Source organism: Dipodomys spectabilis, unplaced genomic scaffold (assembly GCF_019054845.1).
Source record: "Dipodomys spectabilis isolate Male_0828 unplaced genomic scaffold, ASM1905484v1 ptg000118l, whole genome shotgun sequence".
Classification (NCBI taxonomy): Eukaryota; Metazoa; Chordata; class Mammalia; order Rodentia; family Heteromyidae; genus Dipodomys; species Dipodomys spectabilis.
This window is the reverse complement of record NW_024870795.1, coordinates 4660702-4803371: the sequence shown is the minus strand read 5'-3', so window position 1 is coordinate 4803371 and position 142670 is coordinate 4660702. Positions and strand designations below refer to the sequence as shown.

Sequence of the window (142670 nt, the reverse complement as noted above, 5' to 3'; positions counted from 1 at the left end):
GTTATAGTAGAGTTTAATAGTGTTGTTTTTGAAAATGGACCTTAAAAGAATGGGTAAGAATGAAAAATGAATGTCCCTCTCCAGAAGGGTTGTATAGTTAAGGCAGAGATGTCTGGCAACAGAGAATGGGTCATTTAGTTATGCTGGAGTTTCATCGTCTTTACACAGATCTGATTTCTAAGAAGATTTACAGGTCCTAGAAGCCAGGAACAGACTGTACTATGAACTGAGAAAGAGTGACTGGATTCTAACACTTTACAGATCATGTCGCTAATCCTCACACTGTGTCCATCTCCTCAGTGCTCAGAATAGACAGGGCTGCTATGAGGACTGCATGATAACAGAAAAGAGTCAATGAGTGTTTGCTTTTGAAGAAGGCAGATGCATAAAGAGAGAATGAATGAAGAGTAACTGCTTCATCTTGATAAGTACCTAATTCTATTAGGAGTCTCCTGGCATTAATCACAAAGGACCACACAGCTGTGTCTGTTTCCAGACCACACAGCTGAAAGCTGAGTTCATAAATAAAAGCTCTGTTCCTAAAAAAAAAAAACACCAATTACCCTCCACTCTGACTTCCCCTCCCACTTTAGGGTCATCCAACTGATAGGTCAGGCAGCACAGGTCATTCACAGCAAAGTATATGCTAAGTACATGGTGAGTCTTACATAAGGATGATACTGACTGCAAGGGGCTCCAGTACATTCTACAAACCACAGCTTTGAAAATACCAAATGAAGCTGCCACCAGACTTACTGTGGTGACTACAATTGCTTACCAGGTACAAACATCCCCAAATAGACAAGGGTCTGGTGATCTGATAAGTGCCTTATGCTTTTACTCCATAATCTGTCAAATTCAGAAGGCAAACACATGCATTTTCCTTAAAGAAGACAAAAAGAAATAGAAAAAGAATTCTAGAGGATTATATATAACTGGCCATTTAGGGAAACAATGGTACTGAGAGTGAGAGAGAGAGAGAGAGAGAGGGAGAGAGGGAGAGAGGGAGTATGTGTGTAATAGGTCTTAAACTTAGAACCTTGGGATCCTTTTCTACTCATGGCTGTCATTTTACCACTTGAGCCATATCTCCTATTGTACACTAACTTTTAAAGTTAAAAATAAAAATATGAATGCCAATAACAAGAACTTTTTTGTGTGTGCCAGTCCTGGGTCTTAAACCAAGGGCCTAAGCACTGTCCCTCAGCTTTTGTATTCAAGGCTAGCAATGTACCACTCAAGCCACAGCTCCACTTCCGGTTTTGGATATAAGAGTCTCCCAGATGTTCCTGTAGGAGCTGGCTTGAAACTATGATCCTCCGATCTCAGCCTTCTAAGTCCCTAGGATTATAGGTGTGAGCCTGGCAGGCAGCCAATAACAAGATTTTTTTTCTTTTTTTTTCAGTCATGGGGCCTGAACTCTGGGCCTGGGCACTGTCCCTCAGCTCTTCAGCTCAAGGCTAGCGCTCTACCACTTGAGCCACAGCACCACTTCTGGCTTTTTCTGCTTATGTGGTGCTGAAGAATCGAACCCAGGGCCTTATGCATGCAAGGCAAGCACTCTACCACTGAACCACCTTCCCAGCCCCTGAAATTATTTCTTAATAGTGCTGAGATGCCACCAAAGTCCAACAGAAATTGTTGGACGTACTAAGTCATTCAGTCATGAATTGTAATGCTCACACATGGACAGTTAAGACAAACAGGAGCAAGTGTGAAAATAAGTATGCAGATAGCCAGGTGCTGGTGGCTTATGCCTGTAATCCTAGCTACTCAGGAGGCTGAGATCTGAGGATCACGATTCAAAGCCAGCCCAGGCAGGAAAGTCTGTGAGACTCTTATCTCCTCTCCAATTAACCACCAAAAAACTAGAAGTGTTGCTATGGCTTAAGTGGTAGAGTGCTAACCTTGAACTGAAGAGCTTAAGAGCTCAGGGACAATGTGCAGGCCCAGAGTTCAAGCCCCACGACTGACCAAAAAAAAAAAAAAAGTTTCTTGTCTTATTTTTTGCCAGGTAGGCTTGAACTCTGGGCCGAGGCATTGTTCCAGGCTAGAGATCTACCACTTAAGCCACGGCTCTACTTCTACCTTCTCGTTGTTAATTGAAGATAAACATCTCACGGACTTTCCCATCTGGGTTAGCTTCTAACTGATCCTCAGATGTCAGCCTCCTGAGTAGTTAAGAATTACAGGTATAAGCCACCAGCGTCTGGCTTAAAATGTTCTTATCTATTGATGCAGTATTTGAACATGCATACAAAGATTTATGTAAGTGTACTTTCTTATATAATAAAATCAGAAGCATTTGAGTACTCACTAGAAGACTGGCTAAATTATTATTGTATATTCATATATCTACTTGCTATTAACATAAAATCATTAAAAATCATTGACTATTCAATGATATGGGAGAATAATCAGTAAAAAATACAAGTTGTGGGCTGGGAAGGTGGCTCAGTGGTAGAGCGCTTGCCTTGCATGCTCAAGGCCCTGGGTTTGATTCCTCAGAGCCACATAAGCAAAATGAAAAAAGCCAGAAGTGGCGCTGTGGCTCAAGTGGTAGAGCGCTAGCCTTGAGCTGAAGAGCTGAGGGTCAGCACCCAGGCCCAGAGTTCAGGCCCCATGACCGGACCCCCCCCCCCCAAAAAAAAAAAATACAAGTTGTATAAAGCATCAGATAGCAAGTTTGAGCCCTGGTCTTGGACAACAAAACCATAAAAAAAAACACAAGTTGCAAAGCATCTTACATATATAAGCATATAAGAATGTGGGGGAGGGGGGCTGGGAAGTTGGCTCAGTGGTAGAGTGCTTGCCTTGCATGCATGAGGCCCTGGGTTCAATTCCTCAGTACCACATAAGCAGACAAAAGCCAGAAGTAGTGCTGTGGCTCAAGTGGCAGGACACTAGCCTTGAGCTGAAGAGCTGAGGGACAGCGCCCTCCCCCACAACTGGCAAAAGAGAGAGAGAGAGAGAGAGAGAGAGAGAGAGAGAGTGTGTGTGTAGGAGACCACACAGCAAATTTGGTGGCAGTGGCTCACACCTATAATCCTAGCTACTTAGGAGGCTGAGATCTGAGGATCACAGTTCAAAGCTAGCCTGAAGAGAAAAGTCTATAAGACTATTATCTCCAATTAACCACTAAAAAGCCATAAGTGGAGCTATGGCTCAAGTGGTAGAATATAGCCTTTAGCTAAAAGCTCAGTGGCAGAGCCCAGACCCTGAGTTCAAGCTCAAGGACTGGCACATCCACGTGCATGCGTGCACACACACACACACACACAAATATATATCTAATAAAAAATTCTGAGGGATGTGTGCAGCATGTAAATGGTTAGTCCTTCATCTTCAAACAGCATAATAAATATGCATACCGTTTTAATTATTATTTTGTAATTGGGAGAAAGTTATTTCAAAAGAGAAGGCTGTTAGTCAGCTTTTTGTGAATGTTCAGTGTTCCTTATTTCTCTTAGTCATAGACTAGTTTCAGAATATACTAAAAGCCCTAAAGAAAATCTAATGTTTCCTTCATAGACTGTTTGGGCCACTCCAAAGAAGGGAAATTTATCTTTCTGAAATAGAAAATGCCTCAGTTCTTAAACCAACGACTTGCTATTCATTGGTTTCTACCAAAACAATCATTTCTGTGAATGTAGAGTCTAGAGCTACAGATTGTTATGACTCTCTGGAAAATTCCCTTGGCTGCATGTGACCCTGGGTCAGGACATACAGATCCTACCACATATATCACAAGGGCTCTGTGGAAGTCCTGATTCTAAAGCAGCATGCCTGTGAAGACTGGCAACACCCAGGACCTAGGCCATAGCCTGAATTTTTAAGTTTTGGTATATATATATTCCACCCTCCTCCCCGCCTTTTGTTGGTCATGGGATTTAACTGGGTCTGGGCACTATCCCTGAACTCTTCAGCTCAAGGCAAGTGCACTACCACTTAAGCCACAGCATCACTTCCAGTTTTCTGGCTTTGAACTGTGATCCTCAGATCTCAGTCTCCTGAGTAGCTAGGATTACAGGCATTAGCCACTGGCACCTGGCAGTTTTGATATATTTTATGCTCCAAGAAAATCTTGATAGGGAAGAAGTCACCAGTCCTAGACACAGGTGGCCTGAACAGTTCTCTGCACTGCAGATGCACTGAAGGATCATGAACACCAGAAGGACAAAAGCCACCCTTCTTATACTAAGCTATCCTTTCTCCTTCTACACTGGAAAGCTCACACTTAGGTGTGGGATTCAACAGGAAAGGTTGTGGTCTGTGACTTAGAGAAAATACAAGGGCAACATTAAGAGATGACAAATTAGTTCAATTTTCCCAGATATTCCCTAATAGAAAATCCTACAGCTCTTGTTTTCTGAGAGTCAAATTTTGATAGGTGGAGCCAGGGGATGGGTGGGAACAAAACATAAGCATAATAAGAAAGGTAAGGAGCAGAGATTCCAGCATGGTGGTTCATAAATGTGTTTTATCTCCCAACATAGTATTAAAAAAAATCTCTTTAACTAGATGATTTGACAAATAAAGATCTATTTTGGGCATCTGTTCAAAATGCCAAAATATCCAAGGATTTGGCAACATTGGGCCTATAGTCTCCTGCAGCAACAAGTAGCTGACCATTTGGCAAAGATACTCCCAAGCTCTCCTATGTCAGGTACAGTACTGAAAGCTGATGATGACAACACAGACCCCAGAGCACCCCCCTCTCCAGCTGCATAGATTCTTGGGTCTGTCCTGCTCTTATATGAGTCTGCGTCTGTATCTGCTTGCTACAGAGTGAATGTCGGGATGCGTGTGTGCACGTGTGTGTGTGTGTGTGTGTGTGTGTGTGTGTGTGTGTGTGTGTGTGTAATGGATTGATCCTTTTCAGTTTATCACTTTTTATTTCTGTTCTGAATCTAATGGAACACCAAGAAAAATAAATCTACCTTATGATGAAGATTTTCTTCTTAAAAAACAACAACAACAACAAAATAGCAAAAAAAAAAAAACCACACACACAAAAAAACTTATTTTAATCCCAAGAGTCCCAGCAGGCCAGAAAAAAAGGTCAAAGAGGTCCCCAAGGGATTTACAAGACTTAAATATGCCTAACACAAGTTGGCAAAGTATCCAAAGGGCCAGTATGTAAATGACAGCATGAGGAACACGGAGGAAAACAGAGTTTCTCTTCTTTGAGGTAACCTCCCTTCGTGGAATCCACCACTATTCCCTTAGCTGTAAATCTCACCTTACGATGTGCCAGTCGAGGCTCAGAACTAAACACAGTAAGTTCCTTTTCAATCCTAGTGAGGAAAAACTTTCAGTCTCTCTAGAAATTACTTTGTTGATAGAAATGCTCTCTGAATGTAACTTTAGAATGTTCCTTAAATGGGGGGCTGGGAAGGTGGCTCAGTGGTAGAGCGCTTGCCTTGCATGCATGAGGCCCTGGGTTCGATTCCTCAGCACCACATAAGCAAAAAGAAAAAAGCCAGAAGTGGCGCTGTGGCTCAAGTGGTAGAGTGCTAGCCTTGAGCTGAAGAGCTGAGGGACAGCGCCCAGGCCCAGAGTTCAGGCCCCACGACTGGACCAAAAAAAAAAAAAGAATGTTCCTTAACTGGATCTCCAGAAATTTACAGGTTATTGCATAAGTTATCTACAAAGCAAAATCATCTTCCTGTCTGGCCACCTGGATATGAAGACATTAAATTCATTTGTGCCTAGTTTCTAAAATGGCATGTGGTTTTCAATTCACAAAGTACCCATTTAAATATAAAACCAGGGGCTGGGAAGGTAGCTCAGTTGTAGAGTGCTTGCCTTGCATGCATGAGGCCCTGGGTTTGATCTCTCAGCACCACGTAAGCAGAAAAAGCCAGAAAGCGGCTCTATGGCTCAAGTGGTAGAGTGCTATCCCTGAGCTCTTCCCAGAGTTGAAGCCCCATGACCCACAAAAAAATTTTAAAAATATATAAATAAATAAAACCATCGTGGTCTACCATGTTTATATCCCAGAAGACTGTGCAGGTTTTTGTTCATTTGTACAGGCCCTGGGGCTTGAACTCAGGGCTTGGGTGCTGTCCCTGAGCCTTTTAGCCCAAGGCTAGTACTTTGCCACTTGACTATTTGGTGGTTAATTGGAGATAAGAGTCTTGAGGACTTTCTTACCCTGGCTTGGCTCTGAACCTTGATCCTCAGATCTCTCAGCCACCAGCTACTCGGGCACTTGGGTTAATTCTGCAGTTTTAAATGCATGCAATGGTTAAAAATAAATGCCAACTATATTGTAAATTAATATAAACGGAGTTAACTAAGTGAAACCATAGGAACTTAAAATATTATAAACATAACAGAAAATGAAATAAACAGGCCTGCCAATATATATTTGCTCAGACACAATGCCAGACAACCATAAATCAAACATGTTTTTCACTGAGACTAAAAACACATACACTTTCTTAAACAGACATATGGCTCTACTATTTATTTTTTCCACTTAATAATTTCTAAACCATTTAAGAGTGACCATCTCTAACATATTTAATCTAGTCTGGCCATAACCTCTAAATGTCGAGTTTTCATAGTCCTCATTCTAAAATCTCACACATTTTTACCTTTCAGCTAGAAATAATGCCATTGCAAATAATTTATTACATGCACAGCAGAGGCAGAAAGGCCTGTTTTGGTAGCCCATCACTCAAGGGACAGCAAGTCATTGTCTAGCAATAGCTGGTATGAAGGTAGCAAACACAATATGGAAAGCAGCAGGGTAAAGTCCTCAAAGCCTAGATTCTTGTCTCCTAAAAGCAGACTTTTTTTTTTCTGCAAATGACTCCTGACGTATAGGCAAAATATATTCAAATGTAAAAGAAGACAAGCAAATACACTGAGATAATGTATTTCCTCACCTGGATAATCTGTTTCCTCCAACCTAGTTCCTTGGAGGAAAGAGAAAAACAGTAAGCTGTAAACTGGGTACTGGTGGCTCATACCTATAATCCTAGTTTCGGGAGGTACAAGTGGTAGAGCATTAGGCCTGAGCATAAAAGCTCAAGGCCAGTGTGTTTAGTCCCTGAGTAAAAGACTCCCCCCCCCCCCTGCACATGAATAGTAATGTAGGAATCTGAGTTCTCTAATTATCTCCAGGATGGTCAAGGCCAGCAGAGAGCCAGACCCAAGTGATTTCTCCCCATATTCTTGGATGATAGGTGACTTGTACCTAAATTCATTGACCCTGGAGCAAAACAAACATCCTGCCAGAGCAAATTGTTTGACAACTGTATCTCAGAGGATTTCTCTCATCTTGTTCTATGTAATTCCAGAGTTCCTTGCCTCAGAAAAGTAAAGCCTTGGTAAAAAACACTGACAGACGGCTGATCTGTAAGACTTCTTAGGAAATACCAAGGAAAGTGGTTTGGAATGGAAACTCCATTAAAATGAAAAACAACAACAACCAGGTAACCTCTTTAAAAGCAACAAACTGTTTAACTCTGGATGTCTGGTTCTTGGTTCAGTCTAATGCAATATATTTAGGTTTTCTAACATCAAAAGCTTTTTTTTTAGTTGCACCATATAAAAATTACTGGTCCCTAGTTTCTCCCTCTCCAATGGCTGGCTTCCCTTCACAAAGGTATCTGTCATTCATTCACGAGGCATCTATTGAGTACCTACTCTGCCAACACTGCGTACTGTGATAGAGAAGGGAAAGGCAGCCTCTGCCTCACTGAGCTTACATTCTGTTATGGACACAATAAGCCTGCTGTAAAATTCACACTGTATAGAAAGTAACGATGTAGGAAGTAAATGTCCTCTACAAACCACACTGGCCATCTGGTATAAAGGTCAAGTATTTACTGTGTACCTGACGAATATATCTACCCATGATTCTAGTGGTTCATACAATATAAACTGTTTGGTAATTCACTCTCTCCCCTTTAGCAATCAAGCTTGGGTTCTTTCCATTACCTTCTTTTAAGACAGGCTTCAACCTTTAAGGGCATCTTTTGTCATCTTTATGATTTCCCACTGTGGATCCTTTAGGTCCTTGAGGGAAGGGAAATGGTCTTAAAAGCCTCCCCATCCCCCCCCCCCCCATCCCAGAGGCTCTAGTTTTTGAACTCATTACTTTGCTTGCTTCCTTCCAGAAGGCAGGCCTTACCTTTGGATTCTAATCTTGCTCTGCTCCTACAATCTCCAATTTCCTCCTCACTTTAAAACAGCTTGATCTAGCAATTTACTTCCTCACCTCCAGAAACTGGAGCTGGCTTCACCTACTCCAAACCCTGACCCAGGCCTGGTTTCTTACAAGCAACAGGAAAAAAGAACAGGGCAAACTGGTGTTTTTTTGTTCTCCCAGTAAAGAACATTCATCTCTAGTTTTCCTTCTTGCTTTGTAAGACTTTTCTAAGATCACAAAATAAGGGCTTCTTGGATCTCTCTTCACTGCATCTGTTTCTTGGTTATTCACAAAGAATTAAACAGAACCCACTGGCAATTAAACATTAGTATCTCAGACCATGGATCTTTCTTTTCAATGGATGTCATCTTAAATTATATGTAGACATCTTACAATTTGGGCACATGAATAATTATCCCAAACAGCAAGGCCACATATACCAAAGAGCCTTCAGAAAGTCAGAGCTTATACAATAATCTGAAATCCTAGCATTTAGAAGACAAGAATAACCACAGAAGTATGGAAGTCTGTGAATGGTTAGCTGAACCAATCTTTGTCATCAACAAGTTCTAGTCAAAGGGAAAAGCTGGTTACTATTTTAGCTTTTCTTATCTTCCCCCCTTTGAGAGAAATCTAAAGTCATAAAATATAAATGCAAAGTTTCTATGGGCTAATGAAGGCCAATGACACCAGGTACACTCATGCACAGACCTCTAAGTATGTCACAGATTTTAAAAACAAATGCTAATCAACATACTCAATGATGAACTAAGACATTATATAGCTTATTTACAAATTATGTTTTACCAGTGTATATGCAAAAAAATTTTCTGTTAAAGACACAGATCTGATTATGACAGTCATTTCCCGATATGGGTACAAGTTAAACACTCTACAGTATTAATGAGCTGAAATTTCTCCAAGTATTTCTCTGTTCTCTTTCCCTCTGAAGGAGGGCATCATTGGTTAAGGATTTCAGGAAATATCCTTAGATATATTTTCTCTACTTCTTTGCCTTACTCTCTAGCTTTCAAGCCAACAAATAAACAATTATAAGGGGAAACTAAGTTCTAAGTGATTATATTTTGGTGTGCCCAAATAACCACAAGTTTAGAAAGGAATAAAAGAGCTTTGAGTATATTACAATGTTACACAAAGTTCTACTTTCCCCAGCTCTTTTGTCTGGCACTGGTTGCTCAGGCCTGTAATCCTCAGATTGAGATCTGAGGATTGTGGTTCAAAGCCAGCCTGGGCAGGAATATCCACAAGACTCTTATCTCCAATTAACTACAAAAAAGCCAGAAATGGAGCTGTGGCTCACAGTGGTAGAGTACTAACCTTGAGCACAAAAGCTCAGAGATAGAGCCCTAGCCCTGAATCGAAGCTTCAGGACTGGCATTCATGCACCCACCCATCCTCCAAGCTCTTTAGTCTTCCACACCTTCAAAACCTCTAAGTGGCATCATGGGCAGTGTCTGCACCCCAAGATTCCAGGTCTCCCAAGCAGGAAGGGAACAAATGGTCTCCCTGCAGGATAAGCTGACATTCCTGATCTTCCAGTCTGATGCTGCCAAGCTAAGCAACACAAGAATTAAAGGGTGAATCTCATGTTCTAAGCTGTCTGCACCAGACTAACTCTAAACTCCCATGATCAGGGCTGGCTTTTCAGAGACACTGTAAGCTTTCATAGGTGTGATCAGCTGCTGGTTCTTCTGTTAATTTATTACAGTTACATATACCCTTGTGACTTTAGCAAGTGTAAGAATTTTTGAAACACTTAAGGAAAGTAAACAATTACTGAAAATCTTAAGTATTTCTTCTGTAGATTTTAGCATTGATGTTATGAACATCAAACTATTGCTAGTTGTATGTGCATTAACACAAAAACAAAAAATACAAAACGGAAGAATAAAGCAAGTATAAACCTTTTGAAAGCAGTATATGGTATAATAAAAAGAACAGAAGCCAAGAAATCTCAGTCTGGCCCTGGCCTGGCATTCTAGCTGGGCCACCTGCACTAGTCAATTAATCTCTAGGACTCATTAGCTTCACTGACTTAAAAAAAAACAAAAAACAAAAAATCCAGGTGTTAGTGGCTCATGCCTGTAATCCTAGCTACTCAGATCTGAAGATCACAGTTCCAAGCCAGTCTAGGCAGAAAAGTCCATGAAATTATCTCCAATAAATTACTCAGAAAAGGGCAGAAGTGGCACTATGGCTCAAGTGGCAGAATGTTAGCCTTGAGTAAAAAGAAGCTCAGGAAATAGTGCCTAGGCCCTGAATCCAAGCACCAGCAAAAAAAAATAAAATAAAATTACCATTCTACAAATTGGATACTTTTTTTTTTCAGTGACTCCTCACCCTGAATATAATTCGATGACTTTAACAAGTTGTTATCATATTAAAAATAAGCATTAAACTAAGCATGGTGGTCCCTATCTGTAATCTCAGCACTGAGGAAGCTGAGGCAGAAAAATGTTGAGTTTCAGGTAGGTCTTTCCATAATGAGTTCCAGGTGAGCCTGGGCTACCCAGTGAGACTCTTTCTTGATCAATCTAATCAATCAATAAAAATAAGCATTAAAATAAGAAAACTGAATCTTCTGCTTTGGGTACACAAAGACCAGTGGGATGGAATAAATCACACAGATTCTTCTACAGAATATAGATCACTTCACATTTTTGTTAACTCAGTTTTGAATCTCTCCCTTAACCAGGAAAACTAAAACAAGTAACAATCACTAACAAGAACCCTCAGTCTTGGGTTGTACTTGCGGGAACTTTGTGCCAGATGCAAACAAAACTGCTGACCCCTCAACTTGCAGGCCTTGAACTACAGGAAAGTAACAGTTCCAGTGTCATACCCTGACCTGCTGATCAAAGAAAGACTGCTGATGACCACATAGCCCTGCTTTGGGATATTGCACACCTCAGGACAATGAGGGTGAGCCTAATTGGGAACATTATTTTGACATAATTTAAGGGAAAAAAAGGACACAAAAATTACACATACAATTCTAAAGACAATGAAAAAAAGGAGACAAAAACCATACATAAAATTCTAAAGATACAAGACAGAAAAGAAAGAAGCTGAAACCACTTTCAAATGTAAAGGGCTGTCAAAAGATTAACATAATGCTGGGCGCAGGTGGCTCATGCCTGTAATCCTAGCTTCTCAGGAGGTTGAGATCTGAGGATCACAGTTCAAAGCCAGCCTGGGCAGGAACATCCATGAGACTCTTATCCCCAATTAACCACCAGAAAATTAGAAGTGGCACTGTGGCTCAAGTGGTAGAGCACTAGCCTTGAGCTGAAGAGCTGAGGGACAGCGCCCAGGCCCAAAGTTAAAGTCCCACAACTGACAAAAAAATAAAAATAAAAAAGATGAAAATAAACCTTAGACTGAGAGAAATAGTTGCAAAAGACTATAAAAGACTTAGCCAAGCTGGGAGCCGGTGGCTCATGCCTATTAGCTAACTCAAGAAGAGATCTAGAGATCTGGAGGATCTGAGCCCAGGCAAAAGACTGTAATCTAAGCACCAGAGAGGCTGAAGCAGTAGGACTGCAAGTTCAAGGTTAGCCTGAGCTATAGAGTAAGACCCTGAAATATATATATATATATATACACACATATATATGGTGAGCACTGTGGCTCATGACTGTAATCCTAGCTACGTGGGAGGCTAAGAACTGGAAGACCAAGTTCAAGGCCAGCCCACACAGAACAGTCCATGAAACAACATCTCCATGGCAAACACAGTGGCATGTGTTTGATATTCAGTAACTATGGGAAGCCTAAAGTAGGCATCTGCACAGATGAGCAAATGGACAGGAAGGGAGCCCCTATCCTACAAATAACCAGTGTGAAACAGGACTGGAGGTGTGGCTCAAGGGTAGAGCAACTGCGTAGCAAGTGCCAGGTCCTGAGAATTCAAACTCTAATGCCACAATAAAAATAATAATGATAATAATAGTAATAAAGACCGTGATTCAAAATATACACAGAGCTCTTAAAACTCAACAATAAGAAAACAACTTTAAAATGGGCTGGGCCAGATTTCAACAGATACCTCATCAAAGATGATAATGTATGATGGGAATTAAGAATATGAAAAGAAAGGAGGTAGGAAGGACAGTGATTAATTAAATATTATTCTAAAGGTGTAGACATGTAACAATGAAATTTCCTATACATCTAATGTAAGCTAATAAAAAATGTATGAAAAATATTCATCATTTGTCTCACAACCAAGCTGTCCTTCAGTAGAAATGAATGGATAAATTGTGGTTCATTCATACACTGCATTGTTCAGCCTTAAGAAAAGAGTTACCAAGCCACAAAGAAATCATATTTATTCATTTAATCATTATTGGTGTCAGGGCCTATTTCTAGCTCAGCTGGTGCTCTACCATTTGAACCACACTTCAAATTTGGCTTTTTGCTGGTTATTTTGGGGATGTAAACTCCTAGACTTTTTTGCTCATCTAGCTTTGAACTCCAATCCTCCAGATCTCAGGCTCCTGTAGCCAGCAGAGATTTTAAATACGTATGTGTGTATACATACATATATAATCACATATACACATGTGATTCTCAGAAATCAGCCTCCTAAGTAGCTAGGATTATAGGTGTGTGCTACTGGCACCTAGCTAAGATTTTTTTTTACTATGTTGAAAACATAAGAAAATATTAAGTGACTTGTGTCATAGTAATGGAACTGTTTTCTCTATTTTGTTGTTGTTTTTAATTCTTTTTTTTTGTTGGTCATAGGTCTTGAACTATAGGCTGGGGTGCTGTCCCTGAGCTTTCTACTTGAACCACAGTGCCACTTTTTTCTGTTTATGTGGTGCTGAGTAATCGAACCCAGGGCCTCATGCATGCAAGGCAAGCACCCTATCACGGAGCCACCTTCCCAGCCCATTTTCTCCTTTTTATAAGAATTTCTGACATATTTCTTGCAGTGCTAGGAAGACCAAAATATAAACATACCTGCATATATATGCGTAAATATGCAGATTTATTATTTATCTGCTATACTAGAATTTGGGGGATTTGTTCAGTGTGCTTGCTCAGCTGATGATCTCTAACCCAGTTTTTCACTGTTTAACTGGAGACAAGAATCTTGTAAACTTTTCTGCCTAGCTGCCTTTGAACTATGATCCTTTAGATTTTGTCCTCCTAAGTAGCTAGGATTACAGGTATGAGTTGCCAGCACCAGGCTGTAAAATATTTTAAAATTAACCACTGGAAAATTGAAACAAATCAGTCTGAGTGGCAAAGCTCAAGTGGTAGAGGCTAGGCCTGGCGTATGTGAGGCCCTGAGTGCGATCCCTAGTATCGGGGAAAAAAAAACAAGCTTAAACAAACCTTACTCAAAAATACACATTATTCCTTCCTAATATTATACTTAGTTAAAATAACTGATTTTCTTCATTTTCCCCCTCTTTTTGTCTAGGATTTTTGCCATCTTAGGAGTAAAAATATTTTTGGCTACCAACATTATTGGATCTCTGCTTTTAAATACATTGGGTAAAGAATCTATAGCACAAAGCTAAGAGAAACAGGGTCATTTTGTAAGTATGAGGCATTCAGACTAGCCTTAAGCAAGCTCCCCAGCTTCTAGAGAAGAAGCCAATAGGCAACATTTATTACTCTTAAGTTCTAGGTCTTCCCCCATACTTCTTTACCCCAGCAGTCTATCTGTCCCCTTCTTCTCTACAATGTCCTGCATTTCCTGAGAGATTATAGCCTGCTCCATTCATTTATTTCACAAACACCAAGCCCTCAATTTCTATAGAGACATAAAAATGAAGAGACCCTGGTTCTGGGCTCTAGAGTTTACAAGCACTATACAAAGCAGGGTCAGCATACTTTGTTTGAACAGGGCCAGAAAGTAAATAGTTCTGGCTGCACAGGCCATGCAGTCTCTGTCCCAGCTACTCAACTCTGCTACCATGGCACAAAAGGATCCACTGACAGTATGTAAATGGATGAGAGTAGCTATAATCCAACAAAAATTTTATTTACAAAACTAGGCAAGAGCCCAGATCTGACCTATGTGCTGCAGTGCTTGCTAACCATGGGAGATGGCATCCTAGGGCACATCTATCAAGCTCCAAGAGCTCATGCCTGTAATCTACCTCACAAGGAATGCCATCAAAGCTTTTCTGGACAGCTACAACAATCTATAAGGATGCTCTTTGAAAGTAGTGGACTAGTAATTAAATTTTTCCTTCAAAGGTCAATGAATTGTTTTTTTTTGGGTCCGATCGTGGGGCCTGAACTCTGGGCCTGGGCCTGGGCGCTGTCCCTCAGCTCTTCAGGTCAAGGCTAGTGCTCTACCACTTGAGCCACAGCACCACTTCAGGCTTTTTTCTTTTTTGCTTATGTGGTGCTGAGGAATTGAACCCAGGGCCTCATGCATGCAAGGCAAGTGCTCTACCACTGAGCCACCTTCCCAGCCCGAATTGGTTTTTCAAAAGTAGCAATTCTTAACTAATCATGGTGTTGAGCCAGACATACCTACAGAATGTATCAGTAACTTATTACTGCGGTAGCCAATTGCTAATGAATATAGTGCTGGTTTTCAACATTTTTTTTCCCTAAACATTTGAAAAAGCAGTTGGAGGCAGCCCTGTGAAAGTGACAGCCAGACGGGAACTGGGTATGCCCCCGGCATGGGTCTGCCCCTGGTGCAGCTGCAGAAGCCAAGGGGCATGTTCTCATTGTTGCGCTGCACATGGACATTAGAAGGAGCTTTAGAGACTACTGGGTCCAGCCTTCTCCATCTAAAGATGTCAAACTCACTCTCACAGCAGCTTTATCAGTCAGTCGTATTAACACTGAAACACACAGGCAATCAAATACAAGGAAACAGAGGAGACAGGCAAGGCTGAGAAGAGGGGAAATAAGCCCTCCTTCAACCTCGCTGGCTATGTGCTTGTCAGATATACCTTCCATTGCTGCTTTTCCTGGAAATATTTGAAAAGATATAAAAAAAAAAGAAATAAAATAGAAATAAAATGACCAGAACTATCTTGAGGCAATAACTTTCCTTGACATTTTGACTTTCTCCATCAAATCCCTTTTTTACAGTGCATATTAGAAAAAAATGTTTTGTTTTCTCCTTTCTTCATGAAACACTATATCATGAATAATTTCTCATACTTTTTTTTTTTTTGGGTCAATTGTATGTCTTGAACTCTGGGCCTGGGCGCTGTCCCTAAGTACTTCAGCTCAAGGCTAGTGCTCTACCACTTTGAGCCACAGAGCCATTTCTGGCTTTCTAGTGGTTATTTGGAGATAGGAGTCTCATGGACTTTCCTGCCTGGGCTGGCTTTGAACCATGATCCTCAGATCTCAGCCTCCTGAGTAGCTAGGATTACAGGCATGAGCCACCAGTGCCTGGCTTCTATATTCTTTAATATAGCTTAAAAGTATAATTTTATAATATTGGTGTTAAAATTCCACTAAATAAATTGGTGCTAAACATGCTAAATTTCTCCCTTCTCATTGTATAGTTAGGTCATCCTTCCATTTTTATATTAATTAAAAATTGAAAATAATCCTATGTAAGTTTATAAAAACTACTCAAATATAGTATTTTCTATTTATGTATTTGCAATAGTTCTGTGAAATGGTTATGCTCTGGGGCTTACAGGTACAGTGTACAGTGATGATCAAAGAGGAAGCACACACCTACCCCAGGACCTTCTCTACTGAGGACAGAGGCAATAGTACAGTCAATCAGCACCATGACTAGTGCCCAGAAGGAGCCTTTTGACTGCTCTCAGCCACAACCATGAGAGGAAAGCTGTTTTGGCTTAACTGCTTTTCTTTAAAAAAAGATTTATTTTTTATTTTTTGCCTGTCTTGGGGGTTGAACTTGGGGCTGGGCGGCTATTCCTGAGCCTCTTTGTGCTCAAGGGTAGCACTCTACTACTTGAGCTACAGTTCTACTTCTGGTTTGGGGGTAGTTAATTAGAGATGAGTCACAGGGACTTTTCTGCCCAGGCTGGCTTCAAAGCGCAATCCTCAGATCTCAGCCTCCTGAGTAGCCAGGATTTCAGCCATGAATAACAGGTACATGGCTCTGACTACTATTCTTAAAATCATATAGGAGATGGGCGCTGGTGACTCACAGCTGTACTCCTAGCTACTCAGGAGGCTCTGATCTCTGGATCAAGGTTCAAAGTCTTCCCTGGCAGGAAAGTCAGTGAGACTCTTATCTCCAATTAACCACCAGAAAGTCAGAAGTGGCACTGTGGCTCAAGTGGCAGAGCACTTGCCTTGAGCTGAAGAGCTAAGGGACAGCACCTAGGCCCAGAATTCAAGCCCACCACTGCCCCCCCCCCCAAAAAAAAAACATATAGGAAAAAAGGTGTGAAATAATTGTGAGATGTCTCATCTACAGTATCTAGAGGATCTGTAGGAAATGACTGATCTCTCTCCCAGTGGTATCTGGAGAAGGGCTCTTTAATGTCTACTCCACACAGCATGAGTGGGCAAAATGTCCTAACAATGTGGATGCCTGTCCTGCATCAGTGACAGCATACTTCCAAGTTCATGTGGTTATGAAACCTCTGCTGCCTGACACAGAACAGTAATATGCTTTCCTTAATCCAACTACCAACCAAAAGATGAAAAGAAATTAAAAATTCATTTTGTGTCAGTGCTAGGCCTTGAATTCAAGGCTTGCTCAGCTTTTATACTCAGGGTTGGTGTTCTGCCACTTGAGCTATGCTTCTACTTTGGGATTTTTGCTGGTTAACTAGTGATCAGCAATCTGATTTGTGTGCCCACTCCAGAATTCAGAACCCTGAGCAGCTAGGATCATAGGTGCATGCCATTGGCAACCCAGCTTGCATATCATTTGTAATGTTAGAAACTCTCCCTCCTCAAATTGTCCTTAGCCTTTGTGTGAGCCAAAGGAAGTGGGAGATAAGTTTGCTTAGTGGACTGGGTGAGTTACAGCTGTCCTCTTGAGTTACCTGTGACAAATTCATATGGACTTCCAGAGTAAATACCTGAGGTAAAGGCTACAGTATCTGTTTGCCTAACTTTAAGTCTTATATAACTTAGCAAAATTAAATCTAAGCCACTTTGACACAACAATGTTATTCTTTTAATATTTAAAAAGGGGGCTGGGAATGTGGCTTAGTGGTGGAGTGCTTGCCTAGCATGCATGAAGCTTTTGAGTTTGATTCCTCAGTACCACATAAACACAAAAGCCAGTAGTGGTGCTGTGGCTGAAGTGGTAGACTGCTAGCCTTCAGCAAAAGCAGCTCAGGGACAGTTCCCAGGCCTGAGTTCAAGCCCAGGACTGGCAAAAATAAATAAATAAAATAATATCTACACCTACAATTCTGTCTATGGATTTTTTTTTTTTTGGTCGGCCATGGGGCTCGAACTCTGGGCGTGGGCGCTATCCCTGCGCTCTTCAGCTCAAGGCGAGCACTCTACTGCTTGAGCCATAGTGCCACTTCCAGTTTTCTAGTAGTTTTATTGGAGATAAGAGTCTCACGGACTTTGCTACCCAGGCTGGCTTTGAACTGTGATCCTCAGATCTCAGCCTCCTGAGTAGGAAGGATTACAGGCGTGAGCCACCAGCCCCTGGCTTTGACTATGGAATTTTTAGAAAGAAGTTACTTATAAAACTGAACTTTCTCAGGGTTATCTATGAGTAATTTACATTCTAGCCACAGAAAAAGAAACAAACAAAATAAACAAAAACAAGTATGAGGTGACAAAGACAGCTATCTTACTCCCCACCATCTGTATCTGTTTAACAAGCAGAGAGATTTACATGACAGGCATAAACTCTTCTTTTTGTGTTTGCCAAAAGAACTTCAGATATACAAACATAAAAGGACAAGAACATACACCTGAAGAATCAGGCCCCATGTCAATCTGTCAAATGTGGAAATTGATCACCATTACCTCTTACATAGAACAACAGAAAAAGCTAAATCAATGCAAGACAATGACACAAAGTTGCCAAAAAAACCATGTAAATTGAACACCAAAATGGCACTAGTCACAATGTCTGATCACAGACAATCCTACAGGGCCCTAGGTAGGCTGGTTTGCTTTTCAAGAATGTTGTTTACTGGAAAGACTGGGAAGGATTTAGCATGCACACTTACCTTACCAAAGCATCTGGTTTGCTTAGCTGGTTATTAGGAATACAGTTTTCCATTAAGTCCTTATGTGTACTTGGACTCTTACTGGTGCACTTCTGCTTCTTCTCGTTTTTACTAGAGGAGGAAGGGATGCTCCCATTTGAAGCACTATGACTTCGAGGAGAGGAGTTCACAACTCCACTGGCATTTTTGTAATTTTTTGAGGAAGCAGTGCATGAGTCCTCTTTTAAGAGATTTTCTGTACTTCCCACAAGATCATTATTTAATCTTTTACTATTGATATGGTTTTCCATATACTCAATTTCTTGTATTTTAGAGTCTACAGGTTGTAGAATATTGTTGTTATTTATTCCAACGTTGTGTTTTTTGGCATCCTTGTCCTTTTCTTTCCCTTTTTCTCGATATTCTATCTCTGGCAAAGTTGTAGACAGTTTTTTGTTGGCTGGGATGCCTCCATTGTGATGTATAAGGATCGAGGAATCCATATCAGGTAATCCTTTGGCTGCTACAACACCAAAAACAAATCAACAAACAAAACAATCCACACTGGAATATTTAGTTTTAAAGGCATAAGATTATATTGATTCAACAAAACTGTATTAGCTTGGCTTAGAAAATTTTTTTCTTTTTTCTTTTTTTTTTGGTCAGTCATGGTGCTTGAACTCTGGACCTGGGTGGTATCCCTCCGCTCTTCAGCTCAAGGGTAGTGCTCTGCCACTTGAGCCACAGCGCCCCCCCCCCCCCCCCCCCCCCCCCCCCCCGGTTTTCTGGTGGTTAATTGAAGATAAGAGTCTCAAGGACTTTCCTGCTGGGGCTGGCTTTGAATTGTGATCCTTAGACCTCAGCCTCCTGAGTAGCTAGGATTACAAATGTGAGCCACCAGCCCCCAGGTTGGCTTAGAAATTTACTACATTAATTTGTGAACTCCCTTGGAAGCAATAGTTACCACCAATTATGCTAACTTCAAAAAATAAATCTAAGTATGTTTGAGACTCTGTACTTCAGAAAATCATCTTGCCGGGCTGGGAAGGTGGCTCAGTGGTAGAGCACTTGCCTTGCATGCCTGAGGCCCTGGGTTCGATTCCTCAGCATCACATAAGCAAAAAGAAAAAAGCCGGAAGCGGCGCTGTGGCTCAAGTGGTAGAGTGCTAGCCTTGAGCTGAAGAGCTGAGGGACAGCGCCCAGGCCCAGAGTACAGGCCCCACAACCGGACCCAAAAAAAAAAAAAGAAAATCATCATGCCGGTGGCTCACACCTGTAATCCTAGCTACTCAAGAAGCTGAGATTTGAGGATCGCAGTGCAAAGCCAGCCCACGCAGGAAAGTCAGTGAGGCTCTTATCTCCAAACAGCCACCAGAAAATCAGAAGTGGCGCTGTGGCTCAAGTGGTAGAGCGCTCATCTCGAGCTGAAGAGCTGAGGGACAGCGCCAAGGCCTAGAGTTCAAGCCCCCCAACCAACAACAACAAAAAAAAAAAGAAAAGAAAAAAAGAAAATCATCAACATTTATGAATACCAAACTACTAAAGATTTGACCTTAAAATCAGATTCGAATTTTATAATTTGTACTTATTACATCAATCAAATAAAATTTATCATTATGATCAAAGAACAGAGTCAAATTATTCTCCTTTTAAAAGATAACTAGCTTGCCACATGCCCGTAATCCTAGCTACTGAGTAGGCTGAGATCTGAGGATCACAGTTCAAAGTTAGTCCTGATAGGAAAGTGTGTGAGATTCTTTCTCTAATTAATCACAGAAAAGCCAAAGTGACTCTATGGATAAAGGATTAGAGTGCTAACCTTGGGCAAAATTAAGTTGAGGAACAGTGCCAGGTCCTAAGTTCAAATCCCAGACCAGAAAAAAAAAGATGACTAGATTAAACCAACTACTAATCATTTTACTGGAAACAAAATAGTTAATGATTTCAGGATAAAGGCTATCTATCCCATCTTGGCTCCAGTGAGGTATTAAGTCTGTACCATATACTAGCAGGCTTATGAAGAATTTTCTGGGCTGGAGGTGTGGTTTAAGTGGTAGAGTACCCATCTAGCCAGCATAAGGCCCCAAAATAACTCTCTAGTAAATAATTTTTGTATCAACTCTAGATATTCCAACTTTTTCATGTCTACGTGAGGGACATTTTTGCACAATCTCAGAGAAAAAGATTTTGATATGTATTTTGATATGCAAACATGACTTCAAACTTCTAACACCCAAGCCAAGAAAACTAGTACTGTTGTCAATTCATCTTTATCTAACTGGTTGAATATCTATGTAAGAAGTCTCATTAAAAATGGTTCAATTTAAAATCTCTATCACAGCCGGGCGCTGGTGGCTCACGCCTGTAATCCTAGCTACTCAGGAGGCTGAGATCTGAGGATCGTGGTTCAAAGCCAGCCCTGGCAGGAAAGACCATGAGACTCCTATCTCCAATAAACCACCAGAAAACCGGAAGTGGCGCTGTAGCTCAAGTGGTAGAGCGCTCGCCTTGAGCTGAAGAGCTGAGGGACAGCGCCCAGGCCCAGAGTTCAAGCCCCACGACCGACAAAAAATAAAAAATAAACAAAATCTCTATCACATTATATGAAACAGAATAATCAACCCTATCTATCTTCTGACTTACAACTTATAAATCAATCCTACATGTTCACATCTCTATTTTGTTTATATTTTGGTTTTTGGCTTGTTCAATGACAAATTCACAGTTATATATTATTTTGTTGGCAAAAATATATTTTTAATAATTTTTGAGATTAAATGATTATATAAATTTCACAAATTTCATAGTATTGTGAAATAGTGGTACTTAAAGTCACCAACACATTTTAACCTTCACAAGGCAAGTTGTCATTACCATGGTCTATGTTTGTGAATTCTATAAGCTTTGACAATACAAATATTTCTTCCACATTGGGTGAGTGAAAAATATTTTTAAAATTTTGTAGTAACACAGTATCAAATAAATGAAAAAATGAAAAAAATGAAGTAAACATATTTAGAAATAAATGAATAAATAAGTATTTAGAAGCAGATGCTCTATCTTTTTTTTCTTTTTTTTTTTTTTTGTCAGTTTTGGGACTTCAACTCAGGGCCTAGGCACTGTCCCTGAACTCTCTTGCTTAAGGGTAACACTTTACCACTTTGAGCCACAGCTCCACTTCCAGTTTTCTGGTGGTTAATTGGAGATAAGTATCTCACAGACTTTTCTGCTTGGCTGGCTTTGAACTAGAAATCTCAGATGTTAGCCTCCTGAGTAGCTAGGATTACAAGTGTGAGCCACCAGTACTTAGCCATACTATAGCTTCTGACCAGGCAAAACAATGGCTCTGAGGCAGAATACCAGAAAAGAGGAAGACCTAAAACCTTAGCTACTGTTCTGAAAAGAAAAATCTACAAGGAGACACAACAGACCAGCTTATTAGGTTGACAACTTTGGAGTAAAGCCCTACCTTCCTCTGCCTCTTTTTCTTGTTTCTGTAGCATCTGTTGCTCTGGAGGAAGGGCTTGCTGAAGAAGCTGCATGTAAAATTCGTTCTCTTTTTGCACTTCCTTTTGCTTTCTTAACCGCATTTTGTAGCTCACATAACTTTTGAAGCCAAAGCCCAAAGTCACCACAGGATAACCAATACTAGAAAGGAGACAATCAGGACAATCATTGCAAGTTTGAAACAAACAATACATGCATCAAATAAAGGACATCAGGATATCTATGACTTTTTATTATTAGGTAACAGGCTGGGAATGTGGCTTAGTGGTAGAGTGCTTGCCTGGCATACATGAAGCCCTGGGTTTGATTCCTCAGAAACACATAAATAGAAAACGCCAGAAGTGGTGTTGGGGATCAAAATGGTAGAGTGCCATCCTTGAGAAAAAGCAGCTCAGGGACAGTGCCCAGGCCTTGAGTTCAAGCCCTAGGACTGGCCAAAAAAAAAAGATAAATTCTTACAATTAAAAAATAAATTCTAGCTGATGATAGCTAGCTGAAGACAGTATTCAGTAAAAGCATACATAAAGGTCATAGCAAAATGACACTTTTTATTATCATTCTACATTTTCATTTGGAAATCAGACAGTCGCATACAGGACAAACACCCAGAGAACAGCAGGACTACTAGTCCATATTTTTTTTTTAAATGCTTCCCATCAGACTTCAGTGCTCATTAAATAAAGTCAAGAAGTTACAACAGTGACTGTCAGATCTAGTGGCTACAGTCTATCAATAATTATTGGCCCAACTTGTGTATTAGAATTGCAGTATCTGTATGCTAAGAACTAAAAAAGGGAAAGGTTTTATGATTGACCACAAGAAAATAAGCTAAATATTTAACAAATCAAAATGATGTTCAGTTTTTAACACTAGAAGTTGACTAATTTTAACTTAGCCTTCTTACTGCCTAAGGAGTAATGTCACCAGCTATTCCTAGAAAATTAATTCACAAATATTCTGTCATGCATAAATTAAAGAATCATTTATGTAAGTGTCAGATATCAGTGCTAGCATTTGGGATGTGCCACCAAATTAAACCAGGTGTACTTATAACTTTAATTCTGGGATAGTAGAAACATTTGCATTCAACTCATCATGCTGTCTAATACCATTTCAAAGCCTCTGCAAACATTGTTAAACCCATATTAAGCTTCATTAACATCAGTCCTTATCAGTTCATAGTCTAAATGTGATCTTTCTACAAATTTAAAGAGACATGTTTTAGTGAGTAGGGTTTATTTAATTCACTTGTTTGTGAAAAGACAAAAAATACTGGAAGCAATATTTCCTATTTTTTTGAGTTTTGTCATAACTATGAACAAAAACTGGTATGTTTATGAGAAACATAACAGCAATTCTATAATCAATATACATAAAAATCAAGCTCATTTTCAAAACTCTGGTTAGATTAAATGAAGAATTTCTCAATATTTATTGAAATTTCCTAAGGAGAAACAATAGTCCTTTGAAAGTTATGAAAGTTAATTCTGTAAATTGGCTAAAGGAAATTCTACGTTATTTTAAATGTCCTGAAATAATCATGTAGTCCATAAAGTCCTTTTGAAATCACTATCAGATTATAATAAAATAATTAACATTTACCAGACACCTATGTGCTTGGTATTAAGTTAAACATTTTACATAAATCACCACATTTCCTGTTTTCTATGACCCTAGGAAACAGGTAAGAAAGTAGATAATGACATAATCCCAGTGGAAAAAACTGAGATTCCAAAACTCATCTATCTGAAAAGTAGGCTAAAGGTTTTTATGTGTATTTTTCTTTTGGTTTTTGATCTTTTTTGAAATAGAGTTTGGCTCTGTAGTCCAGGCTGGCTTTGCACTCATCTTCCTGCCTCAGCTTCCCAAGGACTAGGACTACAGGTGTGCGCCATCGTGCCTAATAGAACAAACAACTAATGCTTTTTACCAGTATGCGCTTTCTGGGCTCATGTGCAATAGCTAAGAAAAAAAAAATCAAGTGAACTTACCAGTTCATATTGAAATGAATTATACATGAAGAATACAGACAATACTCACCAGTGAGCAGCAAATGGACGACAAAGGTCTACATGAAAATTTTTGAGATCTTTAAATCTAATTGCTGCTTCAATATAAACAAAGAGTATCCAGAGGGATACTGTAGGCAAACACACTCCCCGTTCTGTGGGAAAGCAGCAGGGAGATAAGCATCAATGATACATGAACATGACGGGTTGTTTGAGTGACTGATTCAACTATAGTTAACTTTCACTAAGATTTTCCACTGAACTAAACTAAAAAGCAATTAGATCCAAACTGAAAGCTTATTTGATGAGCAATTTCACAGAATCATTGACAAAAAAAAAAAAGGAAAACATTTTGTCAAGAAATAGTCAGAATATATGTAAAACAAAAGATTGATCATCCTGACATACAAAGATACCCACAACCAAAAAAAAGGTAATGAAAACTGGAACTAGTGCTGCATGCCTATTGTCCCAGCACTGGGGAAATTGAGGCAGGAGTTCAAGGCCATCCTGGGTAACATAGATCCCATCTTAAAAAAATAAAACATTCTTAGCATTGGTAAGGCCCAAAAAGGAGAAAATTTGCAAGTCATGAAATAAGAAATATAGATGGCTAAAGAACATGAAAAATATTGTATTCTTTCTTGGTTAGAGAAGAACAAATTAAAACAAATTCTTTCTTTGTACAACTACTTAAAGATAATAAAATATATTTAAGAAAAAAATAAGATTTTTTTTTTTTTGGTCATGGGGCTTGAACTCTGGGCCTAGGCACTGTCTCTTAGCTCTTCAGCTCAAGAGGCGAGCTCTCTACCACTTGAATCACAGCACCACTTCCGGTTTTCTGGTGGTTAATTGGAGATAAGAGTCTCATGGACTTTCTGCTTGGGCTGGCTTTGAACCATGATGCACAGATTTCAGCCTTCTGAGTAGCTAGGATTACAGGTGTGAGGTACACATGCCTACCGAAAAAGAGTCTTTATAAAAAAAATCTATCTAGCATATTTATAAGATGATTTCTTTGTTGCTTTGTATGTCCCTCCCCCACAGTATAACCCCTGCTTTCACTGAATTTGATGTTGGTATAATCTGTGGAGGGGAAGGGAAAAACAAATTGTTTAAATAAGGATACAGGTGGACCCATTGCAACAGTGAGATGTACAAGTCGTTATGTCGAAAAACAAACTTTACAACTTTGGTGTGTGTGGGGGAGGACCAAATAGGAGAGGTGGGGGGGGGGGAGGGGAAACAAAGGAGGAGGCAACAATGCTTGGTAAGAAATGTACTCGTTATCTTGCCCATCTAATTGTAACTCCTCTATATGGTATTTTCACAATAAAAAAAATCTATTTCAGTGAAAAAAAAAAATCTATCAGAAAATTTAAAGGACAGGTATAGTATAGGAGAAGGTATGAAGAAAGCTATGTTCTTATACTTAATATAAACTGTGACTTTGTTAGAATTTGGCAATATAGTTAAGTTTAAAACACATATACTTTAAACCCAGAAATTCAACTTCCAGGTCTCTACCTTATAGAAATACCAAAAAAAAATCGCTGTAGTATTATTTGTAATATTAAAAATTTACAACTTAAATTCAACACCAGAGAACTAATTATGATAACCTATATAAAGAAATGTTGCAGGTTGCCTAAAAACTGAACAAAAATATATAAAAAATATAAATCTCTTAAGAAAGAACAAGTTGTATAACAAAGCTATTTCTTCTGATATTTAGGTACAATTTGAAAAAGTTTTGCTTATTTTTTTTCCTTAACCCTATGCTTTCATAATTAAAAACCATTTGTGAGTAGACACAACTAGCTACTCAGGGGCTGGGAAGGTGGCTCAGTGGTAGAGCGCTTGCCTTGCATGCATGGGGCCCTGGGTTCGATTCCTCAGCACCACATAAGCAAAAAGAAAAAAGCCAGAAGTGGCGCTGTGGCTCAAGTGGTAGAGCACTAGCCTTGAGCTGAAGAGCTGAGGGACAGTGCCCAGGCCCAGAGTTCAGTCCCCACGACCGGACCCCCCCCCCCCCCAAAAAAAAAAAGGAAGTTCGTGAGACTCTTATCTCCAATTAATCACCAAAAAGCTAGAAGTAGAGATATAACTCAAGTGGTAAGCCTTGAGCAGAAAAAAAGCTAAGCAATAGTGAGAGGCCCTGAGTTCAAGTTCTAGTACTGGTACAAAACAAATAAACAAACAAGCAACAACAAAATCTCTCAATAATTTAAAGAAGAGCAACCTGCAAATAGAATATTTTCTGAATGTGCATTATGATAGGCATGAGGGCCAGAAGGCTTTTTTCACTATGGATTTGTTGTTAGAAATTAAAGTAAAAAAAAGTCATGGAGTCTTAAAGTCATAGTGATCTTAGAAGGATCACTTAACATCACTCCCACATATTGTGGACAAGAAAAGTGAAATGCAGAGTTTATGCAAATCTGGTTCACCTTTACAGATGTGGCAGTGAACCCGCTTCCTAGGCAAACCCATGTACTCTTTTTTTTTTCTTTTTTCTTTTGTCCATCATGGGGCCTGAACTCTGGGCCTCGGCACTACCCCTCAGCTCTTCAGCTCAAGGCTAGTGCTCTACCACTTGAGCCACAGCGCCACTTCTGGTTTTTTCTGCTTATGTGATGCTGAGGAATCGAACCCAGGGCCTCATGCATGCAAGGCAAGCGCTCTACCACTGAGCCACCTTCCCAGCCAAACCCATGTACTCTTTTTAAGTATAGTCTCTTCAAGTTATGTCAACTCGGATGCTCTGTTAAGGCAGTTTATATCTTACTCTTACAGATTTAACAAAAAAAAAAAAAATAGGTAGTTTTCACACTATAGGGAAAAATAGAAACCCACAATATATTTTTAAATCACTTCAAATATTTATATTCTTTCTATATTTATTTTTAACATTCATTTATTATGTTTTTGAAAAACAAAACAGAATACCTGCATATCCACATCTATTAAATAATGAAAGTACAGTGAAAGTATTTTTGAACAATTATAATAATTATGTCATAAATTTAGTTTTATATCTCGGCCTTTTAAGAGCAAGGAAAAAAGTTCAGCAATACAAAATAATCATTCTTGTATGGTGGTATATAATTTAATCATTTCTAATACTAACAATTTTAAATTTTAACAACTGGAAGAAAAATTAGCCACAAGCTATATAAATTGCACTATTTGCCAGGTCCAAAAAGGAATACAGGTTTTTTGTTGTTGTTGCTGCTGTTTATTTTGTTTCACCAGTAATTGGGCCAAATAGAAATACATTCACAATTTAACTATTTATTTCACAACTTAACTATATTTCAATGTACATTTCTGAACCTTGACAGTATTATTTGATGACACAACTATACTTAATTAGTTACCAAGACCCTATTAAGAATTAATAGTCAAGCTGGGTGCCAGTGGCAACACCTGAAAGCTAGCTGCTCTGGAGGCTGAGATCTGAGGATAATAGTTTGAAGGCAGCCCAGGTAGGTAAGGCTGCAAGACTCTTATCTCCAAGTAACTACCATAAAAGTCAGGAGTGAAGCTGTAGCTCAAGTGGTAGAGTGCTAGCCTCAGGGACTGTACCCAGACCCTGAGTTCAAGCCCCAGGATTGAAACACACACACACACACATACACACACACTAGAGTGAACAGAATGACTACACACACACACACACACACACACTAGAGTGAACAGAATGACCACACACACACACTAGAGTGAACAGAATGACCACACACACACACACACACACACACACACTAGAGTGAACAGAATGACCACACACACACACACACACACACACACACTAGAGTGAACAGAATGACCACACACACACACACACACATACACACACACACACACACACACTAGAGTGAACAGAATGACCAGAAACTAGCGAAACCAGAAATACTTTGGCTTACAGAAAAGTAAGAGTATATTAGAGAGTCTTCAGATCCCTAAAGAAATGTTTAACTTGTGGGCTGGGAAGGTGGCTCAGTGGTAGAGCACTTGCCTTGCATGCCTGAGCCCTGGGTTCGATTCCTCAGTACCACATAAGCAAAAAGAAAAAAGCCGGAAGTGGTGCTGTGGCTCAAGTGGTAGAGCGCTAGCCTTGAGCTGAAGAGCTAAGGGACAGCGCTCAGGCCCAGAATTCAGGCCCCACGACCGGACCCCAAAAAAAAAAAAAAGAAATGTTTAACTTGGGAGGAGATTATGCTATTCAGAGCACTTGTCTTGCAGAAATCAGCATTTTGGCTTCAGAGGATAATACATAGACCTCTTCAAATTGTAAGGCAGTCCGAATATTTCCATACATTTTTCTGGGAAAAATCTTTTTTGGGTCTTCAAAGAATCAGTGAACCCCAAAATAGTTAAATTGCACTGGATTGAAGTTTTAAACAGAGCTGAGCATGGTGATTCACACCTGCAATCCCAGCTACGTGGAAGGCAGAGATGAGGAGAATTGTGGCTCAAAGACTGGTCCATGCAGAAAGTTCAAGAAAGTCCCATCTCAACCATGGGCATGTGGGAAGCATAAATATAAGGACTGTCATCCAACACAGCTAGGGCATAAATTTTGTGGGACACTATCTAAAAAATAAAGCAAAAAACTCGGGGTCGCAGTCTCAGCTCCTGAGCCTGTGCTGCGGCCCTGACCGGGCAGTGTAGGGACCTTCTCAATAAAATTGTTTCTTTGTTAACAAAAATAAATAAATAAATAAAGCAAAAAAAAAAAAAAAAGCCTACAGTATTGCTCAAGTGATAAAGTACCTTCTTAGCAAGCACTAGGTCCTGAGTACAAGGAGATGCTCTGGCTTAGTAATGAAGAACAATTTTTTTTTTCTTTTTGTCGGTCCTGAGGCTTGAACTCTGGGCCTGGGCGCTGTCCCTCAGCTCTTCAGCTCAAGGCGAGTGCTCTACTGCTTGAGCCACAGCGCCACTTCTGGTTTTCTAGTGATTTATTGGAGATAAGAGTCTCACAGACTTTCCTGCCCAGGTTGGCTTTGAACCGCGATCCTCAGATCTCAGCTTCCTGAGTAGCTTGGATTACAGGGGTGAGCCACCAGCACCTGGCTTATGAAGAACAATTTCTATCACAGCAGCCCCCAAATGGTATATAGTGAGCCAGAAATGGCAGATAGGTTTTCAATCAGAGGTAAAACTCCTATGTGTTAGGATGATGTGGGGATTCTTGTGTTGTGTTGAATATGGATTCATCAAAATAACCTCTGACATTATTTACAATACTGAAATGTTGGTGACCATTTTTTTTTATCAGGCACAACATGGCTGTCTGCAGCTACTCCTGAACAGAAATTGCTTCAACTTTTTTTTCACATAAGTATCTTTGTAATAAAAGTTATAATAGAAATGTCTACAGTGAGATGTCAAATTATAAAGCTTTAGGCTTTTGGTTCAAATAACAAAAACAATCCATTTATAAAAGTATAATCTACTAGAGAAAGACAACTTTAAAGTGTACACATAAACTCAACTTTACTCAAAGAAATTACATTTTGAAAACTCAAGCCTAATATTCTACTCCCCATAACAAATTAAGACTTACCTGTGTGCCATACATATTGAACCCATACATATGTGCTAGCAGCAAAGAAAAGCCATTGTATGGGAATGAAGAGCAGACATATTATATTTGACGTGAATGCTACACAAACAAAAAATACTGAGAAGGCCTAAAAGGAAAAAACAAAACAAAATAAAAAACACATCTTAGAAACTGTTATCTTTAAACATACATTCTTAAATGTTTGTTGAACAAAATTACTTCACACAGAACAAGTTAGCTAGGAAATTTTAAACACTTAACATCTACTGCATAAAAAGCAATAGTTAACTTACTAATAAATAGTATTATTATTTAAGGGTTTTGTTGTTGCTATTTTTTGTGTCAGTACTTGGGCTTGAACTCAAGGCCTAGGTGATGTCCCTTAGCTTTTTCTAGGACTGATAGTCTACTACTTGAGTCACAGCTCCATTTCAGGATTTTTGGTGATTAACTGAAGAGTCTCATGGACCTCCTGCCCCGGCTGGCTTTGAACTATGGTCCTCAGATTCACCCTACTGAGTAGCTAGGAAAGTTTTAAACCATGAAGATAAACTGGTCTAGAACAAACTGAGGTTAGAGCAGAGTGAGCTCATTTGGTTTCTATATAAAGATTATACCTGAAAGGACCAGAATGTTAACAACAAAAAAAAGCCTCCTCTTTCCTCTTAAACCTTTCCTAAAGAGCTTCATTACTAAAGCATAGGCTGTTGTAAGAAAATATGCCGATGGAAATAATTTATTAAAATACAGCCTTCCACTGAACACAATTATCGATGACTAATGACATGAGCTTGAAACTATCTTTTTGTGATGAATTTGCTCTGACCACAGCACCAGGTCTGGTTAGAGATTCTAGGACATTCTAGATTTTAAGATGTGCTATGGAACACAACAGAACATATAATCCAAAAGAACAAGCCAAGGCTTATGTCCTTGTTCTAACCCAGAAGTTCCCAAATATGTGGTCTAGAGAGCCCTGAAGGGTCTCTGAGATCTTTTCAGGGGATCTTTGAAGCAGAGCTTTGTCAGAATACCTAAGATATCTGCCTTTTGCATGAGTATGGTGGAATTTTCTAGAAGTTACATGACATGTGATATTGCAATAGACTAGCACAGAGATAGACTTGAAAATCTGTATTCTACTGAACTGGGTATTAGAGAGATATGCAAAATGGAGCCACTCCTATGGTCTATTTTTTTAATATGATGGATTTCATCTAAAATGTAATTTGTATTAACATGCATGTAAACCTACCAGTCCCTGGTATCTGAAGGAATCAAAGACACTTCTGAGGAAAAGCCAGAATGGCCACAGGTATTCAAATCTGAACTCCAGGACAAAATCTGCAAGGAGGACAAGTGCCCACACAACCAGGAATTTCAGGTATAGAAATGTACTGCAAAATACAAAAATAAAGAATTCAAGGTCATTTGTGAAGAACCACAAGGAGAAAATGCACTGCTTCTGTTTACAGAGACAAAAACATAACTTCATTCACCAGGAACACATGGCATAAAGCACAAAGAGATGCAGCCTTGGCCTTTCCCAATTGCAAAGCCCTGGTGTTCATCCCAAGACTCACAACTACTAAGATAAGATGACCAAAAATGCTTAATTCTATTTAAGATGAAAAAAAAAAAAACATTTAAATCTCTACACTATTTTAAAAAATGTGCTAAGATTCTAACTTTAAAATACTGCAACACTCAAAATTACAGCCTACAAGCTGTTCTTCATTAGAAGAAAATGTCATGGTTGAAAGACTTCAAATGTGCTGCTTCTTCTCCTCTACATCTGCTTTGGAGTCTTTGAAATTCTTGATACACACTCTACATGCTTCAAGAATTCCATTTTCCCTTCTCTTCTTGCCCCTCTCCATAACATTCATTTGCCTTACCCAAACAAAAGTCAAATGACTTCCCAAAATAGGCAGAAATGAACTTAGGAAGCAGATGCCAGTCATTACCAAGGACTGTGAGGACACAGAAATGGCTGTTAGAAGCCAGGTGCTGGTGGCTCATGACTGTAATCCAGCTACTCAGGAGGTTGAGATCTGAGGACTGCAATTCAAAGCCAGCCCATGCAGGCAAGTCTGTGAGACTTATCTCCAATTAACCGCTGAAAAGTGGAAGTGGAGCTGTGGATCAAGTGTTAGAGCTCTAGCCTTGAGCAAAAAAAGCTCAAAAACAGTGACCAGGTCCTGAATTCAAGCCCCAGGACTCGCAGACACACAAAAAGACTGTTAGAGAGATAGTCTTTAAGCTTCCAGGCTTACACAACATGTACACATGTGCTTCTTGTTCCCCCTGGACTTAGATTAGACACACTCACTACTTTGCTATTTCTCACATTTGGACGAGCCAGGTTAGACACACTTACTACTTAGCTATTTCTCACACTCGGGCGAGCCAGGAAGGACACCTGTGTAACCACTGCCCCAAGCTTACAGTGAAGTAAGGCCATGGTTTAAAAACTATTATTTTTCATTGGATCTGAAAATCCATTTTCTAGCTCATTAGTTGCATAATGAGTAATAGAGCTTCTAAGTTCTACCTACTAATAAACTTCCCTTTCTATGTTTTCAATCTTACCAATTCTGGGAGCTGGTGAAATTCTGGTGTTAAAAAGGGCTCTTTATTATAGCCAGGCTTGATGGTCATATACCTGTAATCCTGGCACTTTGGAGGCTGAGTCAGAAGGATTGCAAGGTTGAGACCAGCCTAAGCTACATGGCAACCATTGTTTCATACATGCATACCTGAGTGCTGGTAAAATGTAAAGCAGCTGGGGCCTTCCACACTGTGGTGGGATATAAAGTTATGACAAAGTTAGCAACAGCTAGGCAGTTCACTGGTTAAATCCTACACCTACTATGTGATCCACAGACTCTACCTCTAGGCATAGAGTGTCAACAAAACTTGCAACACAAATGTTATCAACATTTTTATGATACCTAAATTTTTCATATAAACCAAAGGCAATTAATATGTGAAAAAATAAGCAAATTTCGGTATATTCATACTAAGAAATTCTACTCAGCACTAAAAAGGAGGGAACTACTAATCCAGACCACACGAAAGAAACCAAAAACTATCCCATTAGAAACTGGCCATTGGCTGAAAATGTAGCTCAGTGGTAGAGTGCTTGCCTTGTATGCATGAGGCCCTGGGTTTGATTCCTCAGCACCACATAAGCAGAAAAAGCCAGAAGTGGTGCTGTGGCTCAAGCGGTAGAGCTCTAGCCTTGAGCTGAAGAGCTGAGGGACAGCATCCAGGCCCAGAGTTCAGGCCCCACAACTGACAAGAAAAAAAGAAAGGGGGGAGAGAAAGGAAGGAAGGAAGGAAGGAGAAAGGAAGGAAGGAAGGAAGGGAGGGAGGAAGAGAAAGGGAGGGAGAGAAAGGGAGAAAGGGAGGGAGGGAGGGAGGGAAAGGAAAGGAAAGGACTCATTACCTTGCCCATGTAATTGTAACCCCTCTGTACAGTATTTTCTCAATTAAAAAAAAAAGAGGGCTGGGAAGGTGGCTCAGTGGTAGAGTGCTTGCCTTGCATGCATGAGGCCCTGGGTTCCATTCCTCAGCACCACATAAGCAAAAAGAAAAAAAAAGCCGGAAGTGGCGCTGTGGCTCAAGTGGTAGAGCGCTAGCCTTGAGCTGAAGGACTGAGGGACAGTGCCCAGGCCCAGAGTTCAGGCCCCATGACCGGACCAAAAAAAAAAAAAGAAAGGAAAGGAAGAAAGAAACTGGCCAAAAAACCCACCATGTGCATGATTCTATGTAAATAAAGCCCAATCTAGAAAGAGAGAAAGCAGATCAGTGGTTGCCTGGGGTCAGAGAAAAATGAAAAGGGACTGAGGAAACTTGTAGGAATAGTGGTTACTATGTTTACCAGTGAAAATTGGTTGTGTTAGAGGGTCCTGGGGTACAACTTTAAACATGTATAATTCACAGTATATAAAAGCTCCAACAAATCATGTATGCTTAAGGTGGCTCAGTGGTAAAGCACTTGCCTTGCATGCTCAAGGCCCTGGGTTCGATTCCTCAGCACCACATAAGAAAAAAGCCGGAAGTGGCACTGTGGCTCAAGTGGTAGAGCGCTAGCCTTGAGCTGAAGAGCTGAGGGACGGCGCCCAGGCCCAGAGTTCAGGCTCCACGACCGGACCCAAAAAAAAAAATTGCCTTGCTTAAACAAAAAGAAAAAGAGAAAATGGATCAAGTAGGAAGATAAACCCTAGAATAAAACCAGAAACAAATATTTCTAAGTACAAACAGATATTACATACAGCTAAGTGACTCTGGAAACAGTCAACACAGTAAGCCAATGCTGTAAAGTGGAGGTTCTCAAAGTGTGTCCTAGGGCACCAGAGCTATTTCTAAGGGGTCCAGAGGAAAAAAAAAATTATATTAATAATTCTCTGAAGAGTATGCAGTGGTCTTTTCCAGAAAATTGATATTAAGCACAGAGACAAGAGAAGTCAGCTGTCTTAATAGAAGCTCGTAATTAAAAAGAGTTGCAAGATTTTTTTTTTTCTTGTGGGAGACCAGGACTTAAACTGGGTTTCTGACCTTTTATGCCCACTGGCAGGAGCCCTAACCCTCCTACCACCACCCCCTCCCCCGCGCCTGCCACTCCTCTAACCTCTGCAAAACTGTTTTAAAAAAAAAGTTGCTAAAAGAAAAAATACTTGCTGGGCTCAGGTGGCTCATGTAATCCTAGCTACTCAGGAGGCTGAGATCTGAAGATCTAGGTTGGAAGCCAGTCAGGGCAGGAAAGTCCGTGAGATTCTTATCTCCGATAAATCTCTCAGAAAACGGGAAGTGGTGCTGTGGCTCAAGTGGTAGAGCACTAGCATTGAGCTGAAGAGCTAAAATGGCACCTAGGCCCAGAGTTCAAGCCCCACGACTGACCAAAAAAAAAAAAAACACAAAAAACAAAAAAAACCTCTTTCCATTTCCATTTTCCAATTTTTTTTTAAAAGTTGTCTAGGTTCTTGAGCTACCTAGCTAGGCTTTACACAGTGTATTTTTTTTGTTTGTTTTTTGTCAGTCATAGGGCTTGAACTCAGGGCTAGGGTGCTATCTCTGAGCTCTTCCACTTGAGTAACAGCAGTACTTCCACCTTTTTTGGTAGTTTAGTAGAGAGTCTCACAGACTTTCCTGCCTGGGCTGGCTCTGAACCGTGATCCTCAGATCTCAGCCTCCTGAGTGGTAAGGATTATAGGTGTGAGACACTGGCACCTGGCTACTTACTTTCTTTCAATTAAACTCTTTGCTTTTTCCCTTAAAGAAAATAGTTTTCTAAAATACAGTTTAATATCTGTAATTCATTTTGACTTCAGTCTTTCACAGTATTCTGCAGTACAAAGAATTCCATACTGGTGAGATCAAATTAGCTATTTGAAAGAATACCATCAAAAATAAAGATTGGGGGCTGGGAAGGGTAGCCCAACTCTCATTATCTCATATCTGGGAGACAGAGGTTGTGAGGATTTCAGTCTGATGATGGCCTCAGCAAAAACAAACATGGTGTTGTGTGCCTATCATCCCAGCTACAAGGAAGCCACAAGGAGGATGAGCATGGACCTAGGAATGGCCCTAGGGTAAAAAGTAGAAGACCCTCTCTTTAAAAAAAACAAAAACAAAAAAACAGCCGGATGCCACTGGCTCACACTTGTGATCCTAGCTACTCAGGAGGCTGAGATCTGAGGATTGCGGTTCAAAGCCAGCCCGGGCAGGAAAGTCCATGAGACTCATCTCCAATAAACCACTAGAAAAACCAGAAGTGGTGCTGTGGCTCAAGAGGTAGAGTGCTCGCTTTGAGCTGAAGAGCTCGGGGACAGTGCTCAGGCCCAGAGTTCAAGCCCCACGACCGACCAAAAAAACAAACAAACAAAACCAAAAAACTAATAATAACTAAAGCAAAAAAAGACTGGGTGTATGGCTTAAGCAGAGCTTGAGTCCCTAAGTCCAAACCACAGTACTGCCAAAAAAACAGTTTATTTTGGTGCTGGGGGATCTAATCCTGAGCCCTGTACATACTAAATATATGCTTTATAGCTGAGCTAACCTCCAGCTGAATCAAAACTTCAGTAATTTTAGTAGGCTTCAATAAGATGCAAAAAGACCAATGTACTTGGCAAAGTGAAAAGCAAAAGAAGAATCAAGCAATGAGTATTCTTTCTGTCACCTTTTCGAGTGTAAGGGAAAAAAATACTAAAAACAAATCCATCTGACTTTCCATGATAGTGTTCATAATAGTACATAGTTTGCCACCTAGAGTTAATTTCTAATATAATTCTTTGAACTTCTGTGGGTTTGGTAAATCAGTTTCTAACAGGCTCACTCTAAAAGCAAGAATTCACAGTGGTGAGCTTTATGTCCTATCATTTGATTTCATTTCACTAGAGTCCTGTTGGTCATCTAAGACAGAGTTCTCATTCTCATTAAGTCCACAGTGGACCCACTGGGGAGCATGGAAATTTTATTAGAAAGAACAACTGAGTTATACAGGTATTTAGGGTCATAAACATAGGTTGACACTAGATTCCCAAATATCTTGACTATAAATCTAAGAGGAATTTTCTTGGTGTCCAGGACTGTTCCCAGATGTTGAAGATTTTTTTTCTTTTGTCGGTCATGGGGCTTGAACTCTGGGCCTGGGCACTGTCCCTGAGCTCTTCAGCTCAAGGTAAGCGCTCTACCACTTGAGCCACAGTGTCACTTCTTGTTTGCTGGTAGTATATTGGAGATAAAAGTCTCACAAACTTTCCTACCCAGGCTGGCTTTGAACGACAATCCTCAGATCTCAGCCTCCTTGGTAACTAAGATTACAGGCATGAGCCACCAGTGCCGGCTTTTTTTTTTTTTTTTTTTTTTTGTCAGTCGTGGGGCCTGAACTCTGGGCCTGGGCGCTGTCCCTCAGCTCTTCAGCTCAAGGCTAGTGCTCTACCAATTGAGCCACAGCACTACTTCCAGCTTTTTCTGCTTATGTGGTGCTGAGGGTTTCATGCATACAAGGCAAGCACTCTACCACTAAGCCACCTTCCCAGCCCCCTGGCTAAAATTTATTTTGTGTGTGTATGTGTTGTGCACTTACTGATCCTGGGCTTAAAATCAGAGCCTGGACACTGTTTCCTTATCTTTTTTTGTTCAAGGCTAGCACTCTACCACTTGAACCACAGTTCCATTTTGGTCCTTCCTTCCTTCCTTCCTTCCTTCCTTCCCTCCCTTCCTCCCTCCCTTCCTTCCTTCCTTCCTCAATCCTTCCCTCCCACCCCCTCTGTCTTTTTTTTCTTTCTTTGGAGGTTAATTAGAGATGAGAGTCTCACAGAATTTTCTGACTGGCTTGGTTTCAAATCTGGATCCTTTGATCTCAGCCTCCTGAGTAGCTAAGATTCTAGACGAGCCACTGTGCCTGGCTCTTGGCTATGTTTTTAAGGTACTTAAAATCTGGCATATACAGCCAGACCCAGTGGTGCATACTGGTGATCTCAGCACTCAGGAGACTAGAGCAGAAGGCTCTCCAGCTGGAGACCAATCTAGGCTATAAAGAGTTCAAGGTCAGCCTGGATATTGTAAGACCTTGCTTCAAAAAAGTAGGAAAAAATCTAGACAGGACCCCCCCTCCCACCCCTGCAATGGCTTATATTTATAATCCTAAAAGCTCAGTTCCAAGCCAGCCCAAGCAGACGTATGCTCAAGGTCTTTTCTTCAACCAACTAGTAAAAAGCTAGAACTGGAAATCTGGCTCAAATGGCAGAAAATTAGCTAAGAAGAGTGCAAGGTTCAGTTCAAGCCCAGTAGGGCAGAGGGTAGGAAAATGGGGAGGTGGGGAAAATTGTATGAAAACAAAGTAGTTCAAAGGCCCTGGGTTCTAACTTCAGAAATAGAAGGGAAGGAGGCATGGGAATGTATCTTTTTTCCTGATAATTTTTCCTTTAGAGCCATCTCTGGAATGTTGCTGAGACATGATGATACCTCAGCATGTCTAGTGCCTAGTCATTATGGTTCCCAGATAGAAAGTACTGTTCCAGTACTACTGACTTCTCTCTACCCATAATGCCCTAGAGTGTGTCAGCATCCCAGTCTCATTCCATTTCAAATATTTAGATAGCATTATCCAAAAAACAGTCTCCTGTTGAACACTTTTTTTTGTTGTTGTTATTGTTGGTTGTGGGGCTTGAACTCTGGGCCTGGGTACTGTCTCTAAGACCTTTCGCTCAAGGTGAGCGCTGTATCATTTGAGCCACAACGCCATTGCTGGTTTTCTGGTGGTTAATTGGAGTTAAAGAGTCTCACAGACTTTCTGCCCAGGCTGGCTTTGAACGGTGATCCTCAGATCTCAGCCTCTGAGTATAGCTAAGATTACAGATGTGAGCCACTGGCACCTGGCCTGTTGAATACTTTTTAATATTCACTGAAACCCAATATAAAATATAAAAACTTCTATCTTTGTTAGTGACTATGGCTGGGAAAGCAACTACATTCATAACTTTGGTGTTCCTGAGACCCAATTATTACTGAGTTTTATTTTAGAAGTAGAGCTATCTAAGGAAACTTGGCCATTCCCTAAGCTTTCCTCAGGCTCCCTATATAAATGGGCCTACTTTAAAATCAAGAGAGAAATCTAACAGAGCTAATTTTCTCTAAAAATAAATTTCAAATTCTATTGAATTTAAGTCTTACAGAATCTTATAAAGATTAAGAAAGCTGTCTGATTCAGTCTTCACTTAGCCCTCTATTTCAGTAAATCATGCCTCTTATGCTTCTGCAGTTTTCTGTACAAAAGTTAAAAGACAAGTAGTCTAACATGACTGGTCATCAGTATAGCAGTCCAGACGAATCCCTCAGATTCTGAAGGTTCCGAGATTTTGCCAGATTATAAAAGATGATATTCCAAAAGAGGATTTAGACCAGTAGAGCACTCAAATGTTTTCTTTTTCAAACCATGAAGAAAATATGAGTAAATATAAAATGCTTTTACATATGTCATTTATTATATATGACTTATATGATTTTTGATATGATTTTTTTATTCTTGGATCCAAATAAATTTGATAATTATTAAGTATCTTGAACAGTTTAATGCATAACTCCAAAAAGAGATATTTCCAAAATTACATAAGGACAGACCAATAACATCTTTTGAGCCTTGTAAACTAACAGTCTATGTGCCAATGAAATAAATATGCAACTGTTAGGCTCAACAGTGGCAAGTCTTTCACAGTGAATATTAACTATAAGTTTTTTTTCCATTCCATTTACAACCATTTTCTACTTGAATCCATTTAGCAGGACTCTACCCACCTACAGATTAGTCATCTATGATTAATAAGGACAGTACTGAACATTCTTCCAAGTAAAGTGCATCTTCTCTTCAGTATCACTACTGCTTGTCACCTACATCATTTCCAGAAGTCCACATAATGACCACGGGATACACATCAAACCTTAAAACCTAACCTTTTCCCCAGGCAATTTAGTTTACTTGATCCATACCACAGAAGTGAGTCTGTGGAATATTTCACTCGAAGTACAAGCATCTGTCTACCTGTGCTAGTAGTCATCTATCTCAGTCCTAGCTTTCCTGTCTACTTGGTAATGCAACTTGGTAATACAGACTTTCAGTCTGTAGCACAGTACTTCCTACACTAAGCCACTCTGTCTTCTGAGTTATCCAGACTCTCTCCCTACAGGACAGCATCTCTAGAATATTAGTCCAGCCCCTTATCTACTTTGTATTCCTACTGAAGTCTCACACTGACCATTTGTAATTACAATCATGCTACTCAAATTATGGTTCATGAACCATCAGTATCATGTAGGAGGTTTTTAGACCCCACCCTAGACTCTATCTAGTTCCTTTTAACCAGATTCTTGTCCCCTTTAGGCACACATTAAAATGTTACTTGACATACAATGCCTTCCACCATATTATAGCTCCTCAGGAAGGGCCTCACCAGATGTTAAACAGTTGCTGGTACCATGTTCTAGGTCCTCTCAGTCTCCAGAACCACAAAAACTAAATTTCTTTGTGAGTAACTCAGTCTCAAATATTCAGTTAAGCAAAGAAAATGGACTAAAGCAACACACTGTTGTGAAATCTCCACTATAGTCCATGATGTCTCAGGAAGAAAACTAAGATAATCCGTACTAACACCAAACTATTATTGCCTGCCTTCTCAACTAGGAACATTCATACTATTCAAGATTAGTTTTTCCATTTTTCTACAATTCTTTGAGTCATAGAGAAGATCTCTACCTAACTTCAATGAAGCACTTCCACTGCTCACTCGTCCTTCTGAACACAACACAAGCATTGCATTACTCCCTCAAAAAAGCAATCCTGACCCTAAGGTAAACGCAGAAGGCCACTATATGCTCAGGTAAGAACATATAGAACATTCCATTGCTATTTTAACTGAATAATTTTTAAATTAGCTGTTTAGATGTAAAGTCCACACAAACATATGAGTTATCCATGATCCCTACTTTATCAGTGCCCAGCACAGTGACTGACTTCCTACACCACAAGAAATCAAACTTTCCCCACCCACAATTATTTGCTGATCAAATGACCTGTAATTCAGGGCTTTAATGTTTAAGCCTAGTAGGAACACTTTCCTAATGAACACAGAAGGAGAGGTATGCACAGGTGACTGGGAAAGTTATGTAGACAAAGCAACAAATACAGCAATGAAGAGGGCTTTGCTGAAATACAGCTTCGACCTGAGGATTACTGTGCACCTGCTCCCAATCTGTTCTGATTGTTCTTTACTAGGAACAAATAAATCAAACCAGGCTAGCTCTAGGTGCCCACCTGACCCCAGCTGACTACAGCAATGGTTCTCAAAGTGTCTTCTACTAAGCCAGGCAATAAAGATATGCAAAAAAATTTAACTCGTATTTTAGATCTTTGCTTTTCTCTGGCTGGTAAATATTGATAGAGATGACCTATATAAACCAAAGCTCTTTGAGTGTCTCAATTATTTTTAAGAGATTCTGAAATGAGGGCTGGGAAGGTGGCTCAGTGGTAGAGTGCTTGCCTTGCAATGCATGAGGCCCTGGGTTCAATTCCTCAGCACCACATAAGCAAAAAAAAAGCCAGAAGTGGCGCTGTGGCTCAAGTGGTAGAGCGCTAGCCTTGAGCTGAAGAGCTGAGGGACAGCGCCCAGGCCCAGAGTTCAGGCCCCACAACCGGACCCAAAAAAGAAAAAGAAATTCTGAAATGAAAAACAAAAATTGAGAAATGCTGGACAATAACTAGTGGGCAAGCTCAGACACAGACTAGAACCACTACTGCATTCTCCAAACACAACCTGTGTGAAAATCTAGAAAGAGGGTTAGGCTGTGAAGATCTGAGCTGTTCCACATTTCTCTATTTTATTCTAGGCCTCCCATGGACTGCAAAGGGAATCAATTACACACACACACACACACACACACACACACACACACACACACACACACACACACACACACACACACACACACACACACACACACACACACACACACACACACACACACACACACACACACACACACACACACACTCCTACAAAACCAGACTCACTATATGTGTGTGTCTGTGTATAGCTATTGCAACTACAAATTTAACTGTGAAATACACTTAATTTAAAAGGAAAAAATACTTAAGACTGGAAATCATTAAAATATCTTTTAAGAATTTTGTTGTATACTGCTTACCATGCATGAGGTCCAGGGTTCAATCCCTGGTTACCCCCACCCCATACGCACACACACAAGAATTTATGTAGAGCCGGGCACTGGTGGCTCACGCCTGTAATCCTAGCTACTCAGGAGGCTGAGATCTGAGGATCGTGGTTCAAAGCCAGCCAGGGCAGGAGAGACCGTGAGACTCCTATCTCCAATAAACCACCAGAAAACCGGAAATGGCGCTGTAGCTCAAGTGGTAGAGCGCTCGCCTTGAGCTGAAGAGCTGAGGGACAGCGCCCAGGCCCAGAGTTCAAGCCCCACGACCGACCAAAAAAAAAAAAAAAAAAGAATTTATGTAGAGTATTTGTATAAAGGACTTATATAGAACAACAGAAACATTAAAGACAAGTATTATAAACTAATGCAAGTTAGAATGCCTAGAATTTTAAATTTTCTGCTTCGAAACACTTAACAGTCCATAGGGTTTGGAATAGTGAGAATTAAAGAATCAAAGAGGGGCTGGGAAGGTGGCTCAGTGGTAGAGCGCTTGCCTTGCATGCATGAGGCCCTGGGTTCGATTCCTCAGCACCACATAAGCAGAAAAAAAAAAAGAATCAAAGAGAAAACAATGCATGGTTTATAAAAAAGTTATGTTAACCTTATATCAGCATTAGAAATCCATTTATAAGTAAATCAAATATTTCTATCAATAGCACTAATTTGCTTAATTATGCCTTAATATTTATATCACACTTATTTACAATTTTTCAAAAAAGTTCATATTAATGACCTCATTTTGTCTTCCTAAGGGTGAAGTAGGCAGGGCTGTCATTGTTATTTTACAAGACAGGTCACAGGGCACTGTTGAAAGGGTAGTTAGGAAATAGCAGAGAACACTGTTCCTTCTGCCCAGATCTTGTCCTGCTCCTATAGTGATTTCTGTGGGTCTCCAGGTAAAGAAATGATGAATAAAATAGAATTCCATGTTTGTTAAGGAAGAAATACACACATTTTTTGTTTTGTTTTGTTTTATTTTTGGGTCCAGTCATGGGGCTTGAACTCTGGGCCTGGGCGCTGTCCCTCAGCTCTTCAGCTGAAGGCTCTACCATTTGAGCCACAGCGCCACTTCCGGCTTTTTTCTTTTTTGCTTATGTGGTGCTGAGGAATCGAACCCAGGGCCTCATGCATGCAAGGCAAGCGCTCTACCACTGAGCCACCTTCCCAGGCCCACACATTTGTTTATACAGAAAAAAGAGAAACCATATTTCTAAATTACATAAAAGCAATTATCTTCGGGCGGAACTACTAAGGGCTTTTAATTATTTTCCATTCTTTCTTTTTTGGCAGTATTCGGGTTTGAACTCAGGGTCTCACATTAGCTAGGTAGTTGTTCTACCACTTGAACACCAGCCCTTTTACATTCTTTTTATACAGTGTCATATTGCTTCATTGTTTAATAAGCACGCTACTTCTTAACTTTTTAAGACAATTTTAGGCAAAGAAAAATTGCAGCCGGGCGCCAGTGGCTCATGCTTGTAATCCTAGCTACTCAGGAGGCTGAGATCTGAGGATCGCAGTTCAAAGCCAGCCTGGGCTGGAAAGTCCGTAAGACTCTTATCTCCCAATAAACCACTAGAAAACCTGAAGTGGCACTGTGGCTCAAGCAGTAGAGCGCTCGCCTTGAGCTGAAGAGTGCAGGGACAGCACCCAAGCCCAGAGTTCAAGCCCCACAACTGACCAAAAAAAAAAAAAGAAAAATTGCAAAAGTAATACAAAAATGCTCTTATATCTCTTATTCTGATTCTACAAATTATAAAATTTTACCAAATTTCTGTTAAGAATGGGCAGCAGTGGCTCACAATAATCCTAGCTACCCAGGAAACTGAGATCTGGAGGACTGAAGTTCAAAGCCAGTATAGGTAGCCAAATGTAAGACTCTTATCTCCAATTAGCCAGCAAAAAGCTGGACATGGAGGCATAGCTCAAAGGGCAGAGTGCCAACTGTGAGCCAAAAAAGCCAAACAAGAGCTTGAGGCGCTGAGGTCAAGCCTCAGTACTGGTAGCAAAAACAAATAATAAAATTCTGTAAACTCTCTCTGAATATACACATATTCCTGATCCATTTAAAGATAAGTTGTAAACATAATGCCTCTTTGTCTTTAAATTTCTCCAAAAGGAGAATATTTTTATAGAACCACTGCATAACTATCAAAATCAAAAAGTTAACATTAAAATATTACTATTATTAGTACTTTTAATAGTACTATTGCTCAAATTTCAATTGCTTCACTAATGTCTTTTATGGCTATAGATCAATTGATCCATCAGTAGAATCAATCCTGGCCCAAAATTATCTTTTACATTAAGTTGTCATGTCTATTTTGATTTTTTTCTCAGATTTAACATAGGAGAGATTCTTAGTTTGAGAAGGAGAAAAGATTAATGGCCCTAGCCATGACATTCCTGATACCTACTGTTTTACCTGATTAGGACAGCTGTAGAGAGCTTGAGAGGGCTGTATAAATTATTCCACATAAGCACCCTTTATACCAAGGTGAAGTAACAACTACAAGAAACAAAAAGCCAGGGGCTGGGAAGGTGGCTCAGTGGTAGAGCGCTTGCCTTGCATGCCCGAGGCCTTGGGTTCGATTCCTCAGCACCACATAAGCAAAAAGGAAAAAGCCGAAGTGGCGTTGTGGCTCAAGTGGTAGAGCGCTAGCCTTGAGCTGAAGAGCTGAGGGACAGCGCCCAGGCCCAGAGTTCAGGCCCCATAACCAGACCAAAAAAAAAAAAAAACAACAAAAAACAAAAAGCCAATCTGGGTGCTGGTGGCTCACACCTATAATCCTAGCTACTCAGGAGGCCGAGATCTGAGGATCACTCAAACCTAGCCCTAGCAAGAAAGTCTGTGAGACTCGAATAAACCACTAGAAAACCAGAAGTAGCACTGTGGCTCAAGTGGTAGAGCAATTGCCTAGAACTGAAGTGCTGAGGGACAGCGCCCAGGCCCAGAGTTCAAGCCTCACGACCAACAAATAAATAAATAAATAAGAAACCTCAGTTTCTTCACCCAAGTAAATAAAGCATATGCCTTTACGAAGACCAAATAAAATAATGACAATAGCAAATGTCTTTTTGAGCAACTCTTGGTCATCAGGCAGTACTTTTCAAGACTCAGTAGAAGGCTAAAACCTTGAGTGGGGCTGAATCCTACGTAAACTATGTTTTTTCCTAAACATACATACTTCTGATAAAAGCTAATCTACCTATTAGACACAGTGAAATATTAACAATAAACATAACAATAAAAATAATAGTAAAACACAACATCAACAATAATAAACAGAACTATAAAAATAAGTTATTTTATGAATAACATGGTTTATTTCCAGAATTTTCCATAACATTTTATTCACTGGTAGAGAGAAAGAAAGTGAAAGCAAGGAGTAGTAGGGATTGTCACATCTTTTATTTACCCTACATAATAGGCACTACCTTCACTATTCAGTTGAGAAAAGTTAAAATAGGTGACAATGTCACAACTCATCTCAGGCATTCAAATCTCCATCCTGATGACTTCAAAGTCCATGCTTATCTACCACACTTGCCCTTCTCATCATGTTGGATGCGCAATAAATATTTTCTCCCTCATACTCATGTGCATGTGTGTATAATATATATACTTATATATATGTACACTCATATACATATTCATATATATGTATGTTACGTGATTATACAGTTTTTTCATTCTCTAAGAGAACTAAAAATTTAAAATATGAAAGCCGGGCGCTGGTGGCTCACGCCTGTAATCCTAGCTACTCAGGAGGCTGAGATCTGAGAATCGCGGTTCAAAGCCAGCCCGGGCAGGAGAGTCCATGAGACTCCTATCTCCAATAAACCACCAGAAAACCGGAAGTGGCGCTGTAGCTCAAGTGGTAGAGTGCTCGTCTTGAGCTGAAGAGCTGAGGGACAACGCCCAGGCCCAGAGTTCAGGCCCCATGATCAGACCCAAAAACAAACAAATAAACAAAAAACACACCTATTCATATTTCAAATTTTTTTTTTTTTTTTTGTCGGTCGTGGGGCTTGAACTCTGGGCCTGGGCGCTGTCCCTCAGCTCTTCAGCTCAAGGCTAGCGCTCTACCACTTGAGCCACAACGCCACTTCCGGCTTTTTTCTTTTTGCTTATGTGGTACTGAGGAATCAAACCCAGGGCCTCATGCATGCAAGGCAAGCGCTCTACCACTGAGCCACCTTCCCAGCTCGAATAGGTGTGTTTTATGACAGAATAAATCCCCAATATGTTAGTTTGTAAATTTCCAATATGTGGGCTAGAGATATGGTTCAGTAGTAAAAAAGTGCCTGCTTAGCAAGCATGAGACCCTGAGTTCAAACCTCAGTACCACCACCAAAAACAAACAGAAGTTCCAATTTGTAAAGTTAATTTATACACACACTACAAAACTGCATAAAGAAAATGTCTAGGGGGCTGGGAATGTAGCTCAGCGGTAGAGTGCATGCCTTGCAAGCATGAGGCCCTGGGTTTGATTCCTCACCACCACATAAACAGAAAAAGCCGGAAGTGGCACTGTGGCTCCAGTGGTAGAGCGCTAGCCTTGAGCTGAAGAGCTGAGGGACAGTGCCCAGGCCCAGAGTTCAGGCCTCATGACAGGCAAAAAAAAAAAAAAAGAAAATGTCTAGGTTGTACTGTGGTTTGAACTCAGAGTCTCATGCTTACTAAGCAGTCACTGTACCACTTGAGCCATACACCCAGCCCTTTTGGCTTTAGGTGTTTTTCAAATAGGTTTTCAAATTTATGTTCAAGCCAGCCTGGACCTAAAAGATCCTTCTTGTGTATGCTTCCTGTGTGTAGCTGGGATAATGGGCACACACTATTTACACAGCTTTGGTAGAGATGGAGTCTCAAATATTTTTGCCCTGGCTAGCCTCAAACTCTGATCCTCTGAGTAGCTGAAATTAGAAGCCCGATCCCATGATGACCAACTCAAAACTCATTTTTTTTTCAACTAAGTCACAAACGTAGTGGACTACAATCAATATCTCATCAAGCTTAGGAAAGAAAATGAGAAAACAATTCATTACACTTGAAAAAGACTCAAGCTTCAGTCTTTCTTTCATAAGAGACAGGAATTCTTGTTCTAACCATGAACTTGACATTCTCTCTGGTTTTCAAGTGTCCTTACTACAAGAAAAAGTATTGACTTTAGTGGTGAGCCATTTTGATTTTTAAAGATGTTTTGACCATGAACTAAATAATAATATAATTTAAAAACAGCAAAATTATTTCCAGTCACCTCTTCAGTTCTGCAATTACAAATAGCTCAAATGCATCAGTACCACAGATGGATATATCTAAAGTGGACTGGCTACATCATTCCAATCCACTAAATGCAAAGCTTCTAAAAAAAGAACAGCAACAGAGGAGTTAGATGAGAGGGAAATTACCTCTGATGTTACAGTGCTATGACTCAATGTGAGCACAGTCCCGAAGGGCAGCAAAGTAAAAATGCAAGGGAATGAAGCCAACAAAGGGCTTCCAAAGGTCCAAATGATAAGTACCCGGGAAGTCTGACAAGCTGAGACCAAACTGTCAATCTGAGGATATAAAGCCTCACAGAACATTATCTAACAGTTTATTAGTTGTTTTTTTAAAATTTCCATTGCTAAAACACATGTGCCTAAAAGTGAGAGATTGTAAGGAAATTGTCACTCAAGTATTTAAAGAAATCCACAATGGAAAAGGTTTTAGCAAAAGATACATGCTTCCTGGATAGGGAAAGAGAGTAATAAAGGACATGACTCTTTTGCTCAGGACTGAGGCTTGAACTCAAGTCTTGCTTGCTTGCTCGGCTATTCTACTCACAATGACACTGTACCATGAGTCATGCCTCTATTTCTAGTTTTTTGCTGGTTAACTGGAATTATAGCCAGTTAAGAGCCCCTGATCTGTCCATCCAGGCTGGGTTTGAGCAGTGATCCTCAGATCTCAGCCTCCTGAGTACCTAGGATTATAGGCGTGAGCCAATAGTGCCCAGCTAGAAAGAGTTATTCTGATTATGTGTGTATGCAAAATAGCCATGATGGAATCCCTTGGTATAATTAATATACACTAAAAAAATGACAATGAGGTCTGCTAGGGGCCAGGAATCAGCAGGAGAGGAAGAATGGAAAGGGTAAATGAGGATGAATATGGTTGAAGTACTTTATATGCCAGTAAAATAGAACAGTCGCCAGGCACCGTGGCTCATGCTTGTAATCCTAGCTACTTAGGAGGCTGAGATCTGAGGATCACAGTTCAAAGCCAACCTGGGCAGGGAAGTCCATGAGACTCATCTCCAATAAACCACCAGAAAACCGGAAGTGGCACTGTGGCTCAAGTGGTAGAGCACTAGCCTTGAGCTGAGGGACAGCCCCCAGGCCCAGAGTTCAAGCCCCACAATTGACCAAAACAAAACAAAAAAACAGTGAAACCTATATTAAATTGTCTTAAGAAGGTGAAGGAAGCTGAGCACCAGTGGCTCAAGACTATAATCCTAGCTACAGGAGGCTGAGATCTGAGGATCGAGGTTCAAAGCCAGCCCGGGCAATAAAGTCTGTGAAGACTCTTATGTCCAATAAAAACCATTCCAAGCTAGGCACCGGTGGCTCACACCTGTAATCCTAGTTACTCAGGAGGCTGAGATCTGAGGATCTCAGTTCAAAGCCAGCCCAGGCAGGAAAGTCCTTGAAACTCTTTTTTTTTTTTTTTTTTGGTCCAAATCAGGTGAAATGTATATTTCCCTTCTTTTGCTTAGTATCAGCTGTTTCTTCTTTCTCTCTCATTCCCTCCCTCCCATCACCACCCTTGAGTTGCTTAGTTCACTTTCTTTAAAAAATAAGATTACCGCCCCCCAAATTTGCACAATATTAACAAAAAGAAGAAAAGGATGCATTCCTAGGGGAGGATGTGGCTCAAGTGTAGTGTTAAGAGTGCTTGGCCCAGGATTCAATCTCCAGTACTGAAGAAAAAAAAAAAAAGATCTGTGTTTCTAATGTTGGTATGTATCATTTTATTTATGCAACTTGCTGGGCAGCCAACTTTTTCTTCTGGACCTAATTCTTGAAAAGACTCCAAGACACCCAAATTAACTAAGCCTAGAGAATAAAGTAATCAGTATTTTTGAAGAATACACTAAATTTCAGTTACAAAATTTTACTTAATTATGGTTGTAAAATTCCTACCTGACCCTTCAGACTCTATGAAGTGGTAACAGCATGGAAAAGGACAAAACTAAACACTTCTAAAATCCCAAAGGGTTAACAATCTGTGAAGCAATCTGGGAGAAATGGTTAAGGAAGAAGCCTTTAGAAATGTGTTCACAGAACATGGATTAGGCACATGGTACACAGGCACATTAACAGTAAGAAAGTGAAAACAATAAACTATTAAGCCTATAGTTAAAAAGTCAATCTCTAAGTCTACAGAGGTTCAAGAAATGCCATGAGGAATCAGGATGAAAATGAAGGGAACATCATTAATAGAATAGGAATCTGAAATGGATTACATTCTCTCCTTTGCTCCTCAGGCCAACAGCAACCATTTACAGGAATTTTCAAAACACTTAATAATGCCAAAACTGCCCAGACAAGAAGAATCATAGGAAAGTTGGAAGAAAGTACTTTTTTTTTTAGAAGAATATACAATGACAAAAATTTAGGCCAACCATTCCATTATGACATTGTTTAAATGTATTTTGTGTTAAACGTTTCAATTTCTCCATTATATTTACTCCTTCCCTAACACTCCTTCTGTTTCACGTCAGGTCCAGGATGGTTGAAGTTAAAAGCTACCAAGATTACTGCAATGCTGTCAGGCCGTGAGATTGCAACACTGGTATCTGGAATTCCAGTTGCAGAATGCATGTACAATCAAAGCAGCAGTGACTTTAATAAGCATAGCCCAGAGGAGTCTAAAATCAGGCTTAGAAAACATCATTAAGGAGGCAGGAACAACATCAAGGGAAATCTCTGGAGACAAGACTACTTAGACAAGGGTCTGAAAAAGGAAACTGAGATGGGAAGGATGCAAAATGTGATTGTTTTAAAAGCCACTTTCCAAGCGCCCCAAAGACCAGAGAACTTTTCTTCAAATAAAGATGAGAAAAAGGGATCATGTATATACCATGGCAGACCTGAGTCCTTGCACCTAGTTTTAAGTCAGTAAGCTACAAAAATGCAACTGCCAAGTACAGAAATGAATTAAATTTTAGGCAAAACTATAAGCAGAATATAACATAAGAAGTAGTCATAAATTCACAATGGTGTGCTTGAGTAACAATTTCAACTGTAGAAACTTTTAATACACTTGTCAGTCATGGGGCCTGAACTTAGGGCCTGGGTGCTGTCCCTGAGCTTTTTTGCTCAAGGTTAGCATTCTACCAGTTTGAGCCACAGCTCCACTTCTGGTTTTCTAGTGGTTAATTGGAGATTAAGAGTTTCACTGACTTTTCTGCCCAGACTGGCTTGGAACTGTGATCCTCCTCACACCTTAGCCTCCTGAGTAGCTAGGAGTACAGGCATGGACCTCCCATGCCCAGCTTAAATATACTTCTACTCTAAATGTTTCTGGCTCAATCTTCTACTTCTATCTTTATCACCTCATCTTCCTATTATAAAATCAACAATTCGTAAGAAGGAGTGAGGAGTCTATCGCAGGGTAAGAGATGGAAAACCACCACAGAAGCCCCAAAGGCTAGAACACTAAGCCAGACCTCAATCCCACCTCATCTGGAGAACCCTGCCTACAATAAGAAGTTACAAAGGAACTGAGCACCAGTGGCTCACACTTGTAATTCTAGCTGCTAACTCAGGAGACTGAAATCTGAGGATCACAGTTCCAAGCCAGCCTGGGGAAGAAAAATCCATGACTCTAAACTCCAATAAACTGATAAAAAACTGGAAGTGGCGCTGTGTCTCAAGTGGTAGAGCTCTAGCCTTAAGAACGGACTCAAGGACAGTGTCCACGCCCTGAATTCCAAGCCTCAGGACTGTTAAAAAAAAAAAAAGGAAGTTACAGGGGGAGTTCTGGTGCATGTGTGTGATGGTGGTCTTAGGGATAAAATCACTGCCAGGAAATTTGAGGACCTCAAAGGGTAATAGTTAAGGAGAGCTCTCATTATTACTAACTTGTTTTCATAATTTTCAAGTTTGAAAATTTGAGTTACAAAGCACTTCCTTACTTAGTAGCAACTGTCTACTTCATAAAATAGCACAAGACAAAATATAGCTGTTAATGTGTCAGGTGAACCATTAAAATAGAAAACTAAAATTTGATCCAATAGAAATATTTTTACTTGACTAGTAAAAACAAACGGAACTGCTAAGCCACTCAAATTGAACAGGGTATTACAATGATCTACTAGATTTTTAACTCATTGAAGACAGGAACCATGGCTTGCCCTGTATCATCCACCATCCTATAAACAATATGTCTCTACTAACTGGAATGGATTAACCTTTACTCATTTAATTTGCTCCCTTAACATTTATTGAACACTGACTGCTTATTGTGTCAGGCTCTATGTCACCTCAGACTTTTGGTTTTTGGGTTTTTTGGGGGTCTGGTCATGGGGCCTGAACTCTGGGCGTGGGCACTGTCCCTCAGCTCTTCAGCTCAAGCCTAGCACTCTACCACTTGAGCCACAGTGCCATTTCCGGCTTTTTTTCTTTTTGCTTATGTGGTGCTGGGGAATCGAACCCAGGGCCTCATGCATGCAAGGCAAGCGCTCTACCACTGAGCCACCTTCCCAGCCCCTCACTTTTTAGAAACTATACTTTCAGCCTTCAGTAATACAAAAAAGAAAATGAGCCAGGCACCAGTGGCTCACACCTATAATCCCACCTACTCAGGAGGCTGAGATCTGAGGATCGCAGTTCAAAGCCAGCCCGGGAGGGAAAGTCCATGAGACTCTTATCTCCAATAAGAACCACTAGAAAACCAGAAGTGGCACTGTGGCTCAAGCTGTAGAGTGCTCATCTTGAGCTGAAGAGCTGAGGGGCAGCACCCAAGCCCAGAGTTCAAGAAAAAAAAAAAGATCATGATTCCTTAATCTTTTGTCTTTTTCTTGATTAATAACTTGACTAGAGTAACATTTCCCATAATATACTTGAATTTTCAAATGTGGACATTTATATGCAGATAATACTGATATGTCTAAGATTTTCCTTACATCTTGCCCTGGAACAGAATTCCAACAGAGCTATGATAATAATCATCAATGATACTATTTGGATGCTGGACTGAAGGCCATGATGAAAAGCCTCTCAGCAACAGGAATCTTAAGTTTTAGGCAGTAATAGGTCTTGAACTCTGGTCCCTATGCTTGCTAGACAAACGCTCTACCACTTGAGCCACTCTTCCAACTCAACAAGAAATTTTTTAAGACTATAAACAGCAACTGACTCCTTATTTTGACTACTTAATTTTTCAATATAGTCGCACCAAATCTTGATCTTTCCTGCCTTCTTTTTTTTTCTTTTCTTTTCTTTTTTTTTTGGGGGGGGGGCACAGGGGGTCCAGTCGTGGGCCTGAACTCTGGGCCTGGGCACTGTCCCTTAGCTCTTCAGCTCAAGGCTAGCACTCTACCACTTGAGCCACAGCACCACTTCCAGCTTTTTTTTTCTGCTTATGTGGTGCTGAGGAATCAAACCCAGGGCCTCATGCATGCAAGGCAAGCGCTCTACCACTGAGCCACCTTCCCAGCCCCCTTTCCTGCCTTCTTAAATATGCTATACGTGTTAAATTGTGTAGCAACATGTTAAATACTTGTACAGCACAGCAGAACTTACAAAGAGTTTCACAAACTGCACAAATCTGCTTAAGTCTTCAAAATTCACTTAACAGATGGAACACTAGGGCTCAAAGCTGTTCAAAGTGGCAGAGCTGGCACTTTGAGTACGAACCTGGGTCTCCCAAAGGCTGTAGTCCAGTGACCTCTTCACTACAGCTACTTCCTTCCTATGCTAAGACTCAGAAAGTTGTACAGCTAGAGAACATGAACAGAGGCAGGCCATGAAAGGTCAGGCCATGAAACAGTAGGCAATGGTTGTCAAAACTGTCAACACAGCCTCAGAGAAAAAAGGGGAAAAAAGTTGTTTAATGAGACTAAATTGGCCAGATGTTGAGAAACAAAATAGGCTGTACATAGCGTGAAGAGCAATTTAGTATAGGTTTAAACTTGATGAACAGATATTTGATATGCATGAATCCTCAAACGTCCTATTTATAAGTAGCTCATTCTGTTTGCGTTAGAAATAATTGGAACGTTTCCAATTCTCTTTAAAACCAAATGAGAAAAAAATATATATGATCTTGTTCTTCAGTCCAACTCTCTTATAACACAAGCTAAGAAACAGATTCATGACTGCAATGCTCATCTGATATATGATGCTCTATCCAGGGAAGACAGGTAGAAATATAGCTTCTTTTATTAACATTTAACTTAAAATGCCCAGAGGGCAGCCAACAAATTTGAGGGAAGAAACTGTTGGTTCTTAACATTTTTGCAGATGAAACTCTTAATAGGTTAGTGTATTTATTATTAGCATCCAGGGTAAGAAAATTCCAATTCCAAAAGCCATCAGTAAAACAGATCTTCATTACACAGTTTATATTAATTCACATCAGTTGGGTGGCTACTATGGGGCAGGTAGTAAACTGAGTTTGTTTAAATATGAAAAGCTGAAATACACCCAAAAATGTGCAAACAATATGGGACTCTCAATCTTCTCGCTATAAATGGAGGTATATCATCTATGCTACTGTAAATAAAGTCATTCAAATGCCACTGTTGTCTTAATGTCTACCAACTCTTAATATGCTTTTTCTATTCCTGTGTTACAACTCAAGATTAGTTCTTCAAATCTTTTTCAATGGCTAAAGGGGTAAAAAATACATAATACCTTCCTTTATTCAAGAATGTATAAAATGTGTAAATTTGAAGGCAATTTTCCCTCAGCTTTTTAAATCTGTAGGGGAAAAAATGCTTTTGTTTTGTTCAAATGGTCAGGTTTGATGGATTCAGTGTGCATTTTTGATCTGCATGGATAGAAGCCTGCTTGGCACACTGTGTTGGTTAAGTGAATGAATGACTCCTATAATATATGGCTCACCACATAAGGCTATATCCACGAACTTGTTATTTCAACTTCTCAATGCTTCTAAGCTTGAAGAAACTCATCTTTCTATCGGTCAGCTACCCATGGAAAACAGTCCTTCCACATGTGTAAACAACAGCATGTGCAAGGTGTAGCTAAGACAGCCTGGCTGTCATCAGCTCTCTCCCATATTTTTGGAAGTCGCACAGCCAGAAGGACTAAAGTGTAAAGCTCCTGAGCACTCAAGTAAGTCTATATCCACATGCTGGGGATTCTCCTTTGTAAACTAATTATTTCGCCCCTGAAATTGTTTCTTTACCAAAATGAGTAGAAGGAACATCCCAAGAAACTCAAAATAACAGTCGTACACAAATCAGGCTTGGGGACGCTAAGGGAGTCATAGAGTTGCCCAGTGAACCTGTTGTCCTTCTCTCCAGGACTGGATTCAATTTCTATTTAAAGGGACACTGCTTTCCTTTACGGGTGGGGGTACGGGGTGGCTTTTAAGAGGTTCAGAGAAAACTATCTGCCCGCAATTGTCCAAATGGTGTTTGCCAAGAAGCGGATAGCGGCCTCCGCATCTGGAGCAGGGCCATAGGGCATGATTTGGGGATATCAGCTTGGGCCTCCAAGGCAGATTTAAGATCCCCTAAGGGAAGTGGGAGGAGGAGGAGGAGGGAATCGCGTGGGCCCGACCCAGTTTGTCGGGAGCCCCTCTTCTCCCCCCCCCCCCCGCCCACCCTCCCCGCCAGGGGCCGAGGGAGTCACTGTCAGCTCCCAACTTTGTCAGGTCCCCTGCCCCCCTCCCCCGTGCACGGTCCGCGCACCTCGGGCTCAGGCCGGCAAACTCCCAGGCCCGAAGGGGCCGGCGGAGGTCCGTCTGGGGCCGAGGCTGAGGCTCCAGAGGGCGCCGGGAAGGAAAGAGGGTTCGCCACCCCTCCCCCCGACGGGCCGGGTGCTGCCAACGGCGGCGTCGCAGCTCCCGAGCCCGCACCCTCCGCGCCCTCCGCGCCCGCCACGCCCCGCGCCCCGGGGCGGACCCCGCGGTGGGCCGGCCGGCGACTCCGGGGCCACGCGCCTCCCGAGAGCCCCCGGCGCGGGCGTGCGGCCTAGTCGGGGTTACATAACGGAGCAGGGCCCCTCCGGGGCCGGCCAGGGGCTGCGGGCCCGCGGCCGGCGGAGGGGCGCCGCCGCTCACCTGCCGTAGATGCCCTCGGTGATCCGGTTCCGCTTTAGGGGGCGGCGGAGCTTACTGCAGTCGGCGTTCCGCCGCTTCATCCTCCCGCTGCGGGGCCGGTGCCCGCACCGCCGCCTCTCACCTCAGCCGCCGCTGCCGCCGCCGCCGCCGCCGCCGCCGGCCCGCCCCGCGTCGGGCCTGGACTCTACCCCAGGGGCCGGTCACACAGACATGGAGCCAGCACCCGGGGGGGAGGGGGGTGGCGCGGGGAGGGGGGGGTTCAGAGCCTCCTCCGCCTTCGGAAACAAAGAAATGACAATTCCGGGGCCCGCCCGCCCCGCACCAGCCAGCCGCCTGCCCCACCTCCGCCGTCCCGACGGACGGCCCTCGGGGCCAATCAAAGGCGCCGCTCTGCCGCTGCCGGCCAATCCCAGGGCCCGCTGAGGCAAAACGGACTTTTGAACCCGCCTCTTTGAAGGACGGAAGCGTGCGCCAATCATAATGGTGTCTGAACGCGTGGTTGGGCCTATCAGAAAAGATTTAAATGGAGGCTTATAAATAGGCCCTATAAATATAACATCTTATATTATGCCTTGTTGCGAAGGTGCGCCTCATGACTATTAGATTGATTCTCATTGTGTGATCATCCATACGGGTCCACACCGGGCCGTGTGGCACTGTCGGCTCCCGTCCAGCGTGTATGAACCGGGAGGCCGAGGTTTGCCGCAACTGGGGTTTCTGCGCTGACATGTGCTTCAGTCAGCCGCGTCATTATGTAAGGGAGCGTCCCGGGAGCAGCGCCGGGGTCTCTCCGGCGGGCGCCGGAGCGTTCGGCCAGGCCAGTCGCGTCAGCGCGAGACGAGGGTACGAATGACAAAGCAACCCTCCCCCCCCGACACACGCGCGCGCGCGTACACACACACACACACACATACACACACTCACACCCAGCCAGCTTCCCGCGACGTGGTGACAGAGCTGCGGCCAATCAGAGGAAGGAAGGAGGGGGGCCTCCGTGGTCCCGCCCCTGGCGTTGCGTCACGGGGCGGGGTCTCGGTGCGCGCGAGGCCGCGGGTGGCGTGTGCGTCGGCGCGGCCCGGCTCCACGTCCGCAGGTTGGGCGGGCGCGGGTGCGGAGCTGGAGCTCCGCGGGCGGGCGCGGAGCCTGCAGAGCCGCGAGGGCGCGGGCGCGGGCGCGGGCGCGGCGGGCCGGGCCGGGCCGGGCCGGCGGGCATCGCGGTAGGTCCGCCTCCCCCCTCCCCTGGCCCGAAGCTGCTCCGCGGCGGCTCCGAGGTGGCACCTGGCGGCCGAAGACACCCAAAGGCCCACGGTGCTAGGTGGACTGCATCTGTTTGCTCATTGATGGCTCTTAACTTCCCTTGCCTTAGAGGTAAAGCTGAAGAACGGTCAGAACGGACAAGATTGGGGGGAGGAGGAAAACGTAACGTGTGTCATTTAGAAAAAATTAGGAAAATGCTTAAAGAAGAAAAAAGAACCACACTTGTCTCTTAGATAAGCGGAACACAACCACTGCGCTTAGTATTTTATTGAACTTATTTCCCCAAGTTTCTTCCATGGCTAACAGAACTGTCATTATTCAATAGATCGGTGTTCATAGTAGACATTTGTATTTTGTATCCCACTTTTTTTTCTTTTTTTGTGCCAGTAGTACTGGGGCTTGAACGTGGGACTTCATGCTCCGATGTTGGTCCTCTACCACCTGAGCCACACCTTCGGTCTTGGTCTTCTGTTCTTTAGTGTAAGCATTTTATGTGCTCTTATACGCCTTTCATAAATATTTGCAGATGGTTGCAGATTGCCCTACCGTGTGGCTCTTCCAGCTTAACCCTCAGCAGTAATGAGGCAGTTAGTCTTCTAGCACGTTTGAAAACACTCAGGAAGTAGGGGCCCACTCTGTTGTGGTGGGCCACAGGACCCCCTGCCCTGGGATCACCCTTTTATTCAACACCCACCCCAAGAAAGACATTCCCTGTCCTCAATCACTGTCACTTTCTCCTGTTCACAAACCTTCAAAAATCCCCCAGTGTCTTCTTAAAAGAAAAAATCCTTGCTTTAAGACATCCAGAGCTGGTCACACACGATAGTAGTTGCCCTCATCTTCCAAGCCTTGAAGGCAAGCAAGCCTTACCCTTCTTTCTGTTTTAACTCTCATTGCAATGTAATCTTCTTCCTTCAGCTTTTGCTCCTACCCAGAGCATCCATCAGTGCTGTGTCTTGGGTCTCTCAGGTGAGGCTGTTCATCTATCTGGGTAAAAAACTTTTTGGGAACAGATTCATACCCAGCAGAGATACAATTTAGAAAAGTAGCAAGGCTTCCTGTTTTTTCAGACTGGGGTTGAAATTCTAGCTTGGTCACTTACTAGCTTGGGCAAGTTACTGAATTCCTCTAAGCCTCTGATTGCGTTCAGGTTTGTGCTAAGGCTTGCAGGATAAACAAGCATTCAGAGCCAGGCAAGCAGGAGGTAAAGTAATGCTTTTGTTTTTTGTTCATGTTTTAGAGACAGAGTCTCTCTGTGTAGTCCAGACTGGCCTCAAATTCATGATCCTCCTGCCTCAGTCTCCTGAGTGTTGGAACTGTAGGTGTGCACCACCATACCTGGCTCATCTATCTACTCTTACCGATATACTTGGTTTTCATCCGCACCTCTATTCCAGCATGTTGATAAAGTGACACTGAGTTGCCAAGGATGAAAAACTTCATGAGCTCAACGTTAACTCAGGCCTGCCATTTGTTGAGAGAGGACATGAACAGAATGCTCTAATTGGAATATCAGAAGAGCCTTCAGCTGCCAAAACACATTGGTTTGTAGAAGAAGATACAGGCAGGACCTAAATCAATAAGATTAGAGGCTTCAATGCGTTAGCCAGGAAATAGGTACAGTTAGATGCTGGCTCCATGGGACTCCAAGAATATTCCATCTTTCTATTCTGCAAGCTTCCAGATTTCCTGGACCACGAACTGAGACAGTCCAACGACTCCATGAATTGAGAAACCAAATCTGTGGTTCCCCTTTTCACTCCTCATTGTGCCCCTGTTAGAGAAGAACTACAGCCTGGCATACCCTGGAATGGGCAAGTGAGAACCGAGATGAAAGAGGACACAGCTCTGTAGCCCACAGTCTAGCCTGCCATCAGATAAATTCCCAACACGGCTATCTGGTACAGAGACAGGTGAGACAGAATCTCTCACATGGAGGCAAGCCAAAAGTCTGGAGATTGGAGTTCCAATCCCAATTCATCTGGCCACTGGCTAGTGTCCTTTGTTGGGTCATCTGCCTATGCTGTGCCAGGGTCCTCTGGAGCTGTGTCCAGCCCTATGTTTAGAAGCAGGTCATGTTAGCTCCACTTTACGGAAGAGAAAACAGGTTCAGAAAACAAGGTCACAAAACTGGATGTAGTAGAGTGATTTTGCTGGAGCAAGAGCTGAGCAAAGATCAAGCCTTGAGGTTCAGGCCCATGCTGTGGAGTCCAGTGTGGTGGTGAATGGAAGGAGTTGAGGTTGTCGGGTTGGGGTGGGATGATGAAGATGACCTTCCTACCGAGAGTCTAAGGACAGACCTGAATGGAACTGCCTTCTCATATTCTTCTCCAGATCACCTGCTTTTTCCTGGCCTATCCTCACTGAAGCCCTTTGGCTCTAGTTGGGTACCAGCTTTTCCCCTGAGTCTTGAGATGGCCACTTGGGTTCCTAAGAGCACAAACATGGGCTCACCTGAGACTGACGGGCGCACCCCTTGCTCCTCGGGAAGCAGAGGGGACCAGCAGCCTCCACTGATTGCATCGGTGAGTAAAACACAAGGGAAATCATTTACTCTCATTCAAAAGATCAAGGCCAAGGTGGGAATTTAGATCTGTCCTTCCTCCTGGGACTTACTGATGGGATTTGTACAGCTGAGCTCCAAAACAGCCCTGTGGAGAGCTTCCATTTCACAAGTAAGGAAGTGTGCATTCTGGCTGGCCAACCCAGCTGCCTTAAACTGTGTTTCTCAACCAATCACAGAAAACTCCAGCTTCTGGGAGGGCTAACATACATGTGCCTGTATCCTTCAGAGAACTCTTATCCTTGGAAGATGCTCACCATAGTGTTTAGAACAGTTTGGAAACAGCCCAGATAGCCTCTGAAGAGGGCTGATCAGAGTTTCATACAACCTTACCGTGGAAGTCAGTGTAGTCTCATAAATTATACACAATATTTATCACAGTCTCTGTTCCAAATACCATACATGCACATCTTATTTTAATCTTTATTACTAACACTAATGCATCCAAGCCTCTCTGATCATATTGATTTGGGTCCTTCCATAAACCAATCTGTTTTGGCAGCTGAAGGCTTTTTTGCCGTTCCAGTTAGAGCATTCTGTTCATGTCCTTTCTGAATGAATGGAAGGCCTGAGTTAACATTGAGCTTGCAGAGTTTCTTTATCCTTGCCCCCCCCCCCAGTGTCACTTTATCAACATTGCAGGATTGCAGATGAGAAAGTTATGGCACAGAGAGCTCAATCAGTTGCCTAAGCTCACACAGCAAGTGAAAGAAAATGTCAAGATTGATTCCACTGGGAGAGAGTGAAGGAAGAGGTAACATTGTCCGAAAAGAAATTTACTCATTACCTGACATGAAACTAATGCCTCTGTACATCACCTTTTTTTTTTTTTTTTTTGGTCAGTCATGGGGCTTGAACTCCGCCTAGGCGCTGTACCTGAGTTCTTCAGCTTAAGGTGAGCGCTCCACTTGAGCCACAGAGCCACTTCCCATTTTCTGGTGGTTTATTGGAGATAAGAGTCTCACACATTTTTTTTCTGCCCAGGCTGGCTTTGAACTGGGATTCTTAGAGCTCAGCCTCCTGAGTAGCTAGGATTACAGGTATGAGCCACCAGTGCCCAGCTGTACATCACCTTTATAATAATGATAGATAGATAGATAGATAGATAGATAGATAGAATCCAGGCAGTCCACTGGCAAAGCTCGAGCTCTCAGCCATCATGCAAAGTGTTGTAGGATTTTTCTGGCATGGAAACTGCTCATGATAATACACTGTGATGGGGTAAAACAGCAAGCTACGATACAGTCCCATTGGGGGTGGGGGTGGGAGGCAGAACACCAATCCACATAAAAACAACTGACAGGATACATATTCAAACGCTCTCATCTGACACAATATGGAGGCAAACGGCTTCCAGGGAGAAGGATTTTGTTCTCAGAGTTTCAGGATTCTGTCCAGAGTGGGCTGGCTCCATTACTGTAGGCCATGGTTAAGAAGAGCATCCAGGCAGGGCTGCTTCTACCATCTCAGCCAGATGCAGAGACAGGGCCGGAGAGGCTGCACCCAAGGTCTACCCTTCAAAGTCATATCCCGTGACCTTCCAGTAACCAGGCCCCACTTCCTATTTCCACAACTCCCAACACTACCACCCAATTATGATTCCATCAATGGACTGATCACTGAGCCCTTGGGATCCAGTCACTTCCCCAAGGTTCACCAGTGACAACCAAAGCCACCAAGCCTCTGGGGGACATCTCAGATTCAAAGCATCATAGCAGTGCTGGTGATAGAGATATTAAAGTCTAGACACTTTATGTAAGCTGTATGCATCTTTGCATATTCAGTTTTCTGTCTTCCACTTTACAGCTGAGAAACAGACTCAGAGAGACTTGAGTGTCTTGCCCAAGGTGACACAGCTAATAGTGTGTGTGTGTGTGTGTGTGCGCGCGCGCGCGCGCGCCCCGTCCTGGGTGCTGTCCTTTAGCTTTTTTTTTTTTGCTCAAGGCTGGTACTCTAGCAGCCTTTTTGCTGCCTGTGGTTGCTTTGAACCTCATGAGGTCCTCAGATCTCAGCCTTTTGAATAGCTAGGATTACAAATGTGAACCACCACCAGTGGCTGGCTACAGCTGAACATCATGGAGACAGGATTTGAACCCAGATTGTCTGACTCTAAAGGAAGGACTGACCTAACCCCATGTTTACCAGGTAAGCCTAGTACAACACCATGACAACAGCAGTAGCGCTTTGTACTTACAGAGCTCTGGTTTGAAAGAAGAGGTGTGATTACATGAAAAGGCTGTGGGTTCTGACTTGCTTCAGGAAGCCTGGTCATTCAGATCAGCTCCTCACTTCTATAGCTCAGATCGTCTGGGCATGTCATGCTTTCACATCTGTAATAATCTTGGGTGGAAGCAAAGCAGGTCATCTTAATAGACTCAGAAGAGTATTGAGACAGTGGTGTGCTAGTGACTTGGGAGGCAGAATTGTGAAGTAATTGATAGCTCAGCTATGGCATCAGATGTGTCTGGGTTGGATCTCAGCTCTGCCATTTATTAGTTGTGTGACTTTGGGACTTGGATCACCTCTCTGAACAGCATATTTTTCATCAGTAAAACAGGGGTAATGACATCTGCCCTCATAGGCTTAGGAGGAAGGTTTAATGAGAGTAAAATGCTTGCTCCAGCATTTGCTATTCTGGAAATGGGAGCTGTTATTCATTCAACAAATATTTCCTGAGCACCTACTACAGACTGAGCATCTGGTTGAAAGGTATAGCAGTAACCACAGACTGAAGTTCTTGTTCTCAATCCAAGTGTGTGGCATACACCTGCAATCAAGCTACTGGAACCAGCATGAATTAATTCTATCTATCTATCTATCTATCTATCTATCTATTTTTCTATCTTTCTATTATCCATCTATGACTATGAAGGACATTAATGAGCTGGGTGCTGGTGGTTCACACCTGTAATCCTAACTACTCAGGAGGTTGAGACCTAAGGATCAAGGTTCAAAGCCAGGCCCGGCTAGAAAGTCTGTGAGACTCTTATCTCCAACTAATCACCAGAAAACTGGAAGTGGCGCTATGGCTCAGAGTGGTAGAGTGTTCCTCTTGAGCTGAAGAGCTCAGGGATAGCACCCAGCCCAGTTCAAGCCCCATGACTGACAAAAAGAAAAAGAAAAAAAAAGGACATTAATGAAAAAAGGACATTAATTCCTCACATAGGCCTTGCTTTAAAAACATCAAGCTAAGTGCCAGTGGCTTACACCTGTAATCCTAGCTACTCACGAGACAGATCTGAGGGTCATGGTTTGAAGCCAGCTCAGGCAGGTAAGTCCATGAGACTTGTATCTCCAGTGAACCCACAAGAAGGCAAGAAGTGGAGAGTGGCTCAAGTGGTAGAGCTCTAGCCCTGAGCAAAAAACCTAAGGGACAGCACTCAGGTGCTGAGTTCAAGCCTCAGGACTAACAAAGGAAAGAGAGAGGGAGAGGGGGGGAGAGAGAGAGAGGAGAGAAAGGAAAGGGGGTGGGAGGGAAGGGATGGTAGTGGAAAAACAAAGGAGGAGGCAACAATGCTTGATAGGAAATGTACTCATTACCTTGCTCTTGTAACTGTAACCCCTCTGTACAGTATTTTTGCAATAAAAATGTATTTAAAAAATGGAAGGGAAGGAAGGAAGGGAGGGAGGAAGGAAGGAAAAATCAGGCCAAGCACTAATGGCTCAGGAGACTGATATTTGAGGATTGAAGTTTGAAGTCAGCCTTGGCAGACAAATCTGAGATTATCTTCAATTGAACAGCAAATAGCCAAAGTGGAGATATGGCTCAAATGGTAGAGCACTAGCCTTGAACAGAAAAAGCCATGTTAGAGCATGAGGCCCTGAGTTCAAACCCCACTACTGACACAAAAACTTTTTTGTCTGGGCTGGCCTTAAACTGCAGTCCTCCTGATCTCAGTCTCCCAAGTAGCTAGAATTACAGATGTGAGCCACTGGCACCCAGCTCAGTGTATTCTTGACAAGATCTCCCTGGGTACCCTCACTCTTTAAGAGTAAGACTCTCTTTGTGTGCCACTACTGGACTTAAATTAAGGGCCAGTTCACTTTCTTTACCTTTTTTGCTCAAGGCTGGCACTTTACCATTTGAGCCACAGCTCAATTTCCAGCTTTTATTTTGATGGATAATTGGAGGTAAGAGTCTCACAGAATTTTTTGTCTAGATTAGCTTCAAATCACAATCATCAGATCTCAGCTTCCTAATTGAAGTTATAGGCATGAGCCCTCAACACTCAGTGATTGTGAGATATGATTTTAAAAAGAAACTTTGCCAATCTAAAAACTCTCGAGCCTCAGTTTCCCCTTTTGTGAAATGTTGATCTATTCCCTGCCTGCCTCCCTCTCTCCAGTGCTGGGAATGGAACCTAGGGCTTTGTACATGCTTGGCAGGTGTTCTGACACTGAGTCCTGCCCCCAGCCCCAGTCCTGGCCCTTCTTACTAGGATATGGTGAGGATGAACTGAAGGAACAAGAAGAAAGGTAAGTTTAAACTGTGCACGTGAGCATTTCCCAACAGGGACTTGCTGAATGAATTAATGCTATTGAATACATGCATTGCCTCCCTCCGCAGCCAAGCCCCTCTTCTGTGTAAACTCCATAGGCAGGCTGAGGAGCCAGCAGTGCCTGAGATAAGGCCTTTGGCGGGTGTTTCCCCTATCGCTCCCTTGAGTCTGTAAGTGGGTGTAGGGGACAAGGGTGAGGCCCGGCACTAGCAGAACCCTGGCATAGACGGAACTGGAAATGGGCTCCAAGTACCCCCGGTCTGTGCGCTGCTGGCTGCCCCCGTGGGCCTTGACGCTGGAGGTGGCTTTCATTCTCATCTTTGCCTTTTTCACCTCCTATGATGTGCCCTCAGGGGAGCAGAAGATCCTGGAGACCTACCAAGGTGAGGTTCACAGAGGCATGTGCAGGGGATGTGGGGGGCAGGGGGGTTAGTGTCTGTAGTTCCTCAAGGGCACGGATCTCGTTTTCTAGAACATTCTCTAGGAAAAAGGACCCTCCCCTTCCTCCTGACAATGTAAGTTCTTGGAGGGGGGGACAGCCTGGCCATCATTTCTTCCTATGGTCCCCGTATTCCTGGCTACATGGTCTCCCTAATTCTTTGCTTCTCTGCCTTCCCCCACTTTGCTCTCCTTTGTGGCAAGGACTTCCTTTCTCCTTTCCGGTGGGGAAGTCAGATTCTCGACAAAACCAGAGCCAGAAGAAATGAAGGGGAGTGTAGGATGGTGGTTATTTTATACACAGCTAAAAATATCTCCAGACTGTGATGGGAACAACGATAAACAAGACAGATGTCCATAGTGGTATAACTTTGCTTCCAAAAAAAAAAAAAAATACAAGGCATCTCAGCAAGCTCTAGGTTACTTAGGATAAAGAATGGAGCTGCCTGAGGAATGTCCATGAGACAGAGCCGAAGCCTGAGCCTGCTTGCTTGTTCCTAAGGGATGGGGACAGCTAGTTAGCCAAGAGCAGAGAGGCAGCATCCAATGGGCCCCTCGCAGAGACAACCAAGACAGTTATGATGGGTGTAGGGAAGCAAGCGGGACAGCGCATGGCCACCTCTCAGTGCTGGTCTAGCAAGACCTCTAAGCATCACTTTCATTGCATGCCATTGTCATTCTTTAAAATCCAGTGCAACATCCATTCTAGTGCAGTGTGTACATTTGTTCCCCTCTCCACCACTGTTCCATCCAGTGTGGGGTCCAGACACCTGAGGATTAGGGGTTACCGCTGGTATTTATGGAGCACTTGCCATAGAAAGCACTTGTCATGCAGAGAGCTCTGTCAGGGACCCCCAAGCCCATCCAGCAGGTTCTTCTATAATCACTGCAGCCTTCTGGTGAGTTTCTGCGCACTGTGTTACGAGGCCCACTTCACAGTAGGATAGGGTCACAAGTTTGTGGGAGTCACAAACTTGTGCCAAACTTGTAGCTTGGCACCAGGTTCTTTCTGCCTCTACTGTACTGTTAAACATGGTAGAAGTGTGTGTGTGTGTGTGTGTGTGTGTGTGTGTGTGTGTGTGTGTGTGTGTGTGTGTGTGTGTGTGATGCCAGTTCTGGGGCCTCTCATTCCCACTGGCATTTTCTGCTCAAGACTGATGTTCTACCACTTGAGCCATACCTCTGCTTCTGGATTTTGGGTGGTTAATTGGAGATAAGAGTCTCACAGACTTTTCTGCCTGGGCTAGCTTTGAACAGAGATCCTCAGTTCCCAGCCCCTTGACTAGCTAGGATTATGGGTATGAACCACGCGTTCTTGGTTTGTAATTCACTTTCAGTGGAAGCACAGAATGGCATCCACCACTAAGGTAGGCAGACAAGGTGAAGCCCAGCAGCCGCCCTTGTGTATGCCCACACTAGAGCAGACTATTGGGGCTCAACAGTGCGACACTGCAGTGTGTCCCCGGTGTACAGGAAGGAGGCAGGGCATGGTGGACCGCTGGGTGGGGTAAAAAAGGAATTTGGCATTTATTCTGCTAACCAGAAGCAGGCGTCTGAGGAGCTTGGATTTGGCTCGTGCAGAAAGCCATCGCAGGGCTTGGGCATGACACCTCTCTGGACACTGTGGTGAAATACAAAGCAGAGGCCTGCAGTGTGCTGCCTGTGCACACGTGTGCAGCACATGCCACATTCTTGCACTGTCTTCAAGTATAACTATATTAATATGTCGGGCCCAGGATGTATGCCTGTAGTCACAGCTACTTGGAAGGCTGAGGGAGGATCATTTGAGCCCAGGAGTTTGGGACTAGCCTAGACCATAGAGTAAGAACCTGTGAAAAAATAAAAAATATATGTATCTATATAGCATTATATATGTAGTGTTTTATTTTTGCCCATCCTGGGCTTGAACTCAGAGCTGTCCCTGCGCCTCTTTGTGCGCAAGGCTAAATAAAGCTCTACTACTTGACCCACAGCAGCACTTCTGGTTTGCTGGTGGTTAATTGGAGATAAGTCTCAGGGATTTTCTTGCCCAGGCTGGCTTCAAATCATGATCCTCAGATCTCAGCCTACTGAATAGCTAGGATCACAGGTGTGAGCCACCAGCACCTAGCTCAAGTTCTTTATATAAAATAGCATAGTTTAGCCCTGTAATACTAGCTACTCAGGAGGCTGAGATCTGAGCATTGCGGTTCAAAACCAACCCAGGTAGAAAAGTCCCTAGGATTCTGATCTCCAATTAACCAGCAAAAAGCCAAAAGTGGAGCTGTGGCTCAAGTGGAACATTGTTAGCTTTGAGCAAAGAACTCAGGGACAGTGTCTAGGCCTTGAGTTCAAGAACCAGCACACATACACACAATAAATAAAGAAAAAAATGAAATATATGATGCTTTCAAACTACTCATCATATGGTGTCAGTGTTTAGCAGAATCTATTGTTACTCCTGACAGTAGTACATCTAAATCCATTCCTCATCATAGTCCTGGGACTTGAACTTATAAGCATGAATTAGCATGTCCATTTTATTTCTGAAATGGGTCTCGATGTCTTTTTGCTCTAACTAAGGTAAACATCAATCCTGACTCCCACTTCCAAGGAGCTGGGATTATAGGAATGAGCTACCATGTTAGCCCTCCTTAGCTCCTCTCCTCTTCTCTCCTCAGCAGGTACTGATGGGAGTGAGGTGATGGGAGTTGAAGTGTCCTGAAATGCTTATGGGCAAACAGTGTTTCAGCTAGCTATTGCTGAGTAACAACTATCCCTAACCAAAAATAGCAGCCATTTAATTTATTCACGACCATGATTCAATAGCTCACAGTGGATGAGTCTCAGCCTGAGCAGTTCTTCTGCTGGTTTTACTAGGGTCACTCATGCATCTCTAGCGTGGAGGTTTGACTGGGCTGAGATGGCCTCATTCAGCCTCATTCCATGTCTGGCAGTTTGGTGCCAACTGGTAAGTAGGCCAATGAGTCTAGAAAACCCTCCCAGACTTCTTCACATGGGAGCAGATATGTTCCTTCAGTGAGAGAGAACAAGCAGCCCCAGTGTGGGGACGTTTATCAGGCCTCTGCTTGTGACATACATACAGATGTCCACTAACTAAAGCCAATTACAGGACCAAACTCAGTGGCAGGGGTGTATACTGGAAGTTATGTGTCGTTGGAGGTTATTGCTGGAGCCATCTACCACACAGAGCCTGCCCTAGTGCTACCATGGTGGGGGGCGTCCTGAGGCCAGTGCTGTGGGCGCCCCCAGGGTCCCCTTTTGTTCCCCAGATGCTGAAAGAAGACTTGGAGAAGGTGGAGGGCCTCCCCAGAGACTCCTGTGTGGCTCTAATGATAACCTCCCCTCCCCCACTGAGCTCTCCACCCCCTTTTAGACCTAGGGCTTTCACACTAAGGCTGGAAAATCCCTCCTTGGGCCTTGTCCTAGTAGCACACATCTCCCCTCCCCCTTATCGCCTCTAAACACCTTGCGGCCCATTAGCTTATCACATCTGTAGCCAATGGCCAAAGTGGGAGAAAGCAGACTGCCAGAGGCAGGGCCGACGCAAGTGGAGATGCCCTGGGGCTGGGGGGGGGGGGGGCTGGGAGTCGAGCAGACAGGGAATGAGTGAGAGGAATGAGTTCTTGGGTTCTTGGCCCAAAGCCCATGGGGGCTGGAGAGGAAGTGGAGTTAGGAGGCTGGGGACCTGAGGCTAGAGGTTAGTTACTGATCCGTGTGTGTGTGAGTGTGTGTGTGTGTGTGTAGGGGTGTGCAGCTCCTTGAGATTGTGGCTCTAATTTTATCATCTTGGCTGAGATACAATTTCTCCCTTGGGGGCGGGTTGACAAAGCTATGAACCCCAATACCTAGAATTGGGGTTGGCTGATAAAGATGTCCCCCCTCCCCCGCCCTGCATACCATTCTCTGACCTAATTCTCTTCTTCCTCTTCATATAAATATTTCCTGCTTGGCTCCTACAGCAATCTGAAGGAAATCCTCCCCTTCCCCAAAGGAGCCCCTATGGAAAATGTGCCCTGCCCCACCTGGCGCTACCACCATCACCCCACAAATATGCCAGCAGGAGACGAAGCCTCCCCTGCACCACCCTTCCCCCCCCCCCCCCCCCCCGCCCCAGTCAGGGAAGAAGGTGCAAAGTCTAATCTTCCCTGGTACAGTTCTCACCCCCAAACCCATATGGCAGTCCTCGGGGGCCCTCCTACACCCTGGGGCAGTCAAAGTGATCTGGAACTTCAGCACCCACCCTAGCCCAATGTGCCAGACCCGGGGTGTATTCTTCAGTGGCAGGGAATTCGAATGGGCCCTGTCCACCAAAGGGACTTTTTGAGATGTTGGAGAGATTCCAGTAATGTGAGCTTCCTGACAGCGGCAGAACCACGACTGAAGGCAGAGGCGGGTGAGCTCTCCATGCGGCAATCGTTCTAATAATGATAAATAGCTCCTGATGACGGAGTGTTCGCTAGACCCCCAAACCCAATAACTTGACCTAAATATACTTCCTTCAGCTTTCCCAGCAACTGGCCCTGTGAGCTGATGAGGAGAGCAAGCAACATACAATGTTATGAGGCAGAAACATAAACTGCCATTTTGGGAAGTCAAAAATGGCCAGCGGTTGGCAGTTTAATCAGGTGTAACCTGATAGCAAATGGTAGGTCTGGGAATCAAACATAACTATTGGAACTCAAAAGTCCCTGCTCTTTTTAATTTTTTTTTATTTTTCTGATGTGTAATAAAAAAAAAAAAAGCATTTATGGTCTACGTGCTTCTTGCAGACAGTTTAAACACTGAAAATCAAAATTACCCAAACCCAGGGATGAGAATCATGAGAGGACAGAAATCCTTCAGGATCTCTCTCCTGGCATCCATCCATGAGTGAAAGTAATTAGTGATTTTGTTCCCTCCTGAGCTTGTGTGTGTGTGTGTGTGTGTGTGTGTGTGTGTGTGTGTGTGTGTGTGTGTGTGTGTGATCCCATTGAGGTCTGGCAACCTGATCAAGAAGTATATTCAGGGATGGGAATGTGGCTTAATGGCAGAGTGTTTGCCTAACATACATGAGGCCCTGGGTTCGATTCCTCAGTACCACATAAAACAAAAGTGTATTCACTCTTCCAATGGACAGATGGGGACAGGAAGAAGGAGTATGGCGTATGCAGACTACTAAGATAAAACCTGACTGCGTGGGCGCAGGGAGTACAAGTGATCTAACTCTTTGGTGTCTTGTTTTTCACATCTGTAACATGGTGATGTAGCTCCCACCCTACTCAATGACTGTAATGATGGTATATTGAAACACTGTGAATTAGACTTTCATTCTGCTATAAATACCTGAGAGAGATTTTGAATTTTTTTTTTTTTTTTGTCGGTCGTGCAGCTTGAACTCTGGTCCTGGGCGCTGTCCCTCAACTCTTCAGCTCAAGGCGAGCGCTCTACCACTTGAGCTACAGCGCCACTTCCAGTTTTCTGGTGGTTTATTGGAGATAGGAGTCTTGCGGTCTCCCCTGCCCGGGCTGGCTGTGAACCGCAATCCTCAGATCTCAGCCTCCTGAGTAGCTAGGATTACAGGCGTGAGCCACCAGCGCCCAGCGAGAAAGAATTTTTTTGGCCCCTTGTTTCAGAGGTTTTAGTCCATGATTGGCTGGCTCTATTGGTTGCTGGGCCATGGTGAGGCAGAGCATCATGGCAGGGAGGATGTGGAAGAACAGAGTTGGTCATCTCATGGTGGACAGGAAGCACAGTGGAGTAACAGGAAGAGCCTTGACACACTCTTCAAAGGCTCCCCTGAGGAGCCATTTCCTTCGGCTAGGCCCCACCTTCCATAATTCTACCACTCCCTATAATGTACTCAGATTCCAAAGCCTTCAGTGGATTAACTGTTGACTAGGTGAGAGCCCTCACAAATGAATGGAAACTCCCTCATTTCCTCCCAGAGGTGTGTTTTACTAATCTCCTTGGTGTTCCAATCAATCTGATAACCAGGCTTAACAATTGCAAACTATTAATACATGGTAAACGGTAAACACTTAATAAATGTAGGCAGTTATTAAAGCTCAGAGAGATTGCAGATCAAGACCACACAGCGAGTAAGTACCAGCTGTCCTCATTTGAGTTAAAGTGTGTCTGATTCTAGAGCACAAACTGCCTGGATCACGAATTGATCTGGATCACAGACTATTCTAGATCATATCAGAGCACCCCCTCCCCTCTTCTGGGGTGATCCCTGTCCTCAAGTGTGACTTTCCCACTCTTCTCCTCCTCTACCTCTCCTCCCCGCAGTCCTCCAGGATTTCACTGTCATGGCGGCTCTTGGCTTTGGCTTCCTCACCACCTCTTTGAGGAGGCATGGCTGGAGTAGCATGGGCTTCAACCTCTTTATGCTGGCCCTCAGTGTGCAGTGGGCCACCTTGCTGGATGGAGTCCTGGAGCAGCCCTTCCAGAAGAAAGTGATCATCAGACTGTCCAGGTAACTAATGACAGCTGGATCCCTTTGGGCCCTTGACAACATGGGTCTGAGAGGCAAGGTTCTCTGTTTTCTAGCACTGATGCCATGTAATCTATAGGACATTCTTACTCTGAAAGAATATTCAGCCAGGTGCTGGTGGCTTATACCTGTAATCTTAGTTACTCAGGAGGCTGAGATCTGAGGATCGAGGTTCAAAGCCAGCCCAGGCAGGAAACTCCATGAGACTCTTATCTCCAATAAACCATTGAGAAAACCAGAAGTGGCGCTGTGGCTCAAGTAGTGCTGTCCTTGAACTGAAGAGCTGAGGGACAGTGCCCAGGCCCAGAGTTCAAGACCCACAACCAAAAACAAACAAAAAAACAAAAAAAGAATATTATTTATCTAAATTCAAACTTAGCCAGAAGCTGGTGGCTCATACCTGTAGTCCTAGCTACTCAGAAGACAGTTCAAAGCCAGCCCTGGCAGGAAAGTCTGTGAGACTCTTATCTCCAGTTAACCAGCAAAAAGCTGGAAGTGGAGGTGTGAACTCTAGCTTTGAACAAAAAAGCTAAAGAACAGTGCACAGGATCTGAATTCAAGCCCCAATATAGGCACATACACACAAAAAGAACCTTCCATATACATATATATATATATATATATATATACACAATATATATACTATATATGTATACACACACACACACACACACACACACACACGGTTATTTTGGAGATGGAGTCTAGTAAACTTTCCTTTTTTTTTGGTCGGTTGCAGGGCTTGAACTCTGGGCTTGGGCACTATCCCTAAGCTCTTCAGCTCAAGGCGAGTGCTCTACCGCTTGAGCCACAGCGCCACTTCCGGTTTTCTAGTGGTTTATTGGAGATAAAAGTCTCAAGGACTTTCCTGCCCGGGCTGGCTTTGAATGGCAATCCTCAGATCTCGGCCTCCTGAGTAGCTAGGATTACGGCGTGAGCCACCCGGGCCTGGCTAACTTTCTTTTTTTCTTTTCTTTTTTTTTTTTTGGTCCGGTCGTGGGGTCTGAACTCTGGGCCTGGGCACTGTCCCTAAGCTCTTCAGCTCAAGGCTAGCACTCTACCACTTGAGCCACAGCACCACTTCCGGCTTTTTATTTTTTGCTTATGTGGTGCTGAGGAATCGAACCCAGGGCCTCAGACATGCAAGGCAAGTGCTCTACCACTGAGCCACCTTCCCAGCCCTCTTTTTTTCTTATTTAACTAGCATATGTTAGTTACACATGGATGGGAATTCATTGTGACATTTCCAGTTATGTTACAATCAATTTAAATCAATGACAATCAATTGCAATCAATCAATTTCACCTCTTTCAACCTCCCCTCTCTGCCTAAAAACAATTCCAACAGGTTTCATTGTTCTATTTTCACACATGTAAACAATTCTACATTGATTACATTCATCCTCTTTTTTAGCTCAACCTGCTATAATGAACTTTTCTTCCTGGGCTGGCCTCAAATTTTGATCCTCCAGGTCTTAGCTTCCTGAATAGCTAGGATTACAGGCATGAGCCACCTGCGCCTTGCTTCTGTGCCAGTCTTGACACTAGACATACAGATTTGAAAAACATCCTTCTAATCCCTCTACACCACCGGAAGATAAGTATGGTTAGCCTTCTAACAGGTGGAGAAACAGGCTGCGTTGAGATTAAAGAATTGCACAGGTGGCTTGCCAGGCTTCCAAACCCAGTTAGGCTTTTTTAGTCTGCCAGGAGAGACAAAGGAGAGATGAGAATGGCAGCAACCCAATGGCGGGTGGGCTGGTAGGTACACAGCGCCCTCTATTGAGCATCTGCAAGTAGTGAGGGCAGAAAATAGATTCCTGGGCAGAATCCCAGCTGGCAGGTCCTGGAAGGGGCCCTGGAGAACAAGCACCTCCTTAACTCACGGTGGCGTTAGTAGGGGAGCCTATGAACCTGGGAGAGCACAGGCAGGACCCCTAGGCTGCAGCAGCAGCCCTCCTGTGGGTGGGGCCTCATCTTCTCATCCCCCTACATTGTAGCCTCTGCCTTGGGTGGTACCAGGCAGAGAAGGTAGATGGAGAGACAGATGAACAAGTAAGAAGCATCCTTGCCCTTGGTCATCCTGGCTCTCCCTCTCTCTGCCAGGATCCGGGTGGCCACTGTGAGCGCCATGTCTGTGTTGATCTCAGCAGGCTCTGTCCTGGGGAAGGCCAACTTGGTGCAGCTGATGGTGATGGCTCTGGTGGAGGTGACAGCTTTTGTTGCCACAATGTGGATCAGCAGGCAGATCTTTGAAGTGAGTCACAGAGCTCTGAGGGGAGCTGGGAGAGGGGTAATAAGGCAGGGGGGAGGGCATGGCCTCCCTTTGATGATGCTTTAAGATTTTTAAAAATAAAAGCAGCTGGGCGCTGGTGGCTCACACCTGTACTACTATTCCTAGCTACTCAGGAGGCTGAAATCTGAGGATCACGGTTCAAAGCCAACCCAGGCAGGAAAGTCCAGGAGACTCTAATCTCCAATAAACCACTAGAAAACCGAAGTGGTGCTGTGGCTCAAGCAGTAGAACACTTGCCTTGAGCTGAAGAGTTGAGGGATAGTGCCCAGGCCCAGAGTTCAAGCCCCACAACAAACAAAATATAAAAATAAATATAAATAAATAAATAAATAAATAAATGCAAGCCTAAGTAGGATTGCAAAAGGGTAGTCTATGTCGGATGTTTAAACACAGCAAACTTTGTCCTGCAATACCTGTGGGATTGAGCTAGTCAGAAGGCATGTATGGGTCTGGTGCTGGTGGCTTATGCCAGTAATCCTAACCACTCAGGAGGCTGAGGTCTGATGATCATGGTTCAAAGCCAGCCCGGGCAAGAAAGTCCGTAAGACTCTTATCTACAATAAACCACCAGAAAACCGGAAGTGATGCTGTGGCTCAAGTGGTAGAGCGCTTGCTTTGAGTGCCCAGGGCCCAGAGTTCAAACCCTGAGACCATCAAAAAAAGAAAGGAAGGGGGGGGTGGGAGGGAGGGAGGGAGAAGAAAGGAAGGGAAGGAGGAAGGAACGTGATGTAGATGACTGGAGTTTGTCCCAGCTCTGTCCTCAGCATCCCCCATGGCATGCTGGGAATTTCACCTTGGTGTTTAGTCTCTTCACCTCACCATGAGGATAAATAACATCAGTGCCTCATAGGGTTTGGAAAAGCAAGTGAATTAATTCAACAAGATAGTGCATATGCTCAAAAATTAAAAAGCAAGCTGGGTGCTTGTAACTCAATTTTGTAATCCTAGCTACTCAGGAGACTGAGCTCAGAGGATTGTGGTTCAAAACCAGCCTGGGCAGAAAAGTCCATGAGACTCTTCTCTGTAATTGACCAGCAAAAAGCTAGGAGTGGAGCTGTGGCTCAAGTAGTAGAACACCAGCCTTGAGCATGAGCATACTCAACTATGAGTTCGGTCCTACTCCCAGCACCTGTGAGTTTTATTCTGGGGGAGTTCTGAGCAGAGGAAAGATGATGTTTTAAGAGAATTGCACTGACTGCTGGGTCTGGAAAGACTGGAGGGAAGACGCAGTGGGAGCCGGAGAGGAAGCCCCTACAGTTACCACACTTCAACCAACCATGGCGCCACAGCGGGGGGGGGGGGGGGGGCCGAGGGGAGCAGCTGGGATAGGGCTGCACTTTGAAGGCAGAAGTGATAGGATTTGCTGGTAGACTTACCACACATTGGATGTGACAGAGATAGGTCATAAAAATTGCCAGGGCTTTGATCTACAGCCACTGGATGGATGATGAGACCATTTCTGAGATAGGGAGCTCTGGGGTAGAAAAAAATAGGGGAGGGAAATCCAAAGTTCAGGGGTTTGGTTTTTTTTTTGTTTGTTTGTTATTCAGAGCTGAGGACTAAACTCGGGGCTTTGCCCTTGCTAGGCAAGTACTCTTCCACTGGGCTAAATCTCCACCCCTAGGGTTCAGTTTTGAATGTGCCAAAGTCTAGTGTTAGGGTAGACATATATTAACCAGTCCAGTGGAGACACAAGTTTCCAATGTACAGATCTGCAGCTTAGCAAAAAGGCCAGGCTAGGGTAAGAAGGCAAGAGGCGACAGGGTAGCGATGATAGTGTTTGAAGCGACGGCGCCCAAGGGGATCACCCTTGCTTGTGTATAAAGAGAGATGTGAGAAGTCTGACCACTGAGTCCCGCAGCACCAGGAGTTTAAATGGCAACTCAAGGAAGAACCAGCCAAGGTGATGGAGGAGTGGGGCTGGGAGGAGGCAGGACACTCAGAGGAGATGGAGTCCTGGAAGCCAGCGAAAAGGGCATCAGGTGGGCGGGGCCCATCCTGCTGATGGATGAGGTGAGATGTGAACCGGGCATGGGCCTTGCAGGCTTGGGAAGAGGTTGGGGACAAAGCCTGACTGCACTGGCTCAGGAACAGGTATGGGAATGAGTGACAGCTGCAGGCGCAAGCCACCTTCCAAGGATTCTGCTTTAGGAGGGGCACAGAAAGAATGGGATCCAGGGAGATTTTGGTGGTTTATTTGTTTTAAGCTCAGTGACATTTGCCTGTTAGAATTACCTAGAGGAGAGCAGGAAAACTGATGGCCCAGAAACATTAATTGCAAGAAACATTAATCTTTGGATTTGCGAGAGGAGGTTTCTCCTCAATGCTTTTGTGGGTGGTGGGATGACAGCTTGCTGGCGGGTACCACAGAGGCAGTCCCTCTGGAAGAAGATGCTCAACATCTTACTTGTATTTCCTTTTCCCTCCCTTCCTCCCTCCCTCTCTCCCTTCCTACCTTCCTTCCTTCCATTTTTTTTTTTTTTTGGTCAGTCCTGGGGTTTGAACTCTAGGCCTGGGCGCTATCCCTTAGCTCTTCAGTTCAAGGCTAGCGCTCTACCACTTGAGCCACAGCGCCACTTCCAGTTTTCTGGTGGTTAACTGCAGATAAGTCTCACGGGCTTTCCTGCCTGGGCTGGCTTTGTGCTTCGATCCTCCGATCTCAGTCTCCTGAGTAGCTAGGATGACAGGTGTGAGCCACCGATGCCTGGCTTCCTTCTCTCTTTCCCTCTTTTTGGTGTTGCACTGGGGGCTTGACTCAAGTCCTTATGCCTTTGTTTGTCTTTTCATTCAAGACTGATGCTCTACCACTTGAACCATACATCTATACTTCCAGCTTTTTGCTGGTTAATTGGAGAAAATAGTCCTTTCTGCTGGGGTTGGCTTTGGACCTTGATCCTCAGGTCTCAGCTTCCTGAGAAGCTAAGATTACAGGGGTGAGGCACCAGTGCCCACCACCTCAAGTGTTCTTGCTCCGCTTTTTTACTCAGTGCTGGTGCTCTACCATTTGAGCCACACCTCTAGTCAGCATTTTTACTGGTTAATTGGATATAAAGTCTCAAGGATATTTCTCAGGCTGGCTTCAAACCTCATACCTCAGCTGGCTGTGCTTGATAGTTCTGAACACTAGGCTCACAAGTTCAAGTGGTGAATCCTACAAGAGCTCTGAACTTTCTGGAAGGAATATGTGGGCAGAGCATGGTAACACTTTCTGCTCTCTCTGGTTTTTGTAGCTGGTGGGTGACCACGAATGCACAATGAATATTCATGTGTTTGCAGCCTACTTTGGGCTGATTGTGGCCTGGTGCCTCTCAAGGACTCTGCCTTCAGGATTGGATAAGAAAGCACAAACAGAGAAAGTTCAGATGGCCACGAGCCCCAGTCTGTTTGCTATGCTGGGTAAGAACAATGGGTGGGTGGTTGTCTCCTGCCTGGATTGGGCTGAGCTGCAAGGTTCCAAATGGTTCTGAAAACTCTGCCCTTGAGCCCTGACCCTGAGCGTCTGAGGCCTTTTCCATAAACACCCATGGATTCCAGTAATGTTTTGGAGATCATAGCTTTGAATAACCCTGTGCTTCTAGGCACCGCCCTTCACTAACATCCAGTGGAGAAGAGAAGCTCAACATCTTTGAGTTAAAATAAGTTTATCCAGTCCTTTGGTCTTCAACTGAAAGGAGGGAATTGAACAAGTAAAGAAAGTGGGGGCCAGGCGTCAGTAGTTTATATCTGTAATCCTAGCTACTCAGGAGACCGAGATCTGAGGATCAGTTTGAAACCAGCCTGGGCAACCAAATCAGAGAGACTGATCTCAAATTAGCCAGCAAAAGCTAGAAGTGAGGAGAGAGAGAAAAAAAAAAAAGAAGGGAGGGAAGGAGGGAAGGAGGAAGGAAGGAAGGAAGGAAGGAAGGAAGGAAGGAAGGAAGGATATAGTAATTTCTGTAAACAGGGACAGGTGTGAGAAGCAGTCCCAGTGTTGCATTTTGACAAAAATGAACTTGGACAGCTGGGAGAGGCTTAGAGGAAATCCGGCAGTGAGTCCCACAGCGGGTGAATGAGAATCAGGACATGGGCCCAAATCACAGATGGGGGGTTTGGAGAGTTGGCCTGCTGCTTACTTCCCTCGCCTAAGGACTATGTTGGCTGTCCCCTACCAACCTGAGACACAATGTGCCCGGGGTGATGCAGCTGCCCAGTGACCCCGCCGACACCTGCTAGCTCCAGCCCTCTCTTCTGCTGAAGCTTCGGGGGGCTTGGGACTGGGGAGCAAGAGTGTGGTTTTGGCCTGTGACCCTCTCTGGTTCCCAGGTACTCTCTTCTTGTGGATTTTCTGGCCAAGTTTCAACTCGGCTCTGCTATCTAGTCTCAGTGAAAGGAAGAACGCCGTGTTCAACACCTACTATGCCCTTGCAGCCAGCACGGTGACAGCCACCGCTGCGTCAGCCCTGGCTCATCCCCAAGGGAAGATCAACTTGGTAAGGAGGGGGCAGCCTTTGGGTGCTCCAGGCCTACTACACACGTACATACTCACCCCCTACCCGTCAGCCCCATAGAGGAGGGGAAGATCATGTGGGTTGGGCCTTCCTTGTCTGTGATGTCAGGGAGTATGGAAAAGATGTGATGGGTACTCAAATGGCCACTAGTACTTAGGCAGTTTTCAAATGGTCACAGGCTCTCTGAAGAGAGATGGAAATTCATCTGGAGTCAGATCAAGAGTCAATACAATAGAGTAGAACTTGTCAACCTCTCCTCTTTCCCCAAGCAATTTGAAGAACGCAATTCATGCCAGGCACCAGTAGCTCATGCTGTAATCCGAGCTACTCAGATGTCTGAGTTCTGAAGATTACAGTTCAAAGCCAGCCCAGGCAGCAAAGTCTGGAGATTCTTATCTCTTATTTGTGGTTACACCGAAAAACCAGAAGTAGAGCTGTGGCTCAAATGGCAGAGTGTCAGCGGTGAGCCAAAAAAAAAAAAGCTATGGTACAGTGCCTAGGCCCTGAGTTCAAACCCCAGGACAAGGTGTGGTCCTCCAGGGAGGCAGGAGTAAGTATTAGGACAGAAAAGCCCAGAAGCTGAGCCTAGGACCCAGGTTTCCAGGGATTGAAGATGCAAATTAGCAAGGACCCCTCTAGGTCTAAAGGAATAAAAGGACCACATGGACTAGCAGCAAGACCTGTTTATTAATCAAGGTCCAGTCACACAGGTGGGCTAGGCAAGGGAAGCTGGTAAGAATAAAACGGATGCTAGGACCAGTGGCTCACACCTGTAATCCTAGCTACTCAGGAGGCTGAGATTCGAAGTCAGCTGAGGCAGGAAAACTGTGAGACTCTTCTCGCCAACAAACTACTCAGAAAAAGCCAGAAGTGGTGCTGTGGCCCAAGTGACAGAGTGCTAGCCTTGAGCAAAAGAATTTCACAGTACCCAGGTTCTGAGTTCAAGCCCCAGGACTGGAAAAATAAGATAATGGATATGTTTCTTGGGCATCTTTCTTGTTTTATACCAGATGCTGGGCTAAGAGTCTGATACATCTTTATAAGAATTCTAGAAGGTGCTGGGAAGTTGGCTCAGTGGTAGAGTGCTTGCCTTGCATGCATGAGGCCCTGCGTTCAATTCCTCAGCACCACATTAGCAGAAAAAACAGGAAGTGGTGCTGTGGCTCAAGTGGTAGAGTGCTAGCCTTGACTGAAGAGCTGAGGGACAGCGCCCAGGCCCAGAGTTCAGGCCTCACGACCAAAAACAAAAACAAAAAACAAAACTCTACAAAGGAGAGGTAATATGGACGTCACTCATCTTAGTGCCCGGGGTCACACACCAACAAACACGTGTGGTAGCCAGGATGACAAGTGACTGCCTCCCCATCAGGGTGACCTCTCCCTGAGCCCGTGAGGGGGAGGGAGCCATGAATGAAAGTCACTTAGTCCCAGCTGGTGGGAGACGAAGGCTTGAGGACCTGCAAAGCAGGAAGAACATGACAGAGTTGCTTTGCTGCCAACTTTGGGAGACACTCTGGGCAAGGGGGTGTCTTCTCTGTGCCTCGATTTCTTCACCCACAAGCTGTTTCTTTGCAGATTCATATCCACAATGCTGTGCTGGCAGGAGGCGTGGCTGTGGGCCCTTCCTGCTACCTGCTTTCCTCTCCTTGGCCCTCCATGGTGCTGGGCCTAATGGCTGGATTGATCTCCATTGGGGCAGCTAAGGGCCAGCCGGTAAGAAATTGGACAGCTAACACCCTCTGCTTTGGCTTAGAACAGTAAGACCCTGTGGGTCTGGTGGGCCATTGTGCTGTGTCAGAGGCTGCATTTGACAGTGTTGGTTCTTTCTTAAGTTGGGCTTCAAAGCCTGGGTAAATTTGGGTGCTGGTGGCTCACTAGTGTAATTTTAGCTACTTAGGAGGCTGAGATCTGAGGATGGTAGTTTGAAGCCAGCCCAGATACACAAACCCAAGAGATTGTTTCCACCAATTAACCAGCAAAAAAGGATCAGTTTGATTTGACCGAAGACAGAGCAGCATGCTTTTCCTGCAGGCTGTATCTTCTTTGTTCTTTACCTTTGCACCCAAGATGGATGAGGATATATACACAGGAATGAATGGAAGTAAGTTCTGCCTCTTCTTCTACTCCACACAGCCATGCTTTCTTGTCTCACTTCCCTTGATTCAGTCACTGGTGGGGCACTACTCAAAAATCCTTCATTCATTTATTCCCATTTATGTTTTTGTTTGTGCCAGTCCTGGGGCTTGAACTCAGGACCTGGCCTCTGTCCTTGAGCTTTTGTGCTCAAGGGTAGAAATCTACCATGTGAGCCACAGCTCCACTTCCAGCCTTTGATGGTGCTTAATTGAAGATAAGTTTCCCAGACTTTCCTGTCTGGGCTGGCTTGGAACTGTGATCCTCAGATCTCAGCTCCCTGAGTAGCTAGGATGACAGGTGTGAGCCACCAGTGCCCACTCTCATTTGTGTTTTAATCTTCATTCTGCTTCTCAAGCTACAGTTTAGTAGAAGAGAACTGACAAGCAGCCCAGTGAGAGAACTACTACTACAGGAACATCACTGCACTTGCTGGGGACAGGACCAGGAGCAGGGCATGTCTTAGCTGGACAGTGACATCTAAGCAGCCAGACAGAAAAGTGGGAAATGTGCTTCAAGCTCAGTGCTGGAAGAGCATGTGGTCCAACCACAAACTAGAAGGCTGTTCTTTTTTTTTTTTTTTTTGTCGGTCGTGGGGCTTGAACTCTGGGCCTGGGCGCTGTCCCTCAGCTCTTCAGCTCAAGGCGAGCGCTCTACCACTTGAGCTACAGCGCCACTTCTGGTTTTCTGGTGGTTTATTGGAGATAGGAGTCTCACGGTCTCTCCTGCCCGGGCTGGCTTTGAACCGCGATCCTCAGATCTCAGCCTCCTGAGTAGCTAGGATTACAGGCGTGAGCCACCAGCGCCCGGCTAGAAAGCTGTTCTTATGACCAAAACCCTGAGCTCATTAGGGAGCCTGGGCAGGGCTGAACTTGAGAAGGGAGGTTCCTGGAGCATCTCCTGGGTCAGTTAACAAGTCTGGATGTTTATTCTGTAGTCAGTGCCCTGTGCAGGGAACCAGCCTGAGGAAGCTTCATCTCCCATTCTGGGACCCAAGCTGCTGAGGGGAGATGTGGACAGAGTTCAGTGATGGTGGGCCCATGCGTTCTTTCTGATTTTTCCTCATCAGCCTTGTTGTTTAGAACTAGCACTTATGTGTGGCACCCCAGTGGGATACTCAGCAATGTCTGAAGGTATTCTGGGTTGGCACAATAGGTGGGTGTTGCTGGCATGTAAAAGGTAGATGCTAGGGATGTTGTTCAGCTTCCTACAAAGCAGAGACCAGCCTTCCTGTCCCTCACCCAGAGTATCAAGTTCAATGGTGACAGACCCATGCAAATGCAAGGGAAGTCCATGGACCACAGCATCCATATTGCCTGAGAGTTTATTAGAAATGCAGAGTCCCAAGCCAGGCACCGGTGTGTCACACCTGTAATCCTAGCTACTCAGGAGGCTGAGATCTAAGGATCGCAGTTCAAAGCCAGCCTGGGAAGGAAAGGCTGTGAGACTCTTATCTCCAATTAACCACCAGAAAACCAGAAGTGGCACTGTGGCTCAAGCAGTAGAGCACTCACCTTGAGGGGAAGAGCTGAGGGATAGTGCCCAGGCCCAGAGTTCAAGACCCACGACCAACAAAAAAGAAAGAAAGAAATGCAGAGTCCCAAGCTGGAGGCTGGTGGCTCACACCTATAATCCTAGCTACTCTGGCAGCTGGGATCTGAGGATCCCAGTTCAAAGCCAACCTGGGCAGGAAAATCCAGGAGACTCTTATCTCCTATGAACTACTAGAAAACTGGAAGTGGCATTGTGACTCAAAGTGGTAGAGTGCTAGCCTTGGGCAAAAGAGCTCCAGGACAGGGCTCCTGGAGTCCAAGCCCCACAACCAACAAAAAAGAAAAGGATTGCAGAGTCCCAGCTTCTTCGAAGGCTGAGATCCGAGGATCCTGATTCTAAACCAGCCCAGGCAGGAAAGTCAGTGAGGTTTCTATCTCCAATTAACCATCAGAAAACCAGTAGTAGGGCTGGGAATGTGGCTTAGTGGTAGAGTGCTTGCCTAGCATGCATGAAGCCCTGGGTTCAATTCCTTAGTACAACATACACAGAAAAAGCCAGAGGTGGTGGTGTGGCTCAAGTGGTAGCAAAAGAAGCAAAAGAAGCTCAGGGACAGTGCCCAGGCCCTGAGTTCAAGCCCCAGTACTAGCAAAAACAAAAAACCAAATATCAACAACAACAAAAAAAAAACCCATAGAAGTGGAATTGTGACTCAAAGTGGTAGAATGCTAGCCTTGAGCAAACTAGCTCAGGGACAGGACCTAGGCTCTGAGTTCAAGCCCCATGACCACCACCACCCACCACCAACAAGAAGGAAGGAAGGAAGGAAGGAAGGAAGGAAGGAAGGAAGGAAGGAAGGAAGGAAGGAAGGAAGGAAGGGCAGAATCCCAAACCTTACCAACAAACATACAATCCTTTTCGGCTTTCTTTCTTTGATTGTTCTTTTTGCAGTATTGAGGATTGAATTTAGCATGCACTATTACGTGAACTACAGCTTTCTCCCCCTCCCCCCAGCACTGTTCAGTTTTATTTTATTCTTGAGCTAGGATCTTGTTCATTTTGTTCAGGCTGCCCTCTAGCTCTTGATCTTCCTGCCTCAGCCTCCTGAGTAGTTGGGATTACAGGAACGAACCACCACACCTGCCTCCTTCATCTGCATTTTAAACAAATTTTCTGGGTTTATGAATGCACCTTCAAGATTGACATGGCAGGCTGGGAATGTAGCTCAGTGATAGAGTGCTTGCCTATCATGCGTGAAGCCCTGGGTTCCGTTTCTTAGTACCACATAAACAGAAAAAAGCCGGTAGTGGCATTGTGGCTCAAGTGGTAGAGCACTAGCCTTGAGCCAAAGAAGCTCAGAGACAGTGCCCAGGCCCTGAGTTCAAGCCCCATGACAGGCAAAAAAAAAAAAGATTGAGATGGCTTCTTTAGGCAAGCCTTGGTATTCACCCCTCTTTGGTGGCCCTGGATGCCAAGGGTTTGTGCAAAGGGTGGAGGGAGGATATGGGTCCGACACGCACATCCACTGAGAGTGTCTTCTGTCCCCAGGTGTGTTTCAACTGTGTGCTGGAGATTCAGGACGCCAGTGGCGTGCACGCCACCTTCGGCTTGCCGGGTCTGCTCGGAGGCTTTGCCTACATGGTGATCATGGCATATCATGCCTACTGGCATTCCTTGTAGGTGGCTTGCCCCTCCCTTAACACCCCGTCCAACTCAGTGAGAAAGGCTGGGCAGCTCTGTGTAGGGGCTAGGGATGGGCCATTCCAGGTAGACAGAGATGGAAAAGATAGGGCTGGGGCTGGGGTGTGCCATCCAGAAGAGGGATACAGCTTCTGGGACCTCTAGATTGATGATCCCTCATGCATGTTCTGTGTGAGTGAAGCACGATCCTTCTCCCTCCTTCCACAATCCCATGTGATAGGGATGTCACCATTTCTACACTGTACGGGGAGGAATCAGTAGGGATGTGAAATGATTGGATGAGATCACACAGCAATTGGGGGGGGGGGTCCCTCCTGCAGGCTCCCAGCTAGGCCTTCTGTTTGCTTTCCTTTTTCTCTTTCCTTCTTTCCTTCCTTCCTTCTTTTCCTTCCTTCCTTTTTTCTGATAGGGACTCACTATATAGCCCAGACTGGCCTCAAACTATGTAATCCTCCTGCCTCAGCCTCCCAGGTGCTGGGATTACAAGCATGTACTACTATACTTGTTTTTTTTCCCCAAAACGGGCACACCAGCTGCCCACCCACCTGTGGAGCTGCTCAGAAAGGGCTAGTGGTTTACAAACATAGTCCAAAGCCTGGGAAAATCACTCAGCATCCCAGGCCTCCTAAAAACTTTGATTTTTTGCCCTGGCTTGAAAAGAGAGGTAAGACTGGGAAGTATATCCTAGGGGTAAGGGTATGCAGGAAAAATGGGTCTAAAAGCCAAGCTGTATCCCACCTTCCCTGAGAAAAATGAAGCTTTTATCTTGGTTTAATGAAGTAACCGGGGACCCTAAGATCACACAGCTAGTAAGCAACAGCTCTGAGTGGCTGATCTAGCTTATTAGCCATGGAGTCTAAGGATTCAAATACAGTATGACAAAAAAAAAATAAGCATGGTAGCACACTTATAATTCCAGTTACTTGAGAGGCAGAAATAGGAGGATCATGGTCCACAGCTGGCCCCAGAAAAAGTGAGGGACTATCTGAAAAGCAGAACTAAAATGAAAAACACTAGAGATGTGACAAGGACAAAGCTCTGAGTTCACTTAGAATTATATGCATGGGGCTGGGAAGGTGGCTCAGTTGTAGACTGCTTGCCTTGCATGCATGAGGCCCTGGGTTCCATGCCTCAGCACCACATAAGCAGAATTATATATACATACATAGAAATCCATGCCAAAGAAGGTCCTGGGGTTCCCACCCTCCCAGCCTCCTTGCAGCAGGGGATAGAGCAGCTGGAGAGAGGACACTCAGTACCCCCATGGTCCTCCTGGCCTGGCACCACTGATGCCACAGGCCCTCTGTGTCTCAGTGACTTGTGCAGCCTGGCATGACCCTGTGCTTCTCCATTTCTAGGATTGGCTACCAGTTGCTGATTCACATAGGGCAACTCAACTTGGCTGTGGCGATGGGTATGACTTCTGGTCTCCTCACAGGTCTGTATGATGCCACCTTCTTCCAGAGGTGCCCCAGACGCAGGGCCAGAGCCGTGCCTCCTGCCCAGGCTGCTTGTATATGTGGCCATCTTTGTCCCTCAGCTCTAGCTGAGAGCTTAAATCTTGATGGTTTTAAAAAAGAAAAGCAGAGAATCACATCATTTCACCACTGGAAATGCTCCCAGGGGTTACCTGCGGCTGACGTGGCCTCTGAGGACAGGGAAGGGGTAGACATCTCTCGAGGTCTAAGTGGGGCTAAGTGACATTGCTGTAGTTCTTGAATCCATGGAGGGTGATTGGGTCCATTTTTATACAGAAGGCCAAGAACCACTCTACCTGGATTACACCCCACCCCATCCCCCTTTTTGTTTGCACTGGTTCTAGGATTTGAATTCAAGGCCTAGATGCTGTTTCTTAACTTTTTTTTTTCCTTCCCCTGTTTCTTAACTTTTTTGCTCAAGGCCAGTACTCTACCACTTGAGCCACAGCTCCACTTCTAACTTTTTGCTGGTTAATTGAAAATTAGACCTTGCCTGGGTTGGCTTCGAATTGAGATCCTCAGATCTCAGCCTCCTGAGTAGCTAAATGACATCAGCCCCCCTCTGATTAGCATTTTCTTTCCTGAGAACTCCCTACTTTATCCAACCAGTGTTTATCCACTACCTTCCAAAAGCCAAGGACTGAGGATGTAACAGGAAACAAAACAACCTTCCTGACCTTATAGAGCTGACATTCTAGCCAGGGAGCATACTGACCGCCAACAGACTCATGGTACAGGTGCTTTGGAAGCAAAGCAGGATCCAGAACCTATGAATAAAGTCAAAGTGGGGTAGGGTGCGTTTTCTTTTAGAGGGTCAGTCAGGGAAGACATCCAAATCAAGAAGTGTAAGCCATGCTTTTATTTACAGCAAGAGTGAAAAGGGGACTGCAAGTGCAAAGGCCCTGAGGCAAGATATGCTGCATGTGTTTGGGAAACATCATGGAGGCTTGAGGGGCTGATGTGGATGGAATGAGCGGAGAGCACAGGGGCTGATGCAGATAGAGAATGAACATGTTCACGCTCTGGCAGTGTGACTGACAGCAGGAAGCCCATCTTGCTTAACATGGCTGGTGAAGACATGCATCTGCAGAACATGCATCTACAAGCAAATGTCTGTTGCCGGTTACAGAGTCTTACACTGCATCACTAGGCAGGAGGTCCATGCTGAATACTGATAAACTGTTTGACTGGAGGTGTGGCTCAAGTCAAGTCCCAGTACCACCAAAAAGAAAATGTGTTACAGTAGGGACATTACTTAACTTCTCTTGGCCTGTTTGCTCCTTTGCAAAATGAAAGGATTCTAGAAACTCTTTGGCTACTTTTTCACATTAAAAAAAAAAAAAGTCTGAAGAGTTGGTTGCCAGTGGCTCACACCTGTTAGCTATACAGGAGACTAAGATCTGAGGATAGTGATTCGAAGCCAGCCTAGGCAAGAAAGACAGTGAGACTCTTATCTCCAGTTAACCAGCCAAAAGCTGGAAATGGAGCTGTGGCTCAAGTAGTAGAGCACCAGCCTGGAGTGAAAAAGCTAAGGGGCAGTGACCAGGCCGTGAGTTCAAGCCCCAGGACCAACACACACACACACACACACACACACACACACACAGGATTCAGGAATCTTAGCACTTCCATTTGCCTGTCTCCTGATTATGGAAGAAAGGGGATTTCTGTTAAGATACTGTGGTCTACCTACAATAATTTTATTAAACTTGAGATAATAAATACTGTGCTCCAAGTGTTTTAAGATTTAATTATCATTTGTTTCAGGCTTGATCCTAAATCTGAAAATATGGAGAGCACCTCATGAGACTAAGTATTTTGATGACCAAACTTTCTGGGAGGTAAGATAATTTAACCTGTCAATATGATCGTCAGGCACCATTGGCTCATGCCTATAATCCTACTACTCAGAAGGCTGAGATCTGAGAATCAGAGTTTGAAGCCAGCTCAGGAAGAATAGTCCATGAGACTCTTATCTCCAGTTAACCAGCATAAAGCCAGAAATGGAGTGTGGCTAAAAAAAAAAAAGAAGAAGAAAGAAAGAAAAGAAAAGTAAGAAAAAATAAAGCACAATTCAAAAACTTGCAAAGCCAACCCATCCAGGGATAATGTGTGTGTGTGTGTGTGTGTGTGTGTGTGTGTGTGTGTGTGTGTGTGTGTGTGTGTGTGTGCATGCGCACGCGTGCACGCGCTAGTTCTGGGGCTTGAATTCATGGCCTGGACACTGTCCCTTAGCTTTTTTTGGTCAAGGCTGGTGTTCTACCTCTTCTGGCTTTTTTGCTGGTTAACTGTAAAGAAAACCTCATAGACTTTCCTACCAGCCCTGAACTTGGCTTTCCTGAACCGTGATCCTCAGATCTCAACCTCCTGAGTGCCTGGAATTACAACTGTGAGCCACCAATGCTGAGTTCTTTCATTTTGTTTTGTCTTGTTTATGGTAAACCATACAAGACCTCTTAAGCATCACAGCGTTCTTGAATAGCCTTATTACACTTCAAGGAATCAGGCAGCTGGGGCTGGAAGGGACATGGAAAATAGCTCAGTACTACAACACATGCTTCATTTGCATAAAGTAAAAAAATGAAGCCAGCTCTGCCAGTCCCTTCTCTGTGACTGGCCCTGTCTTGGGCGGGGCAGAGCCCAGATCCTGAGTAGCTAGGATTACAGGAGTGAGCCACTGGCTCCCAGCCCACTGACATCTTCTTTTTAAAATTAATTCTCCAATTAGCTTTTGTGAAGTCAAGCCAGGGACTCTTTCTGCAAGTCTGTTGTGTGTAAGCCCCTGTTCAGAGGGTCATATTGAGGACAGAGAAAGCAGGGTTTGAGGACCAGTCTGGGAGGACTAGGTCTTGTGTGTGCTCAGGTCTGCCTATGAAGTGATCCTGGCAGCTGCTGGTGGAAGGGGAAGGGAAGGCGAGATCTTGGGTTGTGAGGTCATTGGGAAGGAACCTGGGAGTTGTGCCAGCTTGGGTGAAGTAGCATGAAGTGAAAGTCACTCCAGGCAAGGGAAAGTCCGTGGGAAAGTCCACAAGAAACACAAAGCAACCTGGCTTTGTAGAGTTTGTGGGTGGGCATGCTGACAGGTGACTAAAACTGCTTGAATTTGGACATTCATGTGCGCACACCTGTACTGGGGCTTAAACTCATGGTTTGGGCACCGTCCCTTCGCTTTTTCACTCAAGTCCTGTACTCCACCATCTGAACCACACTTCCATTCCAGCTTTTTGGTGAATAATTGAAGGTAAGAGTCTCACAAAGTTTCTTGCTCAGGCTGGCTTCAAACCTTGATCCTCAGATCTCAGCCTCCTGAGTAGCTAGGTTTATAAGTGGCTTGAATTTCATCCTATAAGCTACTGAAAGCTACCAAGGCTGGAGTGGAGAAATGATGCAATAAACCAAAATTTTTACCCTTCATCAGGACCACAGGAGTAAGCAGAAAGATGTATTCTGAAAGGGCTATGACAGGTTGAAGATCAGCCATTGGCTTTTGAATAAGAATTGGCAGCTTTTCCCTCTGTGGCGCTGGGAATGGAACCCAAGCTTTGTGCATGCTACACATGTGCACTCTTAACTATACCCCCTGCAGGGTTTTTTTCCTTGATGATTTCCTTGCCAGGAAATATAAAAGTCATTACTATTTTGGCACAAAAATCACATGAAAATGTGTTGAGTTCCTCTTGCTATTTTATGCAGCATTAAAAAAAAACCAAAAACCTAGCCTGTTTACATTGATACTTTGTTTCTGATTTTACATACATGTTCTAGACACACAGAAGGGTCCTACAAATGTCTCTCTACCACCAAAATGAGGATGGCTTTTTTTTAATGCATTGATCACGGGGCCTGAACTCAGGGCCTATGTGCTGTCCTTTAGCTATTCTGTTCAAGGCTAGTGCTATATTACTTTTTTTTTTTTTTTTTCTGGTTGTGGGGCTTGAACTTGGGCCTGAGTGCTGTCCCTCAGCTCTTTAGCTGAAGGCTAGCGCTCTACACTTGAGCCACAGTTTCACTTCTCGTTTTCTGGTGGTTAATTGAAGATAAGAGTCTCACGCTGTTCCTGCCTAGGCTGGCTTCCAACTTCAATTTTCAGATCTCAGCCTCCTGAGTAGCTAGGATTATAGGCATAAGCCACAGTGCCCAGCTGTTAAATGTAGAAAACAGAGCCAGGCCAGAGCATACCTCACACATGCAAGGCCTGGGTTCCACCACCAGTCTTGCAAGGAGTCAACAATGCTTCCTGGTGGATTTGAGTTCCAATCCTAGCTCATCCAACATCAGGCTGGAGCTCTTGGGGAGGTCACTTCCATCTCTGAAGCTCAGTTATCTCTACAAAATAAGATGGAATCCCAGGTTCTATGTTGGTCTGGAGCCAAATCTGGATCCTACCATTTTCATCCTTGACCCCCCAAAGCCCCAGCCACCCTGTCTCTGAAATGCAAACAATGTAACCATGTCACAGGGCATTTGCAGGAGTTTAAAGAAGTCAGTGTATATGAAACGCTAGTACATGGATAGACCCATAGAGAATACCTTCAGTGCTAGCTACCCTGACTTCCAGCCCTAGGACTCTATGATCCAAGATTATCCTACTTGCAGTGGTGGTGCACAGGAGGCCATTACACAACACTTTAAAAAAATGAGGTGTGGACCAAGTGGTAGAGCACCTCCTTGAGCAAAAATAATGAGTACAATACACCAAATTCAAGTGCATGCTTGTGTGTGCTTTCGTCTTGGGGCGTGAACTAAGGGGCTAGGTGAGCCCTGAGTTTTTTTGCTTAAGGCTAGTGCTCTACAAATGCAGCCACAGCTCCACTTCTTTCCTTTTTGGTGGTTAATTGGAGATGAGTCTCATGGAATTCCCTGCTTGGGCTGGCTTCGAACTACAATTTTCAGATCTCAGCCTCCTGAGTAGTTAGGATTACAAGTACGAATCACTGGCATCCAGCAAGTGTTTTTTAAGGGCAACCTTCTTTCTGTCTGTCTGTCTGTCTACGCTCATAAGGGGACTTGAACTCAGGGCTTCATACTCTCACTTGGCTTTTTCCACTCAAGGCTGGTTCTGTACCACTTGAGCCACCGTTCCACTTCCATTTTCTAATGCATTAAACACTGGGACATTGTAGAGGAGAAATACACACACACACACACACACACACACACACACACACACACACACACACACACACACACACACACACACACACACACACACACACACACACACACACACACCCTTCACACAATTCTTCTACTAGGCCTGGTGAAGATGAAATATCCATTTCTAACAACATTAAATTGTTGCAAAAGGGATCAAGCTACTTCATATGGCAGTAGTCAGCCCCTGTTAGTGGGGATATTCGAACAAAAGCCAGATGACTATCAAAGAATCATGTAAAGGCCTAAATAAAGTAAGAGCTAAGAGCTCTTCTAATTTAGACTTAGGTCTTTGTGATGAGACATTTAGGTTAGGGTAAGGTTTTTAAATTTTTTTAATTTATGCAGGGTACTGGTGGCTCATGCCTATAACCCTAGCTATTCAGGATCACATTTTGAAACTAGCCTGAGCAGGAAACTCCCTAAGACTTTTATCAACAATAAACTACCAAAAAGCTGGAAGTAGAACTGTGGCTCAAGTTGTGCAGCACCAGCCTTGAGCAAAAACAGCTCAGGGTCAGCACCCAGACCATTACTTCAAGCCCTAAAACCAGCACAATTTTTTATTTAATTTTTATTACCTTTCAATTAAAAAATTTTTTTTTTCCTGCTGGGCGCCTGTGGCTCACACCTGTAAATCCTAGCTATTCAGGAAACAGATCTGAGGATCGTGGTTCAAAGCCGGCCTGGCCAAGAACACCCATGAGACTCTTACCTCCAAGTAACCATCAGAAAATTGGAAGTGGTGCTGTGGCTCAAGTGGTAGAACACTTACCTTGAGCTGAAGAACTCGGGGACTGCTCCCAAGCCGAGTTCAAGACCACAACTAATCTTCCCCTCCCCCAATTTTTTTTCCTTTTATTAATTGTATTTATTGTTTATGTAGTAGCAAAGACTTGAACCCAGGGCCTCATGTATGCTAGGCCACTAAACCACATTCCCTGCCCCCAAAATTTACTATCTTTAAGTAGTCATACACTGGAGTTTCAATCCAACAAATTAGTTTCTAAGTATATCTTTTTTTATTAAGTAGTTGCACAAAAGGGTTTTAATTCAACAAGTCAGATTATGAGTACATCTTGATCAATCTCACCCTTCCTATCCTTCTTCCCCAACTCTCCCAACCCTTCCCATCCCCTCAAACCATGAGGTTTCACTTTCACATGTGGACATTAACTATAATGACTGTACTAGTCTACACTTCCTCTCCATGTGTCTTCCTCCTCCCCAGTTAGGGTCAGTTTTAAGAGATCAAGCCAGAATCAGCAGGAACACAACGTATAAACAATTAAGAGTTCATCTGTAATGAACATGCTTGCTTTGCTTTTACAGTTCCCTCACTTGGCTGTTGGACTTTAAACAAAAGCATCCAAGAATAACAGGCCGGACTGACCTACCCCAACAAGACCCTCTCCTTCCTGCTGCCTCTCTTGTATGTGACAAACGCTCATTATAACGAAGGCTCCTCTGTACAATGAGAGGAGGTCTGAGATAAATTTGATGGTAATGAATAGACTGGAAATTTGCTTGTCTAAGTGGTCATTTATTAATAGTTTTAAATAATACCTTTAGTTTCATTAAGCATGATGCTATATATAGTTTTATTGCAAACACATAATTAAAGTTTTGGTTGAATTCTATTGACCATTGTTAGACTCTCTCATCCTTAATGAAGTGTGCTATCCAGTTAACTCTTATCTACAGTCTGAGAACAGACAATATAAACTAGGGGAGTGCACTGGGCGCTGGTGGCTCACATCTGTAATCCTAACTACTCAGGGGGCTGAGATCCGAGGATCACCGTTCAAAGCCAGCCCAGGCAGGAAAGTCTATGAGACTCTTATCTCTAATAAACCACCAGAAATCTGGAAGTGGCGCTGTGGCTAAAGTGGTACAGCGCTTGCCTTGAGCTGAAGAGCTGAGAGACAGCACCCAGGCCCAGAGTTCAAGCCCCATGACTGACAAAAAAACAACAACAAAACAACTAAACTAGGGGAGTTAAGAATTCACCTATCTCTGGTCCCTGCAGATACACTTTCATCTAGCAGTTCCACAAGATCCTTGGCTTTCCCTGAGCATATGTGGGAAAGAGGTAGGGGTTGATTGTGGGAGGAGATACACTGTCTCAGGGTTAAGAAAATAATCCCAGTTCTCATTGGGCAGTGTAACTCATGCCTATCATCCTAGCTACTCAGGAGGCTGAGATCTGAGGATCACAGTTCAAAGCCAGCTGGATATGGAGCTGTGGCTCAAGTGGTAGAGTGCCAGCCTTGTGCAAAAAAATCTCCAAGTCAGTGCCCAAGCCAAGGGTTCACATTCCAAGAATGGCACTAAAACATGAAACCCCCAAACCAGAACAGTTCTCTGATCTTAGGTCCCCAGTCTGGGTACTCTCATGTATAGAGAGAAAACAGACTTCTGAGCCCCCACCCAACATCCACACTCGAGCGTGCATGCAGAAGGTTCACCAGCCAGCTGAACAGTGTTCTGATGGCCAGGCAATATTCAAACCTACAGCTGGGCCAGTAACAACGGCTGATGTGGACTCTCACATGTTTAAAGCATCTAAGAGAATGTTTCATGGAAAGCCAATCCCAGCATGCTTTGGGCAGACAGCAGGTCTTAGTTCTGAAGAGCACAGGCCCTGTTTCACTAGGTATGAAGCCTAGAGCAACAACAGGTTCCCTCCAGTGAGGAACAGACTTGGGAGTTCCTGGCAGCTTAAAGTTTGTAGTTATAATTAGCCTTGCTGGTCCTCAGAGCTTAGTTTTCAGTTCAGAGATAAAATGAAACACAGAGAACAGTCTAGTATTACAAGAGATGAGGTGTCAAGTCCTAGGACACTGTCACCTGACAGAAGAGGTGTCAAGTACTTGTTCTTTCACTGTGACTGTGAACTGTCACGTTCCCCCAGGACCCTGCGTCATGGCTGAGGGACACCTTTTTCTTCCTGAATCAACAATACAACAGAAAAGATCCCACACAGGACCTTGGAGGTAGGGCCCACTGCAGTTTCTGGAGTGATGGTGGGTAAGGGAGTCCCTCCTGCCAGGCACTTCCTGGTAGAAAGCACCTTCCTTCCCCAGAGGAGGCATCAGTGCCTTAGCAATGCAGTTCATGCTGGGAAGGTGGCTCAGTGGTAGAGCACTTGCCTTGCATGCCTGAGGCCTTGGGTTCGATTCCTCAGCACCACATAAGCAAAAAGAAAAAAGCCGGAAGTGGCGCTGTGGCTCAAGTGGTAGAGCGCTAGCCTTGAGCTGAAGAGCTGAGGGACAGCGCCCAGGCCCAGAGTTCAGGCCCCACGACTGGACCCAAAAAAAAGAACAAAAAACAAAAATAATAATGAACTCAAAGAGGCAACAACTTAAGCCCGGCCCCGGGGGCTCACGCCTGTAATCCTGGCGCTGTAGCTCAAGTGGTAGAGTGCTCGCCTTGAGCTAAGAGCTGAGGGACAGTGCCCAGGCCTAGAATTCAAGCCCCATGACCGACCAAAAAAAAAAAAAAAAGAGGCAACAACTTACTGAACTGGACACAATGAAAATTGTAGCTTCTGATGACAAAAATAGTGGCTCTCACACTAGAATGAGCAGAAAAAACTGGCTTAAAAAACCCTCCACCTGTCTTTGAAAAGAAGCATAGAAGAGATTTTTCTTCACAGAATTGATTCTAGCATTGCAAAAATGACTATACAATCAAAATACCACAGAAAGAATCTTGAAATTCCATGTTCTCTTACATTGTTTTTAATGATCAGCATGAAAAAGAACTTTTTATTATGTGCCAGTACTGGAACTTGAATTCAGGGCCTCTCGTTTGTTTTTTTTTTTTTCTTTCACTCAAGGCTGGTACTCTACCACTTGGGCCACACCTCTATTCAAGCTTTTTGCTCGCTAACTGGGGATACGATTCATGGACTTTCCTGCCTAGGCTGGCTTCAAGCTATGATCCTTATATCTCATCCTCTTAAGTAGCTAGGATTAGCTAGGATAACTTTTTGAAATAACAAATCAAATGCCTTCCTAAGAACATTCCTTAATACACTGATTTTAAAAAAAGAAAAGAAAAAAAAAAAAAAAAAGGAAAAGAAGAGCCGGAGGAGGCAAGGTCCGGGTACCAGCTTCTCTCTTCTGGCATGTTCACACCCCTTTTGGAAAATCTTTAGATGCTACTTTTGTTGAACACTTTACAGGATTTTGGGTTAAACTAATAAAGTGAATACAGAGAATAAGAAAGACTTCTAAGGAATGCTTATATTTTCCATCTGACACTGAAGAGGCCCTGTTAATGGATGTATTTAATTTTTGGTACGCAAAGCTCTGCAAAGATTGGATGAACACACTAACAGGGCCACTATTCCTTTCATAATTTCCTTTATTTTTACAAAGTACACCATGATAAAAGTTGACAGGCTACTGGTGTGCACGGTCTTTTAGCATTACTGAGGCTGACCAGATGCACCCCAGGATAGACTGTGCTGCTGCTGCTTACGGAGGAAGCTGTCATGATTTAGCATTGCATCCCTAAGCTGACACTCAGGAACCAGTTTAGAAAATGGCAATAGAAAAACTGCGGTGAGCAGGAAAAAGCCCTGTGCCAGACTGCGCCACCAGATATCCAGGTCCTCATTGCCACAAGTCTTCAGTGCGGCCGAACTTAAACACCAGCCCTCTGTGGATAAGACAAAAAAACACCACATGACCAGTCCAGTGAGGGGAAGTAACTGTACATGAGATTTTACGAACAGTGGGAAACCAGCTAAGGAGGATAATGAATGGGTTGTGTGGGAAGCATCTGAGGGGCTGTGGACATAGCTCAGTGGGGGGGCACCTGCTTCACACGAGCCAGACCCTGCCTGATCCTCAGCACCACAGGCGTGACGTTAATACTGGAAAAGCATTTGATATATCACATCAGGAATGGTCCTCTCTTAGTCCTCCCCTCCTGTGACCAACTAACCAAGCCTCATGTCAAGGCTCGCTTGCTTAGTCCTTTCTGGAGAATGATTAAAGCAGGTGCTGCTCTCGGCTCGTCCCCTCCCCGTGCCACCCTGGAGGCTCTCAGCTGTCTCTGTCCCTGTCACACTGCCTTCCGGCAGCCGCCATTATGGGCAGCTCAAACTCCAAAGATGTCTGGTCCTACCTGAAGCAAAAATTCAGTGTCACACTTGAGAAGAAATCCTAACATCCCAGCAATGCCACCCCCCCTCAAAAAAAAAGGGAAGGAAGAAAGTAAGAGATATTCAATTTTCATAAGCGAGGGAATGCTATTTGTTGATTTTATATTTTTCTTTTTAAAACTTTTTTTTGTTGTTGTTGTTCTGGTACTGGGCTTGAACTCTGGGCCTGGGTGCTGTCTCTGAGCTCTTCAGCTCAAGGTTAGTGCTCTACCACTTGAGCCACAGTGCCACTCCTGGTTTTCTGGTGGTTAGCTGGAATCTCATGGATGTTCCTGAACAAGCTGGCTTTGAACCAAGACCTCAGATCTCAGTCCTGAGTCGACAGAATTACAGGCGTGAGCCATCAGTGCCCAGCTACTTTTATATAAGAGTCTCACAGACTTTTCTTGCCCAGGCTGGTTTCCAACCATAATTCTCAGATCTCAGACTTCTAAGTAGCTAAGATTATGGGCATGAGCCACTGGTACCTGGCTCATTTCATATTTTTCAAGTACAGTGTTAACAATTCTAATGAAGTGGTGGACGACAAGAAACAAATGAATACCAACTGCAGACTGTCACTGAGGGCAGCTAAAGAATTTCTAGAGTGGCTTCCAGTAGATACAGGAAGCTTTTATTGCTTCTTTTGGAGGAATATAGAGACCATATACAACAGATCAAATCCTTTAAGAAAAATCATGGTAGGGCTAGGAATGTAGGTCAAATGGCTGAGTGTTTGGAAGCACAAAGCTCTGGTTACTAGTACTGGCAAAACAAAAAAACTCCCCACCCAGGCATTGGTGGCTCATGCCTGTAATCCTAGCTACTCAGGAGGCTGAGATCTGAGGATCGCGGTTCAAAGCCAGCCCAGGCAGCAAAGTCCATGAGACTCTTATCTCCAATTAACCACCAGAAAAACCAGAAGTGGAGCTGTGGCTCAAGTGTAGAGTACTTGCCTTGAGCTGAAGAGGCTGAGGGACAGTGCCCGGGCCCGGGTCATAACAGACCAAAAAAAGAAACTCTAGACCCCTACACACACAAAAAAAAAACCCTGACTTCCCAGCCTCAGACTTCCAGCAACTCAAACCAGCAGAAAGCCATTCCTGGCCCTCAGAAATGTCTTCAGGAGATGAGATGAGGAAAGCTGAGAATTAGTGGCTTTGCTTGGCTGGGGAGGGGCCGGCTTCCAGGAAAAGAGAAGCATTAGAGATTACCTGTGGAGGTCTTGTGATCTTACTAGAGCTTTTCCTCCACAACTCAAACCTCACTGGAAAGTTCAAAGGACATCAAGAACTACAAGCTAGAGAGAAAGCAAGGTTTAAAAGGAAGCTGGTTTTAAAAGCTGGCCCTTTCATTAAAAGCCACCTTCAGAGATCCTCACTGAACCAGCATCCTCAGTGTTACATAACTTTGCCTGTATGAATCACAGTTATCACTGAAGGAGATATGGCAATTTTAAAAATTAATGTGCTCAAGATTGGTAACAAACCAATCCATGAATTAAAAATATCCTTCTCAACCTCATTCTTCCTATTTTGTGAAAATAACATGCAGGAAGGACATTAGACAGGGGTAAATTAAGCAACTAAATATAGTACAAGACATGAAAGAAGCTATTGTTAAAATATATATATAGGATGAAGAATACAAAACCAACTTACCCAAAGAAGATGAAGGCATTCTGGAAAAACACAGCAATTCCAGGGTACACTATTTCTTTTTCTGCAAAAATAATTGTAGTATTTAGAGACTTATGACCTCAAAACATTTAGCTTTAAATATACTAGCAAATGTCAACTCTCCTAACGAGCACAGCTGATTTTTCTCTAACGATGGTTGGGTGAGTATTAGGTGACGTAATACCCATGGCAGAGCTTAGTGTTAGCTCAGCAGATGGCAGATCCCTTTGTTCATCTAAGGAGTATTTATGGGAGGCACACTGTGGGTTAATACAGTATAGTGTATGCAGGACACACTACAATTAAAGCAGGGAAGGTGTCTGCCCTCTTGCAGCTAGCCAGAATGCAGAGTAAGCAAGGAAAGAAAACAAAGAAGGATGGTATAGGAAGTGTAGCAAACATTAGCCAGGAAGACCTCACAGGAAACTGACAGTGAATGAGGGTGGAGAACTCTCAGGACCAGCAGAACAGCAAGTGCAAAGTCCCTGAGGTGGGTATATGCTGCTATAGTGAGGCTGTGTGCAAAACTGAGACCAGAGTACAGATTAGAGAAGGAAAGGGGCAGGCTGGATGTCACTGACATTTATTCCAAGTCAGATAAAAGGCCTCTGGAGAGTTTTAAGCAGAAAGGTGACACGAGGTGACATACTTTAACAGCCTCCCCGTAGCTGCTATGCTAAAAGCAGATTATAGCAAGATGGGAGAGGCAGGCAGGCAGGCAGGACATGGCAGTGGACTGGTCTGACAGGACGGCACACTGCTAAGGGACTAGACAGAGGCGGCCAGAGGGTGCCACCTTCCACAGGCCCACACTCCTGAAGGACGGGGTAGGCTTCAGCTAGGCAGGAGAGGTGGCCCCAGGACTATCTGGCGCTGGGGCCGGGGAAGAGAGAGAACGGGGAAGGAGAGTCTCCTGAATTTCCACCATGAGAACTTATTCTCTGAGAAGCCAAGAGAGGCCGGAGAACAGAGTGCGGTCCTCTCCTCTCACCTCAGAGCAGCTGTGTGAGTGGGACCAGCACCACCCTGGACCGGTTCAGGCCCTCGCCACCGCAGTAAGTAAACATTACCACCCAATGGCTATTCTTAATTTTAATCTAAAAGTAACACTTTATTCAAAAGAGTGCTAACTATGAGCTAAATGATCACATCTCAATACTGACCCAGGCTAACAGGGCTGGCCACACAGGAACCACCTTAGCCCTAGACAGCAACCCCATAAAGAGGGAGTTTGGATGAGTACACATGAGCTTAGTTGGGGGCTTCTTTACAACCAAGGATTCTCACATCAGAGCCAACACTCAATACCTCCCTTACTATGTTGAAATGGAACTCATAGGTAAAAAATTATTTAACAGGACTGGGAGGTGGCTCAGTGGTAGAGTGCTTGCCTTGCATGCATGAGGCCCCGGGTTCGATTCCACAGCACCACATAAGCAGAAAAAGCCGGAAGTGGGGCTGAGGCTCAAGTGGTAGAGCGTTAGCCTTGAGCTGAAGAGCTGAGGGACAGCGCCCAGGCCCAGAGTTCAGGCCTCACTACCGGAAAAAAAAAAAAAAAATTATTTAACAAAAAACTAACTACATAGCATAGAAGGGGAGGGACAAAAGGCAAGTATTTTATTATATAAAAACAAAACATTAAAAAAAAAACAACTAGCCAGGCATGGTGTTACACTCCTGAAATCCCAGCACTTGGTAAGGAATCAGAATTCAAAGTCTAACCAAGGCACTTTGGCTCAAGCCTGTAATGCTGCTACTTGGGAGATGGTGGGGGATCGTGGTTCAAGGCCAAGGTAGGCATCATTAAGTGGTTTCATATTTTTCTGAGGTCCCTCAAGATGAAATTTTAGCCAGGAATCTATGCCTTTTCCTATGCTTATGTCAGACAGGCCTGAGATAGTGGATGCAATTAAATATTAACTTTTCTCTAAGAAGATGAGAGAAGTGGGTATGGATGGGTGGCTCCTACTTTCAACCCTCGCTACTCAGGAGGCTGAGATCTGAGAGTCTCAGTTCAGAGCCAGTCAGAGCAGAGAAACCTACAGACTCTTATCTCCAAATAATTAGCAAAACAGCTGGAAATAGAGGCATGGCTCAAGTGGTAGAGTGCCAGCTGTGAGCAAAGCAAAACCTCAGTGAGAACAAGAGACCTTGAGTTTCAGCTCCAGTGTTAGTATATACACAAAAAAGGAGAGATGGTTTTAACTTAATAAATTTCAACTGTAAGCTGGGCTGTATGCCTTTAATCCCATCATGCAAAGAGTGAGGAGACAGGAAGGTCTCAAGTTCTAGGCCAGCCTGGACTAGTAGACCACATAAGATCCTGTCTCAAAAAAACAAAAAAAACAATGGGCTGGGATGTAGCTTAGCATACTTGCTTAGCATATTATATAAGCCCTTTGGTTCAAATCCTAGTATGGCAAAAAAAAAAAAAAAAGTCTTCAGCTCTAGAATGTTAAAGCTGAGCATGTATGATGTGGTAGTTACTTCATTGACTTGAGAGATACTTGAGATTAGTAAAGCACACCTCTGGGTGTGCCAATGAGGAAGTTAGCACAGACTATTGACTGCTCATAAGGCCTCTGACTAATCAATGTCTGAATTCAGTGACAAATTCAAAATCTACTGGGAGGTGGTAGAATTGTGAAAGGCGGCACCTGCTTGGGGGAAGCAGGTTCAAGGGTACCTTTGAAGGGTCTCTCTTAGCTCTACCCTGCCTGTTATTCCACTCTGCTTCCTGTCCACCATGAGATGAACAACTCTGCTCCTTCCCTTTCCCGCCATGATGCTCTCTGCCTCACCATGGCCTAGCACGAGATGGAGCCCGCCAACCATGGACTAAAATCTCTGAAACTGGAGCCAAAACAAATCCTCTCTTTTAAATTGTCTCTCAGGTACTGGGACACAAAGAAGAAGGAAAGTGTCACAAATATAGATGCTATTCTGTAAGTCAAAACTTGGGGAAAAAAAACAAATTTATTCTGCTTCTGAGATTTTTAGAAGGAAAAGAGAAGCAATATTTTCAGTTGTATCTCCACCTCCCCCAACCCCCACCCCTGCCCTTCAAGGCTACAGATAGGAAGGAAAAATAGAAGAAGAAAGGAATGCCAAAAGCCTATAAAACAACAGAACCAAACACTGTCGGGGAGAAGGGGCAGGCTAGTAGTGGCCTATCTGTATGAAAAAACAACAAAGCTGGGTGCTGGTGGCTCATACCGGTAATCCTAGCTACACAGGAGGCTGAGGTCTGACAATCTCCAGGCAGCAAAGTTTGTAAGACTCTTATCTCTAATACACTACACTACTCAAAAAAAGCCAGAAGTGGCACTGTGGCTCAAGTGGTAGAGCACTAGTCTTGAGCAAAAGCAACTCAGGGATAGCCCCCAGGCCCTGAGTTGAGGCCCTGCCACTCACAAACACACATAAAAGCAAAATAATAACAACTGGCAAACTTTAAAGACAAATCCCTATATACCACTGAAGTAAATATAACCAGCATTTTCTCTTACCCTTTGCAACATAACCTCCAAAGAGAATCCACATAGATGCAATCAGAGATCCAAAGGCCAACATGAAACCAATGAACAGCCAGATGCGAGCACCTGAAAAGAAAGAACAATTTACCAGACTCGCTTCTCATATGGCAATAGTCCATGGAACTCAATTTCCAAAGAATAAAAGCCAAGCAGAAAAACACTGAAGTCTCAAATGAGACCAGTGGGAGATGTGCTAAAGTTCTGCCATCAGTGGAGATGGGGGACTTTTTCTTCTGCCTTAGTCTGTATGCTTGTATGTGTACTTTATTCTAAGTGCATACATACATTCATTCAGTCTGTGTGATTGGACAATCAACTGAAACAATTTTTGTTATTTTTTTTTTTGGTCGGTCGTGGGGCCTGAACTCTGGGCCTGGGCGCTGTCCCTCAGCTCTTCAGCTCAAGGCGAGCGCTCCACCACTTGAGCTACAGCGCCACTTCCGGTTTTCTGGTGGTTTATTGGAGATAAGAGTCTCAGGTCTCTCCTGCCCGGGCTGGCTTTGAACCGCGATCCTCAGATCTCAGCCTCCTGAGTAGCTAGGATCACAGGCGTGAGCCACCAGCGCCCGGCTCAATTTTTGTTATAAAGGTGAAGTACATGGACAATCAACTTTTTTTTTTTTTTTTTTGCCGGTCATGGGGCTTGAACTCTGGGCCTAGGCGCTGTCCCTCAGCTCTTCAGGTCAAGGCTAGTACTCTACCATTTGAGCCACAGCGCCACTTCTGGCTTTTTCTGCTTATGTGGTGCTGAGGAATCGAACTCAGGGCCTCATGCATGCTAGGCAAGCACTCTACCACTGAGCTACCTTCTCAGCCCTGACAATCAACTTTAAATCACTCTTAAATAATACTTTTGAAAAATTGTTTTAAAAACTGAAGTCATGATGTCACTAATGGCTCACGCGTGTAATCCTAGCTACTCCGAAGTCTGAAATCTGAGGATCATGGTTTGAAGCCAGGTAAGGCAGAAATATCTATGAGACTTCAATAAACTACCAAAAAAAAAAAGCTAGAATAGTGGACCTGAGGCATAAGTGGTAGAGTGCTAGCCATGAGCAAAAAAGCTAAGGAACCACTAGTGCCCAGGACCTGAGTTCAAGCCCAAGGACCTGCATGCACACGTGCACGCACACACTGTTATTCACATATGTGATAATAAAAATACATACAGTTAGCTTAAGATGCTCAAAGCTGTGATAGCTAACAAAATGTCATTAATTTACAGATGTGAAGTTATATTCTAGTCCTAGCTCTACTACCACTGGCTTATTATTATGCTCTTTCTTTCAGAGTTTACAGGATTATGACAAAACAGTATTTTCTCCTGTCAGTGTGGGGGCCTCTCACTCTTGCTTGGCTTTTTTACTCAAGGCTGGTACTCTACCACTTAAGCTTATGTCTACTTCCAGCTTTTTAATAGTTAACTAGAGGTAAGAATCTCACAGAGCTGGATGTTGGTGGCTCATGCCTGTAATCACAGCTACTCAGAAGATTGAGATCTGAAGATCATGGGTCAAGGCCAGTCTAACCAAGAAAGTCCGTGAGACTCATGTCCAATTTAAACACCAAAAAGCCAGAAAAAGAGCTGCGGCTCAAGTGATAGAGCACTAGCCTTGAACACGAAAGCGCAGGGAGAGTGCCCAGACCTGTGTTTTTAAACCCATGACAGAAAAGAAAGTCTTACAGAATTGTCTACCTACACTGGTTTTGAATCCTGATCCTCAGATCTTAGCCTCTTGAGTAGTTAGGATTACAGGTGTGAGCCACTAGCACCCAGAACCTTTTCTATTTCTAAAAGAAAAGGCTGGGTACCACTGGCTGAACCCTATACTCCTAGCTACTCCAGAGGCTAAGAACTGAGGACAGAGATTTGAAGAGAGACTCTTGTCTCCAATAAACTACCAAAACACCAGATGTGGAGGCTCAAGTAGTACAGGACCAGCCTTGAGCAAAAGCACTAAAGGAGGGGGTAAGGCCTCACGTTGAAGCCTCAGTACTGGCACATACACACAAAAAAAGGCATATGATATTTGCCTACTTGGGTTTACTTTTATATGAATGGAATGTTGAGGGTCATCATTTCAACTGAAGGAAGTTGTGCCATCTGCCCTGTATTGTGCCTACCTTGGGCACACAGTCATGGAGTCTAGGGGCTTAGAGTCCGCAGATGAGCAAGAAAGGCCTTTATCAGCCAAGCAATGAAATGCAGAACCATGATTCAATTGGCTCTGTGAGGTCAAAGAATTCTGAAGACTGGCCCACCACATTGTGAATGTACTTAATACAGTCTTTTTTTTGTGGTCGTGGAGCCTGAATTCTGGGCCTGGGCACTGATCCTCAGCTCTTCAGCTCAAGGCTAGCACTCTTCCACTTGAGCCACAGCACCACATCCAACTTTTACTGCTTTTGTGATGCTGAGGAATCAAACCCAGGTCCTCATGCATGCAAGGCAAGCACTCTACCACTGAGCCACCTTCCCTGCCCCTTTAATACAATCTTACTAATTAATACTGAATGGCATATCAGAGTGGTTACGATGGTAAATTTTATGTTACATGTATTGTACCATATTAAAAACAACGTCAGATGCAATGTCTTATGCCTGTAATCCTAGTTATTTAGGAGGCTGAGATCAGAAGATCTCAGTTCAAGTCCAGCCCTCTCAAAAAGTTTGTGAGGCCTTATCAACCAATAAAAAGCTGCATATAATGGTGTACATTTGTCATCCAGCAGGATGAAAAATATTTTTTAAAAAAATGGCAAGGGTTGTGGCTTAAGTGGTAGAGTGTCAGCCTTGAGTGAAAAAGCTAGGAGAGAGTACTGTGAGCTCAAGTCTAGTACCAGCAAACCCCTCCCCCCCCAAAAAAAAAAAAAAGAAAGAAAGAAAGCACAAGTAGTAAGATGTTTGTACCTACTCACCTGTTTGGCCAAGACAGCCTTCACTGTAACTATCACCCCGGACTTGTCCATTTGATACTGCATTAATCCTGTGTGAATAAAAAAAAAAAAAAATCAGGATCTCTGATACCAAGAAGCTCCTGTACATGACATTAAATTACTAGCTGTAGTCAGCTAGATTCTCCAGTTTTGAGTCTTAAGAAATCAGTTGCATGACCTTAAGTAGGTCCCTTTAATGGGACTTTCTCTAAAGCTGTGCCTGTAGGGAGCAGATGGCGCATGCCTATAATCCTAGCTACTCAGGAGGCTGAGGATGGATGTAGAAAGGCAGCCCACAAAGACAAATCCTTGAGACTCTTCTCTCCAATTAACCAGCAAGAAGCTGAAAGTGAAGATGTGGCTCAAATGCTAGACTTGAGCAAAAAAAGTTAATTGAGAAGTCCTTAGTTGAAGCCCCAGTAATAGCTAAATGAAAAGTAATTTAATTAGCCAGGTGCCAGTGGCTCACACCAATCAATAACCCTAGCTACTCAGAAGACTGAGATGGAGCATCACAATTCAAAGCCATCCCAGGCAGGAAAGTCCACGAGACTCTTATCTCCAATTAACCACCAGAAAACCAGAAGTGGCGCTGTGGATCAAAGTGGTAGAGTGCTAGCCTTGAGCAAAAGAGCTCAGGGATGGTGCGAGGCTCTAAATTCAAGCCTCGTGACTGACAAAAAAAAAATACTTTCTAACAAATAAATTTTATTTATTTAGAGATGTGAAGCTATATGCTGGCTTATTATTAAATCCTTTCAGAGTTTACAGGGTTATGGCAAAGTGTTTCTCCTGGTTCATTTTATTATGTGTGTGTGTGTATGTATATGTGTATATGTGTGTGCGCCAGGGTGGGGCTTGGACTTAGGGCCTCTAAGTTTATTATTAATAAGTTTTATTAGAATACCTTAATAAGTAAGTAAATAAAATTTAATTTATAAAAGCAATATCCAGTAGGAATGTCAGAAAGAGTATTATTGTTGGACTGGGTGGAACATTTCTCTCCCATCTGTGGCCATCTCATAGCTCCCTTTTTTTTTTTTTTATTTTTTGTTGGTCCTGGGGCTTGAACTCTGGGCTTGGGCGCTGTCCTGTGCTCTTCAGCTCAAGGCAAGCTCTCTACCACTTGAGCCACAGTACCACTTCCAGTTTTCTAGAGGTTTATTGGAGATAAGAGTCTCATGGACTTCCCTGCCCAGGCTGGCTTTGAACCACAATCCTCAGATCTCAGCCTCCTGAGTAGCTAGGATTACAGGCGTGAGCCACCGGCACCCGGCTTTGTAGCTCCCTTTCTTAACTCACTACAAATCTGATTCTTCATTCACTGTTTCCATCTCTCACTAGAATAGAAATCCCACAATTGCATGGGTCTCCTGTACCTAGAATAGAGCCTAGAATACAAAAACTTAAGAAATATGTTGGGGGCCTGGGAAGGTAGCTCAGTGGTAGAGTGCTTGCCTTGCATACATGAGGCCCTGGGTTTGATTCCTCAACACCACATAAGCAAAAAGAAAAAAAGCCGGAAGTGGCTCTGTGGCTCAAGTGGTAGAGCGCTAACCTTGAGCTGAAGAGCTAAGGGACAGCGACCAGGCCCAGAGTTCAGGCTCACGACTGGACCAAAAAAAAAAAAGAAATATGTAGGAAGAATGAATAGTTCAGAACTGGGGACACAGCTCAAGTGGTACAGCACTTGCCTAATAGGCAAGAGGCCCTGCGTTCAATACCCAGTAAAACACACACACACACACACACACACACACACACACACACACACACACACACACACACACACGGAATCCCTTCTATAGGCGTAAGGAACTTCTAGCCTGAAAGCAATACAATGCCCATATGCCTATGAAATCATCTGCTACCTGGCAGAATAAACACATGCTTCTCATTTGCTGCCTGAGGCCATCTACTTGTAGTGATAATTTTGCACGGCTCAAGAATGATATTATAAATATCTACAAGGCCCTTGGAAGAAAAAAGTTTCCCATGTCTTTCTTAGAGAAAGCACATGATTTTTGTTTGAAGTTCTAACTGACAGTACAGAAATCACAAGACAGCCAAGGAAAGCTGGGAGACAAGATGTGAGAGAGGAAAGATGAGAGGAATTCTAGAAAATGGGACCATCACTATTCTCTACCATTAGGAATTAAAATCATGTCCAATACATTGACATCATTTTTCAGTGTTACTCTTCCAACTGTACATAAAACACTTTTTGCACTTGACTGTGTGTAGGTGGGGTAGGGATGGCACTTACATTAAGAAGGCTATGGTGGCTATAACACCACAGGCATGATACGAATGGTTGAAATCCTTCATGTTGGGATAATTAACAGCTGCATCTATTATGATCCACCAACCTGTGAAAAACTAAAACAAAGGTGATATCATGAGAAATGATTGCATTGACCTACGTTACTGAAAGGCAAGACATCCAAGTGAGGAGATCCCGTCTAGTGAATTTCAAAACTTCCTCACATGTTTTAGCAGTTTCATGCCCAAAATTTCTGCATGGTTTACTAGCTGAATAAATACCAGGTACCCTAATCCTGCTTCAACTATTACTTTATATTATCATAATAAGGTCTTGAATCTCATTTTGTGAACTAAAAATGTTATAGTATCTCATGGAGAAAGAAAGAAAAATAGGAAAGGACTGAAATTCTGACAGAAAATGCCCTCTGTAGTGCTGTCATAGGCCTCAAGAAAGACACCATTGAAAAACAGGGAAAAAAATTATTTTAAATTAATGCAAGGAACTTTATTATTGGTAGACTCTAGACTCTTCCCTTACCTTTTTTTTTTTTTTTTTGGCCAGTCCTGGGGCTTGAACTCAGGGCCTGTGCACTGTCCCTGAGCCTCTTTGTGTTCAAGGCTAGCACTCTACCACTTGAGCCACAGCACCACTTCTAGCCTTTTCTGTTTATTTGGCACTGAGGAATTGAACCCAGAGCTTCATGCATGTAAGGTAAGCATTCTACCACTAAGCCACATTCCCAGTTTTTTGCTTGTTTTTAATGTTAGTACTGAAGCTTGAACTCAGGGCCAGGGTGCTGTCCCTTAGCTTTTTCATTCAATGCTGACACTCTACCATTTGAGCCATAACCCTACTTCTCTTTCTTTGGTTTTTGGAGACAGTCCAGGCCGGACTCAAACTCCATCCTTCTCTAGGTTAGGAACAATGAGTAACAATGTTGTCAGACACCTTGTATTCATATACTGTTTTGTAGCATGGGAACTTCTTTGTACAACTACTTAAAAAATAATAAAAAAATGTTAAAAAGAATAAAAATAAATATTTACATAGAAAATAAACTCCATCCTTCTCCTTAAGCCTCACCAGGGTTGGGGTTATAGGGATGTACAGCTCCTGTCTGTCATTGGGAGAATTGTAGCTTATGTTTTGGGTGCTAAGAAGTAACAACTCTGAACTTGGCACTGGTGGCTCATGCCTGTAAATCCTAGCTCCTCAGGGGGCTAAAATCTGAGGATCATAGTTTGAAGCCAGTCCAGGCAGGAAAGTCTGTGAGCCTCTTATCACCAATTAATCACCAAAAAAAACCGGAAATGGCATTGTGCTTCAAACTGAAAGAGTGCTAATCTTGAGCAAAAAAGCTCAGGGTAAGCATCCAGGTCCTGAGTTCAAGCCCCACAGCCAACAGAAGGAAGGGAGGAAGGGAGGGAGGGAGGGAGGGAGGGAGGGAGGGAGGGAGGGAGGGAGGGAGGGAGGGGAGAAAGAAAAGAAAAGAAAGAAAAGAGAAGAGAAGAGAAGAGAAGAGAAGAGAAGAGAAGAGAAGAGAAGAGAAGAGAAGAGAAGAGGAGAAAGAGGGGGCTGGGAAGGTGGCTCAGTGGTAGAGTGCTTGCCTTGCATGCATGAGGCCCTGGATTTGATTCCTCAGTACCACATAATCAGAAAAAGCCAGAAGTAGTGCTGTGGCTCAAGTGGCAAAGCACTAGTCCTGAGCTGAAGAGCTAAGGGACAGTACCCAGGCCCAGAGTTCAGGTCCCATGACTCACCAACAAAAAGAAAAGAAAAAAAGAAAAGAAAAGAAGGAAGGAAGGAACAGCTCTGTAGTTCTGTTTTTTTCTTTTCTTTTGATGAATTACACTGCAGAGTTTTGATCGCTTCAAGAATGATTTTACTTCAATTCATTCATTTTTGAGATAGGGTCTCTTTATTAGCCTAGACTGCTATTGAAGCTCAGACTTTTTTTTTTTTTGGGGGGGGGGGGGGGTCCGATCGTGGGCCTGAACTCTGGGCCTGGGCGCTGTCCCTCAGCTCTTCAGCTCAAGGCTAGCGCTCTACCACTTGAGCCACAGCGCCACTTCCGGCTTTTTTCTTTTTGCTTATGTGGTTCTGAGGAATCAAACCCAGGGCCTCAAGCATGCAAGGCAAGCGCTCTACCACTGAGCCACCTTCCCAGCCCTGCAGCTCAGACTCTTGAGTAGCTAAGATTACAGGTGTGAGCCACTAGTATCCAGTTTGTAAATTACTACTGAGCAATGTACCGAACTTCCTGCTATTTTTCTCATGAGATCAAGAAGATAATTTAGGATTACAGAGAAAAGCAATCCTGTTATTTTTTTCAATCTTGGATTATTATTATAATAATTAAGATAATCCATATCATAAGCAAATACATAAAATCCTATATTATGCCTTTTTTTTTTTGACAGTCCTGGGCTTGAACTCAGGGCCTGAGCACTGTTCCTAAGCTTCTTTTGCTTAAGGCTAGCACTCTACCACTTGAGCCACAGCACCACTACCAGCTTTTTCTGTTTATTTGGTACTGAGGAATTGAACCTTGGGCTTCATGCATGCTAGGTAAGCACTCTACCACTAAGCCACATTCTCAGCCCTATTATGCCATTTTTTTAACCATCAGTTACTAGCCTACTAAATCTGCCAAATTTCAAAAGATGAACAGAACTCCCCATGAACAAAACATTTACTAAAATAATCTCAGTAGTTAAAAAGAAAAGAGAAACAATATATTTTTTAAAAAAATCATACAGAATTCAAAGCATATAAAAGACATGGCAAAATAAGGAAGCCCCAAAGGAAGGGCGACACTTACCAGAACCCCCGCAGCAATGGAAGCAATGGTGTTCCGCTTTTCCCCCCAGTCAATGCATTCTGAGCACCGCCAACCTTCTAGAAATCCAGACATGCTTTAGGATCACTTCAAGATAAAACAAGCACAGCCAAATCAAGCCAGAAACTTCTGTTTACTTGCTGTGAAGCAAGTTCCTGGAAAATAACAGTACAGGTATAATTTAATACAAGTGAAGTTACAAATGATTTGTTTTGTTGCCACCAACTAGCTCAGAATACTGATCTAGTTTTTGATGAATCTGCTACATTATAATTCCAGAAAACCAAATTTGGATTCCTATGAAGTTTCTTAATTTAAGAGATGGTCTTGGTATACTTACATAATATTAGGAAAAATGGGTATCTAATATTGAAAAAAATCAACTACGGGTTGACTTTTAAAAGCTGTCATCTTTAATATATTCAAGTGCTTTATTAAAGTGGTTCTTCAAATAACTGAGTGAAATGATTATTGATCCACAAAAGCTCTTCACCATCATTTCAATTCCAGACTAAGTTATTATTTGGTTTTGGTATTTCTAGTCCAAGAGCACTAACAGAGAAGAGGTGATATACTCTGCCTCTAAGTTAGAAACACAGACTTAGAGGAAAAGTACTTATCCTAGAATGTATACATTTTATCACAAGCATGTTTCTTCATACTTAGGTTAAGAAAAGGAAAATGAAACACCAGAAGTGGAAGTGTACCTAAAGTGGCAGGCATCCAGCCTTGAAAGAAAAAGCCAAGTGAGAATGTCCTGGGGGAGAAGGGGGAAGGGGGAAAGAAAAGAAAAAAGGCAGGCATAATCTTAGCTACTTAATTGCTCAGGAAGCTGAGATCTAAGGCTCAGGTTCTAAGTCAGCCCAGGGAGTTAAGTCTATGAGATCCTGTCTTCAACTAACTACCAAGTAACTGAAAGTAGAGCTATGGCCCAGGCAGCAGAGCACCAGCTTGAGTGAAAAAGCTAAGGGGGGCTCCCAAGCCCTAAATTAAAGCCCCAGGACTGGCATTAAAAAAAAGCCAGGCACTGGTGGCCTGTAATCCAAGCTACTCAGGAGTCTGAGATCTAAGGATCTCGGTTCAAAGCCAGCTGGGGGAAAGAAAGTCCCTAAGACTCTTATCTCCGATTAACCACCAGAAAACTGGAAGTGGCTTTGTGGCTCAAGTAGTAGAGGGCTTGAGTTAAGGAGCTCAGTGTCCAGCCCCACAGCTGACCACACACACACACACACACACACACACACACACACACACACACACACACAGCTCAGTGTCCAGCCCCACAGCTGACCACACACACACACACACACACACACACAGCCCCACAGCCTCCACCACCTCCACATAATTTCCTTTCACTTCCTTAGTTTTCCCTCCTTTAAACAAGCCTTCTGGTGTTTCCCCTCCAGTCCTCTTTTGAGACAGTGTCTTGCCATGTAGCCCTGTTTGGCTCCATCCTACTGCCTTGGCTACTCCAGTGCTGGGATTTAACAAGCCTGTGCCAAGATTCCCAGCCTCTGGTGTTATTTCTCTGTAAAGAACACCAGTCTTGCCGGACACCAGTAGCTGACACCTGTAATCCTAGCTACTCAGGAGGCTGAGATCTGAGGTTCAGGGTTCAAAGCCAGCCTGGGTAGGAAAGTCCATGAGACTCTTATCTCCAATTAACCACCCAAAAACCAGAAGTGGCACTGTGGCTCAAGTGGTAGAGCACTTGCCTTGAGCTGAAGAGCTTGGGGACAATGCTCAGGCCTAGAGTTCAAGACCCACAACTGACAAATGAAAACAAAAACAACAATACTAGTCTTATTTTAATATCTCTAGTTCTCATTCTAACAGATGTTTTTAACACCCCCCCCAACACAAAAGAGCTGTACTGAGATCAATACTCATTCGGAGTAAAAATAAATAATAAAGCAAAGATAAATAGTCCACTGTTATTTACATTACCACAGCAACTAAGTTGTCTTTAACAACATTCCTACAACCTGAGGGGTGCAGTAACATCTGTATCATCTCTATTTCGGATCACACACACACACACACACACACACACACACACACACACACACACACACGGCCTGAACACACACACACACACACACACACACACACACACACACACACACACACACGGCCTGAATTATCAATTGCTAACAATCGAACAAGTTTTTGGACACACTGGTATTCAAAAGGATGAGGCAGGAAGATGGGTCCAGCCAGAGTCACATAGCCTGACCTGTTTATTTAAAAAAAAAAAAGGAAAAAAGGAACAAATCCACTCTTAGACAATGCATACCATCTGCGTCTGTCTACAAAGCTATTTCATAGCTAGCAGTTACGGCTGTCCAAAAACCATGACATCCTTAAAAAACAAAAAGACTTCTACTTTCAACCTCCTTTAAAAACTGTATGAAGACGTACGACAATCATCAGTATAAAAGTGCCTTTGGACGAGTTCAATTTGGAAAATCCATTCTCCGGGAGCACAGAAACGGCGGGCCCCGCCCGAATCCATGTTCCTCCGCAGCACGGCGGCTGCCACCTCCAGCCCAAGGGGCCTTGCAGAGCGCGGGGGCCGGCGGGGCGCGGGGGGCCGGCGGGGCCGGCGGGGCGCGGGGGCCGGCGGGGCGCGGGGGGCCGGCGGGGCAGGCGGGGCGCGGGGGCCGGCGGGGCGCGGGGGGCCGGCGGGGCGGGGGGGGGGGGGCCCGCGGAGGGCCGGCGGGGCGGAGGGGGGCGCGGGGGGCCCGCGGAGGGCCGGCGGGACGGGGGGGGGGGCCCGGCGGGGCCGGGGGGGGGCCGGCGGGGCGCGGGGGCCGGCGGGGCGCCGGCGGGGCGGGGGGGGGGGGCCGGCGGGGGGGGGGGCCGGCGGGGGGGGGGGCCGGCGGGGGGGGGGGCCGGCGGGGGGGGGGGGCCGGCGGGGCGCGGGGGCCGGCGGGGCGCGGGGCGCCGGCGGGGCGGGGGGGGGGGCCGGCGGGGGGGGGGGCCGGCGGGGGGGGGGCCGGCGGGGCGCGGGGGGCCGGCGGGGCGGGGGGGGCCGGCGGGGCGGGGGGGGGGGCCGGCGGGGCGCGGGGGGCCCGCGGAGGGCCGGGGGCCGGCGGGGCGCGGGAGTCGCGGTGAGGACCGCCCGGCTGCTCTCCCTCTCGGGACCGCGGGTTCAGCTCCAAAGGGGCGAAGCTGCTCCGGGATCCTGCGCGGTCCCGGGGTGAGGGCAGGGTGGCCTGCCTCCGGCCCCGCCGCGCCCCCGCCGGCCCGGGCCGGGGTCGCGCTCTCCCCGCCCGCGCGGGACCCGGGCGGGCAGTAGGAAGTGGTCAGGAAGGGTCCAGCCCGCCCGTGCAGCTGCCCGCGCCGCGGTCGCCAACCCGCCGGAGAGCCCCGGGTCCAAGCGCTCCCCACCGCGGCCACTTACGTGCGGCCGGTGCAGTAGATCCGGACCCACGGTCGCGGCAGCCGGATTCGCCTCACTTTCCCCCACTTCAGCCAAGAAAACAACCGGAGGCTGCCAGTCGCCCGGATGTAGCAGCTCTGTTCCACCGCTTCCGTCGCGCAGGCGGAGAAGACCCAGGGGGCGGGGCCCGGGGAGCCACGCCCACCGCCCCTGCTGGGGGCTCCGGGAGCCGCCCACCGTTCTTGGGAAGTGCTGTGGTTGCGCTCACCTTTCAGGGTGGATGTCAGCGTGTATCAGCTAAGTTCTCGCGAGTGAGGCGTCGGTATTCCTTTATGTTAGGTGGTGAGTTTTCTGCGGGTTTTGGTACTGCAGTAGTCTCAAGTGTGGGTGGCAGGTAAAAGAGGCCTACTGAGCTGAGTGTGGGTGGCTCAGGCCTGTAATCCTCGTTACTAAGAAGACTGAGATCAAGACTGGTTCCAAACCAGCCCAAGAAAACAAACCCAAGAGACTCTTATTTATCTCCAGTTAACCGGCCAAAAGTTGGAGGTGTGGCTCAAGTGATACAGCACCAGCTTTGGACCAAAAACGCCAAGCAAGATTGGGAGGCTGCCGGGCGTCGGTGGCTCACGCCTGTAATCCTAGTTACTCAGGAGGCTGAGATCTGAGGATCGAGGTTCAAAGCCAGCCCGGGCAAGAAAGTCCATGAAACTCATCTCTAGGAAACCACGAGAAAACCGGAAATGGTGCTGTGGCTCAAGTGGTAGAGAGCTAGCCTGAGCTGAAGAGCTGAGGGACAGCACCCAGGCCCAGAGTTCAAGCCCCACGACCGACAAAAAAAAAAAGATTGGGAGGCCCTGAGTTCTAGCCCTAGTACTGGCACAAAATCAAATCAATGTCCCACCACGCCTATTTGACAAAGGCCATCTTTGTCAAACATAAAACATGTTTATCTTATAGTGGGTGCCTCCTATACCTTAGAACGTAGCTTCTCTCTCTTCTCTCTCTCTTTCTCTCTCCTTTTATAAACAAGATTTTGGGTTTTCTTTTGTTTTGTTTTTTGGTCAGTCCTGGGCTTTGAACTCAGGGCCTGGGCACTGTCCCTGAGCTGCTTTTGCTCAAGGCTAGCACTCTACCACTTGAGCCACAGTGCCACTTCTGGCTTTTTCTGTGTAAGTGGTACTAAGGAATTGAATCCAGTTTTTCATGCATGCTAGGCAAGCACTTTACCACTAAGCCATCTCCCCAGCCAAGCAAGTTTTTTTTTTTGAAAATAGCAATCTCCTGAATTTCTAGGTCTAGTAGGACTATGAGTTACTTAAGAAGAGGAACTATGGCAGCCAGGTAGGAGGCTGAGGCAAGAGAGTTGTGAGTCTAAGGCCCACCTAGGCTATATGTATGGAGTACCTCAAAAAAAGACAAAACCAGGGCTGGGAAGGTTGGCTAAGTGGTAGAGCGCTTGCCTTGCATGCATGAGGCCCTGAGTTCGATTCCCCAGCACCACATAAGCAAAAAGAAAAAAAAGCCGGAAGTGGCGCTGTGACTCAAGTGGTAGAGCGCTAGCCTTGAGCTGAAGAGCTGAGGGACAATGCCCAGGGCCCAGAGTTCAGGCCCCACGACCGGACCCAAAAAAAAAAAAAGACAAAACCAGAGAGTTCATTCATGTACCCAAATACTCAAATGTTATGTATGCATTGTAAGTAACTAGAAGATCATGTGGGTGATAAGAAATCACATTTTCCAAAAGCAAAATCTTTATGATGCAACAAATCTGAATTAAAGATAGTAAGACACTGAAGTTTATGCATAAAGATGGCATCACAAATTAAAATTATCTATTGTTTATCAGTGACTACTGTTAAGGATCCAAATTTGTCTGTTAAGACTACGGGGGGGGGGGCTGGGAAGGTGGCTCAGTGGTAGAGCGCTTGCCTTGCATGCATGAGGCCCTGAGTTCGATTCCCCAGCACCACATAAGCAAAAAGAAAAAAGCTGGGAGTGGCGCTGTGGCTCAAGTGGTAGAGCGCTAGCCTTGAGCTGAAGAGCTGAGGGACAGCGCCCAGGCCCAGAGTTCAGGCCCCATGACCGGACCCAAAAAAAAAAAAGACTACTGGGAAATGCAGTCTAAGAAAGTAAAAATTGCTGGGTGCTGGTGGCTCATGCCTGCAATTGTAGCTACTCAGGAGGCTGAGAACAGAGGTCTGAAGTTGAAATCTGGCTGGGAAGTCCATGAGACTCTTTTTTTTTTTTCTGGTCCTAGGGCTTGAACTCAGTGCCTGGGCTCTGTCCTGAGCCTCTCTGTGCCCAAGGCTAGTGTTCTACCACTTGAGCCCCAGCACTACTTTCAGCTTTTTCTGAGTAGTTTATTGGTGATAAGATTCTCAGGGACTTTCCTGCCTGGGCTGGCTTTGAACCATGATCCTAAGATTTCAACCTCCTGAGTAGCTAAGATTATAGGCATGAGCCACAAGTGTCCAGCTCTGTGAGACTCTTATCTCCAACTCACTACCCCCCCCCCCCAAAAAAAAAGTAAAAATTACGGACAGATGAAGTTGTAAGGGTGGGTCTCTAATTTAACTGCTGTCCTTATAAGGAGTGTGGAAGCCCAGAGAGAGATACAGAAGGAAGGCAGCACCTGAAGACAAGAAGAAAATCCTGATCAGAAGCCAAGTCCAAGGACACCTTGACCCTGGGCATGCAGCCTGCAGAGCTGGGCTAGAATGAGATCATACATTTAATGGGACAATTATGGCATTCTGTTCCACAGTCTAGGCAGACAAATACAAATGTTAAACATCTCTTTCATCTTACCAAGTGAAGCCCTGGTGGCTTATACCTGTAATCCTAGCTATCCAGGAAGGCTGAGACCTGAGAATCACAGTTCAGAGCCAGCCCAGGCAGATTAAGTCTATGGAGATTCTTTTTTTTTTTTTTTTTGCCAGTCCTGGGGCTTGAACTCAGGATCTGGGCACTGTCCCTGAGCTTCTTTTGCTCAAGGCTAGCACTCTACCACTTGAGCTACAGAGTCACTTCCACTTTTTCTGTTTATGGGGTACTGGGAAATCAAACCCAGGGCTCCATGGATGCTAGGCAAGCACTTTACCACTAAGCCACATTCCTAGCCCAAGGTTTATGGAGATTCTTTTTTTTTTTTTTTTTGTCAGTTGTGGGGTTTGAACTCTGGGCTTGGGTGCTGTCCCTGCACTCTTCAGCTCAAGGCAAACGCTCTACCGCTGGAGCCACAGCTCCAGTTCTGGTTTTCTAGTGGTTTATTGGAGATAAGAGTCTCACAGAGTTTCTTGCCCAGGCTGGTATGAACCACTATCCTCAGATCTCAGCCTCCTGAGTAGCTAGGATTATAGGCGTGAGCCACCATCGCCCGGCTTCTATGGAGATTCTTAATCTCCAGTTAAACATCTAAAAAGTCAGAAGTGGAGTTGTGGCTCAAGTGGCAGAGCATCAGCCTTGAGTTAAAAAAGCCAATCCAGAGCATGAGGCTCTGGGTTCAAACCCAAGTACTACATGAGTACTACATGTGCTTACACACACACACACACACACACACACACACACACACACAATGCGAATGTAAAGAAGGGAGAGGACACCACACACACCCTTCCTTGTATTGGCAGGGTAGTTTCAGATTTCTTCTGTCCCATGTGCTTTCTTGTGAAAGAAAACTTTTGGAACTCATGTTTGAACTCTGGGCACTGATATTCTTGCCTGGCTTCTTCACTCAAAGCTGGCTCCCTTTTACAAGAATCATAACTCCACTTCCAGTGTTTTGGTGGTTACTTGGAGATAAAAGTCTCTTTCTGCAGAGGCTGGCTTTAAACCTCCATCCTTAAATCTCAGCCTTCTGAGTAGCTAGGATTACAAGCATGAGCCACTGCACTGGGCTTAACTTCTGACTTTTCACTGGAGATGAAAATATCTCAGATTTGTCTGCGATGGCTGGCTTCCAACTGTGAATCCTGAGTAGCTGGGATTACAGGTTTGAGAGCCTGGCTTAAGTACTGATTTTTGTTATTGTTGTTTTGTTGTTTTCTGTAGGATGTGGGGCTTGAACTCTGGGCCTAGGCCCTGTCTCTGAGCTCTTCAGCTCAAGGCAAGTGCTCTACCACTTGTGCTACAGTGCCACTTCCAATTTTCTGGTGGTTTATTGGAAAGGCAGGCTTTGAATGGTGATCCTCAGCTCTCAGCCTCCTGAGTAGCTAGGATCAAATACTGTTATGACAACCTTTCAGTGGTCTTTTCCTTCTTGTAGCTCTTACCTTTTCCTCAATTGGAATTTCCTCTAATCTGGCTAAGAGAAATGTGCTTACAACATCCCCAAACCTCCACACTGGAGGTACTTCCTGGAGTCTTCATCCCAATCAGCTGTCTGGCTATTGTACATAGTTTGCTTCATCTCAGAAGCAGCCATGGGGCATGTTATTTCCATGCTTTAATCTCTCCTGTGATTAGATTAGGCCTATGTTGAAAATACAGGCATGAGCCCCAGGAGCTTTTCTGGTCTTTCTTTTTTTTTTTTTGGTGTGGGTACTTGGGCTTAGCGTTTTTGCTCAAAGCTGTCACACTAACACTTGATCCACATATTTCTGCCTTTTTGCTGGTTATTAATTGGAGCTAAGCATCTATAGACTTCCTTCCCAGGCTGCTTTGAACCTTGATTGTTAGATCTCAGCCTCTTGAGTAACAGGATTATAGTCATGAACCATCAGCGCCCACCCAGATTTTAATTTTTCTGTGGATGTTTGGGAATGTAAGGGTAAAGATGAACAACAAATGAAAATGAAAATGAAAAAATAATTCCCATCCAAAATAACTTTTTTTGAAAGTGCACTTACAAAGGAGTATATACGCCTCTTTCACTTAAACTACTTCAATAAGTTAACCTACAATTTTCAAAGCAATTTTCACACTTAATTATGTTTGGAATACATCCTATTTCTAGGTCCCAGGAGATAAAAGCTGTTGGCTCAGTAGCCTCCTCTCTCATAGCTTAGCATGCTCTTTTCTTAGGCAACACTAGGCCCAGTTAGTAAAGGCAGTACATAACTGGCCTCCATCCCCTTCACCTTGAAATGACACTCCTTTGGGACAGCTACAACCATATTAGGCAGCAAGGTTCCCTTAGAGTGACCTTCAAGTCTTCTCCTTGGACAACAGTCAAAAATCCTAGCCTGCCATGAAGCCCCTGGTCCACATGTCCACACCTGGTCTCTGCCTCCTAACCTCATAGGTTACATAGCTCACCTCAGACAACAGCCGACTTTTCTTCTCTCTTTGAGGTCTTTCTGATCCCTTTGCTGGCAACAAACTTTTCTTTGTTCTTTGTGCTTGGATGTCTGTGTGGTATTCTAGCAAAGTCTAATAAAGTCTAACATTGGTGTGTTGGCCAGGAACTGGTATTATATTGGTGAGTTTGCTCTTCCGGCCTTGGGGTGGGGGGATCTGAGCTGTCCAGGAAGCCTAGTTCCAAATTGCCCCTGTGCTAGTCACCCTCTTACCCCGAGGGTTGTGACCCCAGGGGCCTGGACTTCTGCCAGACCAGCATAGCCACCATGCAGCTTCCTCCTGTGCTCTCCACATCCAATTCACCGGCCTTCATTCGTCTGCACGGGGTAGGTGGACTTGTGCTCCTATGGGTGATGTTTTCTTTCTCTGTACCGGCTCGCAGTTATCCTAAACCCCTAGTACTGGGCTCTGCGAGTTTACAGGCCTCTGTACCGGGAGGGCCCTTGCGCCTCGAGTGGTGGGGGGTTCTTGGGTGACAACCCTCCCCCCAACCCACTTGCTTTTCTCACTAGGACGACAGACCAGGGACACCTGTCAGAATGTCACCATGGAAAACTACAGTCCAACATCGCTGCGGCCTCTCCCCTGGGCTGGGTTCTGGCCAATTTGCTCTTTCTCCACCTGGCTCCTGGCCTTAGGCCCCGGGACCTCATTCACCTATGCAATGGAGCACGGCCTGTTTATGACCTGGGGAGCCAATTTCGGTGGCTGCTAAATGGCATCTTCGATCCTGTCATTATTCGGAATTTATTTACGTATCGGGAGCATTGGGGAAAATGGAATCAATTGCAGTTCAGGCTTTCTCCTTCCGTGGCGCTCACCCGGTGCTCTGTCTTTTCTGCTTGCCCGCGCAAGTCATGGCTAGCCACTAAGCCACACTCTTTAAAAGGCTCAGAAACTTCTGCTTGGGACCCTGCTGACCAGTGTCCTCCCGCTCCAGCCCTCCTTCTTCTCCCCACATCTCCCGCCCCAGCCCAACCTCCCGACCCCCGCCCCGCCCCCAGCCATTCCTGCAGCCCCGCCTCCCGGCTCCAGCCCCGCCCCCAGTCATTCCCGCAGCCCCGCCTCCCGGCTCCAGCCCCGCCCCCAGTCATTCCCGCAGCCCCGCCTCCCGGCTCCAGCCCCGCCTCCAGTCATTCCTGCAGCCCCGCCTCCCGGCTCCAGCCCCGCCCCCAGTCATTCCTGCAGCCCCGCCTCCCGGCTCCAGCCCCGCCCCCAGTCATTCCCGCAGCCCCGCCTCCCGGCTCCAGCCCTGCCTCCAGTCATTCCCGCAGCCCCGTCTCCCGGCTCCAGCTCCATCTCCCGGCTCCAGCCCCATCTCCCGGCTCCAGCCCCAACTCCCGGCTCCAGCCCTGCCTCCTGCCCCAGCCCTTCCCATCTTCCCGGCTTCAGCTCCTTCTGACAAGGTCTCCTTCCTGCAGCGCCCACCTCTCTCCCCCAACCCTCCCCTCTTCCCCGCCTCTGCCACTATACCACCTCCCTTCACAACAAGTCCACTCTCCACCTCCCTTCCTATTCAACCACTCCTCCGCCCTTAGAGTCCACACCTCTTCCCCTCCTACTCTGCCAACTCCTTTCCTTCAAGACCCTCCTTCCACAGCCCATCCTTCTGTCTCGAGCAGCCAGGGTGCCGCCTCCTAGGCAGGTGGCGGGAGCTGAAGGAATGGTGAGTGCACAGTCCTTTTTCTCTAGGTGACTTACCACAGATAACACAGCGCTCCTGAGCATACGCCCCTACCCCAACTGTTCTGGTTAAAGCGGTCCAGTACCTCTGCCTGTCCTATAAGCCTTACCTCTTGTGATGTTCCCACAATACCAACCACTGAGTCCTTCCAGAATGGGATTGAACCGACGAGAGGAGACCCGTTTAACAGATCAAACCCAGCCCACAGAGAGACCCCCATTGGGACTGTAACTCCCCACCAGGTCTAGCTGCAGAACGCTTTACCACCTGCCTCCTTGCTGGCCTTTGTGAAGCCAGCCGTGAGGCCATGAACTATGGTAAATTAACTCAGGTGGTTCAGGATAAACAGGAAACTCCATCATCTTTCCTAGAGCTCCTCACACAGGCATGCCTCTGGTACACTAACCTAGACTCGGAAATCCAGTTTGGCCAACAGTTACTAGTGAATTATTTCTTCTCCCAATGCGCCCCAGACATTAGGGCTGTTTAACGAGCTGGACAAGGGCACCCCAGACCCCCAAGCAGAGGTTCTAGAGGCAGCATTCAAGGTATACAATGAGAGAGATGAAAAGGCCCGAAAGACTAAATACTAAATACTAGTAAAGGCCCTCTGCCAACCTGCCCCACTTCATGAAGTTAAGTCTCACAAAAAGCCCCCAGGCCCAGCTTCAGATGTGGACAGACTGGTCACAGGTCACACACCTGCCTCAAACCTCCTCCACCACACACACACACACACACACACACACACACACACACACACACACACGCTGGCACGGGTAAAGAGCCACCCATTCCCCCCCCCTAATCTCCAGCACAGCCCCCTCCCCCACCCGGTGCCCTTGAAAAGTTGTGCTGTAAGTTCTCCCTTTCAAAGCTAAACTGTCCTGGTGACTGCAACAATTTTATCTTAATACACTCTACCCACTACTATTTCTCTCTCTTCTGTCTCCTACACCAAAGCCCCACCTCCATTCCTGCTTTATGCCGCCCCCACCCCATCCTGCTTTTCCCCTAAGTCCTTCTGTGCTGTAAGCCTCCCAACCATCTCCTCTAAAAGTAACTTTCCTTTATCTTATAGCAGCTCAGTCTGTCTCTCACCCCACTTCTCTGGCTAATATGCCTTCCCTTCTAGATCCTAAATCAGCAGGCCTCTGCTCTGGCTCTTTAATTGGTTGCTGACAATGGCTGGCTGGCTAACACACTGGGGCCAGCTTCTCTTTCACTGCTCTCTCCTTGTCCCACCCAAACACACCCATAATAAAAACAAACCAATTTTTTTTGTCTTTGGGATTCAGACAATAATCCAATCCTTTTCTCTTTCCTGAGTCTATTTTCATTTCATTCCACTTCTTCATTTCTCCCTTAAGGCAAACTCCTCTAGTAGGCTACAGAAAGAGAAATCCCTCCCTCTTACCTTTTCCCTAGCGATAGCTCTCTCTATCCAATTACTCAAACATTCCCTTTTCAGTTACCTTTATTATGCCACATCATCCTCTTAAATGTCTACAGATTAAGCTGGGCTCCAGTGGCTCATACCTGTAATCCTAGCTACTTAGGAAGTTGAGATCTGGGGATCGTGGTTCAGAGCCAGCCCAGGCAGGAAAGTCCATGAGACTCTTATCTCCAATAAGCCACTAGAAAACCGGAAGTGGCATTGTAGCCCAAGCATTAGAGAGCTTGCCTTGAGCTGAATGAAGAGCACAGGGACAGCGCCCACGCTCAGAGTTCAAGCCCCCGTTACCAACCAAAAACAAAACAAATGTCTTCAGGTTAAAAGTGCTGCCTCTCCCCTCTTAAACCTGTTCAAGGGCTGGGAAGGTGGCTCAGTGTTAGAGCACTTGCCTTGCATACATGAGGCCCTGGGTTCGATTCCTTAGCACCACATAAGCAGAAAAAGCCAGAAGTGGCGCTGTGACTCCAGTGGTAGAGCGCTTGCCTTGAACTGAAGAGCTGAGGGACAGCATCCAAGCCCAGAGCTCAGGCCCCACCACAACTGACCAAAAAAAAAAAAAACTTCTGGGCTGGGAAGGTGGCTCAGTGGTAGAGCACTTGCCTTGCATGCATGAGGCCCTGGGTTCGATTCCTCAGCACCACATAAGCAAAAAAGAAAAAAATCAGAAGTGGCGCTGTGGCTCAAGTGGTAGAGCGCTAGCCTTGAGCTGAAGAGCTGAGGGACAGCGCCCAGGCCCAGAGTTCAGGCCCCACGACCGGACAAAAAAAAAAAAAAAAAAAACACCTGTTCAGCACCCTCTCCCCCAATTCTCTCTACAGGCTCAGGATATTGACACCTAGGAAGAGACAAAGGCCACATGATGGGTTTTTCTACAACCCCCACTTCCACCGTTTATTCCTCTAGGTGTTCAAAGATTAATTCATATACTAATATGTCTCATTATCAAAATTATTTTAAAGGTTATCTGTTCTTATGATCAATCTTTGTTCAAGCATGGAAATTCTGTTAAATTCTGTTTCTTGTTGGCTGTATCTAAGTTTTGCTGTGTATTTTGTTTGGTATTGCCTATGTTCTTCACTGACAATATGGCTTTATCATATTTGGTCAAATAATGTCATTTTACCACTAAAATTCCAGAAAACTTACATGGCCCATATTTCTTTCTCTTTCTTCCTTCCTTCTTTCCTTCCTTTCTTTCTTTCTTTCCTTTCTTTCACCCTAAGTGTGCCTTAAACCTCTTCTACATAAGTGTATTTGTGTGTGTACATGTGTCTGTATATAAACATGTTCGAAGTAATCTCATTATCATGCATACATCGTGATGTAAAAAGTAATCTTTTTCTATTTCTGGTACTGATATTTCCTGAAATTATTTATTTTTCCTGACTGCAATTATAAATCTTATGTAAAAAAGTTAACTATCAGCTCGGAATGTGGCTTAGTTGTAGAGTGTTTGCCTAGCATGTTTGCCTAGGAAGTCCTGGGTTCAATTCCTCAGTACCACATCAACAGAAAAAGCTGGAAATGATGCTGTGGCTCAAGTGGTAGAGCACTAGCCTTGAGCAAAAGAAACTCAGGGAGTGCTCAGGCCCTGGGTTCAAGCTCTTGAACTGGCAAAAAAGAAAAAAAAAAGTTAACTATCAAGTACGCTGTTAGGATTGTCCCTACCTTTGGTCCTAAGCTCCTCCCTGTCCTAGGGTTCCCACCATCCATCTGGTCACTCCCTCTCTCTGCCCAGACCTACCTTGCACTCATTTACCTCATTTCTGTGCTCACTTTCTGCCCCAAACCTACTTGCCACTTGGATAGGGGCAGATTCCATGTGCTCCCTCTTCTGGGGAGATATGGCCCCTCTAATAAACCTTATAATAATCTTTCTCCTGTGCCTGTCTGACTCTGTGTGGTCCCCTGGGGCGGTAGTGAAGGATCCTTACATATGCTCTTTGTTATAGGAATCTAATCTAGCAAGTTTCTCTCCCCCACAGCCTGTTAATGCAGACACAGTCAATTGCTTTGAGGCAGTTCTAAAATGACCTGGCTCCACAGCCAAAAAAAAAGCAAGAAATTTTACATTCAAGCTACAAAAGCTTATCAAATTTGGGTGCAAGTAAATATGTCTAAGAGCCAGGTGCCAGTGGCTCACGCCTGTGATCCTAGCTACTCAGAAGGCTGAGATCTGAGGATCACAGTTCAAAGCTAGCCCTGGCAGCAAAGTCCATGAGACTCTTATCTACAATTAACCACCAGAAAACCAGAAGTGGTACTGTGGCTCAAGTGGTAGAATGCTCGCCTTGAGCTGAAGAGCTGAGGGACAGCACCCAGGTCCAGAGTTTAAGCCCCATGACCAACCAAATAAATAAATACGTCTAAGAATTAATCCAAAACACAAATTAACCAAAAAAAAGTAATGAAGCGTAAAGAAAAAGTAGTAAGAAGGCCTGGTAAAAAGAATTGTGGGAAAAAATTTCCTCAGGATAAGAAAGGATTTGGAAAGTAAAAAGTGTCTTAAATGTTTGCTCAAAAAGGAGAAAAATTGGGCTGGGAATGTGGCTCAGTGGTAGAGTGTTTGCCTAGCATGCATGAAGCCCTGGGTTTGATTCCTCAGTACCATATACACAGAAAAAGTCAGAAGTGGTCCCATGGCTCAAGCAGTAGAGCGCTAGCCTTGAACAAAAGCAGCTCACGGGCTGGGAAGGTGGCTCAGTGGTAGAGCGCGTGCCTTGCATGCATGAGGCCCTGGGTTCGATTCCTCAGCACCACATAAGCAAAAAGAAAAAAAAGCCGGAAGTGGCGCTGTGGCTCAAGTGGTAGAGCTAGCCTTGAGCTGAAGAGCTGAGGGAGAGCGCCCAGGCCCAGAGTTCAGGCCCCATGACTGGACCCCCCCCCCAAAAAAAAAGGAGAAAAATGAAGACAAACCACAGAATGTTCAAGCAAGTCACAGGTTTGAATATGTAGCAGATGGTATGAGTATGTCTTGAAAGATAAAACTTATGGGTGAAGTTGGTATGTAATTAAGTTGGCTGTAATGCATATTAGATCAAGATTAATACAGTGGTGTAAAACTAGCATGTCATTATGTCCATTATGTCCATCTACAAAGTAATTGTTTGTGCTCTAATACATGTTTTGGGTTTGTTTGTTTTTTTTTTTTTGGCGGTCATGGGACTTGAACTCTGGGCCTGGTCGCTGTCCCTCAGCTCTTCAGCTCAAGGCTAGTTCTCAACCACTTGAGCTACAGTGCTACTTCCCGCTTTTTCTGTTTATGTGGTGCTGAGGAATCGAACCCAAGGCCTCATGCATGTGAGGTAAGCACTCTACCACCGAGCCACCTTCCCAGCCCTCTAATACATGTTTCCCAATTATAAAAGCCTCATTGGATACAGAGCTAAGAGGACACAACTCCTCCATTCTTCACTGTAATCACAAAGGCTTAGTATCATCTACAATGTCTCAATCTCAATTAGTGTCCTAATATGTGATTATAACTATTGTTAAGTCTTTTGTTGTTACACACTTAATCCTCTACAGCATTTATAGTCAAACTGACAAAAGGACAAATGACTCTTACAAATTTCAGATATAACTTTAATTCTTAACAAGTTACAGGTAAGCTCTGTTTACTGTTTCTATTGGTCTCCTTGTTGCTTTCATTGGAAATAAAAGGGTTTTATGACACTTGCTAGATCTGCGGATAGCAGTTCAAAGCCAGCCCAGGAAAACAAAAATCCCTTTCAAACTCCACCTCCCAACTACTTGACAAAATACCAGGCTGGAAGCATGGCTCAAGAGACGCTGTGGCTCAGAAAGATAGAGCACCAGCCTTGAGCAGAAGTGCTCAGGGACAGTGTCCAGGCCTTGAGTTCAAATCCTGTGACTAAAGAGATACCTACAAGCCATCCCAGCAATGAGCCCATGGAGCTACACGCCAGTCCTAACAAGGAACCGGGGAGAGGAATAAGGGGAGATGGTGTCACATTCTGGTGTCATATCCTAAATGGAGCCACTTTGTGCCTGCCATTTCAAAATTAACCAGAGCTGGGAGATCAAGAGGAATAGTCAACAAGCTTGCCCATCTAACGTTCATACCTATCTACCTTCTAACCAGACAGGAACTTACAATCTTGCTTTTTTTTTTTTTGTCATGGGACTTGAACTCTGGGTCTGGGGCGCAGACCCTCAACTCTTCAGCCCAAGGCTAGCGCTCTACCACTTGAGCCACAATGCCACTTCCAGTTTTCTGAGTGGTTTATTGGAGATAAGAGTCTCACAGCGTGTCAGGGCTGGCTTTGAACCTCGATCCTCAGATCTCAGTCTCCTAAGTAGCTAGGATTACAGTCGTGAGCCACTAGCTCCCAGCTACAATCTTGCCTTTGTTACCTGCAATTTGTATTTATAGTAAAGTCTTAGACTCAGGACAGTTAGCCTTGGCAGCCTCCTGGGTGCCATCCATCTCTATAATCCAGACATCTACCAAGCCCTCCTGTAGAGCCCCTAATCACTCATACTCAAGCTCAAGGGATGGTCACAGTGTATTCGTTGGTCCAGAATAAAAAGGGTTCATGCTCCTGCCCCTTCTATACCAACATTGATTTTAAGGTACATCTGTTCTCCCCTTGGGCCTACCAAGGTAAAGCTGTCTCACATCCCTAAAGAAGACCAAAGTGGGTAACACTGAGCCAGCTGCTCTCCACACACCTCTCTACCTCATCCCTTTTATCACCTCCAAGCCACTGCCATCCATCTTTTCTTTTCAGTAATATTTTTCTTTCTTGTTTAGCCCCTGACTCATGAGACTTCTTCCAAGGACTTGCATCCACGAGCAAGGAACTGCTGCTGCTTGCTGCCTTCTCCTGGAGGGGAACTCATCTCTAACTTTAACCTTTAGGGTTGATGCCAATTGCCAGCAGGAAGTAGCCAGAGAGTGTCTGCATCCTTTTTCATAATTTTCAAAGGGCTGGAGATGTTAGATCTGCCAGGGAAGGGCCCTATGCAAGTCCCTGAGTAAATCTGCACATACACACCCCTTCTCCGTCCTGTTTAAGTCTCTGCTCAGTACTGTGCTACCTAGGTAACTGGCACACCTGGAAGAAATTACCTCTCCTTTCTCTGAGGTCACATCGTGGACCACTCTGTCATGCCTCCTACGGAGGTTCCCAGGCTCTGAGGTCACACCCAGACTCCCTCCCCTAAACACCACCAATCAACAGGCACAGCTACATGCTTTAAAATGTGCCTTTACTCTGGGCTCAGCTTATAAATATTTATACTGATTCCAAATATGCCTTCCATATTCTTTTGCCCCATGCAGCCATTTGGAAGAAGAGGGATTTTACTAATAACAAAGGGAGCAACTATCACCAAGGCATCCCCTGATCTCTTCCCTTCTTTCATCCGGGATAGGAATCTCTTACTGCAAAGCCCACCAGACCAACAGCTCGGTAATTAATTATGGCAGGAAATGCCCTTCTCCCCGGCCCCAACTCTTCCCAGTCACAGGATTCCATCCTGTCAGTAAGGGCATCCAGTCCAACAACAATCGGTGGAAAACTTCCCTCTACCAGATTCTCCATTACTTAAGTTTCTACCTTAACCAAGAGTCTTTTTTTTTCTTTTTGAAATAACTTTATTTAATTCAGGGATGCTTGAAACTGCACAAGCACCTTCAAGGAACTGCTTTTCAATCAAGCTTAACCAAGAGTCTTCAAGAGAATTCCTAAAAAACTGTAAGGCCCTTAACAACAAAGGAAAATACTTACATGACCTTACCACCTTGTGTGCCATTTGTCAAAAATCCAGTCCTGGTGGCTGGGAAGTGGCTCAGTGGTATAGTGCTTGCCTTGCAAGCACGAGGCCCTGGGTTTTATTCATAAGCACAACATAAACAGAAAAGGCCAGAAGTGGCACTGTGGCTCAAGTGGTAGAGCGCTTGCCTTGAGCTAAAGAGCTGAGGGACAGTGCCCAGGCCCAGAGTTCAAGCCCTATGATTGACGAAAGAAAGAAAGAAAGAAAGAAAGAAAGAAAGAAAGAAAGAAAGAAAGAAAGAAAGAAAGAAAGAAAGAAAGGAAGAAAAAGAAAGAAAGAAAAAAAAAGGAAAGGAAAGGAAGGAAGGAAAGAAGGAAAGAAGGGGAGGAGAGAAAGGAAGGGAGGGAGGAAAAAAGGAAGGAAGAGAAGAAAAAAAGGGCGGGGGAGTAAAAAAGAAAAAAACAAAGAAAAAATCTAGTCCTGCCTCCCAACACCCCCCTGCCTTTCCAACACATCAAACAAGGGCACATCTGCATTTGAGAAATTATTCCCCATTTTGGAATTCCTACCACTATACAGTTTGATAATTGTACTGAATTTACCTCCCTGGTTACCCAGTTAATTTCTAAAGCTCTCAACATCACCTGACATTTTCCTATCCCTTACCATCCCCAATCTTCAGGCAAGGTAGAGAGAACTACCTGCTCCTTAAAAAATATACCAACCAAATTAACTCTAGAGTTTCACTGGGACTTGGGTAAAATAATTCCCCCTTGCCCCTCACACCTTTGCGTTCTTCAAAAAACAAACAAAAACAAAAAAAAACTTTAACTTATCCCCTTTTGAAAAATGTATGGGCGTCCTATGGTTCCCCCTGGGATTCTTACCCAACCTCCCATAATCCCCTTCCACCTCCTTCCCCTTCTCCTCAGCCATCTTGGAGCAGCTCTCTGGAAATATGTAGATTGTACAGCCTCCTCTCCAGAAATGACTAGCAAGGGCCCTTTTGAAGTCGGGAACGTAGTATATCTAGCTTCATCTCACCCTACATTCCCTGCCTCTTCAGGGGACTACAGCCTGAATTGACAGGCCCTTAGAAGGTTGAGGTAATTCTGACCACCCCCACAGTAGTTAAATGAAAAGAAATAGCAGCCTGGATTCACATTAGCCAAATTTGGCCTACAAACCAACTTCTTATAAGGCAATTCCTACAGGACCTCTTACAGTTTGCCTGACAATAGACCTGTCTCCTAAGGACTGCAACACACCTGCTCTGGCTCCTATTCCAGAGGACAGACTAGTAGAATACAGTCATGACTTTTTACCAACCAATGAGTAACTTCCCTCTTTCCTGACAATGTCCTCCTCATGCTGTTGGCTGATCTTACAGACCATGAACTGAGAGATGCCTTTCTGGCTCACTTTTATCTCTCACTCTTTTATTTTTTGTCAGTCATGGGACTTGAACTTAGGGCCTGGGTGCTCACTGTGCCTCAGCTCTTCAGCTCAAAGCTAGTGTTCTACCACTTGAGGCACAGCACCATTTCCTGTTTTCTGGTGGTTTATTGAAGAGTCTCAGGGACTTTCCTGCAGGGGGCTGTCTTTGAACCGTGATCCTAGATCTCAGCCTCTTGAGTAACTAGGATTACAGGTGTGAGTCCCCAGTGCCTGGCTTTTTTTTTTTTTTTTTTGGTCAGTCATGGGGCCTGAACTCTGGGCCTGGGCGCTGTCCCTCAGCTCTTCAGCTCAAGGCTAGTGCTCTACCACTTGAGCCACAGCGCCACTTCCGGCTTTTTTCGATTCCTCAGCACCACTATTTATTTCTTCCTCAGCACTATTTCCAGCATTTCTGCTTATGTGGTGCTGAGGAATTGAACCCAGGGCCTCATTCGTGCAAGGCAAGCGCTCTACCACAGAGCTACCTCCCAGCCCCACATGCTTTCTTTTGACTGTACTTTCACTCCATCTTTACCTCTCTCATTTCAAAACAGGCTTTGGACTCTCACCTTCTCTGAATCTGCCTTCCCTCCTTTAACACCTACATGGCTTGCAGCTCCCAGACCCTCCTTCTCCACTTTCTGAGCCCTCCATAAATGCAGGAGACTTGACAAATGTTCCTAAACAGACACAGAATCCATTCAGTTTTCTGCCAAGCAGGAAGGACCTTCACTTTCTCTATTCCTACAGCTATACAGGTCTAAGGCTGGATTCATCTTGGCATGTCAAGTGCTGCTGACCTCCTCACTCCTCTGAGAATACCAGACTGGATTTCTGTCTCTACGGACAAACTAACTTAGATCCAGTCACCCTCACAGCATAGAAACACAAGGCACCCAGGATATCAAGGACAGAGACAACAATGCCAGCCAGCGGATCCACCCCCAAACAAGTAACATCTGAGGAATCGAACCCAGGGCCTCAGGCATGCAAGGCAAGTGCTCTACCACTGAGCCACCTTCCCAGCCCTCTTTTTTTTTTTTTTGTCGGTCGTGGGGCTTGAACTCTGGGCTTGGGCGCTGTCCTTGTGCTCTTCAGCTCAAGGCTAGCACTCTACCACTTGAGCCACAGCGCTACTTCCGGTTTTCTGGTGGTTTATTGGAGATAAGAGTCTCACGAACTTTCCTGCCTGGGCTGGCTTTGAACCGCTATCCTCAGATCTCAGCCTCATGAGTAGCTAGGATTACAGGCATGAGCCACCGGCGCCCAGCTCTGACCCATTTCTTTACATCTCCTTCTACCTCTTCTTGTGTTTCTTACAAGGCAACTTCCTTGTGGCTGTTAAATCCTTGCTATCCCAGGCTGTAATTTTCTGCTTGTTTTCCCTAAACAGCTGTGCTACACAATATGGAGGATCCTCCTCCTTTGGTCCTTGCAGGACCACATACATTACAACATGTGGTTTTGCCTGGTCCAAATGACTAATACCTCTACCTTTTGTCTTAGGCAGGAACTGGAGTTGGGACATGTACTCGGGTCCTGCTTGCTTCCAGTGTGCAAACCTGTGGCAATATGCAAAACCTACTATCTTCTCATCTAGTCACGGTAATAAACCTACTACCTATGCTGACTCCTATATTTGGGAAAAGCCCTCACATTAAAAAAAAACAAAAAACAAAAAACGCATGGATGCTCTAATGTTATACTCCCCTTGGATTATAATGCTGGAAAATAACACTATGCCCAGATTCAAAATTGCACCCACGACTGTATAGAACTAAGATGAGGCAACTTGTACCAACTATGAATGCATTTTAGATACGGAGGGCCATGTTTCCTTACCTAGTGGCTGTTTTTTTACCTGTGAGAGTTATACTTTTAACTATATCCCTGCCAATCTGCCTCATAACTCCCGATGCTGCCTAAGCCATCTAGCTGCTGTACTCCATAAAGAGCTTTCCAGTCTCAACAAGTCCGTAAAACAAGAAGTCTAGTGTTGGATGAGACTTGTATTGATAAACTGTCTAAAGCAGAATACATTGCCCTCACTTTCTTCTTGGTTGGGATACCAGGACTGGCAGTAGGAGCCTATAAAGGTGTCACGCATTTGGCATGCGTAGTGGCAAAAAGCATTAACTACACTTCCTCTGCCACTGCACTGTTAAATCAAGAGCAACAGGAACATAGGCAACTTATCCTTGACAATCTTGCAGCTATCAATTACCTACTCTTATGCCACCACCAAGGGTGCGATGAGGTTAAAAAAAAAACACGTGCTGCTTTAACTGATAGCAGCTATGCCATCAAGGAACAAGTCAAACATCTCAGAGACCTGGCAAAAATTACCCAACAAAATAAAGGGGTACAGGACCCATTTGGGGTAGGCTAAAGCCTACCTTGGGTCTGCTAACAGCCATTTTTTTTTGCCTCATACTAACTGAAACTTGTCTATTCAGGTGCATGTAGAACATCCTTTTGGGAAAGCTGAGCCTTTTCAGCAATCAGTCCATCAATCAAATGCTCCTAGGAGGGTACCTGGTCAAGTGTACCCCCCTGACTACTTCCATCCCTTCTTAGCAGGAAGCAGCTCCAGAAGAAATGACCTTCACCCATGGTCCCGACAAGGTGCCCCCTTAAATTATTAAACCAAAGGGTGGGGAAGATTGGCCCAGTAGCCTCTTCTCTCATAGCTTAGAATAGTCTTTTTACAACAGTAGTTAGTAAGAGCAGTAAATAACCAGCTTCCACCCCCTTCACTTCGAGATGGCACTCGGCCAGGGCAGCTACAACCGTATTAGCAAGATCCCCTTAGCGTGACCTTCAGGTCTGGGTAGCTCTAAGACCCCTTATCTGCCATTTGGGCAGCAGCGGTAACTCCTAGCCCGCTCTGCTGAAGCCCCGGGTCCACACGTCCACACCAGGGTCTCTGCCTACTGACCTCGTGGGTTATATAGGTCACCTCAGACTACAGCCAGCATTTCTTCTCTTTTGTGAGAGGGGGTCTTGCTGAGCCCTTTGAATAAGGTTTTCTTTGTTCTTTGTGCTTGGATGTCTGCCTGGTATTCTGGCCATCACCCTTTAGCCTCCTGGGCCGGGCATACGGCCCTTGAGAATGGGCATCTGTGACTCTCTCGCTGGCCTCTAAGCCAAATCATGGAAGTCAAACAACAATAAGAACCCAGAAGCCCTTCTTTAAAATTTGGACTCTATTTCCGGAGGGTGGCGGCGGTCACCTCCGTCTATCAGCCCTGCGCAGGCGGGGTGTGGCCCGGGGCCCAGGCGAGCCCCAGAGAGCAGACGGCCAGGGAGGCTCCACTGGCCCGCGGGGCTCTGAGCCCCGTCCAGCCCGCGGCCGCTCCCCCTGACAGAGTCCGGGGTCCCTCCGCACAGCGCCACCCGTTCCGGTAACCCCAGACCGCGGCATTTCTCTTAAAATACAAAACAAAGCCGTCGCAGGATACCCGGATGTAGCCCGAGAGCCGCTGGCCCGTCTGCGCAGGCGCAACCCAGGGAGCCTCAAGCCGGGCGGCGGTTAGGCCAGAAAGCCACGCCCACCGCGCGAACGGCACTGCGCAGGCTCCGGGTTTCTAGTACTTTCGACGCGTCAGCAGACGCGGGGCTCAGTTCGCGTCCGGACGTCGAAGGTGGTGGTTGTTCGCTCACTCCTGCGGAGCGCTCCGGAGCAGCCCCTCCTCGTCCCGAGCTCCGAGGGGAAGGCGCCCGCTGCGCCTTTCTCTCCGTCTCGAGGGAGGCGTCCGCGGCCTGGGTGAGTTCTCCGGCGCCGGGGGTCAGCCCGCGCGGGGCCCGGGACGCGGCCCGGGCTGAGGGCGAGGCCGTCGCGCGCTCGCGGGCGCCGCCCCCCGGCCTCCGACCGGCTCTTCCCGCCTCGGGTTCCTTTCCAGACGCCTGCTGGTCGGCGGAAGGCGCCTCAGCAGCCGGAAGGCCGCGGCCGCCATGCCCAACTACGTGAACGACATGTGGCCCGGCTCCCCCCAGGAGAAGCCGTCGCCCTCGACCTCGCGGTCCGGCCGCTCCAGCCGCCTGTCCTCGCGGTCCCGGAGCCGCTCCACGTCCCGGAGCTCCGGGCCCGACTCCCGCGGCTCGAGCCGCTCGTCGTCCCGGAGTCGCAGCCGGCCCCGGCCGCGGCGCCGCAGCCGCTCGCGCTCGCGCCGGCGCCAGCAGCGGAAGTACCGGCGCTACTCGCGCTCGTACTCGCGCAGCCGCTCGCGCTCGTACTCCCGCGGCCGCCGCTACCGGGAGCGGTACCACGAGCGCCCGCGCCGGTACCGCCGCTCCCGCAGCCGCTCGCGCTCGCGCTACGGCCGCTCGAGGGCCGACGACGTGCTGGCGCCGGGACGGCGCTACTACGGCTTCGGCCGCACCCGCTACCCGGAAGAGCGCCCCCGATGGCGGGAGCGGACCCGCAGCCGCTCGCGGAGCAGGACCCCCTTCCGGCTCACCGAGAAAGGTGGGGCGTCGCGCCACTTCCGCTTTGTGCTGGGCCGCGGGGCTGGTTCAGGACTTGCCTTGTTTACTTCCTGCCTGCAGTTGGGTGGTGGTTTTCCCGGGAGGGAGTCGGGACGGGGACGGGGAGCGGGACGGCCCCGCCTGGGTCATCTGGAAAGTCAGCGTGTTAAGTGGACTCCTAGTATTAAAGTCACCCTCTGGACCCTAATCCTAACGATGGAAGGGCAGTAACATTTGTCAAAACAGGCCTTTTCTTTTTTTTTTTTTTGGGTCCGGTCGTGGGGCCTGAACTCTGGGCCTGGGCGCTGTCCCTCAGCTCTTCAGCTCAAGGCTAGCGCTCTACCACTTGAGCCACAGCACCACTTCTGGCTTTTTTCTTTTTGCTTATGTGGTGCTGAGGAATCGAACCCAGGGCCTCATGCATGCAAGGCAAGCGCTCTACCACTGAGCCACCTTCCCAGCCCCAAAACAGGCCTTTTCTAAAGCTAATTGCTACTCGGCAAACTTGAGTTTTCTCAGTACTTTATAAACTTTAAACAGGCGTGTTAGTAACATGTCAGTATCGGTTTAATAGTGAAGACAATTAGGCCATATAAAGTTGGCAAAGGACATTCCTCAGGTCGAGAAATAAATGAAGTAATAAAACTTAGGGAAATGGAAACTGGTTGTTGAGATTATGTAGGAGTGCTGCATTTTCTCAGCAAGATGAGGTAGGGATTTTGTTGGCCTGTGTTATAGACAATGTCTGTCTTTTTCTAGATCGAATGGAGCTGTTAGAAATTGCAAAAGCCAATGCAGCAAAAGCTTTGGGAACAACGAACATTGACTTGCCAGCCAGCCTCAGAACTGTTGGTATAGCCAAAGAAAAAAGCCGTGCAGCAGCTATACCGAGTGGGGCAAAGTTGGAGGTAAGTTACTCTAGCTTTATCATGATAAGATCTTCAGAATGCTTACTGCCAGAAAGACCTTACATAGCCATTTTTAAGTTTACCTATACTGTCAAGAAGTCTGATTTGCCAAAAACAAAGCAAATCTAACAAATGACAGAAAGTCACACCCATGAAGTTGGGAGGTAATGAAATTTCAATCACACTGTATTAGTACTTTCATGAGAACACTGAAGATATGTTGTTGCTGGTACTTTAGTGATGTCTTATTATCATCAAATTTTTCTTACTCTAGTCTTTATAGACAGAGTGTTTTATCTGTAGCTTTCAATTTCCACATTGTGTTCCCACAAGTCTGTGCTCAACATACAGTATAGTTTATCTGCTTTATTTCTGTCTTATAGAAATCATGAATGTGGTCTCCAGACAATGATGAAGAAAATCTGTTGGTAATTGATACATGGGCTAAAGCATCAGCGGTTTAATTTTACATTCACACACCAAAAGATCAGTTTTCTTGTTCCATGTGCATGCTAGAATTTGGGACAGGTACTGTTTGTATAGGGTAGTAAAGACAGTTTTAAATTAAGCAAAGGAACACTTCTTAATGGTGGGGCATCTGTGGTATAGATGTCCCTTTCATAATATATGCAATATATTCCAGATGTTTTGAGAGATTACAGAAGAGGAGGCCTGCTTCACTTGCAGATAAGTTTATTATAATTCTCCAGAAATATGCTGGATGTACACTGGAAAACAACACTATTTCCTGTTAATTGTATGAAATCTAAAGCTTAAAATTGATAGCTTCAGAAGTCAAGGTAGAAATTGATGTCAAAGTAAAGATAACTGGTCTGAATGAATTTACTGTTGGGATCCAGTTACAATATTAGGATTAGACAAGTTTAGTTACTTTTCAGGCAGTGAGGTGCCAAACTGGCAAGGCCTTAAAAATTGTTCATTTGAATTTGGAGCAGGTGAATAAAAAGTGTGGGGAAGTGTGACCTGCTATTAAGTCAGTCTTGATTATTGGACAGCTCAACAGTTGTGTGTGTTGTTTAGGCTGTGGTGTATATGGTTGGGCTTCTATTTATACCCTAATTATAAATCCAAAGATAAGTTTTTAAAAAAATTATTTTTTCTTACCTGTCTAGCTGTCTGAAAAACAATTGGAAGATGGAACTAAAAATCTCAGTGAAAAGTCGCCACAGAGAAGAAACATAGCTTTTAGTGCTAATGTAAGTGTATGTAAATCATTATTCAGATTGGGTTCAGAATGTTAAAACATTTGCTTGGGGGTTGGGGGCTCACACCTGGAACCCCAGATACTCAGGGAGGCTGAGATCTGAGGATTAAGGTTTGAAGCCAGTGAGGGCTAGAAAGTCCATGAGATACTAATTTCCAATTAAGAACCAAAACTGGAAGTGAAGTGGTGGTAGAGCTTTAGCTTTGATCAACAAAAATTCAAGAACAGTACCCAGAGGCCCCCAGTTCAAGCCCCGTGAATGGCACACAGAAAAAAGGTTTGGAGGTGGCGCTGTGGCTCCAGTGGTAGAGTGCTTGCCTTAAGCTAAAGAGCTCAGGCACAGTGCCCAGGCTCAGAGTTCTAGCCTCATGACTGGCAAATATAAAGGTTTGCATTCACATTGTGTAGGCTTGTGCTTTTGCTTGATAATGTCTCTTTAAATGAAATTGATATATTTTGTGAAAAACAGACCTATGTAATCTGTGTGTAAGAAGCTGATTTTAATTTATTGCCTTACAGAATTCTGTTGCGAAGCCAATACAGAAAACAGCTAAAGCCGCTGCTGAAGAAACATCTTCAGGATTGCCAAAGATAGATAAGAAAAAAAGTCCATATGGACTATGGATACCGGTCTAAAAGAAGAAAACTAATGGCTAAGATTGCCTAAAATTGCACTTTATTGCAAGTTTCTGTTCCTAGCATTCTCTTTGAGTCAGTTATCAATAATTGTTGCAATTAAAAACCCATACAAAACATATGTACTTAATAGTAAAATGTTACCATTTTTAGGTTTCTCTTGAAGAGAGCATAAGTGGACCAGAGATTACATACAGGTGGGAGTTTTGTATATATTCTTGTAAATATTGTGTAATATAAGTTGGTTTTACAGAAGTGAAATTTGTAAGACACAGTAATTGAACTGTGTATGTTTTGTATATTTGTTAATAAAATTGTGTTTTTATTATGTTTTTAATGCATATATTGCCTATTGAGTCTTTATTCAATAGAAGAACCTAAAGGAGCCATCATGTGTTTAGGTTTGTTCATCCCAAATCCAAGCAGTTAATGTAGGGCTTAGGCCTTAATTGGATATAGGAGTTAATTGGATTTTTTTTCCTGCCAGTTCTGGGGCTTGAACTCCAGGCTTGGGCACTGTCCCTAAGTTTCTTTTGCTCAAAGCTAGCACTCTACCACTTGAGCCACAGCGCCACTTCTGGCTTTCTCTGTGTATGTGGTACTGAGGAATCGAACCCAGGGCCTCAGGCATGCAAGGCAAGCACTCTACCACTGAGCCACCTTCCTAGCCCTAGGAGTTAATTGGAAGTAGGAGTCTCACTGACTTTTCTCTGCTAGCTGGTTTTGAACCACTCAGCTTCCTGAGTAGCTAAGATTACAAGCATGAGCTATACCAGTGCTGGCTGGATTATTTTTTTGTATGTAAAGGTGGGGTTGCACCATGTTGCTCAAGTTTGTTCTCAAACGATCCTCTTAACCCAGTTAAGTAACTAGAACTACAGGCATATACCATGCCAGGTGTGGATATTTTAGAAATGTGAGAAATTGGCCAGAATTAAGCCAGATTAGCATAGGTTTCTGAACAGGAAACTATAGGCATATACCAGGTGTGGATATTTTAGAAATGTGAGAAATTGGCCAGAATTAAGCCAGATTAGCATGGGTTTCCGAACAGGAAACTAAGAAAGATGAAAGGGCAACACCTCATTAAGATATAAAAATCAGGGCTGGGAAGGTGGCTCAGTGGTAGAGCGCTTGCCTTGCATGCCTGAAGCCCTGGGTTTGATTCCTCAGCACCACATAAGCAAAAAGAAAAAAGCCGCAAGTGGCACTGTGTCTCAAGGGGTAGAGTGCTAGCCTTGAGCTGAACAGCTGAGGGATAGTGTTCAGGCCCCACGATCAGACCCAAAAAAAAAAGATATAAAAATCATGTGTATAGTTGGCAGTTGTTAGGCTTTGAAGATAGTGTGTAGTCATTTTGAAATTCTTTTTTTTTTGGTCCGGTTGTGGGGCCTGAACTCTGGGCCTGAGCACTGTCCCTCAGCTCTTCAGCTCAAGGCTAGTGCCCTACCACCTGAGCCACAGCGCAACTTCAGCTTTTTTCTTTTTGCTTATGTGGTGCTGAGGAATCAAACCCAGGGCCTCAGGCATGCAAGGCAAGCGCTCTACCACTGAGCCAACTTCCCAGCCCTCATTTTGAAATTCTTGATACTAGTATAGCTGGGAAGAACTTAAGCGCACACACACACACACACACACACACACACACACACACACACACATTTTTTTTTTTTCCCTTTGGGTCCAGTCATGGGGCCTGGGCGCTGTCCCTCAGCTCTTCAGCTCAAGGCTAGCGCTCTACCACTTGAGCCACAGCTCCACTTCGGCTTTTTTCTTTTTGCTCATGTGGTGCTGAGGAATCGAACCCAGGGCCTCATGCATGCAAGGCAAGTGCTCTACCACTGAGCCACCTTCCCAGCCCATAAGCACATATTTTCAAAGTGGATGCTGTACTGTGGATTAAAAGTCATCTAAGCTAGCTGATAACACTTACGTAAATTTTATGTCTGTTGATACATAAATGTTACACTCTGAAGAGTTTCAGCCATTTTGAGGTTAAGGATATAGTGTAAGATGCCAGATTCCATAAACTTAATGACTTCATTATGCCTATCTGCTAGGCTTAACATCAAAGCCTGGCATGCTAGAAACCAGGCAAAAGAGCTGAAAATGGATTGGTGTTTTATGTCTTTAATACTCACTTCCCCCCACCCCCTTTTTTTGTTGTTGATTGAGGGGCTTGAACTCGGCCTGGGTGCTGTCCCTGTGCTCTTCAGCTAAAGGCAAGTGCTCTATCACTTAAGCCACAGTGCCACTTCGTTTTCTGGTGGTTCATTGGAGATGAGTCTTACAGACTTTACTGCCTGGGCTGGCTTTGAACTGCACTCCTAAGTAGCTAGGATTACAGGCGTGAGCCACCCCTTTTGACAATACCTTTTTGGGATTGTCTTATTTTAGTGTAACTTTTTTTTTCCCCCAACATTAATGTCCCTCACTCCTCTCTTGTGTTTGTGTGTGTGTGTGTGTTAGTACTGGAGCTTGAACTTCAGGGGCTTGCTCAGCTGGCTTGTGTTCTTCGTGTTAAGCTATGTCTCCATGAAGTTTGTTTTTTTTCTGATAGAGTTAAAAATTCGTCCTGGTATCATGATTCTCAGATGTCAATCTGAGTAGCTAGGACTTTTTTTTCTTTGTCGGTCTTGGCTTGAACTTGACCTATGTGCTGTCCCTCAGCTCTTTGGCTCAAGGCTAGCACTACCACTTGAGTCACAGCGTTACTGCTGGCTTCTCCTTATGTGGTGCTGAGGAATTGAACCCAGGGCCTCATGCATACAAGGCAAGCACTCTACCACTGAGCCACCTTCCCAGCCCCCAGTAGCTAGGAATTATAGGCATGACATTGAGCATTTTAAATTTAGAAAACAAAAGAATAGATTCCAATAGGCTCAACTAATAAGCTGGAGATAAGCAAAATATTCAGGTAAGGTAAATACGCAGATTATAAAGGAAACTCCACAACTTTATTACTGTCAGTCATGGGGCTTGAGCTCTGAGCCTGGGCGCTGTCCCTGAGATCAGCTCAAGGTAAGTGCTCTACCACTTGAGCCACAGCTCTACTTCAGTTTTCTGGTGATTAATTGGAGATGAGTCTCATGGACTTTTCTGCCTGGGCTGGCTTTGAACCACAATCCTCAGATCTCAACCTCCTGAGTAGCTAGAATTACAGGTGTGAGCCAGCAGCGACTGGCCATAACTCTTTATTTGGTAGGCTTGAACTTTGCCTGTGTGAGCTTTTTTGCCTATGGTCTAGTGTTCTACCTCTGAGCCACAGCAGGTTTTCTGGTTGGTTATTTGGAGGAGTCTCGTGGACTTTCCTGCTTGTGCTGGCTTTGAACCATGATCTTAAGATCTCAGCCTCCTGTAGTTAGGTTACAGGTGTGAGCCACCTGCGCCCGTCTACAACATTTCTGACACCAAGCAACTTTCTCTTCCTTTGCTCAGTGTCCAAAATTTATGACTTGAAGGTAGGGACCATTAAGGGTCAGCCCTACCAGACTGCCCTCCATCCCCTTCATATGATGACTCCCCATGTTGCTCTACATCTTCATGATGAAGCTTCCATTCTTGGTTCAGTTGGATAGTTTGCCTATAAAGGCTCAAGGAATTGGAAAACAACTTACTGGCTTACAAAGAATACATGTGAACAGGTAAAGTTTGTGGGATGAAAGTTAAATGTTTCTCAGGTTTGTATTTGCATAGGCACACATACCCAAGCCTAAAATCTGAACACTTATGGAGATCCCGTTACAGAGGCACGTTAAGTCGTTGGCCCTTGGGCAATTGACTTGGTTCCCATACTTTGATCCTATTCTAAAGGTGATGAGGTTGAACTGCTCTCCATGTACTCTATTTAAAATAAACATTTGCTGGGCTGGGAAGGTGGCTCAGTGGTAGAGTGCTTGCCTTGCATGCATAAGGCCCTGGGTTCAATTCCTCAGCACCACATAAGCAGAAAAAGCCAGAAGTGGCTCTGTGGCTCAAGTGTTAGAGTGCTAGCCTTGAGCTAAAGAGCTGAGGGACAGCGCCCAGGCCCAGAGTTAAGGCCCCAAGACCAGTAAAACAAAACAAAACAAAAAACAGTTGCTTAGCCAACTGTTTGTGGCTCACACCTGTAATGGTAGCTACTCAGGCTGAGATCTTCTGGGGGCAGGGAGTAAGGGTGTCCAGATTTGAAGCTAGCCAGGGCAGAAGAGAAACTCCTCCAGTTAACCATCAAAAGCTGGACTGGAGATGTGGCTCAGGTTGTAGCATGAGATGTGGCTCAGGTTGTAGCATGCCACCTGGGAGTGCAAGTTATTATTTTTTTTTTTTGGGTCTGGTTGTGGGGCCTGAACTCTGGGCCTGGGCGCTGTCCCTCAGCTCTTCAGCTCAAGGCTAGCACTCTACCACTTGAGCCACAGCGCCACTTCTGGCTTTTTTCTTATGTGGTGCTGAGGAATCGAACCCAGGGCCTCGAGCATGCAAGGCAAGTGCTCTACCACTGAGCCACCTTCCCAGCCTGGGAGTGCAAGTTCTGGTACAAGCAGAAAAAAATTTTTTTGTAGTAGCCAATTTTCAGTATCCACGTGGCAAAGTTGCTATTTTATTGGAAAGTACAAATCATAGAATGTATTATAGGACATTCTATGTGACAAAGCAGTTCGGAAGAGGAATTTGACCCTATTAGATACGTAAATGTCCAGTGACTTGCGTATGTACTTCTGGAATGCATCTCCTGTTAGTATCATTTGGTCATGATCTCAGGAGGCAGCACGTGGTTTGGACAAGGGAAATTTCCTTAGCTGTTCTGTGTAAATGTCTTACTTCACAACTTGATTAAAAATAAAAACTATTCAGGATAGTGGGTAATAGAGAAAATGGGTCATTAAGGAATGAAATAGGAAATAGAGCAGTGTCAAGCATGCTTAACAAGTCTGAAGGAAAGAGCTAACAGTGAAAGTGTCAGAAGACTAAGGCTGGGTGCCAGCACCTAATGCCTGTATTCCTAACTACTCAAAGGCTAGGATCTGAGGATCTTGGTTGTATGCCAACCTGGGCAGAAAAGTCCACAAGACACGTGTCCTGCAATTAATCACCAAAAACCCATTAGTGGAGATGTGGCTCAAATGGTAGAGAACTATGTACAAAAAGTAAGTGCAAGACTGTGAGATCGCCAGGCGCTGGTGGCTCACGCCTGTAATCCTAGCTACTCAGGAGGCTGAGATCTGAGGATCGCAGTTCAAAGCCAGCCCGGGCAGGAGGGTCCATGAGACTCCTATCTCCAATAAACCACCAGAAAACCAGAAGTGGCGCTGTAGCTCAAGTGGTAGAGCGCTCGCCTTGAGCTGAAGAGCTGAGGGACAGCGTCCATGCCCAGAGTTCAAGCCCCATGACCGACCAAAAAAAAAAAAAAAAAAGACTGTGAGATCAAGCCCCAGGACTGGCACCAAAAGAAAAACAAGATCCAAGTATGACAATTAACATTTTTGATAGAAGACAGTATGGCTATATTTAACTTATTGTAAAAAATCAAAGTGTCAGGCACCTGTGGCTCACACCTGTAATCCAGCTACTCAGGAGGCTGAGATCTGAAGATCGTGGTTTGAAGCCAGTCTGGGCAGGAAAGTCTGTGAGACTCTTATCTCTAATAAATCACTAAAAAATTGGAAGTGGACTGTGGCTCAAGTGGTAGAGTACTCACCTTGAGCAAAAGAAGCTCAGGGATAATACCAGGGCCCAGAGTTCAAACCCCAGCACCAGTAGGAAAAAAAAAAAGTACAATGACCTTTCTTCCATTTCCCAGAGGAAATATTATTATTATTGTCCATTGTAGGGCTTGAACTCAGTGCCTGGGCGATGTCCCTGAGCTCTTTTCAGCACCACTTCCAGTTTTTGGGTGGTTAATTGGAGATCAGAGTCTCACAAAAACTTTTCTGCTCCTGCTGGCTTTGAATGTCAATCCTCAGATCTCAGTCTCCTGAGTAGCTAGGATTGCAGGTGTGAGCCATTGGTGTTGGGCTAGAGAGGAAATAATTATAAATGGCAAGTATATACAGGAAGTTTTTTCTTTGCCTATACACTATGCTAATATAGATCAGTTTCATTGCACAATTATGGTACAGTATCTACTCATTGAATATATATATATATATAGAGAGAGAGAGAGAGAGTGTCGGTTGTATACATATAGTCGGTTGTGGGTCTTGAACTCTGGGCCTGGGTGCTGTCCCTCAGCTTTTCAGTTGAAAGCTAGCACTTGGGCTGGGAAGGTGGCTCAGTGGTAGAGCGCTTGCCTTGAGCTGAAGAGCTGAGGGACAGCGCCCAGGCCCAGAGTTCAGGCCCACGACCGGACCCAAAAAAAAAAAAGCTAGCGCTCTACCTCTTGAGCCACAGCACCACTTCCGGTTTTCTGGTGGTTTATTGGAGGTAAGAGTCTCTCCTGCCCAGGCTGGCTTTGAACCGCGATCCTCAGATCTCAGCCTCCTGAGTAGCTAGGATTACAGGCGTGAGCCACCGCGCCCGGCTGGAAAAGTGCTTTTTCATTTCTATGTGTAACTAGTTCAGAAAACAATAATTTCACGTATTCCTGTTGTAGAACAACACCTTACTGCAATTTACCAACGTTAGCACGGGTTCGGCAGCAACAGGTTCCGAGCAGGGAAGGAAAGCGCACTGCGGGGCCGTCAGGCTTCTCCGAAGTCTCGGACGGCTGCGCAAGACCTTGTCCAATGAGAAAACACCACTCAAAGGGGCGGGGATTGGTCTGTTTCAACGCCCGGAAGGGGAGGAGCCTGAGGCAGCTTATTTGTACTAAGGCCTCCGGAAGTGCTTCGCGTTGTTGCCGGAAGTAGGAAGAGGAAGGCAGTAATGGCGGCTGCTACCGACGTCCAGAAGGTGGGTGCTACCAGCCCTACTCCGGGGATTTCGTTGATCAGGCTTCTGCGGAGAGAGAGGAACAAAAAACGAAGACGGGACCGGCTGCTGAGACGGGACGGCACTCGACACGGGGAGTTCGGGGCTGGCCGTCGAGGGCCCGGGCCTGGCCTGCGGGAATCGCCCGTTCTCGGCCCGGACCGTCTCGGGAGGAGCGGCGCCGAGCCCTGCTTGACGCCGGTTCCCTTTGCCGTAGGTGGCGGGAGACTGCACGGAGGAGGAGCCCGGCACGGCGACCGAGGACTTGGCTGCCCAGAAGCGCGAACAGAGACTGCGCAAATTCCGAGAGCTGCACCTGAAGCGGGTGAGTTGCGGGAGAGGCTCCCTCGAACCCGTCACCTGGCTGGGCCAGGCCTGCGCCCCGGGCGGGGAGCTCGCGCGCCGAACTCGGCAGGACTGTGTCCCCCCAGCACGTCGAGATCACTTTGAAACATCTATCTGCTTGCTCCCCCATTTCTCTCCCCGCCCCCGAGCTGATTTATTTTGGGCTTGATTTAGGAATCTTTTATTCACAGCTTTCCTGCTTTATCATTTGCACAAACTCCTCGTTTTATCTAGGGAAATATGTAGAGCTAGAAGTGGAAGAGACTTGTGAAGTGTCGGTAAGAGTTGCTTTGTCCCCAGACGTTTAAGGTGGGGACCTTTCATGCCAGTACTGAAGCATGAACTCAGGGCCAGGGTGCTGCCTCTTAGCTTTTTCCAACTCAAGGCTAGTGCTCTACCACTGAGCCACAGTTCCACTTCCTGGTTTTTGGTGGCTAATTGGAGATAAGAGTCTTGAGGACTTTTCTGTCTGGGCCGGCCTTGAACTGTGATCCTCAGATCATCTTCCCAAGTAACTAGGATTACAGGCGGGAGCCACTTTTGCCCCACTACTACTCACTCACTACCAATTATTGTGTCACTGTATTATATCTGCCTGTTACATAAAAATCTAAAGTCTTTAAAGAATGCCCCTTCTGCCTGACAGTGCCTTGATTCTTACCCCAGTAATCAGATGAACTCAAGCCTTGTCAGCAGCCCCATTCAACACTGTCAATCAAATGGTCTGTATGCTTTGCCCTTTCCTTCAAACTCAGCTTTGTTTGACTACAAACCAGAGTACACCAACAGAACCAATAGTATATGAAGGTGATAATCTGTTTTCCTCTTTTCTTTCTTGAGGTGTTAGGGAGCAAACTCTGCTTTCACCGTGCTAGGTAATCTCTGTATCACTGAGCCACACCCTTAATCGTTGGAGTATCTTCTGTCAAAAAAATTAGTCTAATAAACAGATGTGCTTTAATATTAAGGACTGTGTAAAGAACACATGTCTCACAGGATGCTGGTGGCATATGTCTGTAATTTCTTACTCAGGATGCTGAGATTTGAAGGATTGTGGTTTGAAGGCAGTCCAGGCAGAAACATTCGTGAGTTCTTCTCCAGTTAAGCAGCAAAATGCTGGACTAGAGAAATGACTCATATGGTAGAGACTAGCTATGAGCAAGAGAGCTGACTCTTAAGTTTGTCTATGAGGAACAGGAAATGGATTGTTGCTGACTTTTTCTACTTTTCTCTACTTTAATCCTGTTATATCAAAATAAAACATTGCTGAAACTTAAACACAAAACAAAACCAAGAAAGCTGAGTGAAAGCCAGAGGCCCTTAGTTCAAATCTTGGTACCAGCAACAACAAGAAGCCAGGTCTTGGTGGCTCATACCTGTAATCCTAGGAGGCTGAAATCTGAGGATCGCTGTTTGAAGTCAGCCCATGCAGGAAAGTCTGAAGATTATCTCCAATTAACCCACCAAAAAGCCAGAAGTGGAGCTCTGATTCAAGTGATAAAGAGTGCTAGCCTTGAACAAAAATATATAGCACCCAGGCCTTGAGTTTGAGCTTCAGACCCACCAAAAACAAAAGGAGAGAGAGATCTTATACCTAATACCTGTACTATATCATTATGTGCCTTTTAGGTTACTTCTTTGCTTAAAATCATTTGATGGCTTTTTATTGCTTATAGGGAAAAGGGGTTACCTTGTCAATGTGTCCTACTTGGCCCTCTGTGAAGAAGGCAAGATGTATTTGGATTTCATCATGTTTCATCTGACAATCTTTATTATCATTTTTGTGTATTTGTATTTTTCCTTGCCAGTTGTGGGGCTTGAACTTGGGGCCTGGGCGCTGTCCCTGAACTTCTTTTGCCCAAGGATAGCACTTTACCATTTGAGCCACAATGTCACTTCTGTGTATGTGGTACTGGGGAATCAAACCAAGAGCTTCATGCATGCTAGGCAAGGACTCTACCTACCACTAAGCCACATTCCCAGCCCTTTTATTTTTAATTTTTTTAATTTTTATTTTTGTTGGTCATGGGGCTTGAACTCTGGGCCTGGGCGCTGTCCCTCAGCTCTTCAGCTCAAGGCGAGCGCTCTACCACTTGAGCTACAGCGCCACTTCCTGTTTTTTCTAGTGGTTTATTGGAGATAGGAGTCTCACGGTCTTTCCTGCCCGGGCTGGCTTTGAACCGCAATTCTCAGATCTCAGCCTCCTGAGTAGCTAGGATTACAGGCGTGAGCCACCGGCGCCCGGCCCTTTTATTTTTTTAATTTACCTTTGAGACAAGGTTTTACTGTTAGCCCAGCCTCTGTGGACTTCCCATTATCCTTCTGCCTCTGCCTCCCGAGTACTGTGAATACAGGCTTGGGCCACCCTGCCGGGCTCTGACAATGTTTTTTT

General features: G+C 44.7%; 5 protein-coding genes across 7 annotated transcripts in view; 3 read left to right on the top strand and 2 right to left on the bottom strand.

Moving 5' to 3' along the window:
* Nucleotides 1-54742, bottom strand: part of Maco1 (macoilin 1) — a 76952-nt gene extending 22210 nt beyond the window's left edge. Inside the window, exons 1-6 of the mRNA XM_042688586.1 lie at nt 54416-54742; nt 30638-30779; nt 29383-29509; nt 23836-23959; nt 21758-21936; nt 18310-18811 (exon numbers count right to left, since the gene is read on the bottom strand). Of these exons, the coding sequence (XP_042544520.1) occupies nt 18310-18811; nt 21758-21936; nt 23836-23959; nt 29383-29509; nt 30638-30779; nt 54416-54495 (1154 nt within the window). The 5' untranslated portion in view covers nt 54496-54742. The remainder of the gene's footprint in view (nt 1-18309; nt 18812-21757; nt 21937-23835; nt 23960-29382; nt 29510-30637; nt 30780-54415) is intronic.
* Nucleotides 54743-62916: 8174 nt separating this feature from the next.
* Rhce (Rh blood group CcEe antigens) lies at nt 62917-90029 on the top strand. Its single transcript, XM_042688772.1, has 10 exons — nt 62917-63117; nt 69446-69632; nt 71756-71917; nt 75187-75341; nt 76248-76414; nt 78008-78145; nt 81605-81732; nt 83116-83195; nt 85003-85076; nt 89722-90029. The coding sequence occupies exons 1-10, from the start codon at nt 62973-62975 to the stop codon at nt 89746-89748; spliced, it is 1263 nt and encodes a 420-aa protein (XP_042544706.1). The 5' UTR covers nt 62917-62972; the 3' UTR covers nt 89749-90029.
* A 2713-nt stretch (nt 90030-92742) lies between these two features.
* Tmem50a (transmembrane protein 50A) lies at nt 92743-110344 on the bottom strand. Its single transcript, XM_042688740.1, has 7 exons — nt 110211-110344; nt 106784-106956; nt 103963-104075; nt 101679-101746; nt 98733-98825; nt 95206-95266; nt 92743-93057 (listed from the first exon to the last, which is right to left on the bottom strand). Exons 2-7 carry the CDS (start codon nt 106874-106876, stop codon nt 93012-93014), a joined length of 474 nt encoding a protein of 157 aa, XP_042544674.1. The 5' UTR covers nt 106877-106956; nt 110211-110344; the 3' UTR covers nt 92743-93011.
* A 19074-nt stretch (nt 110345-129418) lies between these two features.
* On the top strand, nt 129419-133386 carry Rsrp1 (arginine and serine rich protein 1). 3 transcript variants are annotated; one of them, XM_042688510.1, is made up of 5 exons: nt 129419-129575; nt 129712-130277; nt 131036-131184; nt 132318-132401; nt 132929-133386. In XM_042688510.1, the coding sequence occupies exons 2-5, from the start codon at nt 129764-129766 to the stop codon at nt 133043-133045; spliced, it is 864 nt and encodes a 287-aa protein (XP_042544444.1). In that variant the 5' UTR covers nt 129419-129575; nt 129712-129763; the 3' UTR covers nt 133046-133386. The 3 variants fall into 3 exon arrangements, 2 of the variants coding, with proteins under 2 accessions (XP_042544444.1, XP_042544443.1); XM_042688509.1 differs by having other exon boundaries at nt 129532-129574; nt 129717-130277; XR_006148732.1 differs by lacking the exon at nt 132929-133386 and having other exon boundaries at nt 129532-129574; nt 129717-130277; nt 131036-131612.
* Nucleotides 133387-139861: 6475 nt separating this feature from the next.
* Nucleotides 139862-142670, top strand: part of Syf2 (SYF2 pre-mRNA splicing factor) — a 6825-nt gene continuing 4016 nt past the window's right edge. Inside the window, exons 1-2 of the mRNA XM_042688733.1 lie at nt 139862-139915; nt 140151-140258. Coding sequence (XP_042544667.1) covers nt 139889-139915; nt 140151-140258 — 135 coding nt within the window. The 5' untranslated portion in view covers nt 139862-139888. The remainder of the gene's footprint in view (nt 139916-140150; nt 140259-142670) is intronic.

Coding starts and splice junctions, on each gene's coding strand:
- Rhce (XM_042688772.1), top strand. CDS start 62,973: ATGGGCTCCAAGTACCCCCGGTCTGTGCGCTGCTGGCTGCCCCCGTGG. Junction 63,118..69,445: donor GATCCTGGAGACCTACCAAG/GTGAGGTTCACA, acceptor TCCTCCCCGCAG/TCCTCCAGGATTTCACTGTC. Junction 75,342..76,247: donor CAGTCTGTTTGCTATGCTGG/GTAAGAACAATG, acceptor TCTGGTTCCCAG/GTACTCTCTTCTTGTGGATT.
- Tmem50a (XM_042688740.1), bottom strand. CDS start 106,876: ATGTCTGGATTTCTAGAAGGTTGGCGGTGCTCAGAATGCATTGACTGG. Junction 98,826..101,678: donor AGGCTGTCTTGGCCAAACAG/GTGAGTAGGTAC, acceptor CTTTCTTTTCAG/GTGCTCGCATCTGGCTGTTC. Junction 93,058..95,205: donor AATGCCTTCATCTTCTTTGG/GTAAGTTGGTTT, acceptor TCTTATCCACAG/AGGGCTGGTGTTTAAGTTCG.
- Rsrp1 (XM_042688510.1), top strand. CDS start 129,764: ATGCCCAACTACGTGAACGACATGTGGCCCGGCTCCCCCCAGGAGAAG. Junction 130,278..131,035: donor CTTCCGGCTCACCGAGAAAG/GTGGGGCGTCGC, acceptor GTCTTTTTCTAG/ATCGAATGGAGCTGTTAGAA. Junction 132,402..132,928: donor ACATAGCTTTTAGTGCTAAT/GTAAGTGTATGT, acceptor ATTGCCTTACAG/AATTCTGTTGCGAAGCCAAT.